Here is a 144,179-nt window from a genome sequence, read left to right as displayed (position 1 = left end):
CCTTGAGCTGTGGTGGGCTCCACCCAGTTCGAGCTTCCTGGCTGCTTTGTTTACCTAAGCAAGCCTGGGCAATGGCGGGCGCCCCTCCCCCAGCCTCGCTGCCACCTTGCAGTTTGATCTCAGACTGCTGTGCTAGCAATCAGCAAGATTCCGTGGGCGTAGGACCCTCTGAGCCAGGTGCAGGATATAATCTCATGTTGTGCCGTTTTTTAAGCCCGTCGGAAAAGCACAGTATTCGGGTGGGAGTGACCCAATTTTCCAGGTGCGTCTGTCACCCCTTTCTTTGACCCGGAAAGGGAACTCCCTGACCCCTTGCGCTTCCCAAGTGAGGCAATGCCTCGCCCTGCTTCGGCTCGTGCACGGTGCGCGCACCCACTGACCTGCGCCCACTGTCTGGCACTCCCAAGTGAGATGAACCCGGTACTTCAGATGGAAATGCAGAAATCACCTGTCTTCTGCGTCGCTCACGCTGGGAGCTGTAGACAGGAGCTGTTCCTATTCGGCCATCTTGGCTCCTCCCTCCTTTAATCCACATTGAGCTCATTTTTGTATAAGGTGTAAAGGGGTCCAGTTTCTGTTTTCTGCATATGGCTAGCCAGTTTTCCCAGCACCATTTATTGAATAGGGAATCCTTTCCCCATTGCTTGTTTCTGTCAGGTTTGTCAAAGATCAGATGGTTGTAGATGTGTGGTGGTATTTCTGAGGCCTCTGTTCTGTTCCATTGGTCTATATATCTGTTTCAGTACAAGTACCATGTTGTTTTGGTGACTGTAGCCTTGTATTATAGTTTGAAGTCAGGTAGCATGATGCCTTCAGCTTCGTTCTTTTTGTTTAGGATTGTCTTGGTTATATGGGCTCTTTTTTGGTACCATATGAACTTTAAATTAGTTTTTTCTAATTCTGTGAAAAAAGTCAATGGTAGTTTGATGAGGATAGCACTGAATTTATAAATTATTTGGGCAGTATGACCATTTTCACAATATTGATTCTTCCCATCCATGAGCATGGAAAGTTTTTTCATTTGTTTGTGTCCTCTCTTATTTCCTTGAGCAGTGGTTTGTAGTTCTCCTTGAAGAGGTCCTTCATATCCCTTCTAAGTTGTATTCCTAGGTATTTTATTTTCTTTGTAGCAATTGTGAATGGGAGTTCACTCATGATTTGGCTCGCTGTTTGTCTATTATTTGTGTACAGGAATGCTTTTGAGTTTTGCACATTGATTTTGTATCCTGAGACTTTGCTGAAGTTGTTTTTCAGCTTAAGGAGTTTTTCGGGCTGAGACAATGGGGTTTTCTAAATATACAATCATGTCATATGCAAACAGAGACAATCTGATTTCCTCTTTTCCTATTTGAATACCATTTATTTATTTCTGTTGCCTGATTGCCTTGGCCACAGCTTCCAATACTATTTTGAATAATAGGAGTGGTGACAGAGGGCATCCTTGTCTTCTGTCGGTTTTCAGAGGGAATGCTTCCAGCTTTTGCCCATTGAGTATGATATTGGCTGTGAGTTTATCATAAATAGCTCTTATTATTTTGAGATGTGTTTAATCAATAACAAGTTTATTGAGTGTTTTTAGCATGAAGGGGTGTTGAATTTTATTGAAGGCCTTTTCCGCATCTATTGAGATAATCATGTGGTTTTTGTCATTGGTTTTGTTTATATGATGGATTACATTTATTGATTTGTGTATGTTGAAGCAGCCTTGCACCCCAGGTATGAAGCCAACTTGATCATGGTGGATAAGTTTTTTAATGTGCTGCTGGATTCTGTTTGCCAGTATTTTATTGAGGATTTTCACATGGATGTTCATCAAGAATATTGGCCTGAAATTTTTTTGTGTGTGTGTCTCTGCCAGGCTTTGGTATCAGGATGATGTTGGCCTCATAAAATGAATTAGGGAGGACTCCCTCTTTTTCTTTTGTTTGGAATAGTTTCAGAAGGAGTGATACCAGCTCCTCCTTGTACCTCAGGTAGAATTCGGCTGTGAATCCATCTGGTCCTGGACTTTTTTTGGTTGGTAGGCTATTAATTATTGCCTCAATTTCAGAGGCTGTTATTGGTCTATTCAGGGATTCAAATTCTTCCTGGTTTAGTCTTGGGAGGGTGTATGTGTCAAGGAATTTGTCCATTTCTTCTAGATTTTCTAGTTTATCTGTGTAGAGGTGTTTATAGTATTCTCTGATGGTAGTTTGTATTTCTGTGGGATCGGTGGTGATATCCCCTTTATAATTTTTTACTGCATCTATTTGAGTCTTCTCTCTTTTCTTCTTTATTAGTTTTGCTCGTAGTCTATTAATTTTGTTGATCTTTTCAAAAAACCACCTCCTGGATTCATTGATTTTTTGAAGGGTTTCTTGTGTCTCTATCTCCTTCAGTTCTGCTCTGATCTTAGTTATTTCTTGCCTTCTGCTAGGTTTTGAATGTGTTTGCTCTTGCTTCTCTAGTTCTTTTAATTGTGATGTTAGGGTGTCAATTTTAGATCTTTCCTGCTTTCTCTTGTGGGCATTTAGTGCTATAAATTTCCCTCTACACACTGCTTTAAATGTGTCCCAGAGATTCTGGTATGTTGTGTCTTTGTTCTCATTGGTTTCAAAGAACATCTTTATTTCTGCCTTCATTTCGTTATGTACCCAGTAGTCATTCAGGAGCAGGTTGTTCAGTTTCCATGTAGTTGAGTGGTTTTGCATGAATTTATTAATCCTGAGTTCTAGTTTGATTGCACTGTGGTCTGAGAAAGAGTTTGTTATAATTTCTGTTCTTTTACATTTGCTGAGGGGTGTTTTAGTTCCAACTATGTGGTCAGTTTTGGAATAAGTGTGATGTGGTGCTGAGAAGAATGTATTTTCTGTTGATTTGGGGTGGAGAGTTCTGTAGATGTCTATTAGGTCTGCTTGGTGCAGAGCTGAGTTCAATTCCTGAATATCCTTGTTAACTATCTGTCTCATTGATCTGTCTAATGTTGATAGTGGGGTGTTAAATTCTCCCATTATTATTGTGTGGGACTCTAAGTCTCTTTGTAAGTCTCTAAGGACTTGCTTTATGAATCTGAGTGCTCCTGTATTGGGTGCATATATATTTAGGATAGTTAGCTCTTCTTGTTGAATTGATCCCTTTACCATTATGTAATGGCCGTCTTTGTCTCTTTGATCTTTGTTGGTTTAAAGTCTGTTTTATCAGAGACTAGGATTGCAACCCTTGCCTTTTTTTGTTTTCCATTTGCTTGGTAGATGTTCCTCCATTCCTTTATTTTGAGCCTACGTGTGTCTCTGCATGTGAGATGGGTCTCCTGAGTACAGAACACTGATGGGTCTTGAATTTTTATCCAATTTGCCAGTCTGTGTCTTTTAATTGGAGCATTTAGCCCACTTACATTTAAAGTTAATATTGTTATGTGTGAATTTGATCCTGTCATTATGATGTTAGCTGGTTATTTTGCTTGTTAGTTGATGCAGCTTCTTCCTGGCATTGATGGCCTTTACATTTTGGCATGTTTTTGCAGTGGCTGGTACTGATTGTTCCTTTCCATGTTTAGTGCTTCCATCAGGAGCTCTTTTAGGGCAGGCCTGGTGGTGACAAAATCTCTCAGCATTTGCTTGTCTGTAAAGGACTTTATTTCTCCTTCACTTATGAAGCTTAGTTTGGCTGGATATGCAATTCTGGGTTGAAAATTCTTTTCTTTAAGATTGTTGAATATTGGCCCCCACTCTCTTCTGGCTTGTAGAGTTTCTGTTGAGAGATCCACTGTTATTCTGATGGGCTTCCCTTTGTGGGTAACCCGACCTTTCTCTCTGGCTGCCCTTAACATTTTTTCCTTCATTTTAACTTTGGTGAATCTGACAATTATGTGTCTTGGAGTTGCTGTTCTCAAGGAGTATCTTTGTGGTGTTCTCTGTATTTCCTGAACTTGAATGTTGGCCTGCCTTGCTAGGTTGGGCAAGTTCCCCTGGATAATATCCTGCAGAGCGTTTTCCAACTTGGTTCCATTCTCCTTGTCACTTTCAGGTACACCAATCAGATGTAGGTTTGGTCTTTTCACATAGTCCCATATTTCTTGGAGGCTTTGTTCATTTCTTTTTACTCTTTTTTCTCTAAACTCCTTTTCTCACTTCATTTCATTCGTTTGATCTTCAATCACTGATACCCTTTCTTCCAGTTGATCGAATCAGTTACTGAAGCTTGCACATTCATCACATAGTTCTTGAGCCATGGTTTTCAGCTCCATCAGGTCGTTTAGGGACTTCTCTATGCTGGTTATTCAGTCAGCCATTCACCTAATCTTTTTTCAAGGTTTTTAGCTTGTTTGCAATGGGATCGAACTTCCTCCTTTAGCTCGGAGAAGTTTGATCATCTGAAGCTTTCTTCTCTCAATTGTCAAAGTCACTCTCCATCCAGCTTTGTTCTGTTGCTGGCAAGGAGCTGCATTCCTTTGGAGGCTGAGAGGTGCTCTGATTTTTAGAGTTTCCAGTTTTTCTGCTCTGCCTTTTCCCCATCTTTGTGGCTTTATCTACCTTTGGTCTTTGATGATGGTGACATACAGATGGGGTTTTGGTGTGGATGTCCTTTCTGTTTGTTAGTTTTCCTTCTAACAGTCAGAACCCTCAGCTGCAGTTTTGTTGGAGTTTCCTGGAGGTCCACTCCAGACCCTGTTTGCCAGGGAGTACCTCCCAATTAGGCTACTTGGGGGTCAGGGACCCACTTGAGGAGGCAGTCTGTCCATTCTCAGATCTCAAACTCCATGCTGGGAAAATCAGTACTGTCTTCAAAGCTGTCAGACAGGGACATTTAAATCTGCAGAGGTTTCTGCTTCCTTTTGTTCAGCTATGCCCTGCCCCCAGAGTTGGAGTCTACAGAGGCAGTCAGGTCTTCTTGAGCTGTGGTGGGCTCCACCCAGTTTGAGATTCCTGGCCGCTTTGTTTACCTACTAAAGCCTCAGCAATGGCAGTCACCCCTCCCCCCAGCCTCACTGCCACCTTGTAGTTAGATCTCAGACTGCTGTGCTAGTAATGAGTGAGGCTCTGTGGGCATGGGGCCCTCTGAGCCAGGCATGAGATATATTTTCCTGGTGTGCTGTTTGCTAAGACCATTGGAAAAGTGCACTATTAGGGTGGTAGTGACCCAATTTTCCAGGTGCTGTCACGGCTTCCCTTGGCTAGGAAAGTGAGTTCCCTTACTCCTTGCACTTCCCGGGGGAGGTGATGCCTCGCCCTGCTTTGGCTCTTGCTTGGTGGGCTGCACCCACTGTCCTGCACCCACTGTCTGACATGCCCCAGTGAGATGAACCTGGTACCTCAGTTGGAAATGCAGAAATCACCCGTCTTCTGCGTCACTCATGCTGGGAGCTGTAGACTGGAGCTGTTCCTATTCGGCCATCTTGGAACCACTATGTGGTCGATTTTAGAATAAGTGCTATGTGGTGCTGAGAAGAATGTATATTCTGTTTATTTGAGGTGGAGAGTTCTGTAGATGTTTATTAGGCCCACCTGGTTCAGAGCTGAGTTCAAGTGCTGAATATCCTTGTTAATTTTCTGTCTCATTGGTCTGTCTAATATTGACAGTGGGGTATTAAAGTCTCCCACTATTATTGTGTGGGAGTCTAAGTCTCTTTGTAGGTCTCTAAGAACTTGCTTTATGAATCTGCGTGCTCCTGTATTATAAAGTCTGTTTTATCAGAGACTAGGATTGTAAACCCTGTTTTTTTTTTCTTTCCATTTGCTTGGTAAATATTTCTCCATCCCTTTATTTTGAGCATAAGTGTGTCTTTGCACTTGAGATGGGTCTCCTGAATACAGCACACTGATGAGTCTTGACTCTTCATCCAATTTGCCCATCTGTGACTATTATTTGGGGCATTTAGCCCACTTATCTTTAATGCTAATATTGTTATGTGTGAATTTGATCCTGTCATTATGGTGCTAGCAGGTTATTTTCCCCATTAGTTGATGCGGTTTCTTCGTAGTGTTGATGGTCTTTACATTTTGGTTTGTTTTTGCAGGGGCTGGTACCAGTTTTTCCTTTCCATATTTAGTGCTTCCTTCAGGAGCTCTTTAAGGCACACCTGATGGTGACAAAATCCCTCAGCACTTGCTTGTCTGTAAAGGATTTTATTTCTCCTTCACTTATGAAGCTTAGTTTGGCTGGATATGAAATTCTGGGTTAAAAATTTTTTCTTTAATAATGTTGAATATTGGCCCCCCCTCTCTTCTGGCTTGTAGGGTTTCTGCTGAGAGATCTGCTGTTAGTCTGATGGGCTTCCCTTTGTGGGTAACCTGACTTTTCTCTCTGGCTGCCCTTAACATTTTTTCCTTCATTTCAACCTTGGTGAATATGATGATTATGTTTCTTGGGGTTGCTCTTCTCCAGGAGTATCTTTGTGGCGTTCTCTGTATTTCCTGAAGTTGAATGTTGGCCTGCCTTGCTACGTTGGGGAAGTTCTCCTGGATAATGTCCTGAAGAGTGTTTTCTAACTTGGTTCCATTCTCCCATCACTTTCAGGTACACCAATCAAACATAGATTTGGTCTTCATATAGTCTCATGTTTATTGGAGGCTTTATTTGTTTCTTTTCACCCTTGTTTCTCTAGTCTTGTCTTCTCACTTTATTTCATTAATTTGACCTTCAATCACTGATATCCTTACTTCCACTTGATCTAATCAGCTATTGAAGCTTGTGTATGCTTCATGAAGTTCTCATACTGTGGTTCTCAGCTCCCTCAGGCCATTTAAGCTCTTCTCCATACTGGTATTCTAGTTAGCCATACGTCTAACCTTTTTTCAAAGTTTAGTTTCCTTGCAATGGGTTAGAACATGCTCCTTTAGCTCAGAGAAGTTTCTTATTACCGACCTTCTGATGACTACTTTTGTCAATTTGTCAAACTCATTCTCCATCCAGTTTTATTCCCTTGCTGTTGAGGAGTTGTGTTCCCTTGGAGGAGAAGAGGTATTTTGGTTTTGGAATTTTCAGCCTTTCTGTTCTGGTTTCTCCCCATTTTTGTGGTTTTTATCTACCTTTGGTCTTTGATGTTGGTGACCTATGGATGGGGTTTTGGTGTGGATGTCCTTTTTGTTGATGTTGATGCTATTCCTTTCTGTTTGTTAGTTTTCCTTCTAACAGTCAGGCCCCTCATCTGCAGGTCTGTTGGAGTTTGCTGGAGGTCCACTCCAGACCCTGGAGTATTACCAGGTTTGCCTGGGTATTTCCAGTGGAGGTTGCAGAATAGAAAATATTGCTGCCTGATCCTTTCTCTGGAAGCTTTGTCCCAGAGGGGCACCTGCCTGTATGAGGTGTCTGTCGGCCCCTACTGTGAGGTGTCTCCCTATCAGGAATCATGGGGTCAGGGACCCATTTGAGGAGGCAGTCTGTCCATTATCAGAGCTTGAACTCTGTGCTGTGAGAACCACTGCTCTTTTCAGAGCTGTTAGGTAGGGAGGTTTAAGTCTGCAGAAGCTGTCTCCTGCCTTTTGTTCAGATATGCCCTGCTCCCAGAGGTGGAATCTAGAGAGGCAGTAGGCCTTGCTGAGCTGTGGTGGGCTCCGCCCAGTTTGAAGTTCCCTGTTGCTTTGTTTACACTGTGAGCATAGAACTGCCTACTCAAGCCTCAGCAGTGGTGGATGCCCCTCCCCCTGCCAAGCTCCAACATCCCAGGTTGATCTCAGACTGCTGCACTAGCAGCAAGCAAGGCTCCATGGGTGTGGGACCTGTCTAGTCAGGCTTGGGAGGGAATCTCCTGGTCTGCTGGTTGTGATGACCCTGGGAAAAGTGCAGTATTTGGGCAGGAGTGTACCATTCCTCCAGGTACAGTCACTCCCAGCTTTCCTTGGCTAGGAAAGGGAAATCCCCCAACCCCTTGCACTTCCTGGGTGAGGTGATGCCCTGCCCTGCTTTGGCTCACCCTCCATGGGCTGCACCCACTGTCCAACCAGTCCCAATGAGATGAACCAAGTACCTCAGTTGGAAATGCAGAAATCACCCATCTTCTGCATCGATCTCACTGGGAGCTGTAGACTGGAGCTGTTCCTATTAGGCCATCTTGGAAGTGACCTATCTCAAACTTTTAACCGTTTCTTTCCAGAAGAAAAATTTGAAACTTTAAGGGAAAACAGTTGGGTAAAATATCCATTTGCTTTTCAAAACCCTGAATCAATAATTGAGCTAAACTTGGTGCCTGAAGAAGAGAATGAATTATTGCAGCTTAGTTCTTCATATACATTAAAGAATGATTATGAGACCTTAAGCTTATCAGCATTTTGGAATAAGGTAAAGGAAGACTTTCCATTGTTAAACAGAAAGAGTGTCCTGCTATTACTACCATTCACAACAACTAGTTTGCGTGAACTAGGGTTTTCTATCTTAACCCAGTTAAAAACAAAGGAAAGAAATGGCTGAATGGTGCAGCAGCTATGCAGGTAGCATTATCTTCCTATGTTCCAGACTGGAATGAACTTAGGAACAGGCAAGCACACCCATCATAATAAATAAAATCTTACCTAAAAAAAGATGTACAAATGGCTAATAGGTATATGAAAATCTGCTCAACATCACCTATTACAAGGGAAGTGCAAATCACTTGAATGGGAGAAAATATTTGCAAAGTGCTCATCCAAAGGGGACTAATATGTATTCTATACAAGAATAACAATTCAACTATAGAAAACCAAACAATCCCACTAAAAATGAACAATATTTTTCTAAAGAAGACATACAAAAGACCAATAGTATATGAAAAATGCTCAACACTAATTATCAGGGATTGTAAATAAAAACCACAATGAGATATTATCTCACAACAGAATGTTTATTATTGACAGATGCACACACTCACACAGACACGTGCACACCCAGATGCTGGTGAGGGTGCAGAGAAAAGGGTACTCTTAGACATGGTGGGAATGTAAATTAGTGCAACCATTATGGAAAGCAGTATAGATATTTCTCAGAAAAACTAAATCTAGAACTGCTACATGATGCAGCAATCTCACTACAGGGTATCTATCCAAAAGAAAAGAAATTATTTTTTCAAAGGGATACATTTGACTCACAGGTTTATCACAATGCTATTCCCAATAGAACAGATATGGAATCAACCTAAGTGTTCATCAATGGCTGATTGGACAAGAAAAGTGGTGTGTGTGTGTGTGTGTGTGTGTGTGCACATGCACACATGTACATGTATGTGTTTATATGCACTATTTGTTTTCTGGATACACACCTACACCCACACCCATAGGTACCCATACCTGCACAAATACCCATACACATATATACACATACACTATTCAGCCATTAAAAAGAGTGGAATCCTTTTCCAGCAACATGGATGGAACTGGGTTTTATTATGATAAGTGACATAAGGGAAGCACAAAAAGATAAATACCACATGTTCTCACTCATATGTGGGATGTAAAAACTTGATCTCATGGACATCAAGAATAGGATAGATATCAGGAACTGGGAAAGGGAGGTGAAGAGAGGTTGTTTATGGATACAAACATGCAGTTAGATTGAAGAAATCATCCTAATGTTTGATAGCAGACTAGGGTGACCATATGTAGCAATACTATTATGTATATTGCAAAGTAACTAGAAGACTAGAAATGATAAAACACCTAAAAATGAAAAACATGCATACATGCATGGTGATGGATACCCCAAATTACCCTGGCTTGATTATCACTCATTCCATGCATGTAACAAACGCTCACATATACCCAATAAACATGTAAAATATAATGTGTCAATGAAAAAACTCTAAAATGTTGATTTGACATATAATAAAGCTTACTTGTCAGTGAAAAGATTAAACTCCCACGAAAAAAGTTATCTTATGCAAACAAGAGAATTTGACTTCTTCCTTTCCAATTTGGATTCCCTTTATTTGTTTCTCTTGCCTAATTGCTCTGGCTGGGACTTTTGATATTATGTTGAATAAAAGCGGTAAAAGCGGGCATCCTTGTTTTGTTTAAGATCTTAGAAGAAAGGCTTTCCATTTTTCCCTGTTCAGTATAATGTTAGCTGTGGGTTTGTGACATATGGCCTTTATTATTTTGAGGTATGTTCCTTCTATACTTAGTTTGTTGAGGATATTTTTCATAAGAGGATGTTGAGTTTTGTCAAATATTTTTTCATCATTTATTTAAATCTATTTAATTCTTGGTTCTGTTAATGTGATGTATCATGTTTATTGATTTGCACGTGTTGAACTATCCTTGTATTCCTGGGAGGAATCCCCCTTGATCATGGTGAATGATCTTTTAAGGTGTTGATGAATTTGGTTTGCTAGTATTTTGTTGAGGATTTTGCATATATGTTAATAATACTGGCTTTTAGTTTTCTTTTTTCATGTGTCCTTGCCTGGTTTTGGTGTCAGGGTAATGCTGGCATGTTAGAATGAGTTTGGAAGTATTCCTTGCTGTTTAATTTTTTTGAAGGATTTTAGTAGACTCAATTCATATTTGTTGTTCTTTTGATGTTTGGTAGAATTCATCAGTGAGTCTATCTGGTCCTGGGATTTTCTTTGAAGTGAGAATTTTATTATGACCTTACTCTTGTTACTCATTATTAATTTGTTGAGGTTTTATGTTTTTTTCTTGGTTCAATCTTGGTAGGTTTATATGTCTGGTAATTTATCCATTACTTTTAGGTTTCCAAATTGTCATATAGTTGTTCATAATAGTCACTAATGATTCTTTGTATGTCTGTGGTCTCAGTTGTTGTCTCTTTTTTCAATTCTGATTTTGTTTGTTTGGGTCTTCTCTACGATTTTTTTGGTTGGTTGATTAGTGGCCTTAGAACAGTTCTCTTGATTTTCTTGTCAGGTGGATTTTATGTCTGCGTCCGTTTAGTGCCAATTACTGGTATGTTGTTTTGCTTGTTTGGTGACATCATTTTTCTTTTTTTTAATATTTTTTTATTTTGTTATTATTATACTTTAAGTTTTAGGGTACCTGTGCACAATGTGCAGGTTTGTTACATATGTATACATGTGCCATGTTGGTGTACTGCACCCATTAACTCGTCATTTAGCATTAGGTATATCTCCTAATGCTATCCCTCCCCTCTCCCCCAACCCCACAACAGTCCCTGGAGTGTGATGTTCCCCTTCCTGTGTCCATGTGTTCTCATTGTTCAATTCCCACCTATGAGTGAGAACATGTGGTGTTTGGTTTTTTGTCTTTGCAATAGTTTGCTGAGAATGATGGTTTCAAGCTTCATCCACGTCCCTACAAAGGACATGAACTCATCATTTTTTATGGCTGCATAGTATTCCATGGTGTATATGTGCCACATTTTCTTAATCCAGTCTATCATTGTTGGACATTTGGGTTGGTTCCAAGTCTTTGCTATTGTGAATAGTGCCGCAATAAACATACGTGTGCATGTGTCTTTATAGCAGCATGATTTATAATCCTTTGGGTATATATCCAGTAATGGGATGGCTGGGTCAAATGGTATTTCTAGTTCTAGATCCCTGAGGAATCGCCACACTGACTTCCACAATGGTTGAAATAGTTTACAGTCCCACCAACAGTGTAAAAGTGTTCCTATTTCTCCACATCCTCTCCAGCACCTGTTGTTTCCTGACTTTTTAATGATCTCCATTCTAACTGGTATGAGATGGTATCTCATTGTGGTTTTGATTTGCATTTCTCTGATGGCCAGTGATGATGAGCACTTTTTCATGTGTTTTTTGGCTGCATAAATGTCTTCTTTTGAGAAGGGTCTGTTCATATACTTCACTCACTTTTTAATGGTTGTTTGTTTTTTTCTTGTAAATTTGTTTGAGTTCATTGTAGATTCTGGATATTAGCCCTTTGTCAGATGAGTAGATTATGAAAATGTTCTCCCATTTTATAGGTTGCCTGTTCACTCTGGTGGTAGTTTCTTTTGCTGTGCAGAAGCTCTTTAGTTTAATTAAATCCCATTTGTCAATTTTGTCTTTTGTTGCCATTGCTTTTGGTGTTTTAGACATGAAGTCCTTGCCCATGCCTATGTCCTGAATGGTATTGCCTAGGTTTTCTTCTAGGGCTTTTATGGTTTTAGGTCTAACGTTTAAGTCTTTAATCCATCTTGAATTGATTTTTGTATAAGGTGTAAGGAAGGGATCCAGTTTCAGCTTTCTACATACGGCTAGCCAGTTTTCCCAGCACCATTTATTAAATAGGGAATCCTTTCCCCATTGCTTGTTTTTGTCAGGTTTGTCAGAGATCAGATAGTTGTAGATATGTGTAATTAATTCTGAGGGCTCTGTTCTGTTCCATTGGTCTATGTCTCTGTTCTGGTACCAGTATCATGCTGTTTTGGTTACGGTAGCCTTGTAGCAGAGTTTGAAGTCAGGTAGCGTGATGCCTCCAGCTTTGTTCTTTTGGCTTAGGATTCACTTGGTGATGCGGGCTCTTTTTTGGTTCCATATGAAGTTTAAAGTAGTTTTTTCCAATTCTGTGAAGAAAGCCATTGGTAGCTTGATGGGGATGGCATTGAATCTGTAAATGACCTTGGGCAGTATGGTCATTTTCACGATATTGATTCTTCCTACCCATGTGCATGGAATGTTCTTCCATTTGTTTGTATCCTCTTTTATTTCATTGAGCAGTGGTTTGTAGTTCTCCTTGAAGAGGTCCTTCACATCCCTTGTAAGTTGGATTCCTAGGTATTTTATTCTCTTTGAAGCAATTGTGAATGGGAGTTCACTCATGATTTGGCTTTCTGTTTGTCTGTTATTGGTGTATAAGAATGCTTGTGATTTTCGTACATTGATTTTATATCCTGAGACTTTGCTGAAGTTGTTTATCAGCTTAAGGAGATTTTGGGCTGAGACGATGGGGTTTTCTAGATATACAATCATGTCATCTGCAAACAGGGACAATTTGACTTCCTCTTTTCCTAATTGAATACCCTTTATTTCCTTCTCCTGCCTGATTGCCCTGCCAGAACTTCCAACACTATGTTGAATAGGAGTGGTGAGAGAAGGCATCCCTGTCTTGTGCCAGTTTTCAAAGGGAATGATTCCAGTTTTTGCCCATTCAGTATGATATTGGCTGTGGGTTTCTCATAGATAGCTCTTATTTTGAGATACGTCCCATCAATACCTAATTTATTGAGAGTTTTTAGCATGAAGCGTTGTTGAATTTTGTCAAAGGCCTTTTCTGCATCTATTGCGATAATCATGTGGTTTTTGTCTTTGGTTCTGTTTATATGCTGGATTACATTTATTGATTTGCGTATGTTGAACCAGCCGTGCATCCCAGGGATGAAGCCCACTTGATCATGGTGGATAAGCTTTTTGATGTGCTGCTGGATTCGGTTTGCCAGTATTTTATTGACGATTTTTGCATCAATGTTCATTAAGGATATTCGTCTAAAATTCTCTTTTTTGGTTGTGTCTCTGCCCGGCTTTGGTATCAGGATGATGCTGGCCTCATAAAATGAGTTAGGGAGGATTCCCTCTTTTTCTATTGATTGGAATAGTTTCAGAAGGAATGGTACCAGCTCCTCCTTATACCTCTGGTAGAATTCGGCTGTGAATCCATCTGGTCCCAGTAATGGGATGGCTGGGTCAAATGGCTGGCTGGCTTACCAACTCTTTTTGGTTGGTAAGCACAATTTCAGATCCTGTTATTGGTCTATTCAGAGATTCAACTTCTTCCTGGTTTAGTCTTGGGAGGGTGTACGTATCAAGGAATTTATCCATTTCTTCTAGATTTTCTAGCTTATTTGTGTAGAGGTGTTTGTAGTATTCTCTGATGGTAGTTTGTATTTCTGTGGGATCAGCGGTGATATCTCCTTTATCATTTTTTATTGCATCTATTTGATTCTTATCTCTTTTCTTCCTTATTAGTCTTACTAGCAGTCTATCAATTTTGTTGATCTTTTCAAAAAACCATCTCCTGGATTCATTAATTTTTTGAAGGGTTTTTTGTGTCTCTATTTCCTTCAGTTCTGCTCTGATTTTAGTTATTTCTTGCCTTCTGCTAGCTTTTGAATGTGTTTGCTCTTGCTTTTCTAGTTCTTTTAATTGTGATGTTAGGGTGTCAATTTTGGATCTTTCCTGCTTTCTCTTGTGGGCTTTTAGTGCTATAAATTTCCCTCTGCACACTGCTTTGAATGTGTCCCGCAGATTCTGGTATGTTGTGTCTTTGTTGGTTTCAAAGAACATCTTTATTTCTACCTTCATTTTGTTATGTACCCAGTAGTCATTCAGGAGCAGGTTGTTCAGTTTCCATGTAGTTGAGTGGTTTTGAGTGAGTTTCTTAATCCTGAGTTCTAGTTTGATTGCACTGTGGTCTGAGAGACAGTTTGTTATAATTTCTGTTCTTTTACATTTGCTGAATAGTGCTTTACTTCCAAGTATGTGGTCAATTTTGGAATAGGTGTGGTGTGGTGCTGAAAAAAATGTATATTCTGTTGATTTGGGGTGGAGGGTTCTGTAGATGTCTATTAGGTCCGCTTGGTGCAGAGCTGAGTTCAATTCCTGGGTATCCTTTTTAACTTTCTGTCTCATTGATCTGCCTAATGTTGACAGTGGGGTGTTAAAGTCTCCCATTATTATTGTGTGGGAGTCTAAGTCTCTTTGTAGGTCACTCAGGACTTGCTTTATGAATCTGGGTGCTCCTGTATTGCGTGCATTTATATTTAGGATAGTTAGCTCTTCTTGTTGAATTGATCCCTTTACCATTATGTAATGGCCTTCTTTGTCTCTTTTAATCTTTGTTGGTTTAAAGTCTGTTTTATCAGAGACTAGGATTGCAACCCCTGCCTCTTTTTGTTTTCCATTTGCTTGGTAGATCTTCCTCCATCCCTTTATTTTGAGCCTATGTGTGTCTCTGCATGTGAGATGGGTTTCCTGAATACAGCACACTCATGGGTCTTGACTCTATCCAATTTGCCACTCTGTGTCTTTTAATTGGAGCATTTAGCCCATTTACATTTAAAGTTAATATTGTTATGTGTGAATTTGATCCTGTCATTATGATGTTAGCTGGTTTCTTTGCTTGTTAGTTGATGCAGTTTCTTCCTAGCCTTGATGGTCTTTACAATTTGGCATGTTTTTGCAGTGGCTGATACCGGTTGTTCCTTTCCATGTTTAGTGCTTCCATCAGGAGCTCTTTTAGGGCAGGCCTGGTGGTGACAAAATCTCTCAGCATTTGCTTGTCTGTAAAGTATTTTATTTCTCCTTCACTTATGAAGCTTATTTTGGCTGGATATGCAATTTTGGGTTGAAAATTCTTTTTTTTAAGAATGTTGAATATTTGCCCCCACTCTCTTCTGGCTTGTAGAGTTTCTGTTGAGAGATCCGCTGTTACTCTGATGGGCTTCCCTTTGTGGGTAACCCGACCTTTCTCTCTGGCTGCCCTCAAAATTTTTTCCTTCATTTCAACTTTGGTGAATCTGACAATTATGTGTCTTGGAGTTGCTCTTCTCGAGGAGTATCTTTGTGGCATTCTCTGTATTTCCTGAATCTGAATGTTGGCCTGCCTTGCTAGATTGGGGAAGTTGTCCTGGATAATATCCTGCAGTGTGTTTTCCAACTTGGTTCCATTCTCCCCGTCAATTTCAGGTACACCAATCAGATGTAGAGTTGGTCTTTTCGCATAGTCCCATATTTCTTGGAGGCTTTGTTCATTTCTTTTTATTCTTTTTTCTCTAAACTTCTCTTCTCACTTCATTTCATTCATTTCATCTTCCATCACTGATACCATTTCTTCCAGTTGATCGCATCAGCTCCTGAGGCTTCTGCATTCTTCATGTAGTTCTCGTGCCTTGGCTTTCAGCTCCATCAGCCCCTTTAAGCACTTCTCTACATTGGTTATTCTAGTTATACATTTGTCTAATTTTTTTTCTAAGTTTTTAACTTCTTTACCATTGGTTTGAATTTCCTCCTGTAGCTCGGGGTAGTTTGATTGTCTGAAGCCTTCTTCTCTCAACTCGTCAAAGTCATTCTCCATCCAGCTTTGTTCTGTTGCTGGTGAGGAACTGCGAACCTTTGGAGGAGGAGAGGTGCTCTGCTTTTTAGAGTTTCCAGTTTTTCTGCTCTGTTTTTTCCCCATCTTTGTGGTTTTATCTACTTTTGGTCTTTGATGATGGTGACATACAGATGGGTTTTTGGTGTGGATGTCCTTTCTGTTTGTTAGTTTTCCTTCTAACAGACAGGACCCTCAGCTGCAGGTCTGTTGGAGTTTGCTAGAGGTCCACTCCAGACCCTGTTTGCCTGGGTATCAGCAGTGGTGGCTGCAGAACTGTGGATTTTCATGAACCGCAAATGCTGCTGCCTGATCGGTCCTCTGGAAGTTTTGTGTCAGAGGAGTATCCGGCCGTGCGAGGTGTCAGTCTGCCCCTACTGGGGGGTGTCTTCCAGTTAGGCTGCTCGGGGGTCAGGGACCCACTTGAGGAGGCAGTCTGCCCATTCTCAGATCTCCAGCTGCATGATGGGAGAACCACTACTCTCTTCGAAGCTGTCAGACAGGGACATTTAAGTCTGCAGAGGTTACTGCTGTCTTTTTGTTTGTCTCTGTCCTGCCCCCAGAAGTGGAGCCTACAGAGGCAGGCAGGCCTCCTTGAGCTGTTGTGGGCTCCACCCAGTTCGAGCTTCCTGGCTGCTTTGTTTACCTAAGCAAGCCTGGGCAATGGCAGGTGCCCTTCCCCCAGCCTCACTGCTGCCTTGCAGTTTGATCTCAGACTACTGTGCTAGCAATCAGCGATACTCTGTGGGCTCAGGACCCTCCGAGCCAGGTGCGGGATACAATCTCCTGGTGTGCTGTTCCTTAAGCCCGCTGGAAATGTGCAGTATTAGGGTGGGAGTGACCTGATTCTCCAGGTGCCGTCTGTCACCCTTTTCTTTGACTAGGAAAGGGAACTCCCTGACCCCTTGTGCTTCCCGAGTGAGGCAATGCCTCGCCCTGCTTTGGCTCCCACACGGTGTGCTGCACCCATTGTCCTGCACCCACTCTCTGGCACTCCCTAGTGAGATGAACCCGGTACCTGAGATGGAAATGCAGAAATCACCCGTCTTCTGCGTCCCTCACGCTGGGAGCTGTAGATTGGAGCTGTTCTTATTCTGCCATCTTCTGACATCATTTATCTTTGATTGTTTTTGATCCTTGTGGTTGTGCATCAATGTCTATTCATTGAAGAAATAGGTATTTATTTTAGTGTTCACAGTCTGGATTTCTCTGTGACAGTTCTTGTACAAGAGGTCTATCCAGCAACTCTGAGCATGCTGTTTGTCATGGTCACTAGACTCATAAGTGCTTGATCTAGTGTAGCACTAAGGCCTCTTCATGTCCTACTGTGGGACAGAGGATGGCAAGCCTGTGCTGGTGTCTTGGACGACAGCATCTCCCAGAAGTTCACTGCACAGGTAGGATAGTTTCCAGGCTGTTGCAGAAAAGGGCTGGAGCTGAGACTGGGCCTTTTAAGAATCTTCTGTGAGAAAGAGGATGCATCACAAGCCTCTTCTGGTGGCTCAGACGGGCACATATCTAAGCAGTTCCCAGCACAGGTAGGATAGTTACCTGACTGCAGTGACAGGTGCTGGAGCTGACATTTGACCCTTTTAGGATCTGCTATGGGATGGAAGCTAGAAACCCTGTCCTGTTACTTCAGATAGGTGCATTTCCCAGCAGTTCCCTGCATAGGTGGGATAGTTTTCTGGCTATGGCAGTAAGAGGCTGAAGCTGAGACTGTGCCCCTTCAAGAATTTCTGTGAGACACAGTCTGATAAGTCTGTCAGAGAGGCTCAGATGGGGTGAGTTTCCCAGCAGATCCCTGTGCCTTTGGGATTATTCCCTCATTGCAGCAAGAGGGGCTGGGTCTAAGACCTGGCCCCTTGAGGACCTGCTATGGAACAGATGCTGGCAAGCCTGTCCCAGTTGTTGAGATGGGCATGTCTCCCAGCTGTTCCTTGTACAGGTCAGATAATTCCCTGGCTGTGGCACCAATGGATTTGAGCTGAGATTGGCTCCTTCAGGCTCTGCAATGAGATGGAACCTAGTAAGCCCGTTATGGAGGCTCAGATGGGTGACTCCCAGCCATTCTCTGCTTGGGCAAGATAATGCCTGGGCTGAAAGATAGAGCCCATTTAGACTGTGCTGTGAAACAGAGGCTTTCAAGCCTGTCCTGGTGTCACACATGAGAGCTCTTTCTGAGGCCTTGTGCAAGCAGTGTCAATCTGTGACCACAGTTGAGGGGAACTGTAGCTTTTATAGGGTAAATTTCCAGTCCACTGCTGAGACCAATGTTGGTGGGCAGTCAAACCTTTTTGCCCAGATACTGTTGTGATTCCTCCTGGAGGCTTTGGCAGATAGTTTTGGTTCCAGGGTCAAGGCCATACAAGGCTGTAGCTAAGCCCTTTGGGAAATGAGGCTCTTTCAAACTTTCAATGCAGGAGCATGATTGGTAGGCCTGCCATCTGGGTGTGGGCCTGCACTCTTAAAATGACTTTTCAAAGTCTTGGGCTCCACTGGGGTTTCACAGACTTCAACCTCAGTACCCAGCTCCTGTAAAGAGGCTTTTTCTCTGTTGACAGGTACAGAATTCTTATTGTTTTTGGGGGATACAAGTGGATGACTTCTTATTCTGCCACCTTACTGGCAGCACACTTCTGAGTTTGAAGTTTTTAGATTCCACAAATAAGTTAGATCTTGTGGTATTTGTGTTTCTTTAGCTGCACTTGTTTTATGTACTGTTCTTTACAAAATTAAGACTGGATTCCATGGTATTATATCCAGCTAATTATTAGAATCATGATTTATAGCACATGACTTTCAAAAAATATCTATAGCTACATGGCTCAGGAGGGTTTGGATAACAGGCTATGAATATCCATGTCCAGGAAGAAGCTCCTTTACCACAATTAGGAGAGATAATTAGCCCTAATTTCCAGCATTTCCTCAATGATTTCAAATGTATTCATTAGTTCTCTGATTTTTTTTCTTTTTACAAAATTCCGTTCAGGAAACACTGGACAACAAAGAGTGAGTTACAGATGTTCACTGATAATCCTATTTCAAAATGATAATCACTGCAAAATATTAACTAGGTCTTTGAAGAATGCTTCTGTTACTCCAAGTCAAATGGAAAGGAAACCCGTTCACTCACCCCACCATAGTAGATTTTTTTTACAGTTGTGCTCACTAGACTTCTCCAGTAAAAATATTATCTGTTGGGCCACAAGCACTGGTCTGTAGCTTTAAAGACTCATGAAGACCTGTGGGAAATTCTCTTCCATGAAACATCGTGTTTATGAACTGACCACTATCTTCTGGGGTGATGCACAGAAATGGATGCCATGTAGTCTTCATCATAATGGGCTATCAAACATTTCATTAGGCACAAGAATGAGACTGGATAAACTCATGATATCCATTATGGATGATTTCCTGGAATATCCTCTTTCCCACATTCCTGCGGGTTGTCATCTCTTTACTTTTTGATCCCTCGGAAAGTGTTTTGAAGCTGATAAGCAAAAGAAGTCTTGAAGACTATTTTTTTCGAAAGCTAAATTGGCAGTGTAACTAGAGGGTCTGTGCAAGAGCTAAAGAGTTTATCAAAATAAGTGGAGTATTTGGGAAGGGTGAGGGTGGAGGAGTGTCTCTGGGTCCTGGGGGAACCAGAACCCGGTACTCACCTTTAGGATACTCCATGGAATCAGAGAACTCCTAACAGTGTGGTTGCAAATGGAGGTAAGTGGCCACACCAGAATCCCCATTTCAATGCCTCATTGTGATGGGAATGGTAGAGTTTCAGCACTGAATGTGTGCAGGCTCAGTAGCTACATGATAACCTCTAAGCGGATAACTGATAATGAGTGCAATCTTCCATTATTACTACTTTATTTCTTGACACACTCTGCATGTGCCTGTGGAGTCTAGATAGCTTTGATGTGAAAGATTTGTGGAAATAATTCCTGAAAATAACTTATTTGCATTTTTTTTTTTTTTTTTGCCAACCCAGAGGCAAGGTGGAATTTAAATTGAAATTTTGTTACTGGTAACAACTAAAATGCAATGTTACATCTATATTTGCAGACAAATACTCATATCTATTAAATCTGTGTGATGTCTTTTTTTCATTTCTTCTGTGCATTCAGAGCTTCTAGCATACTGCTTAGTTGCTATTACATGATGACCTAATAATTTTTTTATGTTATGAGTTTTCTCTTCTTTTTAAAAATAAATTTAATTATGTATATTTAAGGTATACAACATAATGCTATGAGAGTTATATATGTGTGTGTGTGTGTGTGTGTGTATAAAATAGTCACCATGGTGAAGCAAATTAACGTATCTATCACCTCATATAGTTAACTTAGTTTTCACTCTGTGGCAAGAACATCTATAATCTAGTCATTTAGCAAAAATTCTGAATTCTATACTGTATTATCAACTATAGTCTTCATGTTGTACGTGAGCTCTTTAGCCTTGTTTATCCTTCATATCTTGTACTTTGACCTACATCTCCCCATTTCCTCCTTCCCATCTTGTCTCTGGTAACTGCTATTTTATTCTCTATCTCCATTTATTTGACCTTTTTCCCACATATAAGTGAGGTCATGCAATGTTTTCCTTTTTGTTTCTGGCTTATTTAGCCTAATGTTTTCCAGGTACATCCGTGTAGTGGCAAATGGCAGAATCTCCTCTTATTTTTTTTTTTTATAATTCCAACTTTTATTTTACATTTAGGGGGCACATGTGCAGATTTGTTACCTGGATATATTGTGTTATGCTGAGATTTAGGGTACAATTGAATATCTCCTTTTTAAAGGCTGAATAATATTACTCGTGTGTGTGTGTGTGTAAATATTACAGTTTCCTTTTTCATTCATCTGTTGATGGACACCTAGATTGTTTCTGTATCTTGGTAATTGTGCATAATGCTTCAATGAAAATGGGAGTGCAGATGTTTTTACAAGGTGGTACTTTCATTTCTTTTGGGTATATACCCAGAAGAGGGGTTGCTGGATCACATGGTAGTTCTATCTTTAATTTTGGGGTGGAATCTTTTCTTTTTAACTTTTATTTTAGGTTCAGGTGATACTTGTGAAGTTTTGTTACATGGTACCTTTATAATGTTTTCCCTAATGGCTGCAGCAATTTACATTCCACCAACAATGCCAAAGTACATGCTCTTGACGATACTTGTTAACTCACCTTTTAAATAATAGCTATTTTAAGGAATATAAGGTGACATCTCATAGTAGTTTTGATTTGCATTATTCTGTCCTCATGAATAGTGATGTTGAGCACCTTGTCCTATACCTGTTGGCCATTTTTATGTCAACTTTGGAGAAATATCTATTCAGGCATTTTGTCCATTTATTATTGAATTATATATTTTCTTACTAATGAGTTGTGTAAGTTTTTACATAAATTTTGGATATTAACCTCTTATCAGATATATAGTTTGCAAATATTTCCAATCCATAGGTTGCCTTTTCATTTTGTTGTTTCCTTTGCTGTGCAGAAACATTTTGGCTTAATGTAGTCCTATCTATTTATATTTGCTTTTGTAGCGTGACCTTTTAGTGTATTATCCGAGGAATGGAATTGTTGCCAAGGCCAATGTCAAGGAGCTATGTTCTCTTCTTTCTCCTACGTTTTATTCCAAGAGTTTTATGGTCTTACATGTAGGTCTTTTATTCATTTTAAGTTGATTTTTGTATATGGTGTAAGATAAGGATTCGATTTTATTCCTTTACATGTGGAAATACAATTTTTTTCTAGCACCGTTTATTGAAGAGGATACCCTTTTTCAATTGTGTCTTTCTGGTGTCCCTGTCCAAAATTAGTTGGCCATATATGCTTGGATTTATTTCTGGACCTTTTATGCTATTCTATTTCCAATAGGCTTGCACACTTTTTCATAAATGTTTAGTCATGTGACTTTAGTCCTTTGAAAATTATATGTTCTTGGTGTTCCCCAATAGTATATTGAATCATGTATTCTTTTTTCATAGACATAAGAAATCTAAATATATATGTCTTCTAAAATTTATCTTGTATTTTATAATTTAAAATATAACAATAATTTATAATTTTTTTCTGAGTGGATGTCATCTGAATTTTAAATATATGTATATTTTTTATTTCAATAGCTTTTGGGGTACAAGTGGTTTTTGGTTATATGGATGAATTGTATACTGGTAAAGTTGGAGGTTTTAGTGCATCCATCACCTAAGTAGTGTATATTGTACCCAATATGTAGGGTTTTTTCCCCTCCCCTTCTGAGTATCTAATGTCCATTATACCACTCCATATGTTTTGTATACCTGTAGCTTAGCTCCCACTTATAAGTGAGAACGTACAATATTTGGTTTTCCATTCCTGAGTTACTTCACTTAGAATAATGGCCTCCAGCCAATCTAAGTTGCTGCAAAAGACATTATTTTGTTTCTTTTTATGGCTGAGTAGTATTCCATGATGTATATGTACCACATTTTATTTATCCACTGATTGGTGGCTGGGCACTTAGGTTGGTTCCATATTTTTGCAATTGTGAATTGTGCTGCAATAAACATGCATGCAGGTTTTTTTTTTTTTTTTTTTTTTTTTTTTTTTTTTTTTTTTTATAATGGCTTCTTTTCCTTTGGGTAGTGTTATGGTTTGGCTGTGTCCCCACCCAAATCTCATCTTGAATTGTAGTTCCCATAATCGCCATGTATCATGGGAGGGACCCGGTGGGAGGTAACTGAATCATGGGGGCAGTTACTCCCGTGCTGCGGTTTCTGTGATAGTGACTAAGTTCTCACGAGATCTGATGATTTCATAAGGGGCATCCTCCTTTGCTCAGCACTCATTCTTCTCCTTCCTGCCATCATTTGAAGAAGGAAGTATTTGGTTCCCCTTCTGCCATGATTGTAAGTTTCCTGAGGCCTCCCCAGTCATGCAGAACTGTGAGTCAATTAAACCTCTTTCCTTTATAAATTATTCAGTCTCGGGCAGTTCTTTATAGCAGTGTGAGAACAGACTAATACAGGTAGATACCGAGCAGTGGGATTGCGGGATTGAATGGTACATCCGCTATTTTCTCTACTACTCTTAATTCTTTGAAAAATCTTCATACTGTGTTCCAGAGAGGATACAACAGTGTATAAGTATTCCCGTTTCAACACATACATACCAACATTTATTTTTTTGACATTTTAATCGCCCTTCTTGCACTTAAGCATTTTTTCATATGTTTGTTGGCTGTTTGTACATCTTCTTTTGAGAATTATCTATTCATGTCCTACCCACTTTTGGAGGAGATTGTTTTTTTCTTGCTGATTTGAGTTCCTTGTAGATTCTGGATATTAGTCCTTTGTAAGATGATGATTTGTGAATATTGTCTCCTACACTGTGGGTTGTCTGTTTACTCTTCTGATTATTTCTTTTGTTGTGAAGAATTTTTTAAATTTAATTAGATCCTATTTATTTATTTTTGTTTTTGTTGCATTTGCTTTTGGGGTCTCAGACATAAATTCTTTGCCCAGACCAATGTCCAGAAATGTTTTTGCTAGATTTTCTTCTAGAATTTTTAGGACTTAAATTTAAGTCTTTGATCCATCTTGAGTTGATTTTTGTAGATGGCAAGAGATAGGGATTCAGTTTTATTCTTCTATATGTGGCTATCCAGTTTTCCCTGCACCATTTATTGAACAGGATGTTCTTTCCCCTATTTATGTTTTTGTATGCTTTGTTGAAGATAGGTTGGTTGTAAGTATGGGGCTCTATTTCTGGGTTCTCTATTCTGTTCCTTTGGTCTATGTGTCTACTTTTATACAAGTACCATGCTGTTTTGGTTACTATAGCCTTGTGGTATAATTTAAAGTTGGATAATGTGATGCCTCCAATTTATTCCTTTTGCTTAGTATTGCTTTGGCTATGCAGGCTCTTTTTTTGGTTCCATGTGATTTTTAAAATTGTTTTTCCTAATTCTGTGAAAACATTATAGAATTTATAAAATTTTAAGCTGTTGCATATTCCTTGCTTCAACTTAGAATACACTTACAAAGAAGAAAGTTAAATAACTTTGAGGTCTACCATGAAAATTTAATGTTTTTAATCATTTTGTTGTATATTTTTATAGCTTTCTCCCATAATTTCTTGGGTTTTCTTCACAGAAGGCTTAAATGAGTAGTCAAGTATATATACGTTTATTTGGAATTTACTTTCCTATTAATAACATGTTTTTCTTTTTTGAATTTTGGTAGCCAAGGCTCCTTTGAAAGCATGGTTTATTTGTTCCATTTAACTTGTTCTCAGCTATACTGAAGTATGATTGACAAATAAAACTTGCATATATTTGAGATGTACAGTGTGATGATACATGTATGTATACAATGTGAAATGATTGTCATAATCATAATCAATAATTGGTATATTGGTTTAGGAAATGTGATGGTTAATATTGAGTGTCAACTTGATTGGATTGAAGGATGCAAAGTATAGTTCCTGGGTGTGTCTGTGAGGGTGTTGCCAAAGGAGATTAACATTTGAGTCAGTGGACTGGGAGAGGCAGACCCACCCTCAATCTGGGTGGGCACCATCTAGTCAGCTGCCAGTGCAGCTAGAATAAAGCAGGCAGAAGAAGATGGAAAGGGCAGACTTGCTGAGTCTTTCAGCCTTCATCTTTCTCCCATGCTGGATACTTCCTGCCCTCAAACATCCGACTTCAGGTTCCTTAGCTTTTGAACTCTTGGACTCACACCAGTGATTTGTCAGGGGCTCTCAGGCTTTTGGCCACAGACTGAAGGCTATATGGTCGGCTTCCCTACTTTTGGGGTTTTGGGACTTGGACTGGCTTCCTGGCTCCTCAGCTTGCAAATTGCCTAGTGTGGGACTTCATCCTGTGACTGTGTGAGTCGATTCTCCTAATAAACTCACTTTTATATACACATATATTCTATTATTTCTCTTGCTTTAGAGAACCCTGACTAATACAGGATATAAAGTTGAATTGTTAGTCATTTATTTCTGATTAGTTGGCTAATGCTATTTATTCCATAATTAGGTGTTTCCTCTAAGAATGTACAATGCTGAAATTGTTACACATTAAATGTTATACATACTAAAGTCTACTTTTGAATTTCTTTGTTTTGTAAATGCATCTGCTAATAATGTTATGAATATTACAACTTATGATAAAATTCTGTGCATGCTACCCCACTTACCTGACAGCTACATTTTCACTCCCTGATCTTCTTTTTTCTGAACCAAATGTCTACTATTAATTCCTAGATAAATTTGAATTTATTTTAAAGTTTTTGTAAAAGTAGCAGATTTTTCATTGTAATTATCCCACCAGTTAGTCTATCAAATAATTGAAGAAGACACATTGTGTTTAATAGTATTCAATCTTCCTATCCAGAAACTTGCTAGGGACCTATAACTACATAAATAGTCTATTATGATTGATTTTAAAGTGTTATATAATTTTCTTCAAACTTTTTCTTACTATTATATGTAGATAGCTTATATTTAGTTATTTAGTACCACAATTGTGAAGTGAATCTACTTACTCACTATATCTTGTTATTTCTTTTCTTTTCTTTCTTTCTTTCTTTTTTTTTTTTTTTTTGAGACAGTCTCGCTCTGTCACCAGGTTGGAGTGCAGTGGCCCAATCTTGGCTCATTGCAATTTCCACCTCCTGGGTTCAAGTAATTCTCCTGCCTCAGCCTCCCAAGTAGCTGGAATTAAAGGCCTATGCCACTGTGCCCAGCGAAGTTTTGTATTTGTTTTAGTAGAGACAGGGTTTCACCATGTTGGCCAGGGTGGTCTTGATCTCCTGACCTCATGATCTGCCCGCCTCAGCCTCCCAAGGTGCTGGGATTACAGGCGTGAGCCACCGCACCCAGCCTTGTTTTTTATTTTCTAGATTTTGCTAGTATCTAGGAATAGTCCTGATTGTTCCCTTCATCTGGCTCATTGATCGGCAGTCAGCTCCTGGAATTCCTTAAAACTGCGTCACTTCCACTCTGGGATCCTCTTGCTTTGGTTCTCTGGGGTCTTTTCTCCTAGAACAAATACAAAGAAACCAACAAAAAATCACAAAAATGAAAAGACATGGACTAAACTTGTAAGTCCCGCATTCTTTAAGGAATGTTGATTCTTTGTCCATTAGTTTGGTAAAAACCATATCTCTGCCCCCAAGGGATTGAGTAAACCTTGTGAAGTAAAAGATCAAGCTCCGAGACTAGGATCTGGGAAGGCAGCTTGGATACCTTCTACTTGTCATCCTTGGATGCCTTGGTGCAAGCTTGTCCAGCCTATGGCCCACAGGCTGCTTGTGGCCCAGGATGGCTTTGAATGTGGCCCAACACAAATCTGTAAACTTTCTTAAAATGTTATGAGATATTTTTGTGATTTTTTTTAGCTCATCAGATATTATTAGTGTTAGTGTATTTTATGTGTGGCCCAAGACAATTCTTATTCCACTGTAGACCAGGGAAGCCAAAAGATTGGATACCCCTGCATCTGCAGACTCTTCCACAAATTCTTCAGTGGCCTAGTAGTCAGGCCTGTAAGCACTGGCAATCTCAGACAGCTTACAGGTACCCACTTGTTTGAGGGTTCCCCAGGGATGAAAATCTGGTGTTTGGATCTCTGCATATTTGTAAAATACCTTCAACAGTGTGCATATCACACTAGGGCAGGGAGGGAAGAGGAGACCTAATTTTGGCTTCTTCACTATGAAGCCCCCTTTGACAAGCTGGGCAGAGCTGGTCTGTGTGATCTGGAGAGCCTCAGGGGGTGTCTGAGGTCACTGTGGGAAGGCATGTGGCTGTACCTAGACCTAAGGCACTGATTACATGGGAAAATCCTAAGTCTAAGCCTTTTGAGAGGACAGTGGCCCTAAATGGTATTTTGCCTTCCTCAGCACAGACCTATAGCACACAGATCCTCTGAGGGGCAACAGGGCTATTTACTCACTCATTTTTCTCATCCTGGATGGTGTCAAACAGAGGCTTGTTCCTGGTTTCAGGAAGGAGGAGGAAAGCAAAGCCAGAGATGAAGGGGAAGACTCCATAGATGATCCAGGGCAGGGGTGGAGAATACACACTTAGGATCATCATGAGGGGAGCCAGGGCTCCTGCTATATTAGCAAAGGTTGCATTGATCCCCATAGCTCTTGCCCTTTGAGTGGAAACAGCAATACAAGAATATCTGTTAAAAATCCACACAGGCAATTTGTGATTTATCATTTTGCTCTAATTATGGGGGAACATTTAGACATGCAGAGGTGATGAAATACTCCTGTGTTTGAAATTTTCACTTTTATTTGCTAGCAATTAATTTTTCAGTTCACAAGTGCATTAGATGCGTTTTCATCATTTAGGAAATACTGCTATCCTTAGCACCAACCTCTCAGGTGGCTCAGAAGGTTATGTGGGATACTATAATACATCAAAGGACTTAATACAGCGGCAAAAAGTCAGCTTGAGATAAAGTTGGTCTGTAATTATTTGTGTTTATGACTGTTACAATTTATTTTATTAATGAACCAGTCTTAGATTTCTTCCCGCAAAAAGTGTCAATTATCTGAGAAAGGTCCATTTTGAACCTGACAGGGCATACTTAAGGTTCTGTACCTGATTATGGTGGGAATTACTTCATTTCCATGGGCAAAAGCAAGGGTATTGGCAAGAGCAGACGCTCCTAAGCCCAGCGTTGCCAAAACCTCACGCAGCGTCTGCATTTCTGGAGAAAGGAAGAACACAAGGCCTCAGGAAATCTGAGCTGAAGGAATCAGCATCCCCAAGGTAGAAGTGAAAAGGACTGTATTGGAGGTGTTTGCAAGGGTTAAATGTACTGTAGGGAAACTGCATAGAGGCAAAGAATATGCAGTGGCTGATTGCTGAGAAATGTGATTTGTCTTCGCCTTGTGGCTTAAATAATGCATAAAAAGGATCTGAGCTATTACTTCACTTTTCACTATATATCAGAGATATGCCATAGCAAGAGAGAGGCGTGTAAGTTGAGCTGAATGTTTTTTCATTTATTCCGTCCAGGGACTCCTCTGCCTACCTGGTAGAACATAGGACTGTCATGTGGGCAATACTTGGGAGTATAAGACCCATCCATGTTCTCCTGGCTGTTAAAACCTAGGTACATACACAGTATTGACATGGGGCTAGGGTTGCAGAAGAGAGTCATAAAAGATCAGGAGGTCTATGTTAGGAGAGAAGCTACAGAGTATTAATGTTTTAAGGATTAGGAATAAGGACCTCGAAAAGAGGAAAAAACGTCAGACTTTGGAAAGCACTGAAGGGAAGTTTCAGAGGCTTGTTTCTATCCAACTGAAGAAATCCTGTCATAGCCTCATGACATTGGAGGGTGCTGTTGCTTTGTAGCACACTTGGATCATTGCTGGCATTCAAGAGGGGGAGTGGAGCACACCAATCTGGGATCCTGTTAGATACATTACTACACTAAGAGTTAGGTGAAGACTGGTGGCCACCTGGGTTCCCTTACTTATTACATATGATCAGTTAATTTCTTAAAATAGAATCTACAAGAGGCTATTAACTGACAATTTCTTCATTTCTACTGTACAATTCTTTACATAAAGATGGGGCACTTTTGTTCCCTTGAAGTCAAGATGACTCCCCTAAACCAGATTGCAGTTATGGTGACCAAATACAAGGCACACAAGTAGATACATGGGAATTAGGGAGTACATTGTCACTGAAGCTGTAGTAATAAGAAAGAGCCCAGACAGAGGAAGTAGCAGTATTATGTCCTCATGTTGGGAAACAATGACAAGGCCTATACCTCAATACTCATTTAAAGTTTGATTGGCCAAAGAGTAAGTAATTGATTGCTGTTGTAGAGAAACTGTCAGAAATAAATGGCTTCAGTTTCTTAGTATTTGTTGAATATGATGAGGACAACCATATAATAGAGCCAACCTTTACTCATCTTTGACTCGTTTTCCAGCAACTTGTGGCAGAATCTGTCCCAAATCCCCAGATTGGTGTCAGGAAATCCTAAGAACCCAATTCTCCCTTTCCTTCTGGCTTCAGATAGGTGTGACAAGTACAATCCCTGAGAAAAGAGGCAAAGGCATTCTCTCTTCCACCTGTGATCTTTTCTCACCTTGTGGCACATATATGATGGCCAGAAGGCAGATTGCCAGTAGGAACATGAGAAGCATCTGGCTTGCTCGACGGTTCATGTATTTCAGTGCCCAAGGTGCAACACAGTTGGCCAGGAGGATGACTGCACCAAAGAGAGTCTGCAACAGGAAAACATTGTTCCCCAGATGCTGGACATGGAGATTAAGGCCAAAATAGGCCATAAAGTTTGCAAATCTGTGATGATTAAAAAGGAAAGAAACATATTATAATCTGTGGAGCCTACATCCTACAAATGAGAATAATATTGGCCCAGGCAGCTAGGGATTGTTAAAGTATAAAGGCTGGGTCTATTTCATGGAATATTTTCTTGCAACGTGATTTAAAGAAATCTATTAAGTGATATTGATAACATTATGGAACTATTTGTGAAGAAGTTATTAATACTAGAGAAGAGGCTGGAAGTTAGATGCTTAAATATGTTCAGAAAGAGATACAGACTGTGTCTTATGAAGCAGGATAATTTCTGAAGACTTTTCAAAGGTATCTTTGGTAGCTTCTATTTGATAAAAATGAGACAAAAGTATAATACTACCTACAAAGATGATGACTAAAAGTGTGGGAAAAGAAGAGAGTTCCATTTGAAAATGCTGCCACCTTCCTCCGCAAAAGCAAACCAAGTCTCAAACTCATATTTCAACCACCAAGTCCTGTCTCTCAAAGCTAAAATAAGTGTCAAAGAGAACTGAAGATACCACAATATGTTGATTTTTAAATTATCGTAAAATGATGGTAAGACGATGATGGTCATAATTGTCATTAATTTTTTGGAAGACAGCAAGTGTTTTATGGAGGATTAAACTATGGGGCCTAAGGTTTATTTATTTATCGTAAGTAATTGCTTTTATTAGTATTCTAAAGCCAATTTGCTCACATGACAACAAAAACCACTGCAAGACAATTCACTATCCTGAGGGCCACAAAATTAAAAGTAAAAATTTACAGATATTAGTCAAACTCCCAGTGAGTACCTCAGGAGCTGAAATGTCCATTTACCTCCATTACAATCAGAAATGTCACTAAAATGTACAACTTATTGAGTGACAGATTGTATATCCACAGCATTCACTGTGTAGTTGGTCCTGTGTAGTAAATCCAGAATGCAACAAGGAAACCTATTTTTATATTACTTATGTTTAATGGCATATAACCTCGTGATGGTTTTGTTTATTAGCATAGAAAGGAGTCAATAGTTTTTATTACGTTTTCAGAATACATATGTATCTTGTTAGAGGGAATTCCTACAATTTTATGTTGTCTCATTGTTCATTTTGATTACAAGTTTAACTTTCTCACAGCACAGCAGGGCTTAGTCGCCCTTGACACAGTTTCTAGTTCTCACACCACTTCCAAATTGCTCAAACCAGAAGCCAGCGATAACTTAGAGTCATCTCTCCTGTTTAGCTGACTGGGTTCCCTGCTTTCCTGTTGCTTCCTTTAAATGAACTATTCAGGCATTTGCCTGCAAACTTTAAGTGACCCACACCTGATTTCTTTATATAAACTGCTAGTTGCCATGTATTCCTTTTATTATTATTATTATTATTATTGTTATTATTTCAATAGCTTTTGGGGAACAGATGGTGTTTGGTTACATAGATAAGTCCTTTAGTGGTGATTTCTGAGATTTTGGTTTCTCGGCCAGTTTCTTCATTTCTGCCTCATCTGACCTGGGGACAGAACACTGCCCTCCCAATTCATTATTCTCTCCTTTCCCAGGATCTGTAAGTAGACATCTTTGAATTTGCTTCTTCTTGTGGTGGTGTACTGACTTTACGCTTTCTGTCTGAAAAACTAGGGGCTGTTTCAGGCTGGGTTTTCCCTAGGACTGCAGTGAGAACACAATGTTAGGCAACCAGTGCCAGAGCAATGGTCAGGCAGACATAAACTGTACATGGGTCGGATAAGAGCCCCAAGGGCATCTGCCAGTATAAACAAGCTTCCTGTGTGAAGGTTCCCCTGGTCAAGGGTCAAACAACTAGGCATCAGGCCATCCACTGAAGGAAAAGTATTGTGTGAACACTGTAAACCCCTACATCCAGCTCCCATTCATTTTCTTTTTAGGGCAGGGTTTTTAACCACTCTGGTACTGAAATCCAAATTTAGTTGGGGGCTCTCAAAACACTTATTTATTTTTAAAATATTGTGATAAAAATACATAAGATGAGATTTACCTAGAAAACCCCATCATCTCAGCCCAAAATCTCCTTAAGCTGAGAGATTTACCTACTTAACAAATTTTTAGATACAGTACAGTATTTACTGTAAGCATAATGTTGTACAGCAGATTTCCAAGACATTTGCATCTTGCATAACTGATACTTTATGCCCTTAAATGACAACTCCCTATTCCCCTCTGTCCCCTGTCCCTGAAAACCACTATCCTACTTTCTGCTTCTATGAGTTGACTTTTTTTAGATATCTCATATAAGTGAAATCAGACAGTGTTTGTTCTTCTGTGCTAGCCCAAGGTTCATACATGTTGGGTATGACCTTTTTCTTTCTTTTTTGAGGCTAATATTCCATTATAGGTATATAACATATTTTGCTTATTCATTCATATGTAAATGAATAGTTAAGTTGCTTCCATATCTTGGCAATTGTGAATAATGCTGCAATGAACATATGGGAGTGCAAATATCTCTTCCAAATACTGATTTCAATTCTTTTCTGAAGAATTGAGATCCCATAAGTGAGAATACAGAATCATATGGTAGTTCTAACCTCCATAGTGTCTTCATGGTGGGTGTAGCATTTTATATGGCCAGCAACAATATACAAGGGTTCCAATTTCTCCATATCCTTTGAACACTTATTATTTCTTGTTTATTTATTTATTTTTGATAATGATAATCCTAATAGGTATAGGATACTATTTCATTTTTTATGTGTTTAATCCTCCATAAAACACTTCATATTTTATCTCCTTTTCTTACCTTTTTATCTCTTTTTCTTCCCTAATTGCTCTTGTTAGAATTTCAAGGACTATATTGAATAGAAGTGGTAAGAGTAGAATCCTTATCTTGTTCTTGATCTTAAAGGAAGAGTTTTCAGTTTTTTATTGTTGAGTATAATATTAATACTGGACTTTTCACATTAGTCATTTATCGGTGAGCTTTATATGTTCATATGCTCTCATGCTGCTCTTTAGTGCCATTTTTTAAAGTTCAAGGTTTCCCTTTGGAAATAATAATAATGGAGGTAGGGGTGCTGACAGAGTCACTCAACTTTTGTTTGTGTGGGAAAGTATTTCTTTTCATTATTGAGGGATGGTATGCAAGATACAGTAATTTTTGTTAGCCTTTTATTTTTTCATCTCTCTGAACATATCATCCCACTCTCTGTTGGCCTACAAGGTTTCTGCAGAAACCTGCCATCCCCCAGTCGTCTTATGGAGGACATTGTCTTAGTATGTAACAAGTCACTTTATCTTGCTGCTTTCAAAATTCTCTCTTTTCTTTGATAATTTAATCAGAAAATGGATTAATATGGAATTCTTTTTTACTTTTATATATTTGGTTTTTAGTCTTCTGACTATATTAATTTCACTTAATAGTCTGAAATTCTTAGAATCTGTCCATTTATCCAATTGTCAATTATATGTCATTGACTTTTTATAACAATCTTTTGTATTGATATATTTTGGAAAGTGTTTTTCTTCTCCTTAGATCTTCCTTCAGGGAAGCTGAAGCAAAAGTTGATGAGCATGTATATGTGTGAACTTCAAAAAATGGTGAAATGTGAGCAAACATACAAATATTCTAAAAATGTTAGTGTTTATGGGAATTTTAGTGTCCTTAATTTCCAAAATAATTACATATTGAGTGAAGACAGTATAGTGTAAAAGGAAAGTAATATGGTATAATGGCTAGAAGTGCAAGATTTAATGTCAGATTAGTGTTCAAGTTCTGATTGTACCATTTACTAATTATGTGATCTTTTAAAACATAATTTTACATTTAGTTAAAAACCTTTATTTTTTTTTTCAACTTTCATTTTAGGTTAGGGGTACACATGTAGGTTTGTTACATGGGTAAATGTCACAGTGGAGCTCAAATAGCCAAATCAATCCTAAACAAAAGGAACAGAGTGAGAGGCATCACACTACCTGATTTCAAACTACACAACAAGGCTACAGTAATGAAAACAGCATGATACTGGCATAAGAGCAGATACATAGACCAATGCAACACAGTCATTAGATAACCCAGAAATAAAGCCACATATCTACAACCGCCTGATCTTTGACAAAGCTGACAAAAGCAAGCAATGGGGAAAGACTCCCTATTCAATAGATAGTGCTTGGATAACTGGCTAGCAATATGCAAAATTTTGAAACTAGACCCCTTCCTTTGACCATATACAAAATTCAACCCAAGATGGATGAAAGGCTTGAATGTAAGATGTAAAAGTGTTAAAAACACAGAAGAAAAGAAGAAATACCACGCTGAACATCAGCCCTGGCAAAGATTTTATGATAAAGACTCCAAAAGCAATTGCAACAAAACCAAAAATTGAAAAGCGGGAACTAATTAAACCAAGGAGCTTCTGAACAGCAAAGGTAGCTAACACCAGAGTAAACAGACAACCTATAGAATGGGAGAAAATATTTGCAGGTTATGCATTTGACAAAGGTCTAATGTTTGGACTCTATATGGGACGCAAATAAAGCAACAATAAAACAAAAAAACAAACAAACCCATTAAAAATGGGCAAAGGACATGAACTGACAGTTCTCCAGAGAAGACATACACATGGCCAACAAGCATATAAAAAAACTTATAACATCACTAATCATTTGAGAAATACAAATCAAAGCAATAATGAGATAGCATCTTACACCAGTCAGAATGGCTGTTATTAAAAAGTCAAAAATCAACATGCTGGTGAGGTTGTGGAGAAAAGGGAACACTAGTAGACTGCGGGTGGGAATGCAAATTAGCTCAGCCACTCCAGCTTTGTTCTTTTTGCTTAGGATTTCTTTGGCTTTATGGGTCTTTTTTGATTTTGTGTAACTTTTAGGACTAAAAAAAATTCTGTGAAGAATGTCATTGGTATTTTGATAGAGATTGCATTGAATCTGTAGATTGCCTTGGGTAATAGGGACATTTTAACAATATTGGTTCTTCTAATCCATGCACATGGGATGCCTTTCTGTTTTTTGTATCAGCTTATTGTTTTCATTGTAGAAATCTTTCAGTTCTTTGGTGTAGTTTATTACTAGGTATTTTACTTTTTGTAACGAATTGCAAATGAGATTGCTTTCTTAATTTCCTTTACAGATTGCTCTTTATTGAAATATAGTTATGGTAATTATGTTTTATGTTGATTTTGTATCCTGCAACTTTACTGAATTTTTTGTTTATTCAGATAGATTTTTGAGAGGGTCTTTGGGTTTTTGTAAATATAAAATTATATCATATGCAAATGAGGACATTTTGATTTCTTCCTTTCCAATATGGATTCCTTTTATTTTTTTCTCTTGCCTAGTTGCTCTGGGTAGGATGTCCACTACTATATTGAGTAAAAGTGGTGAAAGTGGGCATACTTGTCTTCTACATGATCTTAGAAGAAGAGCTTTCATTTTTTTCCCCATTCTCTATCATGTTAGCTGTGGGTTTGTTACATATGATCTTATTGTTTTGAGGTATTTTCCTTTTATGCTCAGTTTGTTGAGAGCTTTTATCATAAAGAGAGAATTTGAATTTTATCAAATGCTTTTGGCGTCTGTTGAAATGATTATATATTTTTGTCCTTGATCCTACTAATGTTATGTTTTATGTTTATTGACTTGCCTATGCAGAACCATTCTTGCATCCTTGGGATGAATCACACTTGGTCGTGATGAATGATCTCTTTAATGTGTTTTAAAATTTTGTTTGCTACTATTTTGTTGAGAATTTTTACATCTATGTTCATCAGTGATGTTTTCTTTTTTGTGTGTGTTCGTTTCTGGTTTTGGCATCAGGGTAATGCTGGCCTTGTGAAATGAGTTTGGAAGTATTCCCACCTCCTTTATTTTCTCAAATAGTTTGAGTACAATAGGTATGAGTTCTTTAAATGTTTGGTAGAATTCAGTTGTTCTGAAGCTATCAGGTTCTAGGTTGTTCTTTGATGGGGGACTTTTTATTACTGCTGGTGTCTTGCTGCTGGTTATTGCTCTGTTCATGGTTTGTATTTCTTAATGTGTCAACTTGGTTCAATCAATATTCTATGTGTCAAAAAAATTTATCCACCTCTTCTAGGGTTTTCAATTTATTGGCATAAAGTTGCTCATAATAGTCTCTAATGATCCATTGGATTTCTGTGATGTCAGTTGTAATATCTCTTTTTTATCTTCAATTTGATTTATTTTTGTTTTCTCTATTTTTTCTTAGTTTGCATAAAGCCTTGTTGATGTTGTTTATTTTTCACAAAACAACTTTTGACTTGTATTTTTTGTATCAATTTCGTTTATTTCTTGCTCTGATCTTTATTATTTCTTTCCTGCTACTAATTTTGGGTTTCATTTGTTGTTGCATTTCTACTTCTTTAAGGTACATCCTAGGCTATTTGAAGTCTTTCTACTGTTTTGAGGTAGGTGTTTATTGCTATAAACATACCTGTTAGTGCTTCTTTTGCCATATCTCAAAGGTTTGGTATATTGTGTTTCCATTTTCATTTTGTTCAAGAAATTTTTAATTTTCTTCTTAATTCCTTGATTGACCCATTTGTCATTTAGGAGCATATTGTTTAATTTTCAGGTATTTGTATATTTTTCAAAGTTCCTTTTGTTATTGTTTTATTCCAATGTGATCAGAAAAGATAACTTGGTATGACTGAAATTTTAAAATTTCCTGAGAAGTTTTTTTGTTCTAACATGGTCTATCTAAAGAATGCTGCATGTGCTGATGGGAAGAATGTACATCCTGCATTTGCTGAGTAAAATGTTCTGTAAAAATTTATTAAGTCTATTTCATCTATCATGAAAATAAAGTCCAATGTTTCTTTTTTGATTTTCCATCTAGAGGAACTTATCAATGCAGAATGTTGGTTGTTGAAATTCTCAACTATTTTTGTATTGGGGTCTATCTCTTTAGTTCTAGTAGTATTTACTTTATATATCTAGGTGCTCCCATGTTGATAACACATATATTTGCAGTTTTTATATCTTCTTACTGATTTGACCCCTTTATCATTATATAATGATCTCCTTTGTCTGTTTTTACAGTATTGATGTGAAATCTATTTTATTGGATATCACCACAGCAGCTCCTGCTCTTTTTTGCCCTCTGTTTGCATGGAATACCTTTTTCTCTCCATTCATTTCTAGTGCAGGTGTAATTTTACAGGTGAAGTACATTACTTGTAGGAACTTAGAGTTGGGCCTTGTTTTTTAACCCATTCAGCTATTTCATGTCTTTAATTGGAGAATTTAGTCCATGTACATTCAATGCAATTAATAGGTAAGAATTTATAACTGCCATTTTGTTATTTGTTTTGTGGTTACTTTGTAAGTCCTCTATATACCTTCTTCCTTTCTTTTTTGTGTATAAGGACTTTGTGTGGTAGTGTGTTTTAACTTCTTGCTTTTCATTTTTATGTATCTATTAGAGACTATTTGCTTTGTGGTTAATATGAGGCCTGCAAAAATACCTGATGATAAATTATTTTTAAGTCTGAGTTATTTGCCTTAATAAGGATGCATACACTGAAGTAGAAAGTTTCTTTGAAGGAATAATAATACAGAACAACGAAGAGGAGCAAGATGGCTGAGTAGAAGCCTCTAAGGTCATCTTTCCCACAGAAACAGAAAATTTAACAATTATCGACACACAAAAGGCAGCTTCATAAGAGCCAAAAATAAAGTGGGAGATCACAGTACTTGGTTTTAATTTCATATCACTGAAAGAGACACTGAAGAGGGTAGGAAAGACTGTCTTGAATTGCCAGTGCCAACCCTGCCCATCTCCCAGCAGTGGCTGCCTGGTGCAGGGCATCTTTGTGTGCTTGGGGGATAGAGAGCACAGTGATTGTGGGACTTTGCATTGGGAATCAGTGCTGCCCTGTCACAGAGGAAAGCAGCACCGGACAGAACTCAGCCAGCAACCATGGAGGGAGCATTTAGACCAGCCCTAGCCAGAGGGGAATCGCCCATCCCAGTGGTCAGAATCTGGGTTCTGGCAAGCCTCACCATCATGGACTAAAGGGCTATGGGGTCTTAAATAAACTTAAAAGACAGTCTTGGCTACAAGGACTGCTATTCCTAGGCAAACCCTGGTGCTGTGCTGGGCCTGGGGTCAGTGAACTCGGGGGACCTGTGATCTAGTGAGACCCCAGCAGCTTGCAGCTCCAGGAGAGAATTCTCCCTTTGACTTGAGGAGAGGAGAGGGAAGAATGAAGAGGACTTTGTCTTGCAACATGGATACTATTTCAGCCACAGTAGAATAGGGTCCTGGGGCCTGCATTCTAGGATGTAGCTCCCAGATGACATCTCCAGACATCTCCAGGGGCAGAAGGAAACGTACTGCCTTGAAGGGAAGGACCCAGGCCTGACAGGATTCATCACCTGCTGACTAAAAAATCTTGGGTCCTGAATAATCAATCATCAGTGGTGGCCAGGTAGTTCACTCGATTGGCCTTGGATGAGACTCTGCCTTGTGCTGGCTTCAGGTGTGACCTGGCATATTTCCAGCTGTGGTAATTAAGGGGAGACACTCCTTCTACTTGAGAAAAGAAGAGGCAAGATTAAAGGAGGCTTCGTCTTGCAGCTTAGGTACCAACTCAGCCACCATAGGATAGAACACCAAGTGGGGTCTTGGGGTCCATAAATCCAAGCCTGGGCTCTTGGATGGCAGTTTTGGACCTGCTCTGGGCCAGAGGGAAGCCCATTTCCCTGAAAGGTAATTCTCAGGCCTGGAAGCAGCATTCACACAAGCTGACTGAAGAACACTTAGACCTTGAGTGCACATTGGCAATAAACAGGTAGTACTTACCATAAACGTGGGGTGGTGGTGGCCATGAGATGACTCCTCTGCTTGTGGAAAAGGGTGGGAAGAATGGAAAAGACTTTCTTTTGTGCCTTGGGTGCCAGCTCAGCCACAGTAGAATAAAACACCAGATAGATTTCAAAGGTTTCTGACTCTAAGCCCTGGTTGCTGGATGGCATCTATAGACCCATCTGTGGTTGTAGGGAACTTGTGACCATGAAGGGAATAACATGAACCTAGCCAGCTTTGACAACTGCTGACTGTAGAGCCCTAGGGCCTTGGGAAAACCTAGGCAGTAGCCAGGCAGTGATTACTATGGGCCTTGGGTGATACCCAGTGCTATACTGGCTTCAGGTCTGATACAGTGCAGTTCCAGTGGTGGTGGCCACAGAGGTGCTTGTGTTACCCCTCCCCCAGCTCGAGGCAGCTCAGTATAGAGACAAAACCCCCATTTGTTTCAGAGAAAGTAAGGGAAGAGAACAAAAGTATCTGCCTGGTAATCCAGATAATTCTTCTGGATGTTATCCATGACCATGATGTCAGTATATCTGTGGGTCTGCAAGAACTGCAGCATTACTGGCCTTGGGGTCCCTCCTAATGAACATATGTCTGCAGTGATGAAAAACAGATCAAATCACCAAAGTCCCTTTGCATACATGGAAAACTTTCCCAAGAAAGATGTGTACAAACAAACTCAGACTGTGAAGACTACAATAAATACCTAAGTTTTCAGTGCCCAGACACTGATGAACATCCACAAGCATCAACACCATCCAGGAAACATTATCTCACCAAGTAAACTAAATAAGGCACTAGGGACCAATCCTGGAGAGACAGAGATATGTGACCTTTCACACAGAGAATTCAGAATAGCTCTTTTGAGGAAAATCTATGAAATTAAAGATAACACAGAGAAAAAAATCAGAATTTTATCAGATAAATTTGACAAAGAAATTGAAATAATTAAAAATAATGAAGCAGAAATTTTGGAGTTGAAAATGCAATTGAAGTGCAGTGTTTGGAGGCTTGCATCGTGAATTTTAGCTCCAGAATGACTGCAGAAACAAAACGGGATTCCTGAAAGGACCCACAGACCCTTTGGAGGAAGCCGACTGCTCCTGCAGGAGCCAGGAGATATCCCAAATACGATGAGTGCCCAAACTGCAGAAGTAGAAAAGGGAGATCCTCCACCCCTGAACACACACCCCCACTGGGGAAACTGAAGGTCTACTTTGCAGGAAGTTTCTGGCCTTACCTGGAGCTGAGTTAATTTAGAGAGCCAAGAGAAATACAGGGGCAAAGGAAGCAGCAGGAAAGGCCCTGGGAGCTTGCTAGGCCCCCATGCCAGCCATTCCTGCCTGGCACTTTGTGGGGGGCTGTGGAGAGAGGCAGAAAAATGTCACAGGAAGAAGGACATCTGCAGCTGAACTTTGTAATAATTTGAACTGGATGTGAAGCCTCCTGGCCAGAACTTGGGAGAGAGTGCGAATTTGGCCTGCAGACTCCACAGGCAGAGAAAGAACTAAAGCCCTTTTCTCTTGCAGCTGGGAGGTGGGTAGCCTGAGGAAGGTTCTAAAGCCCTGCTTACTCACTGCCTGGAAAACAGACTCGGTGCTGTTAGTGGGACACAATGGGAGTGAGACCAGCTCTTTGGATTGCATGGGAGCTGGGTGAGGCCTGTGACTGTGGGCTTTCCCCCACTTCCCTGACAACCTGCATTACTCAGCAGAGGCAGCCATAATACTCCTAAATACACAACTCCTTTGACCTGGGAACCTCACCCCTATCCTCAACAGCAGCTGCAGTAAGACCCACCCAAGGAGAGTCTGAGCTCAGACATGCCTAGTCCTGCCCCCACCTGATAGCCTTTTCCTACCCAACTTCTGAAGACAAAAGGCATATATTCTTGGGAGTTCTAGGGCCCCATTCACTGCTGGTTTCTCTCCACAGCTGATGTTCTCTGGAAAGTGCCACCCCCAGCCAGGAGGCCAACCAGCACAAAAATAGAACATTAAACCACCAAAGCTAAGAACCTGCGTAGAATCAATTTCACCCACTAGCCACCTCCACCAGAACAGGTGCTGGTATCCATGGCCGAGAGACCAATAGACAGTTCAAATTACAGGACTCTGCAGACAATCCCCACTACCAGCCCAGAGCCTGGTAGACTTGTTGGATGGCTAGACCCAGAAGCGAGATAACAATCACTGCAGCTCAGCTCTCAGGAAGCCACATCCCTAGAAAAAGGGAGAGTACTCCATCAAGGGAACACCATGGGACAAAATAACCTGAACAACAGCCTTTAGCCCTAGACCTACCCAAATGAGAAGGAACCAGAAAACCAACTCTGGTAAAATGACAAAACAAGGCTCTTAAACAACCCCTCAACATTACACTAGCTCACCAGCAATGGATCCAAACCAAGAAGAAATTCTTGATTTACCTGAAAAAGAATTCAAGAGGTTAGTTATTAAGCTAATCAGGGAGGCACCAGAGAAAGGCAAAGCTCAGGGCAGGGAAGTAAAAAATGATACAAGAAGTGAAGGGAGAAATATTCAAGGAAATAGATAGCATAAAGAAAAAGCAAAAGAAACTTCAGGAAATATTGGACACACTTATAGAAATGCAAAATGCTCTGGAAAGCCTCAGCAATAGAATTGAACAAGCAGAAGAAAGAAATTCAGAGCTCGAAGACAGGACCTTCAAATTAACCCAATCTAACAAAGACAAAAAAATAAATAAATGAAAAAAGAACAAGAAAATATGAACAAAGCCTCCAAAAAGTCTGGGATTATGCTAAACGACCAAACCTAAGAATATTTGGTGTTCCTGAGTAAGAAGAGAAATCTAAAAGTTTGGAAAACATATTTGGGGGAAAAATTGAGGAAAACTTCCCCAGCCCTGCTAGAGAACTAGACATGCGAATATAAGAAGCACAAAGAACTCCTGTGAAATTCATCTCAAATAGATAATCGCCTAGGCACATTGTCGTCAGGTTATCTAAAGTTAAGACGAAGAAAAGAAGCTTAAGAGCTGTGAGACAAAAGCACCAGGTAACCTATAAGGGAAAACCTATCAGATTAACAGAAGATTTCTCAGAAGAAACCCTACAAGCTAGAAGGGATTGGGGTCCTATCTTCAGCCTCCTCAAACAAAACAATTATCAGCCAAGAATTTTGTATCCAGTGAAACTAAACATCCCATATGAAGGAAAGATTGTCTTTTTCAGATAAACAAATGCTGAGAGAATTCACCATTACTAAGCCACCCCTACAAGAATTGCTAAAAGGACCTCTAAATCTTGAAACAAATCCTGGAAACACATTAAAATAGAACCTCTTTAAAGCCTAAATCTCACAGGACCTATAAAACAAAAATAGAATTAAAAAAAAGAAAAACCAAAAAACCAAGGTATAAATGTGACAAATAGCATGATGACTGGAATGATACCTCACATCTCAAGCTAAGAATGTTGAAAAAAGGTTAGAGGAATTGCTAACTAGAATAACCAGTTTAGAGAATAACATAAATGACCTGATGGAGCTGAAAAACACAACACGAGAACTTCGTGAAGCATACACAAGTATCAATAGCTGAATTGATCAAACGGAAGAAAGGATATCAGAGATTGAAGATCAACTTAATGAAATAAAGCATGAAGACAAGATTAGAGAAAAAAGAATGAAAAGGAATGAACAAAATCCCCAAGAAATATGGGACTAAAAGACCAAACCCACGTTTGCTTGGTGTACCTGAAAGTGATGGGGAGGATGGAAACAAGTTGGAAAACACTCTTCAGAATATTATCCAGGAGAACTTCCCCAATCTAACAAGACAGGCCAACATTCAAATTCAGGAACTACAGAGAACACCACAAAGACACTCCTCAAGAAGAGTAACCCCAAGACACATAATCATCATATTCACCAAGGTTGAAATGAAGGAAAAAATGTTAAGGGCAGCCAGAGAGAAAGTTTGGGTTACCCACAAAGGGAACCCCATCAGACTAACAGCAGGAAAAGCATTTAACAAAATCCAGCATCTCATTATAATTAAAACTCTCAGCAAAACTGGCATACAAAGGACATACATCAATGTAATAAAAGCCATCTATGACAAACCCACGGCCAACATAATACTGAATGGGGAAAAGTTGAAAGCATTCCCTCTGAGAACTGGAACAAGACAAGGATGCCCACTCTCACCACTCCTCTTCAGCATATTACTGAAAGTCAAACTGTCACTGTTTGCTGATGATATGATTGTTTACCTTGAAAACACTAGAGACTCCTCCAGAAAGTTCCTAGAACTGATAAAAGAATTCAGCAAAGTTTCCAGATACAAAATTAATGTACACTAATCAGTTGCTCTTCTATACACCAACAGAGACCAAGTGAAGAATCAAATCAAGAACCCAACCCCTTTTATAATAGCTGCAAAAAAATTAAAATACTTAGGAATAAACCTAACCAAGGAGACAAAAGACCCCTACAAAGAAAGCTACAAAACACTGCTGAAAGAAATCATGGATGACACAAACAAATGGAAACACATCCCATGTTAATGGATGGGTAGAATCAATATTGTGAAAATGACCATACTGCCAAAAGCAATCTACAAATTCAATGCGATTCCCATGAAAATAAAACCATCATTTTTCACAGAATTAGAAAAAACAATTCTATAATTCATATGAAACCAAAAGAGAGCATGCATGGCCAAAGCAAGACTATGCAAAAAGAACAAATCTGGATCTTTACTTGTGACATGCACAGATCAAGAAATTGGAAAATGTGAAGCAACCCTTATTGAGGTATCATCTTAGTGTTTTAGAGAAACCAAGAATTTTAAAAAATGAGAATATCAACATTTGGTTTTGTGTAAAAGTGGTGTTTGCATTAAAATACTTTTTCAATGAACTGTATAAGCTATGTTTTTATTAAACTACAATATATCAGTAAGTGTTGCAAAAAAAGAGACTTCCTCAAGGCCTTTAATAGTCAGACTCCCAAAAGCCAATGATAAAGAAAAAATTCTAAAAGCAGAAGAGAAAAGGAACAAATAACATGCAGTGGAGCTCCTATACATCTGGTAACAGACTTTGCAGTGGAAATTTTAAAGACCAGGAGAGACAAGCATGATATATTTTAAGAGCTGAAGGGGGGAAAAAAAAACCTTTTATCCCAGAGTAGTATATCCAGCCAAAAAATAGCCTCAAACGTGAAGGAGAAATAAAGACTTTCCTAGAAAAACAAATACTGAGGGATTTCATCAACACCAGACCTGTCCTACAAGAAATGTCAAAGAGATTTCTTCCATCTGAAAGACAATGACATTGATGAGCAGGAATATATCATCTGAATGTACAAAACTCAATGGCAAAAGTAAGTACACAGAAAAACACAGAATAGTATAACACTGTAATTGTGGTGGCTAAACTACTTGTATTTTGAGTAGGAAGATTAAAAGATGAAACAATAAAAAATAATGAATAAATTTCAGACATGGAAAATACAGTAAGATTTAAAAACAAGAAAAGGTTAAAAAGCCAGGAGACAAAGTTACAGTGTAGACATTTTATTAGTTTTCTCTTTCCTTATTTGTTTGTTTATGCAATTACTGTTACATTGTGATTGGTTTAAAATTATGGGTTAAAGATATTATTTGCAAGCCTCATGGTAACCTCAAATTGAAAAACATGCAACAGGTACACAAAGAATGAAAAGTAGGAGATTAAAACATATCACCAATGACAGTCATCTTCACCTAAAGGAATACAGGAAAGAAGGAGAGAAGGAAGATACTACCACAAAACAGCCAGAAAACAAATAACAAAATGACAGAAGTAAGTCTTTTTTTTAAAATCAATAATAACATATAAGGTAAATGAACTAAACTGTCCAATCAAAAGACAGAGAGTTTCTGAATGGATTAAGAACAGGACTCAATGACCTGTTGCTTACAAGACATCTACTGTATTTAAAAAGATATACAGACTGAAAATAAAGGGATGGAAATGATATTCTATGCCAAAGGAAACCAAGAAAGAGCAGGAGTAGATACACTCATCAGAGAAAACAGATTTTAAGGCAAAAGTCTAAAAAGAGACAAAGAAGGTAATTATATAATGATTAAGAGCTAATTCAGCAAGAGAATATACCAATTGTAAATATATACACACCCAGGTATATAAAGCAAATATTAATAGAGTTAAAGAGAGAGATATACCCCAATACAATTATATTAATAACTGGAGACTTCAACTTCCCACTTTCTGCAATGGACAGATCATCCAGACAGAAAATCAACAAAGAAACATTGGACTTAATCTGCATTGTAGAACAAATCGACCTAATAGATACTTATGAAACATTTCATCCAATGGCTGAAGAATATGCACTTTTCTCCTCAGCTCATGGGTATTTCTTAAGGATAGACCATATGTTAAGCCACAAAACAAGTCTGAAAAAAGTCAAAATAATTGAAATTATATTAAGTGTCTTATCTGGCCACATGAAATACAACTAGAAATCAATAACAAGAGGAATTTTGAAAATCATATCAACACATGGAAATTAAACAATATGCTCCTGAGTGCAAGTGGATCAATAAATAAATTAAGAAGGAAGTTTAAAAGTTTCTTGAAACAAATGATAATGGAAACACAACATATCAAAACCTACGGGATACAGCAAAAGAAGTACCAAGAGGTATATTTTTAGCTATAAGTGTCTACGTCAAAAAAGTAGAATAAACTGAAAGAAACAACCTCATGACACATCTTAAAGAACTAGAAAAGCAAGAGCAAACCAAACCCCAAATCAGCAGAAGAAAATAAATAATAAAGATTAGAGCAGATGTGGATAGGAAGAATCAATATTGTGAAAATAGCCATACTGCCCAAAGTAATTCATAGATTCAATGCTATTCCCATCAAGCTACCAGTGGCTGTCTTCATAGAATTAGAAAAAACTACTTTAAATTTCATATGGAACCAAAAAAGAGCCCGTATAGCTAAGACAATCTTAAGCAAAAAGAACAAAGCTGGAGACATCATGATACCTGGCTTCAGACGATAACCAAAAGTTACAGTAACTTAAGGTTACAGACCCCAAAACAGCATGGCACTGGTACCAAAGCAGATATATAGACCAATGGAAAAGAACAGAGACCTCAGAAATAATACCGCACATCTACAACCATCTGATCTTTGACAAACCTGGCAAAAACAAGCAATGGGGAAAGGATTCCCAATTTAATAAATGGTGCTGGAAAAACTGGCTAGCCACATGCAGAAAACAGAAACTGAACCCCTTCCTTACACCTTATACAAAAATTAACTCAAGATGGATAAAAGACATAAATGTAAAACCAAAAACCATAAAAACCCTAGAAGAAAACCTAGGCAATACCATTGAGGACATAGGCATGGGCAAGGACTTCATGACTAAAACACCAAAAGCAATTGCAACTAAAGCCAAAATTGACAAATGGGATCTAATCAAACTCAAGAGCTTCTGCACATCAAAAGAAACTATCATCAGAGTGAACAGTCAATCTACAGAATGGGAGAAAATTTTTGCAAGCTACCCATCTGACAAAGGCCTAATATCCAGAATGTACAAGGAACTTAAACAAATTTACCAGAAAAAACAACCCCATCAAAAAGTGGGCAAAGGATATCAACAGATGCTTCTCAAAAGACAACATTTATGTGGCCAGCAAACATGAAAAAAAGCTCATCATCACTGGTCATTAGACAAATGTAAATCAAAACCACAATGAGATACCATCTCATGCCAGTTAGAATGGTGATCATTAAAAAGTCTGGAAACAACAGATGCTGATGAGGAAGGGGAGAAATAGGAAAACTTTTATACTGTTAGTGGGAGTGTAAATTAGTTCAACCATTGTGGAAGACAGTGTGGCAATTCCTCAAGGATCTGGGACCAGAAATACCATTTGACCCAGCAATCCCATTACTGGGTATGTACCCAAAGGATTATAAATCATTCTACTATGAAGACACATGCACACGTATGTTTATCGCAGCACTATTTACAGTAGTAGAGACTTGGAACCAACCCAAATGCCCATCAGTGATAGACTGGATAAAGAAAATGTGGCACACATACACCATGGAATACCATGCAGCCATAAAAATGGATGAGTTCATGTTCTTTGCAGGGACATGGATGAAGCTGGAAGCCATCATTCTTAGCAAACTAACACAGGAACAGAAAACCAAACACTGCATGTTCTCGCTCATAAGCGGGAGTTGAACAATGAGAACACATGGACACAGGGAGGGGAACATCACACATTGGGGCCTGTCGGGGGTTGGGGGAAAGGGGAGGGATAGCATTATGACAAATACCTAATGCATGTGGGGCTTAAAACCTAGATGACGGGTTGATAGGTGCAGCAAACCACTGTGGCACATGTATACCTATGAAACAAACCTGCATGTTCTGCACATGTATCCCAGAACTTAAAGTAAAAAAAAAATTAGAGCAGAAATAAATTAAATTAAAATAAAATAAATAACACAATACAGATGATCAATAAAATTAAAAGTTAGTTTTTGAAAAGATAAACAAAACTGACAAACATTTAGCCTAACTAAACAGAGAAGATCCAAACAAATCAGAGATTAAAAAGGAGACATTGTAACTGATACCACAGAAATTCAAAATGTCATTAGAGGCTACCATTAACAACTATATGCCAATAAGTTTGAAAACTTAGAAGAAATAGATTAATTACTAGACACGAATAGCATACCAAGGTTGAACCATGAAGAAATTTAAAACCTGAACAGAGTAATAAAAAATAATGGGATCAAAGCTATAGTAAAAGGTCATTCAGCAAAGACAAGCTCTGGACCTGATAGCTTCACTGCTGAATTTTATCAAAATTTAAGGAAGAACTAATGCCATTTTTATCATATTATTAAAAAAAAATACAGGAGGAGGGAATACTTCCAAACTCATTCTATGAGGCTAAAATTACCCTGATGCCAAAATCAGACAAAGGCACATTAAAAAAAGAAACCTACAGGCTAATACCCCTGTTGAACATTGATGCAAAAATCTTCAACAAAATACTAGAAAACTGAATTCAACAACACATTAAAACAATGATTAATTATTACTAAGGGGAATTTATCCCACAGATGCAAGGATAGTCCAACATATGCATATTGGTTAGCATGATATATCATATTGACCAAATAAAGGACAATACCATGTGATCATTTCCACTGATGCTGAAAAAGCATATGATAAACTTCAACATCCATTTCTGATAAAAAAAAAAAAAAACCTCTTGAAAAACTGGGCATAGAAGAACATACCTCAACATGATAAAAGCCATAAACAACAGACTCATAGCTAGTATCATACAGAATGGAGAAAAAATGGAAAGTTTTCATCTAAGATCTGAAACACAAAAGATGCCCACTGTCATCTCTGTTATTCAACATAGCCCTTGAAGTCCTAGCTGGAGTAATCAGAGAACAGAAAGAAATCAAGGACATTCAAATTGGAAAACTTGAAGTCAAATTATTCTTGTTTGCAGATGATATAATCTTATATTTGGAAAAATCTAAAGACCCCACCACAAAGCTATTAGAAACAAGAAATAAATTCAGTAAAGTTGCAGGATACAAATTCAGTGAAGCTGCAGGATACAAAATCAACAAATAAAATCAATAGCATTTCTATATGCCAATAAGGAACCATCTAAAAAAGATCAAGAAAGTCAACATGCTTACAATAGTTACAAATAAAATAAAATACCTAGAAATTAAGTTAATAAAAAGTGAAAAAACCCTCTGATGAAAACTATAAAACATTAATGTAAGAAATTGAAGAGGATTAAAAATGGAAAGATATTCCATGTTCATGGATTGGACAAATCAATATTGTTGAAATGTCCATACTACCCAAAGCAATCTACCGATTCAATACAATCCCTATCAAAATACCAATGACATTTTCAGCAGAAATAGAAAAAACAATCCTAACATTTAAGTGCAACCAAAAAAGACCAAGAATAGTCGAAACTATCTGGAGTAAAAAGAACAAAACTGGAGGAACCACATTACATGACTTCAAATTATACTACAGAGCTATAGTAGCCAAAACAGCATGGTACAGACATAAAAACATAGATCAGTGTATGCTTAGGTCAGTGTAACAGAATAGAGAACCCAGAGGTAAATCCAAACATCTATAGTCTACTTCTTTTTGAGAAAGGTGTCAAGAATGTACATTGGGGAAAGGACAGTCTTTTCAATACATAGTGCTTGGGAAATGGAATATCCATATGCAGAAGAATGAAACTAGATCCTTATCTCTTACCATATACAAAAATAAAATCAAAATGGATTAAATTCTTAAATCTAAGACCTCAAACTATGAAACTGCTACAAGAAAAAGTTGGGAAAATTCTCCAGGATATTGGACTGGGCAAGGATTTCTTTAGTAATACCCCAGAAGCACAGGCAACCAAAGCAAAAGTGAACAAATGGGATTATATTAAGTTAAAAAAATCCTTCTGCAAATTCTTTGAAACCAAGGAGAACAAAGAGACAACATACCAGAATCTCTGGGTTGCAGCTAAAGCAGTGTTAAGAGGGAAATTTATAGCACTAAGTGCCCACATCAAAAAGCTAGAAAGATCTCAAATCAACACCCTAACATCACAACTAAAAGAACTGGAGAACCAAGAGCAAACAAACCCCAAAGCTAGCAGAAGACAAGATATAACCAAGATCAGAGTGCAACTGAAGGAGACAGCGATACAAAAAACAAAAAACAAAACAAAACAAAAAAACAAAATCATCAACAACAACAACACAAAACCCTTCAAAAAACTGATGAATCTAGAGGCTAGATTTTTGAAAAAATTAATAAAATATATAGACTGCTAGCTAGACTAATAAAGAAGAAAAGAGACAAGACTCAAATAGACACAATAAAAAATGGCAAAGTGGATATCACCACTGGCCCCATAGAAATACAAACTACCATCAGAGGATACAATAAACACCTCTATGTAAATAAACTAGAAAATTTAGAAGAAATAGATAAATTCCTGGACACATACACCCTCCTAAGACTGAACCAGCAAGAAGTTGAATCCCTGAATAGACCAATACGTTCTAAATTGAGGCAGTAATTAATAGCCTACTTACCAAAAAAAAAAAAAAAAAAAAAGTCCAGGTCCACGTGGATTTATAGCTGAATTCTACCAGAGGTACAAAGGGGAGCTGGTACCATTTCTTCTGAAACTATTCCAAACAATTGAAAAGGAAGGACTCCTCCCTAATTTATTGTATGAGGCCAGCATCATGCTAATCTGGTAGGGATAAAAACCTGGCAGGAATACAACAATAAAAGAATACTTCAGGCCTATATCCCTGATGAACATTGGTGCAAAAATACTCAACAAAATACTGGCAAACTGAATCCAGCAGCACACAAAAAAGCTTATTAACCCCGATGAAGTCGGCTTCATCCCCAGATGCAAAGCTTGTTCAACATAAGCAAATCAGTAAATGTAATTTATCACATAAACAGAACTAAAGACAAAAACCACATGATTATCTCAATAGACACAGAAAAGGCCTTCAATAAAATTCAACATCCTTCATGTTAAAACTCTCAATAAACTAGGTATTGAAGGAACATACCTTAAAATTATGAGCCATTTATGACAGACCCACAGACAATATCATTCTGAATGGGCAAAAGCTGGAAGCATTCCCCTTGAAAACTGGCACAAGACAAAGATGCCCTCTTTCACCATTCCTATTCAACATAGCATTGGAAGTTCTGGCCAGGGCGATCAGGAAAGAGAAAGAAATAAAGGGTATTTGAATAGGAAGAGAGGAAGTCAAGTTGTCTTCATTTGCAGATGACATGATCTTATATCTAGAAAGCCCTATTGACTCATCCCAAAAGCTTCTTAAGCTGATAAGCAACTTCAGCAAAGTCTCAGGATACAAAATCAATATGCAGAAATCACAAGCATTTCTATACACCAACAACAGACAAGCAGATAGCCAAATCATGAATAAACTCCCATTCACAATTGCTGCAAAGAGAATAAAATACCTAGGAATACAGCTAACAAGGAAAATGAAGGACCTCTTCAAGGTGAACTACAAACCACTGCTCAAGGAAATCAGAAAGGACACAAGCAGATGGAAAAACATTCCATCTTCATGGATAGGAAGAATCAATATCGTGAAAATGGCCATACTGCCCAAAGCAATTTATAGATTCAATACTATTTCCATTAAACTACCATTGACATTCTTCAAAGAATTAGAAAAATCTGTTTTAAAATTTATATGGAATGAAAAAAGAGCTCATATAGCTGGGACAATCCTAAATCTAGGCAACAGTATTCAGGACATAGGGATGGGCAAAGATTTCATGATGAAATCACCAAAAGCAATTGCAACAAAAAAAAATTGGCAATGGGATCTAATTAAACTGAAGAGCTTCTGCACAGCAAAAAGAAAAAAAAAAAAACAAAAAAAAAACAACTGTATCATCAGAGTGAACAGGCAAGCTACAGAGTGGGAAAAAATTTTTGCAACCTATCCATCTGACAAAGATGTAATATCCAGTCTATAAGGAACTTAAATTTACAAGGAAAAAACAAAAAACTCCATTGAAAAGTGGGCAAAGGACATGAAGAGACACTTCTCAAAAGAATACGTTCATGTGGCTAACAAACATATGAAAAAAAGCTCAACATCACTGATCACTAGAGAAATGCAAATCAAAACCACAATAACATACCGTCTCACACCAATCAGAATGGCAAATATTAAAAAGTCAAGAAATAACATGCTGGCAAGGTTGAGGAGAAACAGTAATGCTTTTACACTGTTGGTGGGAAGGTAAATCAGTCTGACTACTGTGGAAGATGGTGTGGTGATTTCTCAAAGATCTAGAACGGAAATACCATTTGACCCAGCAATTCCATTACTGAGTATATACGCAAAGGAATATACATCATTCTATTACAAAGATACTTGCACACGTACATTCATTGTAGCACTATTCATAACAGCAAAGACATGGAATCAACCCAAATGCCCATCAATGATAGACTGGATAAAGAAAATGTGGTACATGTACACCATGAACTACTATGCAGCCATAAAAAAAATGCGATCATGTCCTCTGCAGGGACATGGATGAAGCTGGAAGCCATTATCCTCAGCAAACTAATGCAGGAACAGAAAACCAAACACTGCATGTTCTCACTTATAAGTGGGAGCTGAACAATGAGAACACATAGACACAGGGAGAGAAACAACACACACTGGGACCTGTTGGGGGTTGGGTGCAGGAAGAGAGAACATTAAGAAAAATAGCTAATGCATACTGGGCTTAATACCTAGGTGATGAGTTGATAGGTGCAGCAAATCACCATGGAACATGTTTACCTATGTAACAAACCTGCACATCCTGTACATGCACCCCAGCACAGTCATTGTCTTCATCTACTCCCTGATTTATTTTGGTCATTTGAAATATTTACAATATTTCTTTGTTGAATTTCTCACTTTGTTCCTCTTTTTTTTTTTTTTTTTTCTTAGATAGAGTCTTGCTCTGTCACCAGGCTGGAGTGCAGTGGCACGATCTCAGCTCACTGCAATCTCCACCTCCCGGGTTGAAGCGATTCTCCTACCTCAGCCTCCCAAGTAGCTGGGACTACAGGCGTGCACCACCACGCCCAACTAATTTTTGTATTTTTAGTAGAGACAGGGTTTCACTATGTTGGCCAGAATGATCTCTATCTCTTGACCTCGTGATCTACCTGCCTCAGCCTCTCAAAGTGCTGGGATTACAGGTGAGAGCCACTGCGCCCGACCTGTTCATCCATTTTTATCTTGACTTATGTGTGCATTGTTATGGTAGCTGTTTCTAATTTGTTATCACGTTATTCATATACCTCTCTTTATGGTCAGTTTCTGGGGATTTTTTTGTTCCCTTTTGAGTCATGTTTCTCTGTTTCTTCATGTTCTTTGAAGCTTTGCATTGGTGTATGCACATTTGAAGAAACAGCTCCCTCTCCCTATCTTCCCAGACTAGCTTTTATAGGGAAAGACCTTCACCAATCAACCCAAATAGAGATTCTAGGGGCCTGTCAAACATTCTCTGTAAAGTGTCTTATCTGTATTTGTGTGTGCATATTTCTGATCAGAGAGATCTACTGGTTTCTGTTTTAAAATATCTTGTAATCTGGCTGCCCGTGGTGTCTGTCTGCTGTACTATGAGTTCTCTGATGCAGCAGGATGACAGTCAGATTTTTTTTTATCATGTTTTGTTCTTAAGATATCCAGAGTATCTGGAGTCTCATTGGCATCCTGGGTGGGAAAGACAAAAACACATTTCTTGGGCATCTCCCTGAAAAATTAGAATGTTGGACACATACTGCACTCCCTTCCCTCCCTCCTGAGGGAGAAACCTAAAATTGCCCATCTTATTTTTATTGCACTGAGCTGTACCAGTCACAGATTTTCTTTGTGCTCACCTTCTATTCAGTGACCCAAACATCCAAATATGCAAGTTCCATAAGTGCTCTGAGTGAGGTGAGACAAATACCAGTTCCTCACACAGTGTGTCAAAAGGCCCAGATGTGTATTGCTCCACTCCTTCCTTTTCTATGAGGGAGCGGTCATAGGCCAGGGTGTTCTCTCTTGGCACTGAGCTGAAACAACTTTGGGAAGGGGTTGTCATGGGTCAGGTGAAATTACTCTTCTTACCCATTTCAGTGCAACTGTTCTTGGGTTTGTGCTCATCTATGGTTTTACAACATCTTACCTCTATTTTGGAAATCTCATAGAGGTATTTGGATCCAATCATTGTTAAATCAATGTTTCTGTGGGGGGATTAATAGGTAGGACCTCCTATTTATGTTTTTTCTGTGCTTGCGATCATGTCCTAGTATTTTAGAGGTTTTTATGTACCTTGATCTAAATTACATATCAAAATATGGAAATAATCATTGAGCTGTATATATTTGTGTACAAAATTCTCTTTGTAATTTACCTCATTAAAACTGGAAACAAACACGTTAAGAAACTTCAAGCCAAAGCATATACTGTAATTGAAGTTCTCTGCGTTGGTGTCCAGTGAAGAGCCTGATAGGGTGTTGCGATAAACAAAAACTATTGCATAAATTAATTCCGTGTCAGTCTTTTCACAACTCTTTTACTACATTCAAACACAGCAATTCTCTTTACGGCTTTCTCATCTTTTATGTGCAAATCTGTTTCCTAAACATGCTGTACTACTTGAAATGAGGACAAGATTCATGTCTCCAGTACTGTAACTTACCCTCAAACACTGCACGAAGCTTACCTCGTAAAGGACAGGAGGGAGATCCTTTTACATATGTTGGGCATGTGGAGCATTTCACACAGAGAAGGTTTTTTTTTTTGTGCTGCCTCCAGTTCTTTTTTCATGGTGGATTTCAAAATCTTCAACAATAGCAGAAACAATAAACTGTACAGTTGTCAGAAAAGAGTAGGCACTGTAGGCGCACTGGTCAACCCACAGATGAGAAGTGCGATGACTGCACTTTCTGTCTGGTGGAAAATATAAGCCTTAAAATGCAATGATATGTGTAAAAATGATGTGAAAAGTGAATTAGGACGTTAAAGCAGCCTCCAGGAAATTATGTTTCAAGGATATTTTAGACAAGAGATCCAAGTGGCTGCAGAGCATTGAAAAGGGTATGTATGTTAGAGAATCAGACCATGATGGGGACCGAATAAAGATTACAGTCCAAATGAAGGCCATATTGGATTATAGTCCAAAGCTCCATTTGGACCACATGGGCCCCAAAGGACATGGACATTGGTTCTCAGCTCACTGCCCTGGTGAAAAACAGCTTGCCTCAGAAAGGAGCAAAATTTCCTGAGAGAACTCATTTTGGTTCTTGGCTCAGAAATACTGAAGGTTGGGGAAGGAGGGGCTGCTTTCTCCCTAAGCTCATGCTTCCATGAGGAATAACTCTCAAAAGAGACAATCCTGGCCCTTATGTACATACCCTCAGCTACCCATAAAGAACTGAATTATTTGATTGGTGAGTGTGGGAGAATGCCATAGGCATTCTCAAGTGCCCAGAACACTTTTAGAAAGAGATCATATTCAGGCCTGCTTTCTGGGCTGCACCCTATATTTACCAGGTTAGGTTTTGTACCTGTTAAAAAAACTGGGACAGGTAAGTTCAGTTATGGAATGAAGCATTAGAAATAATGTTGATGGTAGGTATTGAAAGTCACATCCTCTATTCCAGTCCTCACAGTAGTAAAAAACCTAAAATTTTTGATCTTCATGGTCCTAACCACTTTAAATATCTCTGGGTTATATGTGATCTGGGCAGAGGAGATGTATGTTATTTACTGGACTCCCAGACCCATAAGACTGGAGTAATTAATGGATTGATATTGATATAATGTGGAGCAGCTTTAGGTTAGAGGGTTGTCTAGAACAGGTGCATTAGGAAACCTGTGAGATGGAGGTTAAAACAGGACTAAGACCAGACCTTTATGAATAATCATTATAAAATAATAAATTCAAATTTAGGCAACATTAGGTATCCAGTCATGTATAAAATCCATTTTCCATACCAAGCTTCAATTGCATTTCATAAGCAATGCTCTCTTTTTTTCCCTGGGAAACTGATGGGATCATCAGTTGCCATTTAGTTTAATAATGCATCATTCTTTTTTGATTCCAATGCTCTTTTATTTGTTTTATGTTTTTTACTTTCCAACTTTTATTTTAGGCTCGGGGCACATGTGCAGGTTTGTTACATGGATAAATTGTGTTTCATGGGGGTTTGGTGTGTAGATGATTTCATCACTAAGTTAATAAGCACAGTAGCCAATAAGTAGTTTTTTTGATCCTCACCTCCTTACCTCCTTACATCTTCCACCCCCAAGTAGGCTCTGGTGTCTATTGTTCTCTTCTTTGTGTGTATGTATACAAATCTCCATTTGGACCAATGTTTAGCTCCTATATATAAGTGAGAACATGTGGTATTTAGTTTTCTTTTCCTGCATTAATTGGCTTAGGATAATGAACTCCATCTCTATCCATGTTGCTGCAAAGGACATGACCTCTTTTTTTGGCTGCTTAGTATTCCATGGTGTATATGCATTACATTTCCTTTATCCAGTCCACTGTTGATGGGCATTTAGGTTGATTCCATGTCTTTGTTATTATGAAAAATGCTGTGATGAACCTACATATGCATGTGCCTTTATGACAGAAAAATTTGCATTTTGAGGGGTATACACCCAGTAGTAGATTGCTGGGTCGAATGGTAATTTTATTTTCAGTTATTTGAGAAATCTCCACACTGCTTTCCACAGTGTCTGAACTAATTTACATTTCCATCAAAAGTTTTTAAGTGTTCCCTTTTTTCTGCAGTCTCACCAGCATCTGTTATTTTTTGACTTTTAAATAATAGCTATTCTGACAGGTGTGAGATGGTATCTTATTGTGGTTTTGATTTGATTTATCTAATGATTAGTGATGTTGAGCATTTTTTTCATATGCTTGTTGGCTGTGTGTATGTCTTTTTTTGAGAAGTGTTTGGCCGGGCACGATGGCTTACGCTTGTAATCCCAGCACTTTGGGAGGCCAAGGCAGGTGGATCACTTGAGGTCAGGAGTTTGAGACCAGCCTGGCCAACATGGTGAAACCCCATCTCTACTAAAAATACAAAAATTAGTTGGGTATGATGTCTCAAGCCTGTAATCCCAGCTTGTCAACTTTTGTTTTTGTGGCAATTGCTTTTGGAGTCTTTGTCATGAGACCTTTGTCAGGGCCTTTGTCCAGAATGGTATCTTCTATGTTTTCTTCTAGGATTTTTATAGTTTTAGGTCTTAAACTTAAGTCTTTATCTTGACTTGAGTTTTGTATATGGTGAAAGGAAGGGGTTCAGTTTCAATCTTCTGCATATGGATAGTCAGTTATCACACCATTGACTGAATAGGGAATCCTTTCCCCATTGCTTGTTTTTGTCGACTTCATTGATGAACAGATGGTTGTAGAGGTATGGCATTATTTCTCAGTGCTCTAGCCTATTCTATTGGTCTACCTTTCTGTCTTTGTACCAGTACCATGCTGTTTTGGTTACTGTGTTCTCGTAGTATGTTTCAAAGTCAGATAGTGTGATGCCTACAGCTTTGTTCATTTTGCTTTGGATTGCTTTGGTTATTCAAACTCTTTTTTTTTGTTCCATATGAATTTTAGAATAGTTTTCTCTAATTCTATAAAAAATGTCTTTGGTAGTTTGATAGGAACAGGATTCAGTCTGTAAATTGCTTTGGGTGTATGGCCATTTAAACAATATTGATTCTTCATATCCATGAGCATGGAATGTTTTTGCATTTGTTTGTGGTCATCTCTGCTTTCTTTCATCATTGCTTTGTAGTTCTCATTGTAGAACTCTTGCCTCCCTAGCTAGCTATATTCTTAGGTATTTTATTATTTTGTGTTTATTGCGAATGAGATTACATTCTTGATTTGGCTCTCAGCTTTAATGATGTCAGCGTATAGAAATGCTACTGATTTTTGTACATTGATTTTGTATCCTGAAACTTTGCTAAAATTGTTTACCAGATCAAGGAGCTTTTGGGCTACAACTACAGGGATTTGTATGTATAAGATCATATTGTATGTGAAGAGAGATATTTTGACTTCCTCTCTTCCTATTTTGTGGCCTTTTCTTTCTTTTGTCTAATTACTCTGGCTAGGACTTTGAGTACTATGCTTAATAGAATTGGTGAGTGTGGACATCCTTGTCTTGCCTGGTTCTCAAGGGGACTGCTTCCAGGTTTTGTGTATTCAGTACGATCTTGGCTTGGGTTTGTCAATAGATAGCTCTCATTATTTTGAGGTATGCTCCTTCGATGCCTAGTTTGTTGAGGGTTTGTAATATGAACGATATTGAATTTTATTAAAAGCCTTTTCTCTGTCTATTGGGATGATAATGTGTTTTTTGTTTTTAGTCTGGTTTTTCTTTTTTTAAAATTTTTTTCTCTGCCAGGTTTTGGTATTAGAATGAATCTAGTCTCGTAGAATGAGTTAGGAGTCTCTCTGCCTCAATTTTCTGGAATAATTTCAGTAGGATTGGTACAAGCTCTTCTTTACATGTCTGGTAGAATTTAGCTGTGAATCCATGTGGCCCAGGGATTTTTCTGGTTGATTGGCTTTTTATTACTGATTCAGTTTGGAAACTTGTTATTGGTTTATACAGGGTTTCAATTTATTTCTGATTCAATCTTGGGAGTTTGAATGTTTATAAGAATTATCTATTTCTTCCAGGTTTTCTAGTTTCTGCGCATAGAGGTGTTTGTAATAGTCTCTGAGTGTTTTTTGTATTTCTGTGTTGTTGGTGGTAATGTCACCTTTGTCATTTCTAATTGCATTTATTTGAATCCTCTCTCTTTTTTTCTTTATTAGTTTAAGAAAGTCTATCCATCTAATGTGTTCTTTCAAATTACCAATCTTTGGTTTTGTTGATATGTATCTTTTTTACATCTCAATTTCACTCAGTTCAGCTTTGATTTGGTTACTTCTTCTTTTCTGCTAGCTTTGGGTTTTGTTTGCTCTTCTTTTTCTAGTTCCAATAGGTTTGAGGTTAGGTTGTTAATTTGAGATCTCTCAAACTTTGTGATGTGGGGATTTAGTGCTGTAAGTTTCCTTCTTAACATGTGTTTAGCTGTGTCCCAGAGATTCTGGTATGTTATATCTTTGTTTTCACTAGTTTGAAAGGTTTTCTTGATTTCTGCCTTAATTTCTTTATTTATCCAGAAGTCATTCAAGAGAAGGTTGTTTAATTTCCATGTAATTTTATGATTTTGGGAGATCTTCTTCATATTGATCTCTCTTTTATTGTGTTGTGGTCCAGGAGTGTGGTTGGTTTACTTTCTTTCTTTCTTTTTGAATTTGCTGAGGATTGTTTTATGGCTGATGTGTGGTCAATTTGAGAGTATGTGTCATGTGCAGAGGAGAATAATGTATATTCTGCTGTTGTTGGGTGGAGTGTTCCTTAGATATCTGTTAGGTCCATTTGGTCAAGTGTTGAGTTTAGTTCCTGAACATCTTTGTTAGTTTTCTGTGTCTATAATCTGTCTAACACTGCCAGTGGGGTGTTGAATTCTCCAACTATCATTGTGTGATTTATCTAAGTCTCTTTGTAGATTTCTAAGAACTCGTTGTATGAGTCTTGGTGCTCCAGTGTTGGGTGCATATATATTTAAGAGAGTTAAATCTTCTTATTGAATTGAACCCTGGATCATTATGTAATTCTCCTTTTGCCTTTTTTGATCACTGTTGGTTTAACATCTGTTTTATCTGAAATTAGAATTGCATCCCTTGCTCTTTTTTTGTTTTCCATTTGCTTGTTAGATTTTTCTTTATCCTTTTACTTTGAGCCTATAGGTGTCACTGCATGTGAGTGTCTCTGGAAGTCAGTATACAATTGGGTGTATTTTGTTTTTAATCCAAATTGTCACTCTGTGTCTTTTAAGTGTGATGTTTTACATTTAAGGTTAATATTAATATGTAAGGATATTAAGAGGCTTGCTCTTAATCCTCTCCTTTTTCAATAAAATGGGAGAAAATGTATTTTTATTGTTTCAAGTAGCATTCTTTCCTTTCCCATATCATTTCCAATATTTGGATTTAAATCTGTCCATTGATATTCTCTGTCATAGCAAAAGCTTCATTCAGGTTGTTACCTTGACTTATTCTGTTATTCATGATCTAGTATCATTTGTGCATACCACATTTTAAGATTAATACTTTATATATGTGTACAACATGGATAATATTTAACTTAAAGATCCATGACAACATTTATCTTTAAGATCTGGGGTGGATTAAAATGAGAAAGACTTCTCACAGGCATTTCCACTTAGTCAGGCTTTAGGAACTTATAGTAAGTAAGTATAATGAAACTCCAGACAAATAGGGATTTGGATTGATATGGGCACTGCAGTATTTCCAGGGAAGAATGGAATCTGGCATAGGTAGTGCCTCACTAAATGTATCATGAATGGAAGAATGTATGATTGAATGAACAAATAAGTGAACTCTTTATGTTATATTCTATTTGCTCACTAACCCTTCCTCTGGCTTTACTACCCTGAAAGAGACCCACAGAATAATAAATGGGAAGGAATGAACTAGTTTTGGTTACTCCTATTACACAGTTAGAATGAGTTCAATGCAAAATCTTTACAATAGTTAATACTTTGTGCCTCTGCTTCCATTGAGTAAAATATCTGTGTCTCATCCTTTTGGCAACAGCATATTCCCCTTCAATGTTAACCCAAACAATATTGAAGCCCATTAAAAATGATAGTGAGGTGATACAGCCCATAACCATACCTGTGTTTCTTTCCTTTTTTTTTACCTTATGGACACTGCTACTGCTAAGTATTGATGACAAGTTATGTCTTCCCTGCATCCCATATCTAGCTCCCATCCAGCTCACCTCCAGGGTTAGGGTGTCTCTGGCATTCTTCATTCCACTCCTGTGTGCAGCTTTTCTAAGTTCCTTTAAGCCTTCCTCTGGTTTATTGTTGATAATGAGCCACCGAGCAGACTCTAGCAGCCAACTGACCAAGGAAGAGAACAGAGGGGCAGTCGACTTTCACTTCCTCGTTTCTTACATTAGTTTTTTCTTAAGATGTCTTCTCCCTCCAAGCTAATATCCACCACTTGTTTGGTTTTACCAGGAAATGTAAACTCACATTCTCTTTGACCATAACTAGAAAAATGTGAGATGACTCCTCCATCCAGTACATATTCACTGTTGGGAATGCAGACTTGGAATCATACTGGCTCCTCTCTTACTCGGCAAATTTACCTTGGAGCTCCTGACACTGCAGCATGAAGGACCATCACTTGTACAGATAGATCCCTGCCAAGGTCCTAGTAAGGTCATAACTTATGTCTATTCTTAATGTGTTCTTTTCCCTAAAATAAAGTCCCTCAAATAATTTATGCATGCTTAAGGCCTCATACAACTAGAATCACTCCTGGTCATATCATCTGTGAATAATCTGGACATATTAACAAGTTACTTACCTAAATATTCCTCAGTGTTCTCATCTATGTAATGGAGAGAATATTACCTTGTAGGGCTGTTATGGAGATAAGATAAATGAATGGATGAGCCTGACAGGGAGTTTGCTTACTTTTCTATCTGAACTCTTCTCTCTGTATTAAATCTGTAATCATCTCTCTAAGGTAAAGTCCAAATAGATGTCTTTCACTGAACTGGCTTTTTTAAGGGGAGAGTATAGTTAACCATCTATAAGTATTTGCAAAGCTGATAGAAGGAAGATGGAATACTGACAAATGAGGTAAATTATCCATTTTGCCTTAGTATTTTAATTGAAGAAACCATGCAGCTCTTTCTTTAGATAGTTATGAAAGTAAATTTGCTACACCTTCTTTTCATCCAATATCACCTACAATAATTAAGAAAAAAAATCCCAAACTTCTCCATCATGTATTTTTTTCCAAGGATATATATAAAAACATAGACTACCATGGAAGATAGCTCCTCAAATGTTTTCCTGTATTGGGGAAAACATTTTTGTAATAATTCTGTTTCCATAATATTTGTTAAGGCGAGGATATCCAAGGACATTAAGAAGTCTCAGGCAATGATACATTGCTATTCCCCATGTCATGGGTTGCTGGTTTTAGCAAATGAAAACACAATGGCATGGATGCATTTGAATTTCTATTAAGCAGGAAAATGTTTTAGTATAAGCATGTCTCATGCAATATTTTGGACATAATTATATTAAAAATTATTCATCCCTTATCTGAAATTTGAATTTAATGGGACTTCCTATGTTTTATTCATTTAAATAAAAGAACTCTCAGGTGAATGAAATTTCATGTAAACAATAAATGATCTTGAGTAAATTATGTCTCTTACAATATTTGAGATATAATTTTAGAGAAATATTTGTTGGTTACCTTATGTTGAAATTTCATTGATTGCCCTCAGTTTTATCAGGAAACTCTATGTGTTCTGCTTCTTGTATTGCACATCAAGCACAGATTATGAGAGGATGTGCTCTCAGGTTTACACAAAGAACAAAAAGAAATTCAGGTGTCCTAGTTCCACATACATTCTCATTCCAGTATCTCATTAAGACAAAAGAAGAAACAAACTCATACCTTGAGGTCAGAAAGATCACAAAGTATGGTACAGACACCACCAGCTGGAGGATATGCCAGTCTCGAATGGCAAAAGCCAGGCCTGCCAGGGTCATAAATGCAATACCAGAAGGACACATTCCCAATGTAATTCCCATGGCCTGGAATCTGTGTGTTGCCCACTCGGCTACTGGAAGAAAAAACAGATAAGGCTTTGACTTCAAAGGTGGAGTTTCAATTTCAAAGTCACAGTTTGGAAAATGTGGATCCAAAGTGTTGACTTACTTAACATAATAGTATTTGTTATGAGGCTCATTGCAGCAATCCCAGACAAGAAGCGTAGTGAGCAGTAAATGAGGAAGGTGGGAGCCAAGGCTGCACAGGTGCCAACAATGGCGACCTGGAGGTAACACCATCTGAGCACGAACCTTCTCCCAAACCTGAGAGACAGAAACAGGTTAGATAATGGGAACAGTAACAACAAGTGGAAAAACTTAGCAAAGAGAAGGCACACTTTGAAACTTAAAAGATGTTTAACAAGTGAAACTTTGCATTTGAAGCCTTAAAGAATCAGTAATCAATGGCAGATCTCAGACACAATGTTCCCTGTTTCTAAATAAATACCAAGTAGATCAAAGCTTATTTTCCAATCTCTTAGCAGTATATTTTTGACACCAATTGAAACCACATAAGACAGGGTGGAATATTGGACATTTTAAAGTATCAGAAGTCCCTTGTACTAACACACAGCATACTAATAACACAATGTGTCTCCTATGTACTTTAGCATAGTAGAGAGCCTGAGCAGGGCATAGCCTATAAGACATCTAAATCTAGATGTAGAAGTCTAGGACAGTGCAGGCTATGGGTATACTGATGTGAAAGGAACATCCATAGAACAATACATCAAAGTTGCTGAAGTGTTGCAGGGGAGGGCAAAAAAAAAAAAAAAAAACAGAAAAAAAAGAAAAAGGGAATTTAGTGTTTTACTGTTTTCTGGGAAAGGAGTCCTCTCTGTAGACAACTGGAACAATATAGCCTGTGGTGAGGCAGGATTTCAGCTCTCACCAATGTCATTGGCATTATATCAAAGGTTTTAGCTACTGCTAGAAAGAGATTAAAAGGAAAAAATAGAAAATTAGTGATTTGAACTATTCCACCTTGCAGATGATATGATCAAGTTGGGAAATTTTAAGGAATCCATAAATAGCTACTAGAACTAATAAATTTATCCAGTTGGCAGGATGTAAGTTTACTATGAAAAAGTTAATTATCTTTACATATATGTACATAATTTACATGTAAATTATCTTTACATATGAATTAGAAATAAATTAATAAAAAGTGCATGACTTTTATCATAAACTACAAAATATTGCAAAGGGAAATTAAACAAAAGTCTACCTTAATGAAAAGCAATATTATATTTATAGATCAGAAAATTCAGTATTTAAAAAATGTCAATCTTACCCAAACTGCTGTTTAGATTTAATGCAATTCCAATAGAAATCTAAAGAAAATTAGATTTCTCCCTTTTCTCACATCATAATGTAGTTCCTTGTTTTTGACTTTTACATTGGTGGAACACTATAGTATGTAATCTTTTTGTTGGTCTTGTGGTACCTAACCAAATGGTTTTGATGTTAATTCATCTTATTGCAGACAGTACTTTATTCATTCCCTTTGCTGTAAAAATTCATTATGTGAATATCTGCTTATTTATTAACCTATTATTAATGAAATTATAGATTATTTCCAATTTTAAGATATCATAAACAGTTGAGTGAATTATTCCAAAACAATCAGTTTGATCGTAGCCTACTCTGCATTTAATCACATAATATTTCCTCTTAGGTTTGTGAGAAATACCAAACTCCTTAGGTTATCTTGTCCCTTCGTCTTTAGCTGATTCTCCACTGTCATCTCCTGCCTGGCATCTCCTACCCCTTCTTTTACCACCCTGTGATCTATTAAAATTGGTCTATCTGCATTTTCCCAGGACAGTATCACAGAGGACTGGGTGACTAACTATCGGAAATTAACCCTCTGACTCTTAGCTCATTCTACATTCCATTTCCTGTCGTACATTCAAGGTTCAAATTTTCAGGTGAGACACCAGAAGACATGATGTTGGTGGATGGCAAGTGGCACTTCAAGTCCCTCATCGCCATCAGGGGAGACATGGTTGGGTGAAGGTAATTGTTCCCTGCCATGTCAGGAGACATACAGCAAGGTGAATACCCCAAACTCCTCACACCACAGACTGAGATAGTATTATCCTTGGATTACTTACCTCACATGGTTCTAAAAAGCTGTTTTTGCAAAGACAATAATCAAGTTTCTACACATAATTTTTCAACACACCACCAAAGATACCTTCAAATATACCCTACAGGTTTTAGAGGAATGCGTGTTCATCACACTTGGAACTATGATGTAATGACAATTCTCTGGGCACGAGCTATCAGCTCACAGTGTCCAGGTAGGACTGGACCTGGTACTCCTGGCCAAGGCTGAATCCTATGTGATGAAACGTCTTCCTTTCTATTCCCTTAGTTAACTCTTTCTCATATTTCTAAACCACATGTTGTGGTACCTTCTCTCTAAAACCTGTCTTGAAACACCGCCAGTTCACATGGAGATATCATTTCTGTGTCCTGCATACAGAGCTCAAATTTTAAAAATAGCACTCAAAACACGGACTAAAAATTTCCTTTTCTGTTTGGGGATCAAGGCAGCCTCAGGAGAATGTAATTTGCAGTAAGTAATTCTAGATGAAATAATGTTTCATAAGTTGATAAAAATGTCCTTAAAGAGAGCTGTGTTCCATACACACTCACCTGTCTGATAAATGACCGCCTAGGATGCCTCCCACCATCATTCCAGCCATGAATACAAATTTAGCCACTGAAGTCAGTGATTGAGAGTCACATACCAGATCCCACTGGAAGAGAAGGAAGCCAGCACATCAATGCTTATTACCCCTCAGTGTAACTTGATCAAAACTTCTTAGCATGATCTGCAAGTTTCCTAATATTAAGTCTCTAACTTCCTCTGTGGCTTCCTTTTTCAGCATTACCTGACCTTTGTTATTCAGGTCTCAACTTAAACATAACTTTCTCTTGGAAGAGTTTCCTAAACCTATAGGTTTTTATTTCATACTAAATGGTTCTCAAACATGACCACATGGTGCAATCACTTGAAGACCTTTAAAAACTTTTAGAAACCTAAATTTCCCTCTTAGACCTTCTCATATGATTGTTTTAGGGTATACTCTGGGCATGGAGGCTTTTCTCAATTTCCCAGATATTTCTAATTTGCAATGACAGGCTGAGCATCACTGACCTAGCAGAACATTTTAACATATTATATATAAATGCTTGTTTAAACTTTGGTCTCCCTGTGACTTAAAGCATTATAATAGCAGGATGCCTTCTACTTTGGAATTCATTACTCAAAATGTGTAGGTGTCAGACATTTAATAAAGAAGCAATTAGTATTTGCTGAAAGAATGAAGACTAAGGACCTACATGTGACTGAAGGCTGGAAGCATGATTATTACTTGTGTTATTCTAAACACCCAGGTCACATACTCATGAGACGAGAACAGAGCCTCTTACCTCAGTCACGATGGTGGACGAGAAGGAGCTTCTGTCGTACACCCAGCCATCCACACAGGGCTCCATGTCTGCATCACTTGTGTTGGGGAAGGTCCCATTCAGATGAAGGAGCTGCCACTGGGGATGAACAAAGCGACGACACTTCTCTGGCCTCATGTTTGAGTCCAGTGGGATGGAGATTCTCAAGAGTGCATCCTGGCTGAGGGTCCCAGTGTCATTGTCAGAGACAGTGTCATTGTCCAGGATGTGGACCCAGCAGCGATGGCCAGGTGTGAATGCAGTGAAGTTCTCCAGCATAAAATGAAGGTATGTAGCAACAGCGAAGATTGAGAGAAAAACAGTCTGAAGGATCTGGAATCTCCACAGGTCACCAGCGTGACTCAGAAGGTCCTGAAAGGCCATTGAGGTTGAACAGTTGATCCTCAAGTAGAGGCAAAATGACTGTATCCAGAGAGGTTCAAAGAGGGAAAATGTTTTCTTTCCGTAAGTCACACTAAATGTGTTTTGATCCTGACCCCACTCTCTTCTTGACGACTGTGCTTCCCCTCTGCAGCAGGACCGTGGAAACAGTTTCCTCAAGTCGTTTTGGGGTCAGATAGGTAGCCGTTTCCTTTAAAGTCACGTAAGAAATAATTTGCTCAGATACTCCCAGTCGTTTACAATGAAATGTGTTTAAAATTCTACTTTTTCATGTCTTTAGTAGCTCCCAAAGTCAGCACTGGACTTTGGTCTACACTTTCCTGTAAACAAACTAAAATAAATCTGCTACATGGTATGCGGTCATTCCAGGAAGCATAATTTTGGCGACTCAAAGGTGAGGTGCTTTTTTACTTCTCTGAAAACAACAGAAGGCAAGTTTTTCCTTGTTAAGTACCAATTTTTGATTAAGAGTTAATCTAAAAAAGTCGAAGTTAAACCTAAATAAGGGTACTGTGGTACAATCCTTTCATTTTGGTGACTGATGTTCTCCTTCATGTCAAATCACACCACAAATTCACGCTGGAAATACATTGCTTGAAATGTGGACAGAATAGATGGTGATGAAAAGCAGAGGAATAAGCTCATATGGAGGTTTACTTTTACTGGCTTATTGATTTTTCAGATAGTATTTGTGAAGACCTTTTCCATGCTAGTTCCTAAAGTAACGTGTGTGACAAGTTCAAGGATCTTATAGTTGAGTAAGTAAGAGAGAGTACATAAACAATTGCACTCCAACATTATAAATATTATGTGAGATGCACTATGTGCTGTGGAAGAATTGGAGGCAAAATATGGGAGAAAATGTCACCTTGATTAGGACTAAAATTTCTATTAAAATTTAAACCTCCTTGAAGTATAATTCATTTACCATACAATTTACCCTTTTAAAGTATACAATTGAATGTGTTTTGATCATTCAAAGAGTTGCGCAATCATCACTACTATATCATTACAGAGCATTTTAATCACCACATAGGAAACCATACCCATTAGCAGTAACTCTCCATTTTTATTCACACATCCCACTTAGCAACCGCTAATTTACTTTCTGATTCTAAAGATTTGCCTATTGTGGACATTTGATTTATACATTGAATTATAAAATACTTGACTCTATATATCTGGCTTAATTCATTTAACATAATGTTTCTTTTTCTTTTTTTTAAATTATACTTCAAGTTTTAGGGTACATGTGCACAACGTACAGGTTTGTTACATATGTATACATGTGCCATGTTGGTGTGCTGCACCCATTAACTCGTCATTTAGCATTAGGTATATCTCCTAATGCTATCCCTCCCCCCTCCCGCCACCCCACAACAGTCCCCGGTGTGTGATGTTCCCCTTCCTGTGCCCATGTGTTCTCATTGCTCAATTCCTACCTATGAGTGAGAACATGTGGTGTTTGGTTTTTTGTCCTTATGATAGGTTGCTGAGAATGATGGTTTCCAGCTTCATCCATGTCCCTACAAAGGACTTGAACTCATCATTTTTTATGGCTGCATAGTATTCTGTGGTATATATGTGCCACATTTTCTTTTTTTTTTAATTATACTTTAAGTTTTGGGGTACATGTGCACAACGTGCAGGTTAGTTACATATGTATACATGTGCCATGTTGGTGTGCTGCACCCATTAACTCGTCATTTAACATTAGGTATATCTCCTAATGCTATCCCTCCCCCGTCTCCCCACCCCACAACCGGCCCTGGTGTGTGATGTTCCCCTTCCTGTGTCCATGTGTTCTTGAGAACATGCAGTGCTTGGTTTTTTGTCCTTGCAATAGTTTGCTGAGAATGATGGTTTCCAGCTTCATCCATGTCCCTACAAAGGACATGAACTCATCCTTTTTTATGGCTGCATAGTATTCCATGGTGTATATGTGCCACATTTTCTTAATCCAGTCTATCATTGTTGGACATTTGGGTTGGTTCCAAGTCTTTGCTATTGTGAATAGTGCTGCAATAAGCATACATGTGCATGTGTTTTTATAGCAGCATGATTTATAATCCTTTGGGTATATATTCAGTAATGGGATGGCTGGGTCAAATGGTATTTCTAGTTCTAGGTCCCTGAGGAATCACCACACTGACTTCCACAATGGTTGAACTAGTTTACAGTCCCAACAACAGTGTAAAAGTGTTCCTATTTCTCCACATCCTCTCCAGCACCTGTTGTTTCCTGACTTTTTAATGATGGCCATTCTAACTGGTGTGAGATGGTATCTCATTGTGGTTTTGATTTGCATTTCTCTGATGGCCAGTGATGATGAGCATTTTTTTCATGTGTCTTTTGGCTGCATAAATGTCTTCTTTTGAGAAGTGTCTGTTCATATCCTTCACCCACTTGTTGATGGGGTTATTTGTTTTTTTCTTGTAAATTTGTTTGAGTTCATTGTAGATTCTGGATATTAGCCCTTTGTCAGATGAATAGGTTGTGAAAATTGTCTCCCATTCTGTAGGTTGCCTGTTCACTCTGATGGTAATTTCTTTTGCTGTGCAGAAGCTCTTTAGTTTAATTAGATCCCATTTGTCAATTTTGGCTTTTGTTGCCATTGCTTTTGCTCTTTTAGACATGAAGTCCTTGCCCATGTGTATGTCCTGAATGGTATTGCCTAGGTTTTCTTCTAGGGTTTTTATGGTTTTAGGTCTGACATGTAAGTCTTTAATCCATCTTGAATTAATTTTTGTATAAGGTGTAAGGAAGGGATCCAGTTTCAGCTTTCTGCATATGGCTAGCCAGTTTTCCCAGAACCATTTATTAAATAGGGAATCCTTTCCCCATTTCTTGTTTTTGTCAGGTTTGTCAAAGATCAGATAGTTGTAGATATGTGGCATTATTTCTGAGGGCTCTGTTCTGTTCCATTCATCTATATCTCTGTTTTGGTAGCAGTACCATGCTGTTTTGGTTACTGTAGCCTTGTAGTATAGTTTGAAGTCAGGTAGCGTGGTGCCTCCAGCTTTGTTCTTTTGGCTTAGGATTGACTTGGCAATGTGGGCTCTTTTTTGGTTCCATATGAACTTTAAAGTAGTTTTTCCCAATTCTGTGAAGAAAGTCATTGGTAGCTTGATGGGGATGGCATGGAATCTATAAATTGCCTTGGGCGTTATGGCCATTTTCACGATGTTGATTTTTCCCACCCATGAGCATGGAATGTTCTTCCATTTGTTTGTATCCTCTTTTATTTCATTGAGAAGTGGTTTGTAGTTTTTCTTGAAGAGGTCCTTCACATCCCTTCTAAGTTGGATTCCTAGGTATTTTATTCTCTTTGAAGCAATTGTGAATGGGAGTTCACTCATGATTTGGCTCTCTGTTTGTCTGTTATTGGTGTATAAGAATGCTTGTGATTTTTGCACATTGATTTTGTATCCTGAGACTTTGCTGAAGTTGCTTATCAGCTTCAGAAGATTTTGGGCTGAGACGATGGGGTTTTCTAGATATACAATCATGTCATCTGCAAACAGGGACAATTTGACTTCCTCTTTTCCTAATTGAATACACTTTATTTCCTTCTGCCTGATTGCCCTGGCCAGAACTTCCAACACTATGTTGAATAGGAGTGGTGAGAGAGGGCATCCCTGTCGTGTGCCAGTTTTCAAAGAGAATGCTTCCAGTTTTTGCCCATTCAGTATGATATTGGCTGTGGGTTTGTCATAGATAGCTCTTATTATTTTGAGATACGTCCCATCAACACCTAATTTATTGAGAGTTTTTAGCATGAAGGGCTGTTGAATTTTGTCAAAGGCCTTTTCTGCATCTATTGAGATAATCATGTGGTTTTTGTCTTTGGTTCTGTTTATATGCTGGATTATTTTTATTGATTTGCATATATTGAACCAGCCTTGCATCCCAGGGATGAAGCCCACTTGATCATGGTGGATAAGCTTTTTGATGTGCTGCTGGATTTGGTCTGCCAGTATTTTATTGAGGATTTTTGCAAAAGAGTCAAGACCCATCAGCGTGCTGTATTCAGGAAACCCATCTCACATGCAGAGAAACACATAGGCTCAAAATAAAGGGATGGAGGAAGATCTACCAAGCAAATGGAAAATAAAAAAAGGCAGAGGTTGCAATCCTAGTCTCTGATAAAACAGACTTTAAACTAACAGAGATGAAAAGAGACAAAGAAGGCCATTACATAATGGTAAAGGGAACAATTCAACAAGAAGAGCTAACTATCCTAAATACATATGCACCCAATACAGGAGCACCCAGATTCATAAAGCAAGTCCTTAGAGACATACAAAGAGACTTAGACTCCCACACAATAATAATGGGAGACTTTAACACCCTACTGTCAACATTACACAGATCAATGAGACAGAAAGTTAACAAGGATATCCAGGAATTGAACTCAGCTCTGCACCAAGTGGACCTAACAGACATCTACAGAACTCTCCACCCCAAATCAACAGAATATACATTCTTCTCAGCACCACACCACACTTATTCCAAAATTGATGACATAGTTGGAAGTAAAGCACTCCTCAGCAAATGTAAAAGAACAGAAATTATAACAAACTGTCTCTCAGGCCACAGTTCAATCAAACTAGAACTCAGGATTAAGACACTCACTCAAAACCACTCAGATACATGGAAACTGAACAACCTGCTCCTGAATGACTACTGGGTACATAACAAAATGAAGGCAGAAATAAAGATGGTCTTTGAAACCAACAGGAACAAAGACACAACATACCAGAATCTGTGGGACACATTTAAAGCAGTGTGTAGAGGGAAATTTATAGCACTAAATGCCCACAAGAGAAAGCAGGAAAGATCTGAAATTTACACCCTAACATCACAATTAAAAGAACTAGAGAAGCAAGCGCAAACACATTCAAAAGCTAGCAGAAGGCAAGAAATAACTAAGATCAGAGCAGAACTGAAGGACATAGAGACACAAAAAACCCTTCAAAAAATTAACGAATCCAGGAGCTGGTTTTTTGAAAAGATCAACAAAATTGATAGACAGCTAGCAAGACTAATAAAGAAGAAAAGAGAGAAGAATCAAATAGATGCAATAAAAAATGATAAAGGGGATATCACCACCGATGCCACAGAAATACAAAGTACCATCAGAGAATACTATAAACACCTCTACACAAATAAACTAGAAAATCTAGAAGAAATGGATAAATTCCTCGACACATACACCCTCCCCAGACTAAATCAGGAAGAAGTTGAATCTCTGAATAGACCAAACACAGGCTCTGAAATTGAGGCTATAATTAACAGCTTACCAACCAAAAAAAGTCCAGGACCAGATGGATTCACAGCTGAATTCTACCAGAGGTACAAGGAGGAGCTGGTACCATTCCTTCTGAAACTATTCCAATGAATAGAAAAAGAGGGAATCCTCCCTAACTCATTTTATGAGGCCAGCATCATCCTGATACCAAAGCCTGGCAGAGACACAACAAAAAAAGAGAATTTTAGACCAATATCCCTAATGGTGGTTTTCAGAAGCTGGAGGAAGGGGGAAAGGGGAAACTGCTCTTCAATGGGTATAGAGTTTCACTGATACAAGATAAAAATTCTAGAGACCTTCTGTACAACCTTGTACTTATAGTTAACAATATTGTATTGTGCACTTAAACATTTGTTAAGAGAGCAGTTGTCATTTTAACTGATTTAGATCAGAATAAAACATTTAAAGAAGCTATTACTTTTACTTTCTCTTATTAAGATAAAAGCTCCTTAAAGCCTGGGACCCTGATTTATACTGTTATTCATGATCAAGCTTCATGCCTAGCCTACTATAATTTTTCAACACAGTTTAATATGTGCATAATATGATAAATGGTTTACTTTATGATCCACAGCAATATCTGTGTTTTCTCTTCTTTTTGTCCATTTACTTCACCAAATCCCTTAATCTTTTTTTATTTTATTTTATTATTATTATAATTTAAGTTTTAGGGTACATGTGCACAATGTGCAGGTTAGTTACATATGTATACATGTGCCATGCTGGTGTGCTGCACCCATTAACTCGTCATTTAGCATTAGGTATATCTCCTAATGCTATCCCTCCCCTCTCCCCCCACCCCACAACAGTCCCTGGAGTGTGATGTTCCCCTTCCTGTGTCCATGTGTTCTCATTGTTCAATTCCCACCTATGAGTGAGAATATGCGGTGTTTGGTTTTTTGTTCTTGTGATAGTTTACTGAGAATGATGATTTCCAATTTCATCCATGTCCCTACAAAGGACATGAACTCATCATTTTTTATGGCTGCATAGTATTCCATGGTGTATATGTGCCACATTTCCTTAATCCAGTCTATCGTTGTTGGACATTTGGGTTGGTTCCAAGTCTTTGCTATTGTGAATAATGCCGCAATAAACATACATGTGCGTGTGTCTTTATAGCAGCATGATTTATAGTCCTTTGGGTATATACCCAGTAATGGGTTGGCTGGGTCAAATGGTATTTCTAGTTCTAGATCCCTGAGGAATCTATGGTTGAACTAGTTTACAGTCCCACCAACAGTGTAAAAGTGTTCCTATTTCTCCACATCCTCTCCAGCACCTGTTGTTTCCTGACTTTTTAATGATTGACATTCCAACTGGTGTGAGATGGTGTTTCATTGTGGTTTTGATTTGCATTTCTCTTATAGCCAGTGATGATGAGCATTTTTCCATGTGTTTTTTGGCTGCATAAATGTCTTCTTTTGAGAAGTGTCTGTTCATGTCCTTCACCCACTTTTTGATGGGGTTGTTTGTTTTTTTTCTTGTAAATGTGTTTGAGTTCATTGTAGATTCTGGATATTAGCCCTTTGTCAGATGAGTAGGTTGTGAAAATTTTCTCCCATTCTGTAGGTTGCCTGTTCACTCTGATGGTAGTTTCTTTTGCTGTGCAGAAGCTCTTTCATTTAATTAGATCCCATTTGTCAATTTTGGCTTTGGTTGCCATTGCTTTTGGTGTTTTAGACATGAAGTCCTTGCCCATGCGTATGTCCTGAATGGTATTGCCTAGGTTTTCTTCTAGGGTTTTTATGGTTTTAGGTCTAACGTTTAAGTCTTTAATCCATCTTGAATTAATTTTTGTATAAGGTGTAAGGAAGGGATCCAGTTTCAGCTTTCTACATATGGCTAGCCAGTTTTCACAGCACCATTTATTAAATAGGGAATCCTTTCCCCATTTCTTGTTTTTGTCAGGTTTGTCAAAGATCAGATAGTTGTAGGTATGCGGTGTTATTTCTGAGGGCTCTGTTCTGTTCCATTCATCTATATCTCTGTTTTGATACCAGTACCATGCTGTTTTGGTTACTGTAGCCTTGTAGTATAGTTTGAAGTCAGGTAGCGTGATGCCTCCGGCTTTGTTCTTTTGCCTTAGGATTGACTTGGTGATGCGGGCTCTTTTTTGGTGCCATATGAACTTTAAAGTAGTTTTTTGCAATTGTGTGAAGAAAGTCATTGGTAGCTTGATGGGGATGGCATTGAATCTATAAATTACCTTGGGCAATATGGCCATTTTCACGATATTGATTTTTCCTACCCATGAGCATGGAATGTTCTTCCATTTGTTTGTATCCTCTTTTATTTCATTGAGCAGTGGTTTGTAGTTCTCCTTGAAGAGGTCCTTCACATCCCTTGTAAGTTGCAATATCTGTGTTTTCTATCTGTATGTAAAAAAAAGAGAAATCTTTTTCTGAGGTATTTCCACTTAGTCATGCCCTTAAATCTTGTAATAATAGAATTTACACTCCATACAACAGGGATTTTGACCTTTATGATTGTTGTGGTATTTCCAGGGATAGACCAGAACCTGACACACATGGGCACTCAGAAAATATACATGAATGAATGAGTGTGTGAGTGAATAAACAAATAAGTGAACCTCTTGGTGTTCTATTCTGCATGGTCACTAACCCTTCCTTCTGCTGGCTTATGCCCTGAAAAGAAGCCCAAAGAATATTAAGCCAGAAGGAATACTAAGTGCCCTCTGTCTCTACTAAGTAAAGTATCTGTGTCCATTTCTTTCAGTAACAACATATTCTCTTTCAACACTAAGCCAAACAATTGCAACACCCCTTGAGAACCAGGACAGTAAGGTGAGATAAGAAGAGCCATATCAGACCTGTGTTCCCATGCTTTATGCACCTTGGACACTAGATAGATAGTATGAATGCAAGTTATGTCTTCCTCACATCCTATATCCAGCTCCCATCCTGCTCACCTCCATGGTTAGGGTGTCTCCAGCATTCTTCATTCTATTCCAGCATGCAGCTTTTCTGAGTTCTTTTAAGCCCTCCTCTGGTTTGTTGTTGATGAGCAGCCATTGAGCAGGTGCTTCCAGTCACCTGATTAAAGAAGAGGATGAAGGTCCAGTCAACTCTCACTTACTCATTTTTCACATAACCTTTATCCTGTGATGCCTTTCCTCTCTCTTCTAATGCCCAGCACTTGTTCAGTTATACCTGGAAATATAAATTTACATCCTCTTGTGCCATTACTGGGTCAATATGAAGATGACTTTCCATGCAGTATACCTTCACTGCAGGGAATGCAGACTAGGAGTCATATTGGCTCAGGGGAGGTTACTGGTTTTAGCAAATAACAATAGAGTGTGTCTAGTTAAATTTGAATTCAAACAAATAGTAAATAATTCTTTAGTAAACTATATCCCATGGAGTATTTTGAACATATGCATATAAAAATTATTTGTTGAGGGAGGGGATCAAAATGGCAGACTAAAAGTGGCTAGTGTGTGCTGCTCTCATGGAGAGGAGACCAAGAGCGTAGTGAATACTGACCCTGCAAGTCTATAAACTAGGAATCCACAACAGGATCCATCATGGTAGCAAGGGGACACAGAGAATAGAGAAGAGAGAAAATGGGCAGCAGCCCATCTTGGATTGGTGTGGAGCCAGGACAAGTTTCCTACCATGGGGAAAGGGTGAGTGAGAACCCCTGGAAGATTCACACCTTCCACAGGGACCTTTGAAAGCTTTGAAATGGGAAAATCCTCCTACCCCCTAAGGCCTCTAGACTGTCAGAGAGAAACATCCAGAGGTTTTGCAGAGGCAACACTCAAGTTCACAGGTTTTGCAGAGGCAAACTCAATTTCATAGCGACCTCTATAAAGCCTTGGACCCTGAAACAGTAGAGTACTGCCATAGCCCCAGTAGGCACCACAGATGCAGTGCCCAGGAGCAGTAAGACCACCCCATCATCCCCTTTCCATAGAAGGCTCAATGACATCTTCCAGCACAGTGGCTTCACTTCTGCCTGAAGTCTGCAGGCAGGAGCAACCCCATGTTCCCCTGGGAAACATCTGGCTGGCAGAGTGGGCTACTCCACCCACTCCTTCTGCTTGCTTGTAACCAGACAGACTTCCAGCACAGCAGACCTGCTTCTCCTGAACTCTGTGGGCGGTTGCAGCCCTGTTTTCCCCCAGGAAATATCTGGATGCAGGGTAGGTGACTTCACTGCTTGCTCACAGCCAGACAGGCCATGCTTGCTGGGGCTTCTAGCACAGCGGACCTTCTTCTGCCTGAACTCTGCTGGCAAGTGCAGCCCCGAATTCCCTAGGGAAGCACCCAGACAGTGGATTGGGCCACCATGCCAACCCCTCCTCCTCCTACCTGGGCAGGACACACCAGTTGGGGATTCCAACACAGAGGACCCACCTCTTCCTGAACTCTGCCAGTAGGTGCAGCTCTGTGTTCCTATGGGAAGCACCTGGACAGTGGATTGGGCAACTACACCCACTCCCACTGCTCTAGCCAAGCAGGACATATCAGCTTAGGCAGGACCCAAGCAGTGAGGAGCCCTCACTCTCAGAACACTGAGAGAGGTGAGCCACCTGGGAGGAGAAGGGTGTGACTCCCTCCATAGGGCTGGACTGAGAAAGGTATGGTCTCTCCCAGCAATCCCATTACTGGATATATACCCAAAGGATTATAAATCATGCTACTATAAAGACACATGCACACGTATGTTTATTGTGGCACTATTCACAATAGCAAAGACTTGGAACCCACCCAAATGTCCATCAGTGATAGACGGGATTAAGAAAATGCGGCACATATACACCATGGAATACTATGCAGCCATAAAAAAGGATGAGTTCATGTACTTTGTAGGGACATGGATAAAGCTGGAAACCACCATTCTGAGCAAACTATCACAAGGACAGAAAACCAAACACTGCATGTTCTCACTCATAGGTGGGAATTGAACAATGAAAACACTTGGACACAGGGCGGGGAACGTCACACACCAGGGCCTGTCATGCAGTGGAGGGATGGGGGAGGGATAGCATCAGGAGAAATACCTAATGTAAATGACAACTTGATGGGTGCAGCAAACCAACATGGCACATGCATACATATGTAACAAATCTGCAAGTTGTGCACATGTACCCTAGAACCTAAAGTATAATAATAATTTAAAAAACCCAGAAGGGTATGGTCTCTCTGCCAACCATGGCCCCTGCCTGAGGGAGCCCTGTGAACCAGGAAGCCTAACAAAGGAAATGCAGACATGGAGCCAGTGAAGGTAGAGGGCTCCTCCAAGACCCAGGAGTAGGTCAGGTGAGGGAGTCATCCCTGTCCCCCACACCACAGAGCACTACCGCCAACTGCACCAAAATACAAAAAAGCTGTCTGACTAAGAGCTTATCTGCTAGTCAACACTCTTAAGTGCCACCAACTGGATTGCAGCCCAAAATACAACACCAAAATATTGTGCCAGTATATAGCACCTGCAAAACTAATGCAAAGATCCAGTCACAAATAAAGATTCTGCACAGAGTCCTGGCCTTCTGACAACACCTAGAAATGAAGCCAACTGACTATACTCAACTTACATCACAATTAAAGGCACACCAACCCTCAGACATGAGACAGAATCAATGTAAGAACTCTGGCAACTCAAAAAACCAGTGTGCTCCCTTACCTCCAAAGAAACACACAAGGCTCCCAGGGATGGTTCTTAGCCAGATTGAGATGACTGAAATGACATACATATAATTCAAAATCTGGATGGCAAGGAAGTTCATTGGGATTGAGGAGAAAGTTGAAACCTAAACCAAGGAATCGAGGGAGTATAGTAAAATAATCCAGGAGCTGAAAGATGAAATAGCCATTTTAAGGAAGAACCAAACTGAACTTCTGTAATTGAAGAATTCACTTCAATAATTTTACAATAAAAACAGAGGGAGAAACAGCAGAATACATTAAGTTGAAGAAAGAATCTCAGAGTTAGAAGATTGGTTCATCGAATCATCTCAGTGAGACCAAAAAAATGAAGAAAAAGAGTTTTTAAAAAGGAATAAAATCTCTAAGAAATATGAGATTATGTAAAGACAACGAATCCACAACTCATTGGCATTCCTGAAAGAGGATAGAGAGTAAGCAACTTGGAAAACATAGTGATGATGTAGTCCATAAATTTCCTCGCTCTTGCTAGAGAAGAGGACATACAGTTTCAGGAAATACAGAGAACTCTTTGGAGATATGACATAAGATGACCATCTCCAAGAAACATAGTCATCAGATTCACTGTCAATGCAAAAGAAAAAAATCTTAAATTTAGGCAGCTAGACAGAAAGGTCAGGTCACCTACAAAGAGAAACCCATCAGGCTAGCAGCAGACCTCTCAGAAAAAAACTTACAAGCCAGAAGAGATTGAGGGATTATTTTCAGCATTTTTAAAGAAAAGAAATTCTAACCAAGAATATCGTATTCTACCAAGCCAAGCTTCATAAGCAAAGGAGAAACAAAATCCCTCTCAGACAAGCAAGCATAAAGGGAATTCATTACCAGTAGACCACCCTTACAAGATGTCCTTAAGGTGGTGCTAACCATGGAAACAAAAGATTGAAACTTACTACCTCAAAAATACACTCAAGAACATAGTGTACAGACTACATAAAACAATCACACAATCAAGTCTACAAAGCAAACAGCCAGCAATGTGATAACAGGATCACAATCCCATATATCAATACTAGCCCTAAATATGAATGGTTTAAATGCCCCACCTAAAAGGCATAGAGTGGCAAGTGGGATAAAAAGACAAGACACAACTGTCATTTGTCCTCAAGAGATGCATCTCACATGTAATGATAACCACAGGCTCAAAGTAAAGGAATGGAGAAAGATCCAGGCAAATGGAAAACAAAAAAGATCAAGAATCTCTATTCTTATATCAGATAAAGCAGATTTTAAACCAACAGTAATTAGAAAGGACAAAGGAGGGCAGGCAGTACATAATGATAAAGAGTTCAATGCAAAAAGAAGACTTAAGTATCCTAAATTTATAAAAATCCAAAAAAGGAGCATCAAGATTCATGAGACAGGTTTTTCTTGCCCTACAAAAATATTTAGGCAGCCACACAATAATAGTAGGGGACTTCAACACCCCACCGACAGTGTTAGACAAGTCATCAAGGCAGAAAACTAACAAAGAAATTCTGGACTAAAACTTGACACTTGACCAAATTGCACCTAATAGTCATCTGCAAAGAACTCCACCCAATAATCACAGAATATACATTCTTCTTATAAGCACACAGAACATATTTTAAGATTGCCCACATGCTCAACCATAAAGCAAGTCTCCATAAATTTTAAAAAGTTGAAATCATACAAAATACACTCTTGGACGATAGTGCACTAAAAATATAAATCAATACCAAAAAGATATCTCAAAACTATTAAAAAAATGGAAATTTAACAACTTGCTTCTGAATAAATCTTGGGTAAACAACAAAGCTAAGACAGAAATTTTAAAAATGCTTTGAAATTAATGAAAATAGAGACACAATTTTCCAAAACCTTTGGGATGCAGCTAAAGCAGTGTTAAGAAGATTTATAGCACTAAACACCTTCATTAAGAGATTAAAAAGATCTCAAATTAATGACCTAACATGGCAATCAGAGGAACTAGAGAAAAAGAATACTCCCATACTAAAGCTAGTAGAAAAAAAGAAATAACTAAAATTAGAGAAGAACTGAAAGAAATTGAGTCCCAAAAGTCCATACAAAAGACTAATGAAACCAAGAGTTGGCTCTTCAAAAGAATAAACAAGATTCATAGGGCATCAGCAGGTTAACAAAGAAAAGAAAGAGAGAAGATCCAAATAAGCATAATTAGAAATGGAAAGATTACTGATCCCTCAGAAATACAAAAGATCATCAGAGACTATTATGAATACCTCTGTACACACATATTAGAAAATCTAGAGGAAATGGATAAATTACTAGAAACACACAACCTCTCAAGACTGAATCATGAAGAGAGGAAAAACCTTAACAAACCAGCAGTAAGTTTGGAAATTAAATCAGTAATAAAAAATCCTGCCAAAAAAAAGTGTCCGGGACCTCATGGATTCTCAGCCAAATTCTACCAGATGTACAAAGAAGAATTGCTACCAATCCTACTGAAACTTTTCAAAAAAATTAAGAAGAGGCTTCTCTCTAACTCATTCTATGGAGGCAGCAGCATCCTGATACTAAAATCCAGCAGAGAACAGTGGTAAAAGGAAACATCAAGCCTGTATCCTTGATGAACCTTGATGCAAAAATCTTCAATAAAATACTAGCAAACTGAATCCAGCAGCACATCAAAAAGCTAATTCACCACGATCAAGTAGGCTTTATTTCTGGGATGCAAGGTTGGTTCAATATATGCAAATCAATTATATAATTCACACAAAAGGGATTAAAAACACATATGATCATCTCAATAGACACAGAAAAATCCTTTCATAAAATCCAATCCTTCTATGATTAAAACCAACATACTACAGATTGAAGCAACATACTTCAAAATAATAAGAGCCATCTGTGACAAACACACAGCCAAACTTACTCTGAGTGGGCAAAAGCTCAAACCATTCCCCTTAACAACTGGAGCAAGACAAGGATGCCCACACCCAGCACATCTACTCAACTTAGTACTGAATGTCCTAGCCAGAGCCATCAGACAAGAGAAAGAAATAAAGACATCTAAGTAGGAAAATAAGTCAAACTAGCTCTCTTTTCCAGTGATGTGATTCTATACCTAGAAATCCCTAAATATTTTAACAAAAAGCTCCTGGAACCGATAAATGAATTCAGTAAAGTTTCAGGATACAAAATAAGGTATAAAAATGAGTAGCCTTTGTATACACTAATAACATTCTGACTGACAATCAAATCAAGAACACAGTCTTGTTTACAATAGCCACAAAGAAAATGAAATATCTAGGATTTACTTAGCCAAGGAGGTGAACAATCTTTACAAGGAGAGTTACAAAACACTGCTGAAAAAAAATCAGAGATGATGTAAATAAGTGGAATATACTCTCTGTTCACAGATTGGAAGAATCAATGTAGTTAAAATGGCCATACTGCTCTTAATGGTTTACAGATTCAATACTATCACTATCAAAAATACCAACATCATTTTTCACAAAATCAGAAAAACCTATTCTGAAATTCATTTAGAACAAAAAGAACTTGAATAAACAAAGCAACCCTATGCAAAAAGAGCAAAGCTGGAGGCATCACATTGCTTGACTTCAAACTACACTATAAGGTTACAATAATCAAAATAGCATAATACCGGTATAAAAACAGACACATAAATCAGTGAAACAAAATAAAGAACCCAGAAATAAACTCAAACACCTACAATTATGTGATCTTTGACAAAATCAACAAAAATAAGCAATGGAGACAGCACTCCCTATTCAATAAATGTTGCTGAGATTACTAGCTAGCTATATGCAGAAGAATGAAACTGGACCACAACTTTTCACTGTATGAAAAAACCAACTCAAGATAGATTAAAGAATTAAATGTAAGACCTCAAACTATAAAAATTCTAGAAGAAAACCTAAGAAATACCTTTATTGACAAAGGTTTTGGCAAAGAATTTATGGCTAAGTCCCTAAAAGCAATTGTAATAAAAACAAAAATTGACTAATGGAACCTAATTAAACTAAAGAGCTTCTGCACTGCAAAAGAAACTATCACCAGAATATACATACAACCTACAGAATGGGAGAAATATTTGCAAACTGTGCATCCAGTAAAGGTCTAACATCCAGAATCTTTAAGGAACTTAAAAAATTAACAAGCAAAAAACAACCCCATTAAAAATTGGGCAAAGGACATAAATAGGAACTTTTCAAAAGAAGACATACATGTGGCCAACAAGCACATGAAAAAATGCTCAACCTCACTAATCACTAGATAAAAGCAAATCAAAACCACAATAAGATACCATCTCACACCAGTCAGAATGGCTGTTATTAATATTTAAAAGTAAAGAAATAACAGATACTAGTAAGATTATTAAGAAAAGGGAATGCTTATTCACTGCTTGTGGGAATGTAAATTACTTTAGCCATTGTGGAACACAGTGTGGCAATCTCTTAAAGAACTTAAAACAGGATTATCATTCAACCCAGCAATCCCATTATTGGGTATCCAAATATATCCAAAGGAATGTAAATCATTCTATCATAAAGACACGTGAATGTTGATGTTCACTGCAGCACTATTCACAATAGCAAAGACATGAAATCAACCTAAATGCCCATCAATGGATACAGAAGATGTGATACATATCCATGGCACACATTTACCTGTGTAACAAACCTGCACGTCCTGCACATGTATCCCAGAACTTAAAATGAAACACGTTTTTTTAAAAAAGAAAATGCGATATATATACATTATGGAATATTATGCAGCCGTAAAAAAGAAGGAGATCACGTCCTTTGAAGGATCATGAATGGAATTGGAGGCCATTGCCCTTAGCAAAATACTGCAAGAATAGAAAACCAAATACCACATGTTCTCACTTACAAGTGGGAGCTAAATGATGAGAACACATGAATACATAGAGAGGAGCAACAGACTCGGGCTGGAAGGGTAAAGGATTGGAGGAAGGAGAGAATCAGGAAAAATAATGTACTAGGTTTAATACCTGGGTGATGAAATAATCTGTACAACAAACCTTCATGACAGGGGTTTGCCTATATTACAAACCTGCACGTCGGCCGGGCGCGGTGGCTCACACCTGTAATCCCAGTACTTTGGGAGGCCGAGGCTGGCAGATCACGAGGTCAGGAGATCGAGACCATCCTGGCTAACACGGTGAAACCCCATCTCTGCTAAAAATGCAAAAAATTAGCCGGGCGCGGTGGCGGGCGCCTGTAGTCCCAGCTACTTGGGAGGCTGAGGCAGGAGAATGGCGTGAACCCGGGAGGCGAAGCTTGTGGTGAGTCGAGATCGCGCCACTGCACTCCAGCCTGGGGACAGAGCGAGACTCCATCTCAGAAAAAAAAAAAAAAAGAAAAAAAAAAACCTGCACATGTACCCCTGAACTTAAAAAAAAAATTAAAAGAAACAATGCCAAATGTCAGTGTCATTCACATGACTCTAAATTGTCATGCTGTTTATTGTGCAACTGACAAAAAATGCAAACAGGATTTTGACTTCAAATGAAGGTGGAATTTCAATGCCAAAGTCAGGGATTGGAAAAAGTCAAGATCCAAAGCATTGACTTACTCAGCACACATTATTTGCTGGGATGGACATGGTAGAAATCCCAGTCAAGAAACATAAGGAGCAGTAAATGAGGAAAGTGGGAGAAAAGGCTGCACAGGTGTCAGAAATGGCGAGCTGGAGCTAACACCATCTGAACATTAACCTCCTCCCAAACCTGAGAAACAGAGACAGGTTAGATAATGGCAACAACAACCACTTGTGAAACTCAGAAAGGAAAAAGCATACTTTGAATCTCAGCTTGGACATTATTGGTGTATATAAATGCTACTAATTTTTGTACAGTGATTTGGTATTCTGAAGCCTCACTAAAATTGTTTGTCAGTTCTAGTAGCCACTTGGCAGAGTCTTCAGGGTTTTCTAGGCATAGAATCATATTGTCAGTGAAGAGATAGTTTGACTTGTTCTTTTCCTATTTGGATGTCTTTTATTTCTTTCTCTTGCCTGATGGATCTGGCAGGACTTTCAGTGCTAAGTTGAATGGGAGTGGTGAGAATGGGCATCCTTGTCTTGCTCTGGTTTTCAAGGGAAATTCTTTTGGCTTTTGCCTATGATGTTGGCTGTGGGTTTGTCATACGTGGCTCTTATTAATTTGGAGGTATGTTCATTTAATGTCTAGTTTGTTGAGGGTTTTTTATATTATGAAGTGATGTTGGATTTTATTGAAGGCTTTGTCTGCATCTATTGAGATGATCATATGGTTTTTGTTTTTAATTCTGTTTACAAGGTGAATTGTAACAGATGCTGACAAAGCTTCAGGGAAGAATATAATAAGGTAAAATGTACTAATGTAAATTAGTTCAGCCACTGTGGAAAGCAGATTGGAGATTAATTGAGAACTTAAAACAGAGTTAGCATTTGACCTAGCAATTCCATTACTGGATATACATCCAAAGGAAAATAGATCATTATATAAGACAATACATGCACTCATATGTTCATTGCCACAGTATTCACAATAACAAAGACATAGAATCAATGTAGGTTCCCATCAATGTTGGATGGGATAAAGAAAATGTGGTGCTGTACACCATGGAATACTATGTAGCCTTAAAAAATATTGAAATCATGTCCTTTGCAGGAATATAGATGGAACTGGAGTCCAAAATCCTAAGTGAATTAATGCAGAAACAGAAAACTAAATACCTCATGTTCTCACTTATAACTGGGAGCTAAACTTGAGCACCCATAGACTTAAACATGGGAACAATAGCCATGGCAAACTACTATAGGGTCAAGGGAGTGGGGCATGGGTCATAAAAGCATCTCTTGGGTATATGCTCACTACCTGAGTCCAATATACCCACGTAACAAACCTGCACATTATCCCCCCTATATCTAAAATAAAAGTCAAGGGTAGAAAAGCACACTTTGAAATTTAAGGGATGCTTTAACAAGTGAAACTTTGCATTTAAAACCTTAAAGCATCAACAGATAATCAATAGCGATTCTACTCAGAGGTCATGTTCCCTGTTTTTAACTAGATATTGAGTGCATCAAAGATTCTTCTTTAATCTGTTACAAATTGATCTTTGATATTAATTGAAACCATGTAAGACAGGCTACAATGTTGGAAAATTTTACACATCATAAATGTCCCTTGTACTAACACATGCACTTAGCATAAAGAGACTCAGTTTTACACATCATAAATGTCCCTTGTACTAACACGTGTATTTAGTAGAGTGAAGAAAGACTCTGTTTAGTGTGCAGAATACAGGTGCTCTGCTATGGACAAAACTGTGTCCCCTGCAAACTTGTATGTTGATCCCTAACCTCCAGTGAGATTCTGTATGGAGATGGGGCTTTTCAGAGGTCATTAGCTTTAGATGATGTCAGGAGGGTGCGGCCTTCATAATGGGATATGTTCCCTAATGGGAATATACTCGAGAGAACTTGCTTCTGCATGCTTTTGCTCTCTCTCTCTTTCTCTCTTACCTCTATGGAAAGACAGCAGAAAGTGGCTGACTGCAGACCAGGAAGAGAATTAGCTAGTCCTTTGATCTTGAACTTTCCGGCATCCACAACTGTGAGAAAGTAAATTTCTTTTGTTTAAGCTATGCAAAAACACAAATTTTTGTTATGGTAGCCCCAGCTAATTAATACAGGATCTAAATCTGAATTTGGCATCCTAGGACCATGCAGGCCAAGGCTAAACTGATTTGAAAGGACAATCCATAGAAGAATATATCAAGTTGCTAATGGATTTCATAAAAGCGCCTCTCTGCCTAGTTTGATTGTAGGCCTTGCATAATGTATGTTTTCTACAACAGGATACCAGGGAGTCACAACTCAGACAGCGGAACTTATACATAGTTTGAAGAGGAAAGCATTAGGTAAGATAAGCTGAGGAAAGAGAGAATCAGAGGGCTTAAAAAGCGAAGAAAAAGGAATTTTCTGTTTCAAAGATTTTGGGGAGACAAAACGACGTGTGGTGATTCTATATGACCAATAATGTATACCACTGGGAAAATACTGGGATTGGGCAGATGCTCTGCAATCTTTGCTACTCTCACAGCATATTTACATTATAATATGACTATTAAGTCATATATTCTGGATGTTTACACAATATATGCTCAATTTCTAAATGTGTACTTCATAATGGAATAGAATCTATGTAAAAAGTGTTATAATTAATAAAATAATGAAATAGGAATTATTGGAAAGCCTGGTCAGTCAAAAATTATGTGGTCAGACACCAACACAATAATCATGGGAGATTTTTAGCACTCCACAAAGCAGATATATATTCAACATTTGAAAAATTAAGTATCTGAGCTATGCTAGATATAATTCCATATGCACATCTGTGGCCATATGTGTGCATGTGTGCGTGTGTGTGTGTAAGGTTGTTAAATGTGGTGATATTTCGGAGTGGCAAACCTTTGATGGCAACCTGGTTGTCCATTCCTGAGAAAGATATTAGGAACATCATAATGGATCTCCACTGTGGAGCAAAGTGTAGCAGTTAGAAAAATGAACCAGAAGCACACAGAGGCATGTATGTGTATCTTAAAAACAGAATAGAGTGTCCATAAAAGAAAAATAATGAGATAAAACATTTACATGACATAAAAATTAAAAGATATGTAAACAGTGTCACTAATTTTGTAAAAAATATAAATAAATTTAAAGAAATACAGGCAGTTAATACTATATACTGATTCCTATGTTATGAAGTAGAAAATCATATTAAGGCATGAAGAAAAAGAGAGACAGAGCCATACATACATAAAGGGAATTCATGGCCAAATTAATGAGGACACTCTCTCATACAATAAGAAGTATGATAATTGGGTTGTACTTGCTTAATGTCCCAAAGAAGAGAAATTTGTATTCTGCTAAGTGTAAAGACTATTGTTTCATTAATCATTAACTGTTGTGCAGTCTGGTTTGATAATCACCATTGATTTCCTTTTTTCTGAATGTAAGGAAGACCTATATGTCCTAGTCTCATATGATCATGCATCACTTAACAGGGATATGTTCTAAGAAATGCATTGTTAGGCAAATTTTTGTTGTATGAACATAATAGAATATACTTACACAAACCCAGATAGTATAGCATACTACACACCTAAGCTAAATGGTATAGCATATTGCTCCTGTGTTATGAACCCATACAGCATGCTAGTGTAAGGAATACTATAGGCTACCAAAACACAATGGCATTTGTGTATCTAGGTATATGTAAATACAGAAAAGGTACAGTAAAAATATGGTATTATAAAAATTCGTGTTGGAGGGAGGAGCCAAGATGGCCGAATAGGAACAGCTCCGGTCCACAGCTCCCAGCGTGAGTGACACGGAAGATGGGTGATTTCTGCATTTCCATCTGAGGTACCCGGTTCATCTCACTAGGGAGTGCCAGACAGTGGGTGCAGGTCAGTGGGTGCATACACTGTGCATGAGCTGAAGCAGGGTGAGGCATTGCCTCACTCGGGAAGTGCAAGGGGTCAGGGAGTTCCCTTTCCTAGTCAAAGAAAGGGGTGACAGACGGCACCTGGAAAATCGGGTCACTCCCACCCGAATACTGTGCTTTTCCGACGGGCTTAAAAAACGGCACACCAGGAGATTATATCCCACACCTGGCTCGGAGGGTCCTATGCCCATGGAGTCTCGCTGATTGCTAGCACAGCAGTCTGAGATCAAACTGCAAGGCGGCAGCAAGGCTGGGGGAGGGGCGCCCGCCATTGCCCAGGCTTGCTTAGGTAAACAAAGCAGCTGGGAATCTCGAACTGGGTGGAGTCCACCACAGCTCAAGGAGGCCTGCCTGCCTCTGTAGGCTCCACCTCTGGGGGCAGGGCACAGACAAACAAAAAGACAGCAGTAACCTCTGCAGACTTAAATGTCCCTGTCTGACAGCTTTGAAGAGAGCAGTGGTTCTCCCAGCACACAGCTGGAGATCTGAGAATGGGCAGACTGCCTCCTCAAGTGGGTCCCTGACCCCTGACCCCTGAGCAGCCTAACTGGGAGGCACCCCCCCAGCAGGGGCAGACTGACACCTCACACGGCCAGGTACTCCAACAGACCTGCAGCTGAGGGTCCTGTCTGTTAGAAGGAAAACTAACAAACAGAAAGGACATCCACACCAAAAACCCATCTGTACATCACCATCATCAAAGACCAAAAGTAGATAAAACCACAAAGATGGGGAAAAAACAGAGCAGAAAAACTGGAAACTCTAAAAAGCAGAGCGCCTCTCCTCCTCCAAAGGAACGCAGTTCCTCACCAGCAATGGAACAAAGCTGGACGGAGAATGACTTTGACAAGCTGAGAGAAGAAGGCTTCAGACGATCAAATTACTCCGAGCTATGGGAGGACATTCAAACCAAAGGCAAAGAAGTTGAAAACTTTGAAAAAAATTTAGAAGAATGTATAACTAGAAAAACCAATACAGAGAAGTGCTTAAAGGAGCTGATAGAGCTGAAAGCCAAGGCTCGAGAACTATGTGAAGAATGCAGAATCCTCAGGAGCTGATGCGATCAACTGGAAGAAAGGGTATCAGTGATGGAAGATGAAATGAATGAAATGAAGCGAGAAGGGAAGTTTAGAGAAAAAAGAATAAAAAGAAATGAGCAAAGCCTCCAAGAAATATGGGACTATGTGAAAAGACCAAATCCACATCTGACTGGTGTACCTGAAAGTGATGGGGAGAATGGAACCAAGTTGGAAAACACTCTGCAGGATATTATCCAGGAGAACTTCCCCAATCTAGCAAGGCAGGCCAACATTCAGATTCAGGAAATACAGAGAATGCCACAAAGATACTCCTCAAGAAGAGCAACCCCAAGACACATAATTGTCAGATTCACCAAAGTTGAAATGAAGGAAAAAATGTTAAGGGCAGCCAGAGAGAAAGGTCGGGTTACCCACAAAGGGAAGCCCATCAGACTAACAGCGGATCTCTCGGCAGAAACTCTACAAGCCAGAAGACAGTGGGAGCCAATATTCAACATTCTTCAAGAAAAGAATTTTCAACCCAGAATTGCATATCCAGACAAACTAAGCTTCATAAGTGAAGGAGAAATAAAATACATTACAGACAAGCAAATGCTGAGAGATTTTGTCACCACCAGGCCGGCCCTAAAAGAGCTCCTGAAGGAAGCGCTAAACAGGGAAAGGAACAACCGGTACCAGCCACTACAAAATCATGCCAAAATGTAAAGACCATCAAGACTAGGAAGAAACTGCCTCAACTAATGAGCAAAATAACCAGCTAACATCATAAAGACAGGATCAAATTCACTCATAACAATATTAACTTTAAATGTAAATGGACTAAATACTCCAATTAAAAGACACAGAGTGGCAAATTGGATAAAAATTCAAGACCCATCAGTGTGCTGTATTCAGGAAACCCATCTCATGGGCAGAGACACACATAGGCTCAGAATAAAAGGATGGAGGAAGATCTACCAAGCAAATGGAAAACAAAAAAAGGCAGGGGTTGCAATCCTAGTCTCTGATAAAACAGACTTTAAGCCAACAAAGATCAAAAGAGACAAAGAAGGCCATTACTTAATGGTAAAGGGATCAATTCAACAAGAAGAGCTAACTATCCTAAATATATATGCACCCCATACAGGAGCACCCAGATTCATAAAGCAAGTCCTGAGTGACCTACAGAGAGACTTAGACTCCCACACATTAATAATGGGAGACTTTAACACCCCACTGTCAACATTAGACAGATCAACAAGACAGAAAGTCAACAAGAATACCCAGGAATTGAACTCAGCTCTGCACCAAGCGGACCTAATAGACATCTACAGAACTCTCCACCCCAAATCAACAGAATATACATTTTTTACAGCACCACACCACACCTATTCCAAAATTGACCACATACTTGGAAGTAAAGCTCTCCTCAGCAAATGTAAAACAACAGAAATTATAACAAACTATCTCTCAGACCACAGTGCAATCAAACTAGAACTCAGGATTAAGAAACTCACTCAAAACCACTCAACTACATGGAAACTGAACAACTGCTCCTGAATGACTACTGGGTACATAATGAAATGAAGGCAGAAATGAAGATGTTCTTTGAAACCAACGAGAACAAAGACACAACATACCAGAATCTCTGCGACGCATTCAAAGCAGTGTGTAGAGGGAAATTTATAGCACTTAATGCCCACAAGAGAAAGCAGGAAACATCCAAAATTGACACCCTAACATCACAATTAAAAGAACTAGAAAAGCAAGAGCAAACACATTCAAAAGCTAGCAGAAGGCAAGAAATAACTAAAATCAGAACAGAACTGAAAGGAAATAGAGACACAAAAAACCCTTCAAAAAATTAACGAATCCAGGAGCTTGTTTTTTGAAAGAATCAACAAAATTGATAGACCACTAGCAAGACTAATAAAGAAGAAAAGAGAGAAGAATCAAATAGATGCAATAAAAAATGATAAAGGGGGTATCACCACCAATACCACAGAAAGACAAACTACCATCAGAGAATACTACAAACACCTCTATGCAAGTAAACTAGAAAATCTACAAGAAATGGATAAATTCCTTGACACATACACTCTCCCAAGACTAAACCAGGAAGAAGTTGAATCTCTGAATAGACCAATAACAGGAGCTGAAACTGTGGCAATAATCAATAGATTACCAACGAAAAAGAGTCCAGGACCAGATGGATTCACAGCCAAATTCTACCAGAGGTACAAGGAGGAACTGGTACCATTCCTTCTGAAACTATTCCCATCAATAGAAAAAGAGAGAATCCTCCCTAACTTGTTTTATGAGGCCAGCATCATCCCGATACCAAAGTCAGGAAGAGACACAACCAAAAAAGAGAATTTTAGAGCAATATGCCTGATGAACATTGATGCAAAAATCCTCAACAAAATACTGCCAAACCGAATCCAGCAGCACATCAAAAAGCTTATCCACCATGATCAAGTGGGCCTCATCCCTGGGATGCAAGGCTGGTTCCATGTATGCAAATCAATAAAAGTAATCCAGCATATAAGCAGAACCAATGACAAAAACCACATGATTATCTCAATAGATGCAGAAAAGGCCTTTGACAAAATTCAACAACGCTTCATGCTAAAAACTCTGAATAAATTAGGTATTGATGGGAGGTATCTCAAAATAATAAGAGCTATCTATGACAAACCCACAGCCAATATCATACTGAATGGGCAAAAACTGGAAGCATTCCCTTTGAAAACTGGCACAAGACAGGGATGCCCTCTCTCACCACTCCTATTGAACATAGTGTTGGAAGTTCAGGCCAGGTCAATCAGGCAGGAGAAGGAAATAAAGGGTATTCAATTAGGAAAAGAGGAAGTCAAATTGTCCCTGTTTGCAGACGACATAATTGTATATCTAGAAAACCCCATTGTCTCAGCCCAAAATCTCCTTAAGCTGATAAGCAACTTCAGCAAACTCTCAGGATACAAAATTAATGTACAAAAATCAGAAGAATTCTTATACAGACAAACAGAGAGCCAAATCATGAGTGAACTCTCATTCACAATTGCTTCAAAGAGAATAAAATACCTAGGAATCCAACTTAGAAGGGATGTGAAGGACCTCTTCAAGGAGAACTACAAATCAATGCTCAATGAAATAAAAGAGGATACAAACAAATGGAAGAACATTCCATGCTCATGGGTAGGAAGAATCAATATTGTGAAAATGGCCATACTGCCCAAGGTCATTTATAGATTCAATGCCATCCCCATCAAGCTACCAATGACTTTTTTCACAGAATTGGAAAAAACTACTTTAAAGTTCATATGGAACCAACAAAGAGCCCGTGTTGCCAAGTCAATTCTAAGCCAAAAGAACAAAGCTGGAGGCATCACGCTACCTGACTTCAAACTATACTACAAGGCTACAGTAACCAAAACAGCATGGTACTGGTACCAAAACAGCATGGTACTGGTACCAAAACAGAGATATAGACCAATGGAACAGAACAGAGCCCTCAGAAATAATGCCACATATCTACAACTATCTGATCTTTGACACACCTGACAAAAACAAGCAATGGGGAAAGGATTCCCTATTTAATAAATGGTGCTGGGAAAACTGGCTAGCCATATGTAGACAGCTGAAACTGGATCCCTTCCTTACACGTTATCCAAAAATCAATTCAAGATGGATTAAAGACTTAAATGTTAGACCTAAAAACATAAAAACCCTAGAAGAAAACCTAGGTATTACCATTCAGGACATACACATGGGCAAGGACTTCATGTCTAAAAGAGCAAAAGCAATGGCAACAAAAGCCAAAATTGACAAATGGGATCTAATTAAACTAAAGAGCTTCTGCACAGCAAAAGAAACTACCATCAGAGTGAACAGGCAACCTACAGAATGGGAGAAAATTTTTGCAACCTACTCATTTGACAAAGGGCTAATATCCAGAATCTACAATGAACTCAAACAAATTTACAAGAAAAAAACAACCCCATTAAAAAGTGGGCAAAGGACATGAACAGACCCTTCTCAAAAGAAGACATTTATGCAGCCAAAAAACACGTGGAAAAATGCTCACCATCACTGGCCATTAGAGAAATGCAAATCAAAACCACAATGAGATACCATCTCACACCAGTTAGAGTGGCGATCATTAAAAAGTCAGGAAACAACAGGTGCTGGAGAGGATGTGGAGGAATAGGAACACTTTTCACTGTTGGTGGGACTGTAAACTAGTTCAACCATTGTGGAAGTCAGTGTGGCGATTCCTCAGGGATCTAGAACTAGAAATACCAATTGACCCAGACATCCCATTACTGGGTATATACCCAAAGGGCTATAAATCATGCTGCTATAAAGACACACGCACATGTATGTTTATTGCGGCATTATTCACAATAGCAAAGACTTGGAACCAACCCAAATGTCCAACAACGATAGACTGGATTGAGAAAATGTGGCACATATACACCATGGAATACTATGCAGCCATAAAAAATGATGAGTTCATGTCCTCTGTAGGGATATGGATGAAATTGGAAATCATCATTCTCAGTAAACTATCACAAGAACAAAAAACCAAACACCGCATATTCTCACTCATAGATGGGAATTGAACAATGAGAACACATGGACACAGGAAGGGGAACATCACACTCTGGGGACTGTTGTGGGGTGGGGGGAAGGGGGAGGGATAGCATTGGGAGATATACCTAATGCTAGATGACGAGTTAGTGGGTGCAGCGCACCAGCATGGCACATGTATACATATGTAACTAACCTGCACGTTGTGCACATGTACCCTAAATCTTTAAGTATAATAATAAAAAAAATTAGTGTTTATTTTATGTCAAAATTACTTCACAACAAAAACTCTCAGAAAGCTATAAATATAAGGAAACTTCTCAACCATTATTAAGGGCATCTAAAAATAATACTATACTTAACATCATATGTAATCATTAAAGCTTCACTTCTAACCTAAGATCAGAAAACAAGGTCAGGATATCAGATCTCATTACTTAAAATTAACATTGTACTAAAAGTCCTAGGTGCTTTTAGAAAAAGAAACAGAGGCAAAAGATAGGAAAATAATAAGCAAAACTATCCATACTTGCAGCTGATATAATTGTGTAATTGAAGACTTTAAGGAATCCACAATAATGTACTAGAACTGATAAGTGAATCCATCACGGTGGCAGAATGTAAGATTAATATGTAAAAGTCAATTGCCATTTGTATGTAGTAGCAATGGCTAATCAAAAATTAAAATTACAAAAACCAACTTCAGAGCCTCAACTAGATTTATTAGGAATAAATTTAATGGAAAACACATGACTTTCTTTTTAACAAATAGAAAACATTGCATGGTAAATTAAAGAAAATTTAAATTTAGGAACAGCTCTATCATATTCAAAGATCAGATAATTCAACATTTAAAAAATGGCAATTTTACCTAAACTGCTGTATACATTTAATGTAATTTTAATAAAAATCCTAAAGAGAACTCCTTTTCTGACACCGAACACCATAACGTAGTTCCTTATTTTTGACCATAAGTGGAATGGCATAGTATACAATCATTTTTGTTGTTCTTTTATGCTGCTTAAAAAAATGATTTTTATACTCAACTATGTTAATGCACAGAGAGCTTATTTATTACCTTTTGTGTATAAAAATCCATTATGTGAATAATCTGTATCTTTTTTATCCATTCTATAATTAATGGAATTCTAGACTGCTGTTAGCTTTAGAATATTGTGAATAGTTGAGTATGTTACTTAAAAATATCAATTTGATTGTGGCCCTCTCATTCCATGTTTACCTTCAGTTTTCCAATGAAGTTCAAAATCCTTAGATTATCTTAACCACTCAGATTAATTTAGTTCTCTGCTGCCATCTCCTGCCCTAATCCTTCATTTCTATTACCTTATGATCCATCAAAATTGACCTATCAGCATTTTCTTATAACGCTCCCACAGAGTGCTAAGTTACTGAATTGCTAGAAATGAACACTATGACTCTGAACTCTTATAAATTACATTTACTGTCACACCTGTGGAGATCACAGTTTATGGCTGAGGCAACAGATAATGTGATGCTAGCAGATGATAAGCACCTTAATTCTCCCATGTTGCTCGGGGATTATATGCTTGGATAATGGTAATCGTTGGCTGCCTATTTCCAAACAGACATTGCTAGCCACGGGATACTCCAAATTTCTAACACAACTGTGACAGTAGTTTTCATATTGATTACCTTACATAATTATAAAACTTAACTTTAAAAAGTTACTCTTTCAAAAACAAAAATTAAGAATATTAGCATCAATTTTTAACATATCATAAATGACACATTGCTATGATCCTACTGGTTTTGCAGTAATGTCTACCCATCACACTTGGGCAACTATAATGTGATGGTTATTATCTGGCACCCACAAGCCTTCAGTTCACAGGGTTAAGGAAAGACTAAACATGGTACATCTGGCAAAGGTCTACAACACTGTTTTCCATATCTGCATCTTCAAACAGGCTGAATCCTATGTCATGAAACATCTTCTCAGTTCCTATAGGTAAATGCTATGGTTTGGACATCCCCTCCAGACTCATGTTGAAATATAATTACTATTGTGATTGTATTAAGAGGTAGGACCTTTAAGAGTAGGGACATTTAAGAGGTAGGACCTCATGAATAAATTAATAGAGTTATCCTGAAAGTGGGTTAGTAATCATGGGAGGGGCTCCTAATAAGAGAACGAAGTTGAGCCCCCATCCTTTCTCTGTCTTGTGCCATTGCTCGCCCTTCCACCTTCTTCCAGGGATGATACAACACAAAGTACCTCACCAGATGCTGGCGCCATGCTCTTGGACCTTTCAGCCTCCAGAACCATTAGCCAAATAAACTTTTATTATTTTAATAAATTACCCAGTCTGTGACCTTCTGTTATAGGGGTAGAAAATAGACTAAGACAGTAACAATTCTTATCTTTCCAAACCACATGTTGTGGTAGTGCATTTCCAAACCCTGGCCTGAAATGCTTCCAGGTCTAATGGAGATGCCATTTCTGTGTCTTGTACATAGCATTCAGTGCTGACAAAATAGCCCTGACCCTAGAGATTGTAATTATCCACTTGTAATTCTAGATCCCTGAGGACCAGAGTGTCCTTAGAACAGTGTGATTTACAATAAATATTTTTAAATTAATGAACGATTCATAAGCTAATGGAAATATGCACTAATAAAGAGATATGTGAAACAGAGATGCACACCTGTCTGATAAATGGCCATATAGGATGCCTCCCACAGTCATTCCAGCCATGAATAGGAATTTAGCCACTAAATTCAGTGACTGAGATCCACATACCAGGTTCCACAAGAAGAAATAGAAACTAGAATAGTATGGGGCTTTCCTCTTTCAGGTGTTACTTTACGGCTATCATGTCAAGGTCACCATTTGCAGAGCTTATAGCTTGCAGTGAACGACAAGAATGAGTTCTTAGACAATTCCAGCTGAGTGGGGTGAGTAGCAGCTTTTTTCTTTTTAATTATATTTTAAGTTTTAGGGTACATGTGCACAACGTGCAGGTTTGTTACATATCCATACATGTGCCATGTTGGTGTGCTGCACCCATTAACTCGTCATTTAATATTAGGTATATCTCCTAATGCTATCCCTCCTCCAACCCCCCACCCCACAACAGGACCCAGTGTGTGATGTTCCCCTTCCTGTGTCCAAGTGTTCTCATTGTTCAATTCCCACCTATGAGTGAGAACATGTGGTGTTTGGTTTTTTGTACTTGCGATAATTTGCTGAGAATGATGGTTTCCAGCTTCATCCATGTCCCTACAAAGGACACGAACTCATCACTTTTTATGGCTGCATAGTATTCCATGGTGTATATGTGCCACATTTTCTTAATCCAGTCTATCATTGTTGGACATTTGGGTTGGTTCCAAGTCTTTCCTATTGTGAATAGTGCCACAATAAACAAACGTGTGCATGTGTCTTTATAGCAGCATGATTTATAATCCTTTGGGTATATATCCAGTAATGGGATGGCTGGGTCAAATGGTAGTTCTAGTTCTAGATCCCTGAGGAATCACCACACTGACTTCCACAATGGTTGAACTAGTTTACAGTCCCACCAACAGTGTAAAAGTGTTCCTATTTCTCCACATCCTCTCCAGCACCTGTTGTTTCCTGACTTTTTAATGATCACCATTCTAACTGGTGTGAGATGGTATCTCATTGTGGTTTTGATTTGCATTTCTCTGATGGCCAGTGATGGTGGGCATTTTTTCATGTGTCTTTTGGCTGCATAAATCTCTTCTTTTGAGAAGTGTCTGTTTATGTCCTTCACCCACTTTTTGATGGTGTTGTTTGTTTTTTTTCTTGTAAATTTGTTTGAGTTCTTTGTAGATTCTGGATATTAGCCCTTTGTCAGATGAGTAGGTTGCAAAAATTGTCTCCCATTTTGTAGGTTGCCTGTTCACTCTGATGGTAGTTTCTTTTGCTGTGCAGAAGCTCTTTAGTTTAATTAGATCCCATTTGTCATTTTTGGCTTTTGTTGCCATTGCTTTTGGTGTTTTAGACATGAAGTCCTTGCCCATGCGTATGTCCTGAATGGTAATGCCTAGGTTTTCTTCTAGGGTTTTTGTTGTTTTAGGTCTAATATGTAAGTCTTTAATCCATCTTGAATTAATTTTTGTATAAGGTGTAAGGAAGGGATCCAGTTTCAGCTTTCTACATATGGCTAGCAGCTTTTCTAAGAGAGTCCGCCCCAGTATACCTCTGCCAAGTATTTATTGAAAGGGCTTGTTAAACAACAAACATCTACTAGATGGCTTTTTTGACATCAAGTAGTGAGACACCTGTGGCCTTATAAAAGCACTCAAACTGCATTCTCAGGAGGCTGTTTTCAGCGTTCCTTATCATACTACACATTCCACTCCCTGTCCTGTTTTTAAGGTCAAGAATTTTCATTCTCATGCACAAATAACATACACATGGTGCCTCAGGATTTTTCCATGCCCCGACCTAAAATGCCGTGTATGTAAGCTTGAATATGTTGCCATGCACCCCCCATAGAATATTAGAGTTTCACAGCAGCTTACCACCCCTCAGTAGAACCTGATCAAAGCTCCTTAACATGACCTGATTGTTTCATTATAGTGGCTTCTAACTTCCTCTCTAGTTTCCATTTTTGTCATTACCTGACCTTTATCACTCAGGTCTCAGCTTAAACGTAACTTTCCCTAAGAGGCTTCCCCTCGACCTGTAGGTAATATTAATAACCACTCTTACTCCATAGTAAGTGTGGTTCTCAAACTTGGCCATGGACTGTAAACATTTGTGATCTTGCAAAAGTTTACTGAATCCTGAATTCACTGCACTCCTTCTCCTATGACTGCTGTGTGGGTACAGTCTAGGCATGGAGGTTTTGATCAACCTTCCAGATGTTTTTAATTTGCGACCACAGGCTGAGACTTACTGACCTAGCATAACATTTATAACAGAGGCATGAATTACTTGCTTAAACTTTTGTCTGCCCAAGAATAAAAGCACTATTATAACAGGGTGCATTTCTACTTTTGAATTCATTAGCCTCATAAAATATGTATGTGTCTGGCATTTAATAGAGTAGCACTTAATATTTGCTGAAAGAATGAAGAATAAGTATCTACATGTGACCAAAGGCTGGAAGCATGGTTATTACGTGTGCTATTTATAAACACCCAGGGCAGTGCTCATGAAAGGAAAACAAGGCCTCTTACCTTAGTCATGTTGGAGAAGGGAAAGGAGCTTCTGTCATACACCCAGCCATTTACACATGATTCCGTGTCTGTCTTACCTATGTTCAGGAATGTCCCATTCAGGTGAAAGAGCTGCCATGGGATGGATGAAGTGATGACACTTCTCTGGCCTCAGGTTTGAGTTGACTGAGATTCTCAGGAGGGCACCCTGGCTGAGGGTGAATTTTCATCATGACCAAGTGGTATTTATCAAAGGGACGCAAGAATGGTTTAACATATGCAAATCAATCAATGTGATACATCATACCAAGAGAATGAAGGGCAAAAACCATATGATCATTTCCACTGCTGCTAGAAAAGCATATGATAAAATTCAACATTCCTTTATGATAAAAAGTCCTCGGATGAACTGACAGATGTAGGCTTCAGACGGTGGCTAATAACAGACTTTCCTGAGGTAAAGTAGCATGTTCTAACCCAATGCAAAAAAGCTAAGAACCAGGATAATAGGTTACAGGATCTGCTAACTAGAATAACTAGTTTAGAAAGGAACATAAATGACCTGATGGAGCTGAAAAACACAGCACAAGAACTTCATGAAATATAAACAAGTATCAATGGCTGAATCAATCAAGTGGAAGGAATAATATAAGAGTTTGAAGACCATCGTTATAAAATAAGGCAGCAGACAAGATTAGAGAAAAAAGAACCAAAAAGAATGAAAAAAACCTGCAAGAATTTTGAAACTATGTGAAAAGATGGAACCTACAACTGACTGGAGTACCTGAAAGAGACGGGGAGAATGGGACCAAATTGGAGAACACACTTCAGGATATCATCCAGGAGAACTTCCCCAACCTAGCAAGACAGACCAACTTTCAAATTCAGGAAACACAGAGAACCCCACTAAGATACTCCACAAGAAGGTCAACCCCAAGACACATAATCATCAGATTCTCCCAAGTTGAAATGAAGGAAAAAACACTAAAGGCAGCCAGAGAGAAAGGCCAGGTTACCTACAAAGGAAAGCCCATCAGGCTAAGAGCGGATCTCTCAGCAGAAACCCTACAAGCCAGAAGAGAGTGTGTGTGCTGGGGGCAGAGTGGGCAATATTCAACATTCTTTAAAAAAGAATTTTCAACACAGAATCTCATATGCTGACAAACTAAGCTTCATGAGCAAAGGAGAAATAAAATCCTTTTCAGGTAAGCAAATGCTGAGGGAATTCATCACCACCAGGCCTGCCTTGCAAGAGCTCCTGAAGGAAGCACTAAATATGAAAAGGAAAAACTGGTACCAGCCACTGCAAAAGACATAAAAATATACAGACCAATGACGTTATGAAGAAATGACATCAACTAGTGTGCAAAATAACCAACTAGCATCATGATGACAAGATCAAATTCAAACATTACAATATTAACCATAAGTGTAAATGGGCTAAATGCCCCAATTAAAAGACACAGACTAGCAAATTGGATAAGGAGTCAAGACTCATCGGTGTGTTGTATTCAAAAGACCCATCTTACATGCAAAGACACACAGGGTCAAAATAAAGGGATTGAGGAAAATTTACCAAGCAAATGGAAAGTAGAAAAAAGCAGGGATTGCAATCCTAATTTCTGATAAAACCAGAATGTTACATAATGGCAAAGGGATCAATTCAGCAAGAAGAACTAACTATCCTAAATAGTTAGTTAATATACTAAATATATGCACCTAATACAGGAGCACCCAGATTTACAAAACAAGTTCTCAGAGACCTACAGACTTAGACTCATACACAATAAAAGTGGGAGATTTTAACACCCCATTATCAATATTAGACAGATCACTGAGACAGAAAATTAACAAGGATATTCAGGACTTGAACTCAGCTCTGGAGCAAGAGGACCTAAGAGATATCTACAGAACTCTCCACCCAAAAACAACAGAATATACATTCTTCTCAGTGCTACATGGCACTTACTCTAAAATCGACCACGCAATAGGAAGTAAAACACTCCTCAGCAAATGTAAAATAACTGAAATCATAACAAACGGTCTTTCAGACCACAGTGGAATCAAATTGGAACTCAAGATTAAAAAACTTACTCAAAACCACACAAGTACATGGAAATTGAACAACAGGCTCCTGAATGACTGCTGGGTTAAAAATGAAATTAAAGCAGAAATCAAGAAGTTCTATGAAACCAACAACAACAAAGAGACAATGTACCAGAATCTCTGGGACACAGCTAAAGCAGTGTCATGAGGAAAATTTATGGCACTAAATGCCCACATCAGAAAGCTAGAAATACCTGAAATCAACATCCTAACATCACAATTAAAAGAACAAGAGAAGCAAGAGCAAACAAAGCCAAGAGCTAGGGGAATACAAGAAATAACTAAGATCAGAGCAGAACTGAAAGAGATAGAGACATGAAAACCCCTTCAAAAATCAATGAATTGGGGGGTAGAGCCAAGATTGCCAAATAGGAACAGCTCCAGTCTACAGCTCCCAGCCTGAGCAACACAGAAGACGAGTGATTTCTGCATTTCCAACTGAGGTACTGGGTGCATCTCAATGGGGATTATCAGACATTGGGTGCAGGATAGTGGGTGTAGTGCACCGAGAGTGAGCCAAAGCAGAGCAAGGCATCGCCTCAACCAGGATGCACAGGGAGTCAGGGAATTCCCTTTCCGAGCCAAAAAAAAGGGGTGACAGATGGCACCTGGAAAATCAGGTCACTCCCACCCTAATACTGGGCTTTTCTGATGGTCTTAGCAAATGGGACACCAGGAGATTGTATCCCACACCTGGCTCAGAGGGTCCTACACCAGTGAAGCCTCCCTTATTGTTAGCACAGCAGTCTGAGATCAAACTGCAAGGCGGCAGCAAGGCTGGGGGAGGGGTGCCTGCCATTGCTGAGGCTTGAGTAGGTAACCAAAGTGGCTGGGAAGCTCAAACTGTGTGGAGCCCACTGCAGCTCAATGAGGCCTGCCTGCCTCTGTAGACTCCACCTCTGGGGGCAGGGCATAGCCAAAGAGAAGGCAGCAGAAACCTCTGCAGACTTAAATGTCCCTGTCTAACAGCTTGGAAGAGAGTAGTGGTTCTCCCAGCATGCAGCTTGAGATCTGAGAACAGAGAGACTGCCTCCTCAAGTGGGTCCCTGAGCCCCAAGTAGCCTAACTGGGAGGCATCCCCCAGTAGGGGCAGACTGACACCTCACACGGCTGGGTACTCCTCTGAGACAAAACTTGCAGAGGAATGATCAGGCAGCAACATTTGCTGTTCACCAATATCCGCTGTTCTGCAGCCTCTGCTGCTGAAACCCAGGCAAACAGGGTCTGGAGTGGACCTCCAGCAAACTCCAACAGACCTGCAGCTGAGGGCCCTGACTGCTAGAAGGAAAACTAACAAACAGAAAGGACATCCACACCAAAACCCCATCTGTATGTCACCATCATCAAAGACCAAAGGTAGATAAAGCCACAAAGATGGGGAAAAGACAGAGCAGAAAAACTGGAAATTCTGAAAATCAGAGCACCTCTTCCCCTCCAAAGGAACGCAGCTCCTTGCCAGCAACAGAACAAAGCTGCATGGAGAGTGACTTTGACAAGTTGAGAGAAGAAAGCTTCAAATGATCAAACTTCTCTGAGCTAAAGGACGAAGTTCGATCCCATTGCAAAGAAGCTAAAAACCTTGAAAAAAGATTAGGTGAATGGCTAACTAGAATAACCAATGCAGAGAAGTCCTTAAAGGACCTGATGGAGCTGAAAACCATGGCACGAGAACTACGTGACAAATGCACAAGCCTCAGTAGCCGATTCAATCAACTGGAAGAAAGGGTATCAGTGATGGAAGATCAAAAGAATGAAATGAAGTGAGAAGAGAACAAACCTGTACGTTGTGCACATGTACCCTAAAACTTAAAGTATAATAATAATAAAATTTAAAAAAAAGAGAATGAAAAGAAATGAACAAATTCTCTGAGAAATATGGGACTATGTGAAAAGACCAAATCTACGTCTGATTGGTGTACCTGAAAGTGACGGGGAGAATGGAACCAAGTTGGAAAACACTCTGCAGGATATTATCCAGGAGAACTTCCCCAATCTAGCAAGGCAGGTCAACATTGAGATTCAGGAAATACAGAGAACACCACAAAGATACTCCTTGAGAAGAGCAACTCCAAGACACATAATTGTCAGAATCATCAAAGTTGAAATGAAGGAAAAAATGTTAAGGGCAGCCAGAGAGAAAGGTCGGATTACCCACAAAGGGAAGCCCATCAGACTAACAGCAGATCTCTCGGCAGAAACTCTACAAGCCAGAAGAGAGTGGGAGCCAATATTCAACATTCTTCAAGAAAAGAATTTTCAACCCAGAATTTCATATCCAGCCAAACTAAGCTTCATAAGTGAAGGAGAAATAAAATCCTTTACAGACAAGCAAATGCTGAGAGATTTTGTTACCACCATGCCTGCCCTACAAGAACTGAAGGAAGCATTGAGCATGGAAAGGAAAAACTGGTACCAGCCACTGCAAAGATGCCAAATTGTAAAGACCGTCAAGGCTAGGAAGAAACTGCATTAACTAATGAGCAAAATAACCAGCTAACATCATAAAGACAGGATCAAATTCACACATAACAATATTAACCTTAAATGTAAATGGGCTAAATGTTCCAATTAAAAGTCACAGACTGGCAAATTGGATAAAGAGTCAAGAAGCATCAGTGTGCTGTATTCAGGAAACCCATCTCATACGCAGAGACACATATAGGCTTAAAATAAAGAGATGGAGGAAGATCTACCAAGCAAATGGAAAACAAAAAAAGGCAGGGGTTGCAATCCTAGTCTCTGATAAAACAGACTTTAAACCAACAAAGATCAAAAGAGACAAAGAAGGCCATTACATAGTGGTAAAGGGATCAATTCAACAAGAAGAGCTAACTATTCTAAATATATATGCACCCAATACCAGAGCACCCAGATTCATAAAGCTGGTCCTTACAGATCTAGAAAGAGACTTAGACTCCCACACAATAATAATGGGAGACTTTAACACCCAACTGTCAACATTAGACAGATCAACAAGACAGAAAATTAACAAGGATACCCAGGAATTGAACTCAGCTCTGCACCAAGTGGATCTAATAGACATCTACAGAACTCTCCACCCCAAATCAACAGAATATACATTCTTCTCAGCACCACACTGCACTTATTCCAAAATTGACCACATAGTTGGAAGTAAAGCACTCCTCAGCAAATGTAAAAGAACAGAAATTATAACAGTCTCTCAGACCACAGTGCAATCAAACTAGAACTCAGGATTAAGAAACTCACTCAAAACTGCTCATCTACATGGAAAATGAACAACCTGCTCCTGAATGACTACTGGGTACATAATGAAATGAACGCAGAAATAAAGATGTTCTTTGAAACCAATGAGAACAAAGACACAACATACCAGAATCTCTGGGACACATTCAAAGCAGTGTGTAGAGGGAAATTTATAGCACTAAATGCCCACAAGAGAAAGCAGGAAAGATCTAAAATTGACACCCTAGCATCACAATTAAAAGAACCAGAGAAGCAAGAAAAAACACATTCAAAAGCTAGCAGAAGGCAAGAAATAACTAAGATCAGAGCAGAACTGAAGGAAATAGACACACAAAAAACCCTTCAAAAAGTTAATGAATCCAGGAGCTGGTTTTTTGAAAAGATCAACAAAATTGATAGACCGCTAGCAAGACTAATAAAGAAGAAAAGAGAGAAGAATAAAATAGATGCAATAAAAAATGATAAAGGGGATATCACCACCGATCCCATAGAAATACAAAGTACCATCAGAGAATACTATAAACACCTCTATGCAAATAAACTAGAAAATCTGGAAGAAATGGATAAATTCCTGGACACATATACCCTCCCAAGACTAAACCCGGAAGAAGGTGAGTCTCTGAATAGACCAATAACAGGCTCTGAAATTGAGGCTATAATTAATAGCTTACCAACCAAAAAAAGTCCAGGACCAGATGGATTCACAGCAGAATTCTACCAGAGGTACAAAGAAGAGCTGGTACCATTCCTTGTGAAACTATTCCAGTCAATAGAAAAAGTGGGAATCCTCCCTAACTCATTTTATGAGGCCAGCATCATCCTGATGCCAAAGACTGGCAGAGACACAACAAAAAAGAGATTTTTTGACCAATATCCCTGATGAACATCAATGCAAAAATCCTCAATAAAATACTGGCAAACCGAATCCAGCAACACATCAAAAAACTTGTCCACCATGATCAAGTGGGCTTCATCCCTGGGATGCAAGGCTGGTTCAACATACGCAAATCAATAAACATAATCCAGCATATAAGCAGAACCAATGACAAAAGCCACATGATCATCTCAATAGATGCAGAAAAGGCCTTTGACAAAATTCAACAACGCTTCATGCTAAAAACTCCATAAATTAGGTATTGATGGGACATATCTCAAAATAATAGGAGCTATCTATGACAAACCCACAGCCAATATCTTACTGAATGGGCAAAAACTGGAAGCATTCCCTTTGAAAACTGGCACAAGACAGGGATGCCCTCTCTCACCACTCCTATTCAACATAGTGTTGTAAGTTCTGGCAGGGCAATCAGGCATGAGAAGGAAATAAAGGGTATTCAATTAGAAAAAGAGGAAGTCAAATTGTCCCTCTTTGTAGATGACATGATTGTATATCTAGAAAACCTCATCGTCTCAGCCCCAAATCTCCTTAAGCTGATAAACAACTTCAGCAAAGTCTCAGGATACAAAATCAATGTGCAAAAATCACAAGTACTCTTATACACCAATAACAGACAAACAGCCAAATCATGAGTGAACTCCCATTCACAATTGCTTCAAAGAGAGTAAAATACCTAGGAATTCAACTGACAAGGGATGTGAAGGACCTTGTCAAGGAGAACTACAAACCACTGCTCAATGAAATAAAAGAGGATACAAACAAATGGAAGAACATTCCATGCTCATGGGTAGGAAGAATCAATATCGTGAAAATGGCCATATTGCCCAAGGTCATTTATAGATTCAATGCCATCCCCATCAAGCTACCAATGACTTTCTCCACAGAATTGGAAAAAACTTCTTTAAAGTTCACATGGAACCAAAAAAGAGCCCACATTGCCAAGTCAATCCTAAGGCAAAAGAACAAAGCTGGAGGCATCACGCTGCCTGACTTCAAACTATACTACAAGGCTACAGTCACCAAAACAGTTTTGGTACTGCTACCAAAACAGAGATATAGACCAATGGAACAGAACAGAGCCCTCAGAAATAATGCCACACATCTACAAATATCTGATCTTTGACAAACCTGACAAAAACAAGAAATGGGGAAAGGATTCCCTATTTAATAAATGGTGTTGGGAAAACTGGCTAGCCATATGCAGAAAGCTGAAACTGGATCTCTTCCTTATACTTTATACAAAAATTAATTCAAGATGGATTAAAGACTTAAATGTTAGACCTAAAAACATAAAAACCCTAGAAGAAAACCTAGGCAATACCATTCAGGACATACTCATGGGCAAGGACTTCATATCTAAAACACCAAAAGCAATGGCAACAAAAGCCAAAATTGACAAATGGGATCTAATTAAACTAAACAGCTTCTGCACAGCAAAAGAAACTACCATCAGAGTGAACAGGCAACCTACAGAATGGGAGAAAATTTTTGCAATCTACTCATCTGACAAAGGGCTAATATCCAGAATCTACAATGAACTCAAACAAATTTACAAGAAAAAAACAACCCCATCAACACGTGGGCAAAGGATATGAACAGACACTTCTCAAAAGAAGACATTTATGCAGCCAACAGACACATAGAAAAATGCTCATCATCACTGGCCATCAGAGAAATGCAAATCAAAATCACAATGCCATACCATCTCACACCAGTTAGAATGGCGATCATTAAAAAGTCAGGAAACAACAGGTGCTGCAGAGGATATGGAGAAATAGGAACACTTTTACACTGTTGGTGGGACTGTAAACTAGTTCAACCATTGTGGAAGTCAGTGTGGCCATTCCTCAGGCATCTAGAACTGGAACTACCATTTGACCCAGACATCCCATTACTGGGTATATACCCAAAGGTTATAAATCATGCTGCTATAAAGACACATGCACACGTATGTTTATTGTGGCACTATTCACAATAGCAAAGACTTGGAACCAACCCAAGTGTCCAACAATGATAGACTAGGTTATGAAAATGTGGCACACATACACCATGGAATACTACGCAGCCATAAAAATGATGAGTTCATGTCCTTTGTAGGGACATGGATGAAGCTGGAAACCATCATTCTCAGCAAACTATCGCAAGGAGAAAAAACCAAACACTGCATGTTCTCACTCAAAGGTGGGAACTGAACAACGAGAACACATGGACACAGGAAGGGGAACATCACACACCGGGGCCTGTTGTGGGGTGTGGGGAGCGGGGAGGGATAGCATTAGGAGATATGCCTATTGTAATTGACAAGTTAATGGGTGCAGCACACCAACATGGCATATCCATACATATGTAAGAAACCTGCACGTTGTGCACATGTACCCTAAAACTTAAAGTATAATAAAAAGAAATTAAATAAATAAATAAATGTGGTTAAAGTATAAAAAAATGAACAGTGCATTCTCAAAGGATGTCTCCTTATTTTTATGATAGAATATATATTGAGCAGAAAGTTTCTTAATTCAGTAAGACCCCTTGACAAGCTCATATGTATTGGTATTTCTATTGGTACTTTATAAAGTCACATTTTTATTTATAGGTTAATAGTGTCCCTTATTAGAATATCTAATTTATAATAAAATAATAGTTGGCAACATAAGAAAAAAAAAATGAATGGTTCTCAAGAGACACAGGGCCAGAAATTAAAACTACTCAATCCCTCTAGGCCCAGGCACTATCATGGAAGATGTGGGCATGTGAGATTATAAGGGTCAATACTGAGTGATAAAATTACTTCAGAGTTTTTCTATAAATTAAACAGGAACATCAAAAGCACACTTATGCAAGGCCAGCATCTGGGCCCCTGTATCAGTTTAGCAAGGTTTTCTTGGTGCATTGATCTGTTCTTTTATTTTTTAATTTTTATTGTAAAGCTTATTCATCTTTTGCTTTAATGTCAGTTTTTTTTTTTTTTTTGGTCTTCTTGTTTGCGAAGTTATATGTGTTTATCACGGAAACTCTAGAAATACAGAAATAATGAATATCATATAATTCTGCCACCCAAAGAAAACCATGGTTAGCACATTGTTTGATCATTTTTAATGGTATATATATGTGGCATGACATTTCCTTTAGGAATGAAGGATCATAGTTGTACACACACAAACATTTAGTGACAGAGAGATGAACAAATGTTCTCTACTGTTAGGGAGTCTGTAGCTTGCTAAGTCAGAAACATGCAAGTTTATAAATATGTGCAATAAAGTGTTATAGTCTGTTGATAGAAGAATGTACAGGATACAGTAGATGCCAAAGGAGGAGTGGTCATTTTTACCTGGGTGGGCCAGAAAATGCATCATCAAGGAGATGCCATGAGCTAAGCATGTGGGAAGAAGGGAGAACAAGCTCATCCAAAGGCCTCAGAGGCACCAAAATTTGTGGTGGTCAGAGAACTGAAAATTGTTTAATGCAGCCAGAATGTGGGTTGGTGGCAGGGGGAAGGTGAGGTACAATAAGAGAAAAGCCATGAAGCTGAGATATAAACTATCAGATGGTTTCAGGCTGGCCTGTTTTCCTAAATTGTTGTCTCTACCTTTCCTCAGGCACTTCTGTCTTGACAGTGTCATCTTGTGGCAATACTATCAGCCAGGGTAGACGGAACTCTTGAGGAAGTACAAACAAAACATAACACTTTGACAGTCTTTCTTCATTATGAGATAATGAGTTATTTTGTTTCCTTAACACTTGGCTGAAAAATCTGCTCCTGCTTTAGACTTCAACCAGGAAGAAATTACAGGATTTAGTTAGAAAAATGGATCCAAATGAGCTGCTAGATGAAGATGTGGAAGAGGTGGGGTTGTGGCCTCAAGAGCCAGGATAGCATGGTGATTAAGGGCACAAATTTTATTTATTTGTTTATTTATTTTCTTTAAGTTCTGGGATACATGTGCCAAGCATGCATGTTTGTTACATAGGTACACATGTGCCATGGTGATTTGCTGCACCTATCAACCTGATATCTAGGTTTTAATCCCTGCATGCATTAACTATTTGTCCTGATGCTCGGCCTCCCCTTGACCCTCTCTGACAGGCCCTGGTTCGCATTGTTCCCCTCCTTGTGTCCATGTGTTCTCATTGTTCAACTCCCACTTATGAGTGAGAATATACAGTATTTGGTTCTCTGTTCCAGTGTTAGTTTGCTGAGGATAATGGCTTTCAGCTTCATCCATGTCCCTGCAAAGGACATGAACTCATTCCTTTTTATGGCTGCATAGTATTCTATGCAGTATATGTACACATTTTCTTTATCCAGTCTATCATTGATGGGCATTTGGGTTGGTTACATGTCTTTGCTATTGTGAATAGTGCCACAATAAACAAATGGGTGCATGTGTCTTTATTGTAGAGTGATTTATATTCCTTTGGGCATATACCAAGTAATGGCATTGCTGGGTCAAATGGCATTTCTGGTTCTAGATCCTTGATAAATCACCAAACTGTCTTCCACAATGGGTGAACTAATTTACATTCTCACCAAGAGTGTAAAAGCATTCCTAGTTCTCCACAGCCTCACCAGCATCTGTTGTTTCTTGACTTTTTAATAATCATCATTCTGTCTGGCATGAGATGATATCTAATTGTGGTTTTCATTTGCATTTTTCTAATGATCATTGATGTTGAGCTTTTTATCATATGTTTTTGGCCACATAAATGTCTTCTTTTTTGAAGTGTCCGTTTATATCTTTTACCCACTTTTTGATAGGGTTGTTTGGTTTTTTCTTGTAAGTTTGTTTAAGTTCCTTGTATATCCTAGATATTAGACCTTTGTCAGGTGGGTAGTTGCAAAAATTTTCTCCCGTTCTCTAGGTTGCCTGTTTGCTCTGATGGTAGTTTCTTTTGCTGTGCAGAAGCTCTTTAGTTTAATTTGATCCCATTTGTCAATTTTGGCTTTTGTTTCTATTGCTTTTGGTGTTTTAATCATGAAGTCTTTGCCCATGCCTTTGTCCTGAATGATATCACCTAGGTTTTCTTCTAGGGTTTTTATGGTTCTGGGTTTTATATTAAAGTCTTTAATCCATCTTGAGTTAACTTTTGTAAAAGGTGTAAGGAAGTGGTCCAGTTTCAGTTTTCTGCATATGGCTAGCCAGTTTTCCCAGTACCAATTATTAAATAGGGAATCCTTTCCCTATTGCTTGTTTTTGTCAGGTTTGTCAAAGATCAGACAGTTGTATATGTGTGGCCTTATTTCTGAGGTCTCTATTCTGTTCCATTGGTCTATATGTCTGTTTTTGTACCAGTACCATGCTGTTTTGGTGACTGTAGCCTTGTAGTATAGTTTGAAGTCAAATAGCATGATGCCTCTAGCTTTGTTCTTTTTGCTTAGAATTGTCTTGCTTATATGGGCTTTTTCTGGTTCCATGTAATTTTTAAAGTAGTTTTTTCTACTGCTGTGAAGAATGTCAATAGTAGTTTGGAGCAGTATTTATTCTATAAATTATTTTGGGAAGTATGGCCATTTTCACAATATCGATTCTTTCTATCCATGAGGCTGGAATACTTTCCCATTTGTTTGTGTCCCCTCTTATTTCCTTGAGAAGTGGTTTGTAGTTCTCCTTGAAAATATCCTTCACGTCCCTTGTTAGCTGCATTCCTAAGTATTTTATTCTCTTTGTAGCAATTGTGAATGGGAGTTCATTTACGATTTGGCTCTCTGCTTGTCTATTTTTGGTGTATAGAAATGCTTGTGATTTTTTGCACATTGATTTTGTATCCTGAGACTTTGCTAACATTCCTTATTAGTTTAAGTTGTTTTTGGGCTGAGACAATGGGGTTTTCTAAATGTAGGATTATGTCATCTGCAAAGAGAGACAATTTGACTTCCTCTCTTCCTATTTGAATACTCTTTATTTCTTTCTCTTGCCCAATTGTCTTGACCAGAACTTCCTATACTACATTGAATAGGAGTGGTGAAAAAGGGCCTCCTTGTCTTGTGCTGGTTTTCAAAGGGAATGCTTCCAACTTTTGCCCATTCAGTATGATATTGGCTGTGGGTTTGTCATAAATATCTGTTATTATTTTGAGATGTGTTCCATAAATACCTAGTATATTGAATGATTTTAACATGAAGGGATGTTGAATTTTATTGATGCTCTTTTCTGCCTCTATTGAGATAATCATGTGGTTTTTGCCATTGGTTCTGTTTATGTGATGGATTACATTTATTGATTTGTGTATGTTAAACCAGTCTTGTATCCCAGGGACAAAGCCAATTTGATCGTGGTGAATAAGCTTTTTGATGTTCTACTGGATTTGGTTTGCCAGTGTTTTATTGAGGATTTTCACATTAAGGTTCATCATGGATATTGGCCTGAAATTTTCTTTTTTTGTTGTGTCTCGCCAAGGTCTGGTATCAGGATGATGCTGGCCTCATAAAATGAGTTAGGGAGGATCTCCTCTTTTTCTATTGTTTGCAATAGTTTCAGAAGGAATGGTACCAGCTCCTCTTTGTACCTCTGGTAGAATTTGGCTGTAAATCTGTCTGGTCCTTGGCTTTTTTGTTGTTGTTGTTGTTGCTAGACTATTTATTACTGCCTCAATATCAGAACTCATTATTGGTCAATTCAGGGATTCAATTTCTTCCTGGTTTAGTCTTGGGAGGGTGCATGTGTCCAGGAATTTGCCCATTTCTTCTGGATTTCTAGTTTATTTTCATAGAGGTGTTTATAGTATTCTCTGATGGTTGTTTGTATTTCAATGGGGTCAGTGGTGATATCCCCTTCATCATTTTTATTGTGTTTATTTACGTCTTCTCTGTTCTACTTTATTAGTCTACCTAGTGTTGTATCTATTTTGTTAATTTTTTCAAAGAACCAGCTCTGGGATTTATTGATTTTTGAAGGGTTTTTCATGTCTCTATCTCCATCAGTTCTGCTCTGATCTTAGTTATTTCTTGTCTTCTCCTAGCTTTTGACTTTGTTTGCTCTTGTTTCTCTAGTTCTTTTCATTGTGATGTTAGAGTGTCTATTTGAGATCTTTCTAGCTTTCTGGTGTGAGCATTTAGTGCTATAAATTTCCCTTTTAATACTGCTTAACTGCATCCCAGAGATTTGGGACATTGTCTCTTTGTTCTCATTGGTTTCAAAGAACTTCTTGAGATATGCCTTAATTTCTTTTTTACCCAGGAGTCATTCAGAAGCAAGTTGTTCAATTTCCATGAGTTGTGTGGTTTTGAATGAGTTTCTTAACCCTGAGGTCTAATTTGATTGCACTGTAACCTGAGAGAAGGTTTTTTATGTTTTCAGTTCTTTTATATTTGCTGAGGAGTGTTTTACTTCCAATTATGTGGTTGATTTTAGAGTAATTGCCATGTGGCACTGATAAGAATGTATATTCTGTTGGTTTTTGGTGGAGAGTTCTGTAGATATCTATTAGGTCCACCTGATCCAGAGTTGAGTTAAAGTCCTGAATATTATTATTAATTTCCTGTTTCGTTGATCTTTCTGATATTGACAGTGGGGTGTTAAAGTCTTCCACTATTATTGTGTGGGAGTCTAAGTCTCTTTGTAGGTTTCTAAGAACCTGCTTTATGAATCTGGGTGCTCCTGTATTGGATACACATATATTTAGGAAAGTTAGCTTTTCTTGGTAAATTTTTCCTGCACTCTTTATTTTGAGTCTATGTGTGTCTTTGCACATGAGATGGGTCTCTTGAATACAGTACACTGATGGTTCTTGACCCTATCCAATTAGCCAGTCTGTGCCTTTTAATTGGGGCATTTAGCCTACTTACATTAAAGGTTAATATTGTTATGTGTGAATTTGATCGTGTCATCACGATGCTAGCTGGTTATTTTGCACACTAGTTGATGACATTCTTTATAATGTCATTGGTCTTTATATTTTCTTGTCTTTTGCTGTGGCTGGTACCAGGTTTTCCTTTTCATATTTATTGCTTCCTTCAGGAGCTCTTACAAAACAGGCCTAGTGGTGATAAATTCCCTCAGCATGTGCTTATCTGAAAAGGATTTCATTTCTGCTTTGCTTATAAATCTTGGTTTGGCAATATATGAAATTCTGGGTTGAAAATTCTTTTTTTTAAGAATGTTGAATATTGGCCCTCCCTCTCTTCTGGCTTGTAAGGTTTCTGCTGAGAGATCTACTATTAGTCTGACGGGATGGGCTTTCCTTTGTAGGTAACTTGGCCTTTTTCTCTGGCTGCCATTAACATTTTTTCCTTCATTTTGACCTTGGAGAATCTGTTATTATGTGTCTTGGGATTGATCTTCTCATGGAGAATCTTAGTGGGCTTCTCTGGATTTTCTGAATGTGAAAGTTGGCCTGTCTTGATAGGCTGGGGAAATTCTCCTGTATAATATGCTGAAATTTGTTTTCCAACTTGGTTCCATTCTTGCAATCTCTTTCAGGCATGCCAATCAATCATAGTTTCAGTCATTTTATATAGTTCCTTATTTCTCAGAGGTTTTGTTCATTCCTTTTCAATCTTTTTTCTCTAACCTTGTCTGCCTGCCTATTTCAGCAAGATAGTCTTCAGACTCTCATATTCTCTCTTCCACTTGATTGATTCAGGTATTAATACATGTGTATGACTCACAAAGTTCTTGTGTTGCATTTTTCAGCTCCATCTGGTCATTATGTTCCTCTCTAAACTGGTTATTCTACTTAGCAGCTCCTCTAACTTTTTATCAAGGTTCTTAGCTTCTTTGCATTGAGTTAGAACATGCTCCTTTACCTCAGTCAAGTTTTTTATTACCCACTTTCTGAAGCCTACTTTTGTCAATTCATCCATTTCATCCTCTGTCCAGGTCTGCGCCCTTTCTGGAGAGATGTTGCAATCATTTGGAAGTGAAGAGGCACACAACCCTTTTTGGTTTTCAGCATTTTTTCATTGATTCTTTCTCATCTTCATGAATTTGTCTAGTTTTGATCTTTGAGGCTGCTGATTCTTGGATGAGGTTTTTGTGGAAACTTTTTTATTGATATTGTTGTTGCTTTCTGTTTGTTTTTCTTTCAGTAATCAGGTACCTCTTTTGTGGGACACCTATGGTTTTCTGGGGGTTCACTTCAGACTATATTCATCTGGTTTGTTCTTGTGCCGGGAGATGTCACTTGAGGAGGCTGGAGAACAGCAAAAATGGGTGCCTCCTCCTTCTTGAGATATCTGACCTCAAGGGGCACTGATCTCTTGCCAGTAGGAACATTTCTGTATAAGATGTCTGACAACCCCTGTTGGGGGGCCTGGGATTTCTGATCTCAAGGGGCACCGACCTGATGTCAGTAGAAACATTCTTGTTTAGATATCTGACAATACTTGTTGGGGGTTCTCACCCAGTTGGGTGGCATGAAAAGCAGGACCCATTTAATGGAGCACTTTTGGCTGTCCTCTGGTGGAGGAGGTGTTCTTCACTGGGGGGAAACCTACTCATCTAGGCTGCCCAGATTCCTCAGAGCTAACAGGAGGAAAGACTAAGTCTGCTGGTCTGCATAGACTACAGCCATACCTCCCCTTAGGGACTCAGGCCCCGGGAGATTAGAGTTCTGTCCCTGAGTCCCTGGCTAGAGTTGGAGTTCCTGCAGGGAGGCCCCGAAGCCACAGTGTTGACTGCCACCCCTCCCCCAAGGAGCTCAGCTGGATTACACAGGAGGCAGCCACAGCAGTGGCTATGGTAATAACAAAGTTGACTGAGCTAAAGGAGCATGTTCTAACCCAATGCAAAGAAGCTAAGAACGTCGATAAAATGTTAGAGGAGCTGCTAACTAGAATAACCAGTTTAGAGAGGAACATAAATGACCAGATGGAGTTGAAAAATGAGCACAAGAACTTTGTGAGGCATACACATGTATTAATACCTGAATCAATCAAGTGGAAGAGAGAATATCAGAGTTTGAAGACTATCTTGCTGAAATAGGCAGGCAGACAAGGTTAGAGAGAAAAGATTGAAAAGGAATGAACAAAACCTCTGAGAAATATGGAGAGTTCAGAGTTCAGCCACCATAAACTCTGCAGGCTTAGGCTGATTCTAGCTGACTGGCTGTTGAGATTCTGCATGGCTCCTGGTTGGGACTCAAGGCCCTGGTGGTGTGGGCTCATGAGTGGAATCTTCCAATCCATGGGTTGCACAGTTTTGTGGAAAAAGCAGTTTTCCAGGCTGGATAACATGCTCACTCACCACCTCCCTTGGCTGGGGGTAGGGGTTCCCCTGCCCTTTGTGGCTCTCAGGTGGGCCATTGCACCCTGGCATTCCTTCCTTTCCGTGGATCATGCCAGGCACCTAGTCAGCCCTAATGACAAAACCTGGATACTTTGGTTGCTGGTGCAGGATTCGCATGCTGTTTTGGATCTTTCTGATGGGAGCCTCCAATCACCACTGCTTCTAGTCAGCCATCTTTGCTCCATCCCCCCAATCTGCTCTTCAACAGCAATTGTAAAAGGTCATTAAAAGTTTATGGAAATATTATGGTCAAACCAATTAAAATTAGATATAGTTGTTTATAAGGATTTATTAAAATTAGTTTTAACAATAATACACCATACAATAGTAAAATTTAGTTTTCTCTTTTTAAAACATTTTTAGGTAATATTAATAAGAGATGGTTCTGCTGTGATTTATCTTTGGTGGAAGTAGGAAACTGAAGAGAGAAATATTGTATTCCTGAAGAAAATTGTAGTATTAGATTAACCGTTGATTCCTGAGTGGCTAAGTGGTCACCCTTGGTGTGAAGTTGTCTGTAATGCCCATCCTTACCATGAAGCAGCCAGAAAGATCAATAACCAGATTCCCAATGATTGAGGAGCTGATAGATAAAATGGTCAGGGGGGGGCACTGAAACTGGCCCAATTGTCCCATAGAACTGATGTTTATTGTTTCTTTGAATAAACATAGAAATTGATCATTCCAATTTTTTTATGTTAAATGTAGAGTTTAATTGAGCCCAAAGCTTGAGGATGGCCACCCAGCAATATTGATTCAAGCTGCCCTGAATATGCACTCCTATTAGCAGCAGTTACAAGTGGGGTGGGTCTTTCTTTCTTTCTTTCTTTCTTTCTTTCTTTCTTTCTTTCTTTCTTTCTTTCTTTCTTTCCTTCCTTCCTTCCTTCCTTCTTTCTTTCTTTTTGAGACAGATCTTGCTCTGTTGCCCAGGCTGGAGTGCAATGGTGCCTTCACACCTCACTGCAGCCTCAACATCCCTGGTTCAACTGATCCTCCTTTTTCACTTCACCCTCCAGAGTAGCTGGGACTACAGGGGCACACCATCATGCCTGGTTATTTTTTTTAATTTTATTATTATTATACTTTAAGTTTTAGGGTACATGTGCACAATGTGCAGGTTTGTTACATATGTATACATGTGCCATGTTGGTGTGCTGCACCCATTAACTCATTTACATTAGGTATATCTCCTAATGCTATCCTTCCCCCTCCCCACAGCCCACAACGGTGTCTGGTGTGTGACGTTCCCCTTCCTGTGTCCATGTGTTCTCATTGTTCAATTCCCATCTATGAGTGAGAACATGCGGTGTTTGGTTTTTTGTCCTTGTGATAGTTTACTGAGAATGATGATTTCCAATTTCATCCATGTCCCTACAAAGGACATGAACTCATCATTTTGTATGGCTGCATAGTATTCCATATGTATATGTGCCACATTTTCTTAATCCAGTCGATCATTCTTGGACATTTAGGTTGGTTCCAAGTCTTTGCTACTGTGAATAGTGCTGCTATAAACATACATGTGCATGTGTCTTTATAGCAGCATGTTTTATAATCCTTTGGGTATATACCCAGTAATAGGATGGCTGGGTCAAATGGTATTTCTAGCTCTAGATCCCTGAGGAATCGCCACACTGACTTCCACAATGGTTGAACTAGTTTACAGTCCCAACAACAGTGTAAAAGTGTTCCTATTTCTCCACATCCTCTCCAGCACCTGTTGTTTCCTGACTTTTTAATGATCGCCTTTCTAACTGGTGTGAGATGGTATCTCATTGTTGTTTTGATTTGCATTTCTCTGATGGCCAGTGATGATGAGCATTTTTTCATGTGTTTTTTGGCTGCATAAATGTCTTCTTTTGAGAAGTGTCTGTTCATATCCTTTGCCCACTTTTTGATGGGGTTGTTTGTTTTTTTCTTGTAAATGTGTTTGAGTTCATTGTAGATTCTGGATATTAGCCCTTTGTCAGATGAGTAGGTTGCAAACATTTTCTCCCATTCTGTAGGTTGCGTGTTCACTCTAATGGTAGTTTCTTTTGCTGTGCAGAAGCTCTTTAGTTTAATTAGATCCCATTTGTCATTTTTGGCTTTTGTTGCCATTGCTTTTGGTGTTTTAGACATGAAGTCCTTGCCCATGCCTATGTCCTGAATGGTAATGCCTAGGTTTTCTTCTAGGGTTTTTATGGTTTTAGGTCTGACATGTAAGTCTTTAATCCATCTTGAATTAATTTTTGTATAAGGTGTAAGGAAGGGATCCAGTTTCAGCTTTCTACATACAGCTAGCCAGTTTTCCCAGCACCATTTATTAAATAGGGAATCCTTTCCCCATTGCTTGTTTTTGCCAGGTTTGTCAAAGATCAGATAGTTGTAGATATGTGGCATTATTTCTGAGGGCTCTGTTCTGTTCCACTGGTCTATATCTCTGTTTTGGTACCAGTACCATGCTGTTTGGTGACTGTAGCCTTTCAGTAGAGTTTGAAGTCAGGTAGCATGATACCTCCAGCTTTGTTCTTTTGGCTTAGGATTGACTTGGCAATGCAGGCTCTTTTTTGGTTCCATATGAACTTGAAAGTAGTTTTTTCCAATTCTGTGAAGAAAGTCATTGGTAGCTGATGGGGATGGCATTGAATCCATAAATTACCTTGGGCAGTATGGCCATTTTCATGATATTGATTCTTCATACCCATGAGCATGGAATATTCTTCCATTTGTTTGTATCCTCTTTGATTTCATTGAGCAGTGGTTTGTAGTTCTCCTTGAAGAGGTCCTTCACATCCCTTGTAAGTTGGATTCCTAGTATTTTATTCTCTTTGAAGCAATTGTGAAGGGGGTTCACTCATGATTTGGCTCTGTTTGTCTGTTATTGGTGTATAAGAATGCTTGTGATTTTTGCACATTGATTTTGTATCCTGAAACTTTGCTGAAGCTGCTTATCAGCTTCAGAAGATTTTGGGCTGAGACAATGGGGTTTTCTAGATATACAATCATGTCATCTGCAAACAGGGACAATTTGACTTCCTCTTTTCCTAATTGAATACCCTTTATTTCCTTCTCCTGTCTGATTGCCCTGGCCAGAACTTCCAACACTATGTTGAATAGGAGTGGTGAGAGAGGGCATCCCTGTCTTGTGCCAGTTTTCAAAGGGAATGCTTCCAGTTTTTGCCCATTCAGTATGATATTGGCTGTGGGTTTGTCATAGATAGCTCTTATTATTTTGAGATACCTCCCATCAATACCTAATTTATTCAGAGTTTTTAGCATGAAGCGTTGTTGAATTTTGTCAAAGGCCTTTTCTGCATCTATTGAGATAATCATGTGGTTTTTGTCTTTGGTTCTGCTTATATGCTGGATTATGTTTATTGATTTGCATATATGGAACCAGCCTTGCATCCCAGGGATGAGGCCCACTTGATCATGGTGGATAAGCTTTTTGATGTGCTGCTGGATTCGGTTTGCCAGTATTTTATTGAGGATTTTTGCATCGATGTTCATCAAGGATATTGGTCTAAAATTCTCTTTTTTGGTTGTGTCTCCACCAGGCTTTGGTATCAGGATGATGGCTGGCCTCATAAAATGAGTTAGGGAGGATTCCCTCTTTTTCTATTGACTGGAATAGTTTCAGAAGGAATGGTACCAGTTCTACCTCTGGTAGAATTCGGCTATGAATCCATCTGGTCCTGGACTCTTTTTGTTTGGTAAGCTATTGATTATTGCCACAATTTCAGAGCCTGTTATTGGTCTATTCAGAGATTCAACTTCTTCCTGGTTTAGTCTTGGGAGGGTCTATGTGTCGAGGAATTTATCCATTTCTTCTAGATTTTCTAGTTTATTTGCATAGAGGTGTTTGTGGTATTCTCTGATGGTACTTTGTATTTCTGTGGGATTGGTGGTGATATCCCCTTTATCATTTTTTATTGCCTCTATTTGATTCTTCTCTCTTTTCTTCTTTATTAGTCTTGCTAGCGGTCTATCAATTTTGTTGATCTTTTCAAAAAACCAGCTCCTGGATTCATTAACTTTTTGAAGGGTTTTTTGTGTGTCTATTTCCTTCAGTTCTTGTCGGATTTTAGTTTTTTATTGCCTTCTGCTAGCTTTTGAATGTGTTTGCTCTTGCTTTTCTAGTTCTTTTAATTGTGATGTTAGGTTGTCTATTTTGGATCTTTCCTGCTTTCTCTTGTGGGCATTTAGTGCTATAAATTTCCCTCTATACACTGCTTTGAATGTGTCCCAGAGATTCTGGTATGTTGTGTCTTTGTTCTCATTGGTTTCAAAGAACATCTTTATTTCTGCCTACATTTTGTTATGTACCCAGTAGTCATTCAGGAGCAGGTTGTTCAGTTTCCATGTAGTTGAGCGGTTTTGAGTGAGTTTCTTAATCCTGAGTTCTAGTTTGATTGCACTGTGGTCTGAGAGACAGTTTGTTATAATTTCTGTCCTTTTACATTTGCTGAGGAGAGCTTTACTTCCAAGTATGTGGTCAATTTTGGAATAGGTGTGGTGTGGTGCTGAAAAGAATGTATATTCTGTTGATTTGGGGTGGAGAGTTCTGTAGATGTCTATTAGGTCCACTTGGTGCAGAGCTGAGTTCATTTCCTGGGTATCCTTGTTAACTTTCTGTCTCATTGATCTAATGTTGACAGTGGGGTGTTAAAGTCTCCCATTATTATTGTGTGGGAGTCTAAGTCTCTTTCTAGGTCACTCATGACTTGCTTTATGAATCTTGGTGCTCCTGTATTGGGTGCATATATATTTAGTATAGTTAGCTCTTCTTATTGAATTGATCCCTTTACCATTATGTAATGGCCCTCTTTGTCTCTTTTGATCTTTGTTGGTTTAAAGTCTGTTTCATCAGAGACTAGGATTGCAACCCCTGCCTTTTTTTGTTTTCCATTTGCTTGGTAGATCTTCCTCCATCCTTTTATTTTGAGCCTATGTGTGTCTGCCCATGAGAGGGGTTTCCTGAATATAGCACACTGATGGTTCTTGACTCTTTATCCAATTTGCCAGTCTGTGTCTTTTAATTGGAGCATTTAGTCCATTTACATTTAAAGTTAATATTGTTATGTGTGAATTTGATCCTGTCATTATGATGTTAGCTGGTTATTTTGCTTGTTAGTTGATGCAGTTTCTTCCTAGCCTGGATGATCTTTACAATTTGGCATGATTTTGCAGTGGTTGGTATCGGTTGTTCCTTTCCATGTTTAGTGCTTCCTTCAGGAGCTCTTTTAGGGCAGGCCTGGTGGTGACAAAATCTCTCAGCATTTGCTTGTCTGTAAAGTATTTTATTTCTCCTTCACTTATGAAGCTTAGTTTGGCTGGATATGAAATACTGGTTTGAAAATTCTTTTATTTAAGAATGTTGAATATTGGCCCCCACTCTCTTCTGGCTTGTAGTGTTTTTGGCGACAGATCTGCTGTTAGTCTGATGGGCTTCCCTTTGTGGGTAACCCGACCTTTCTCTCTGGCTGCCCTTAACATTTTTTCCTTCATTTCAACTTTGGTGAATCTGATAATTATGTGTCTTGGAGTTGCTGTTCTCGAGGAGTATCTTTGTGGCATTCTCTGTATTTCCTGAATCTGAATGTTGGCCTGCCTTGCTAGATTGGGGAAGTTCTCCTGGATAATATCCTGCAGAGTGTTTTCCAACTTGGTTCCATTCTCCCTGTCATGTTCAGGTACACCAATCAGATGTAGATTTGGTCTTTTCACATAGTCCCATGTTTCTTGGAGGCTTTGTTCATTTCTTTTTATTCTTTTTTCTCTAAACTTCCCTTCTCCCTTCATTTCATTCATTTCATATTCCATCACTCATACCCTTTCTTCCAGTTGATTGCATCAGCTTCTGAGGCTTCTGCATTCTTCACATAGTTCTTGAGCCTTGGCTTTCAGCTCCATCAGCTCCTTTAAGCACTTCTCTGTATTGGTTATTCTAGTTGTACATTCATCTAAATTTTTTTCAAAGTTTTTAACTTCTTTGCCTTTGGTTTGAATTTCCTCCTGTAGCTCAGAGTAGTTTGTTCATCTGAAGCCGCCTTCTCTGAACTCATCAAAGTCATACTCCATCCAGCTTTGTTCCATTGCTGGTGAGGAACTGCGTTCCTTTGGAGGAGGAGAGGTGCTCTGCTTTTTAGAGTTTCCAGTTTTTCTGCTCTGTTTTTTCCCCATCTTTTTGGTTTTATCTAGTTTTGGTCTTTGATGATGGTGGTGTACAGATGGGTTTTTGGTGTGGATGTCCTTTCTGTTTGTTAGTTTTCCTTCTAACAGACAGGACCCTCAGCTGCAGGTCTGTTGGAGTTTGCTAGAGGTCCACTCCAGATGCTGGTTGCCTGGGTATCAGCAGTGGTGGCTGCAGAACAGCGGATTTTCATCAACTGCGAATGCTGCTGTCTGATCGTTACTCTGGAAGTTTTGTCTCAGAGGAGTACCCAGCCATGTGAGGTGTCAGTCTGCCCCTACTGGGGGGGTGCCTCCCAGTTAGGCTGCTTGGGGGTCAGAGTTCAGGGACCCACTTGAGGAGGCAGTCTGCCTGTTATCAGATCTCAAGCTGCGTGCTGGGAGAACCACTGCTCTCTTCAAAACTGTCAGACAGGGACATTTCAGTCTGCAGAGGTTACTGCTGTCTTTTTGTTTGTCTGTGCCCTGTCCCCAGATGTGTAGCCTACAGAGGCAGGCAGGCCTCCTTGAGCTGTGGTGGGCTCCACCCAGTTCGAGCTTCCTGGCTACTTTGTTTACCTAAGTAAGCCTGGGCAATGGTGGGCACCCCACCGCCAGCCTCGCTGCTGCCTTGCAGTTTGATCTCAGACTGCTGTGCTAGCAATCAGTGAGATTCCGTGGGCGTGGGACCCCCTGAGCCAGGTGTGGGATATAATCTCCTGGTGCGCTGTTTTTTAAGCCCATCGGAAAAGCGCAGTATTAGGGTGGGAGTGACCCGATTTTCCAGGCGCTGTCTGTCACCCATTTCTTTGACTAGGAAAGGGAACTCCCTAACCCCTTGTGCTTCCCAAGTGAGGCAGTGCCTCGCCCTGCTTCAGCTCACTCATGGTTTGCTGCACCCACTGTCCTGCACCCACTGTCTGGCACTCCCTAGTGAGATGAACCTGGTACCTCAGATGGAAATGCAGAAATCACCCATCATCTGCGTCGCTCACGCTGGGAGCTGTAGACCGGAGCTGTTCGTGTTCGGCCATCTTGGCGCTCTCTCTTTAATCTCTTAATCCTGTGATCACGTAAGCTGAGGAGGATGTATGTTGCCTCAGGACCCTGTGATGATTGCGTTAACTGCACAAGTTGTAGAGTACATGTGTTTGAGCTATATGAAATCTGGGCACCTTGAAAAAAGAACAGGATAACAGCAATGTTCAGGGAACAAGAGAGATAACCTTAAATTTTGACTGCTGTTGAGCCAGGCAGAACAGAGCCATATTTCTCTTCTTTTGAAAGCAAATGGGAGAAATATTGCTGAATTCTTTTTCTCAGCAAGGAACATCCCTGAGAAAGAGAACGCGCACCTGAGGGTAGGCCTCTAAAATGGCCCCCTTGTGTGTGGCTGTCTTCTATGGTTGAGACTGTAGGGATGAAATAAGCCCCAGTCTTCCATAGCACTCCCAGGCTTATTAATTAGGATAAATTCCCGCCTAATAAATTTTGGTCAGATCAGTTGCTGTCAAACCCTGTCTCCTGATAAGATGTTATCAATGACAATGGTGCCTGAAACTTCATTAGCAATTTTAATTTCGCCCCGTCCTGGGGTCCTGTGATCTCGCCCTGCCTCCATTTGCCTTGTGATATTCTACCCTGTGAAGTACATTATCTCTGTGACCCACACCTTATTCGAACACTCCCTCCTGTTTTGAAAATCCCTAATAAAACCTTGCTGGTTTTATGGCTCAGGGGGCATCATGGAACCTACTGACATGTGATGTCTCCCCCAGATGCCCAGCTTTGAAATTTCTCTCTTTTGTACTCTGTCCCTTTATTTCTCAAACTGGTCAATGCTTTGGGAAAATAGAAAAGAACCTATGTGAAACATCGGGGGTGAATTTTGCCTGATATCTGGCTGAATTTCCCCCGATACCTCACCACCTGTTGTTTGTTTGAGCACCAATAAATAGCATGGGCTCCCAGAGCGTGGGGCCTTCGCAGCCTCCACACTTGTGATGGCCCCCTGGTCCCACTTTCTCTCTCAAATTGTCTTTTTCTCATTCCTTTGACTCCGCCAGACTTCGTCGCCCCCACGACCTGGCGTTGGGTCTGATCACCCCAACATTCAGTGTATCTTCACCCACTCTGAGAGTCATTAGCACTTAAAATCTTTGCTGTTTAAAATGAAAGTTTATATTTTGGTTATGTAAGTTTGCCTGAAATTACTTTACTACTATATGTACTTTCATTTATTAGTCACATCATTTGAAATATAATTTTTTAATTTATAGTTATTTTATTAAATGTACATACAGTTTGAAAATTGCTGAATCTGGCCTTTGCCCTTCAATTTGAACAATATCTTTATAATATTGTAAACTATACCAGCTATTTGTTTAAAATATACAGAGAGAAAATTACAAAGAAAAAGTAATTAAAATTCCACCATGGAAAAGTAACTAACATCATTTAGTGACTGTATTTACAAAGAGATAGTCAATGCTGTTTAGTATCTAATCTTTCTGTTTTCCAATGGCTTATTATGTCAAAAGTATCATGTATTAAGTGCATTTATATAGGTCTCTATTTCTGGATTTATTTTGATTTCTGGTTGCATGTACAGTATTGTTTTGACTTTTGCAACTTTATGAATTCATCACATGGTGCTTCATACACCAGCCAGCCACATCCTAATTCTGTGATTTTCTTTTGTTTCTGAATCATCTTATCTACTAGTAATTTATTGATAAATTTGTAACTTTTTAAAGGACTTCCCAAAAATATCAGATTGCTCAAGAGGTTACATGTCCCCACAAGTTAATTTTGAAATAAAATGCAAATTAATGCCAAATTATAATTGAGATTCATGTATCTAATATATGTTCTTGCTGGTTGTAGGGAAAAAAAACCTTCTGGTGTGTTCTTTTCCTGTATTTTTTTCTGAATTTCCTCACCAATCAGCTCATGAAGGCTTCTTAAAATTTGGTCACTTTTGTGTAGCAATCATTTTTATGCCTTTTTCTTGAGATTTTTTTTCTGGAAAAACAAAACAGAAACAATAAATTGAAAAAGAACAAACAAAAACAAACATTCAGAAAAAATAAAAATTACTTTGTATGTCCTCTATGCACCATTGCAAGCTGAACCTCTGACCATCAGCTTTTATTTATTTTTTTTTTAACTTTATTTTAGGTTTAGGGGTATATGTGCAGGATTGTTATATAGCAAACAGTGTGTCACAGGGGTTTTGTGCACATATTATTTAGTTACCCAGATAATAAGCATAGTACTCCATAGGTTTTTTTTAATCCTTTCCCTCCTCCCAATCACCACCCTCAAGTAGGCCCCAGCATCTGTAGTTCTTTGTGTCCATGTGTTTTTGTAGTTTAGCTCCCACTTATAAATGAGAACATATGGTAGTTGGTTTTCTGTTCCTGCATTACTTTGCCTAGAATAATGTTTTCTAGCTCCACCCATGTTGCTGCAAAGGACATGATTTTTTTTTATGGCTGCATGGTATTCCATGGTATATATGTACCACATTTTCTTTATCTAGTCTACTGTTGACGGACACTTAGGTTTGTTCCATGTCTTTGCTATTGTGAATAGTGCTACAATAGACAAACATGTGCATGTGTCTTTATAGTAGAATGAATTATATTCCTTTGAGTATATACCCAAAAATGGGATTACACCATCAGCTATTTATAAGTCAGTATTTGTAGTGAATCACACTCACTCTGTAAAAGGTCCTGCAGCCTGTGCAGATCCAAAAAGGGAGTTTTGAAAATTGCTACTCTCACTTGGTCTTTTTAGACCTGTGGTAAATGGCATCTTTGAAAGTTAAGGGATGAATTAAAAAATTTAAGAAATCTCACCATTAATTATGGGTTACATTGTGTCCCCCCATCAAAGAAAATTTATATGTTGAAGTCTTAACTCTAAATACCTCAGAATGTGACATTATTCAGAAACAGTGTTGTTGCACATGTTACTAGTTAAGGCAAGGTCATATTGGAGTAGAGTGGGACCCCTCACTCAATATGACTGGTGCCCTTATAAAAAAGGAGGAATTTGAGGCCAGACGTGGTGGCTCATGCCTGTCATCCCAGCACTTTGGGAGGCCGAGGCAGGTGGATCACCTGAGGTCAGGAGTTCAAGACCAGCCTGATTAACATGGTGAAACCCTGTCTGTACAAAAATACAAAAACTAGCCTGACATGATGGTGGGTGCCTGTAATCCCAGCTACTTGGGAGGCTGAGATGGGAGAATAGTTTGAATCCAGGAGGCAGAGGTTGCACTCCAGCCTGGGTGACAGAGCAAGACTCCATCTAAAAAAAAAAAAAAGTTGGGGGAAATTTGAATGTAGAGACACACACGTGGGGAAAAATGTCATGTGAAGATTACAGTTGGGAAACTATACCCAAGGATCTACCAGAAGTGAGAAGAGATGTCTGGAATAGATTCTTCCCTACAGACTTCAGTGAGGTCAAGTCCTTTTCAATAAATTGATCTCAGACTTCTAGCTTCCAGAACTGTGACACAATAAATTTCTTAAGTGCCTAAGTTTGTGATACCTTGTTATGAAAGACATAAGAAGTGAATATGCTATTTTTATTATTTTAACATTATTTCTTGTCACCAATCAGATTAAACCCAAACAAGAATATCCCAAGAAAAATTATAATAATCTCTCAAAGAGCAGACAAATAGAGCATCCTGAAAGCACCAAGAAAAAAAGAAGCAAATAATACGTAAGGGAGATCCAATATGCCTGGAAGCAGACTTGTGGCTGAAAATGTGCAGGCCAGAAAGGATTGAGATGATATATGCAGAATGCTGAAGGAAAAAGAAAAGACTGCTGTCCAAGAATACTCTACCCAGAAAAGCTATATTTCAGAAATGAGTTGAGATAAAGACTTTCCCAGGCAAAAAAAAAAAAAAAAAGCTGAGGGAATTCATCACTATCTCCTACAAGAAATGCTAAATGGAGTTTTTTGAACTTAAAGAAAAGGGCATTAATGTTATTGTTACTCTAGTACTGTAATTGTGGCATGTAAACCACTTATATCTTTAGTATAAAAACTAAAAAAAAACCTATCAAAAATAATAACTACAATAATTTGTTAAGAGGTGGGCAAAATAAAAGTGTAAATCATGACAAAAATCAAAAGGTGGAAGGAGAGTTGAATTGTACCAGATTATTCTGTTTCTTCTCTTTTCTTTGTGATCAGTGACAAGTTGCTATCATTTAAAATAACTTGTTATAACTATATAATTTTGTATAAGCCTTGTAACTGCAAAGCAAAAACCTATAATAGATATGCTAAAATTAAAACACAAAGAATCAAAATATACTACTAGAGAAAACCACAAATAAAAACTGTAAAAGTGAAAGCAGGGGAAAAAAATGTACAAAACAAGTAGAAAATCGGTAACAAAATGGCAGTGTTAAGCCCTTACCTATTAATAATTACCTTGAATGTAAATGGACTAAATTCTGCAATTAAAGACGTAGAATGATTGAATGGATTTTTTTTTTAACTTAACTATAAGAGACTCATTTCAACTATAAGGACACACGTAGACTTAAATTGAACAAAAGGAAAAAGTATTTCATGCAAATGAAAACTAAAAAAGACTAGGAGTAGCTATGCTTATATCAGATAAAATAAACATTATGGTGTTGTTTCTTTTTGCAGTTTTTTTTTTTTTTGCCAGAAACTGCAAAAAGAGATAAAACCATATACAATACTTAAGGGGTCAATACAGCAATAGGATAAAACAATTATAAATATATATGCCCCAACATCAGAGCACCTAAATATATGGAGCAAATATTAATAGACCTAAATGGAGTGATAGTCTGCATAAAATAATAATAGGAGACTTTCAGCAATGGACAGATCATCCAGATAGATAGAAAATCAACAAAGAAATATTAAAATTAAATCACATCCTAGATCCAACATTTACAGAACATTTCATCCAACAGCTACACAAGACAAATTCTTCTCAGAAGCACACAGAACATTTTCCAGGTTAAATCCTATGTTAGGCCACAAAACAAATCTCAACAAATTTTTTAAAAATCAAAATAATTTCAAATATCTTTTCTGATCACAATGCAATAGAACTAGAAATTAGTAACACAAAGAAAGAACTTTGGAAACCTTACAAATACATGGAAATTAAACAACATGCTCCTAAACAGTCATTGGGTGAATGAAGAAATAAAAACAAAATTTAAAAATTTCCTGAGACAAAAGAAAATGGAAACACAACATACCAAAACCTATGGGATACAGCAAAAGCCATTCTAAGAGTGAAGTTTATAGCATTAAATATCTACATCAAAAAATTTAAAGATCTCAAATAAACAACCTGATATTAAACCTAAAGGAACTAGAAAAACAAAAACAAACTAAAACCAAAATTAGTAGAAGGAAATAATAAATATCAGAGCAGAAATAAATAAAAAAGACAAAAATACAAAAGATTAGGAAAATTAGTTTGTTTTTTGAAAAGACAAACAACATCAACAAGCCTTAGCCAGACTAAGAAAAAAGAGAGATGACTCAAATAAAATTAGAGTTGGCAGAGGAGATATCACCACTGATATCACAAAAAGGATCCTTAGAGACTGTTATGAACAAATACAAACCAAAAAAATTAGAAAACAGAAAAAAAAAAACAAACAGAAAAATCCCTAGACACATACAAACCTACTAAGACTGAATCATGGAGAATTAGAAAACCTCAACAGGCCAATAAAAAGATAAGGAAATTGAATCAATAATAAAAAGTCTCCCATTAAAGAAAAGCCCAGGACTTGATGCCTTCACAGGTGAATTCTACTAAACATTTAAAGAAGGAATTCTAAAATAGCAAAAATATACAAATGGAATTATATCAAACTAAAGAGGCTTTATGCAGCAAAGAAAACAATCAATGAAGTGAAGAGACAGCCTGCAGAGTGAAATAAAATATTCACAAACTACACGTCTAACAAGGGACTAATAACTAAAACACAAGAAGAGCTCAAGAGTAAAAAACAAAGTGTGATTTGAAAATGGGCAAAAGATCTGAGTAGACATTTCATAAAAGAAGACACATGAATGCCCAATAGTTATATGAAAAAATACTCAACATCACCAATCATTGATAAAAAACAAAGCCACAGTGAGATGTCATCTCATTCCAATTAGAATGGCTATTACCAAAAAGTCATAAAATAGCAAATGATAGTAAAGATGTAGAGAAAGAGGAATTCACACATGATTGGTAGAAATGCAAATTAGTACAGCCATTATGGAAAACAGTATGAAGGTTCCTCAACAAATGAAAAGTTAACCACCATAATATCCAGCAATCCCACTATTGAGTATATATCCAAAGGAAATGAAATTGGTATGTCAAAGAAATATTTGCATTCCCATGTTTTACAGCACTATTCACCATAGGCAAGATATGGAATTAACCTAAGTGTCCGTCAACAGATAAGTAGATTTTGAAGAGAGAGAGATATATATATACTCAGTGGAATATACTCAATGGAATACAATTTGGCCATAAAAAAGAATGAAATCCTGTCCACTTAACATGGATTATGATGTGTTAATGACAACATGGATTAACCATGTTAAGTCAAATAAGAGAAGCACATGACAAATGCTGCATGATCTCACTCATATGTAGAATCTTTCAAAAGTTGATTTCATAGAAATTGATAGTAGAATAGTGGTTGTCAAAGCCTAGGGAAGGAAGAAGGTAGGGGGAGATAGGGACAGGTTCATCAACAGGTACAAAGCTACAGTTTGTTAGGAGAAAGAAGTTATAGGCTGGGCGCGGTGCTCACACCTGTAATCCCAGCACTTTGGGAGGCCGAGGCAGGTGGATCACGAGGTCAGGAGATCGAGACCATCCTGGCTAACAGGGTGAAACCCTGTCTCTACTAAAAGTACAAAAAATTAGCTGGGCGTGGTGGCGGGCTACTCGGGAGGCTAAGGCAGGAGAATCACTATAATCTGGGAGGCAGAGGTTGCAGTGAGCTGAGATTGTGCCAGTGCACTCCATCCTGGGCAACAGAGTGAGACTGTCTAAAAAAAAAAAAAAAAAAAAAAATTCTAGTGTTCTATGGCACAGTACGGTGACCAAATTAGCAATAATGGATTATATATTTCAAAAGAGCTATAAGAAAGGATTTGAATGTTCTTACCACAAAAAATGATGTGTTTAAGATTATAGATATGCTAATTACCATGATTTCTATGTATCAAAACGTCACACTGTTCCCCATAAATATGTGCAATTATTTTGAGTCAATTAAAAACAAAATAAAAGGCCAAGGCAGGGGGATTGCTTGAACACAGGAGTTCGAGACCAGCCTGGGCAACATGGTGAAACCCAATCTCTACTAAAAATACAAAAATTTAGCCATGTGTAGAGGCGTGTGCCAGCTACTCGAGAGGCAGAGGTGGCAGAATCACCTGAGCCCAGGAACTCGAGGCTTCAGTAAGCTGTGATTGCACCACTGCACTTCAGACTGGATGACAGAGGAGACCCCATCTTTAAATATACAAATAAAATGAAACTTTAAAATTAAAAAATAAAAATACTTTTTCCTAGTTTCTTATTTTCTCTATCCTCAAACCTTCTATTACTCATGGCAGCAAGGTTGACTGAATTTCACAGGCAACTAAACAAGAGTTATCTCCTTTATTATCTTTTCAAGGAGGATCTTTAACTCTTTGTGATATTTCTGAACATTCTTCCTTCACTATTTTGTTTCCTTCCCCACCATATCCCAAGCTCTATGAATCCAAGAATCATTAAATACCACCATGAGCGTGTGTCTTTCATGAGGAAAGGTAGTATGTGCCATCACAACATAGCTCATTTTTATCTCTTTATCACTAAAACTACCAATGAGGGTGTCTCTGTACTCTAGAGTTGGAACTCAGAATGGATAGAGCTGGCCCTGCTGCTAATGAAAGGCAATGGCCCAAGTGGAAGTAGCTCAGGAAAGGCTAAGCTTTCACAATAATCTCAAGGATACACATGGAGTTTTTCATTTCTTATCACGGATATAGAGTACACTGCTTCTCTCAGGACATGGCTAAAAGATTCACTCACTGATTTTCCACATCCTTGATGGTGTCAGGCAAAGGCAGATTCTTGGTTTCTGGTAGGAGGAAGACAATAAGGCCACCAATGATGGGGAAGATTCCATAAATGATCCATGGCAAAGTGGTAAAAAATACCGTTAAGGTCATCAAGAGGGGAGCCAGTGCTGCTCCAATCCTACTAGCCGTTAAATCTATTCCTGAAGCTCTTGCCCTATGGATAAATAACAATACATGATAATCAGAAAAAAAGTCTACACATGTAATTTGTGACATATTATGTTGACTGCAGAAGACAATAAAACACAATCATTAGGTACATGGACAAACAGTTGCTTTTGAGATTTTCTCTATGATTTTCTAGCTGTTTTTAATCAGGTTCAGTGTGAGTTAAGACTCCTTTTCATCATTTTAAACAGACAGTTACACATGACACCTACCCTGATGAGTGGTCCGAAAGATTAGTGAGATGATGCATTAAAATACTGCCTAGCACAGTAGATGGCGCAAAGTCAGCTTGCAATAAACATTGGCCATAATTTTTGTTAGTGTATTATTAGTATTATAAATGATTGCTTTTAAAATAATAAACAGGTCTCAGGTTTATTCCCTCAGTAAGTATTGTTTAGTGGGAAATTCTTATTTTAGGCTCAGGTGGAGCATCCGTATCTCATACCTGAGAACAGTGGGGATGAGTTCAATGAAGTGAACAGCAACACTGGAAAAAGTAGCAGCAGAACAGCCGATTCCCAGACATGCCAAAGCCACACGCAGGGTCTGCATTTCTGGCAAAAGGAAGAGACCAGTGAGACTCTGATATCTGGGCTGAAGGAAGCAACATCCACCAAACTTAATTTAAAAACAATCTATCGAGTATTTGCATGTTTGAAAAATACTGTAGAAAATTGAATATTGCCAGAGAACATCCAGAGGTTGATAAGCTGAGAAATTATCAGCTTAGAATTATCAACATAGGTGGCAAAAAGTGCATAATATTATCTGCATTAATGCAGGAAATCTGTCTATATAGCTAAGATTTTTCAGAGAGGGAGGAGAAACGATGACTCTAGCAGAAATTTTTTTCTTACTTATTCTGTCCAGTATTCGCCATGCCCATTCTATAGAAGGTAGAACCAGCATGTGGACAATTACTGAGGAGTCTGAGACTCAGCACTGTACTTGAGAACTTTACAATTAAAGTGCAGAATTTAAAGGGACCAGCCATCCTAGATTTCCCAGGGATGAAGGGGTTTTAGTGAAGTTAAATTTTTATTGATAAAACCAAGAAAGTCCCAGGTAAATCTGGGTAACTCAGTCAATCTAGTACAGACACAGTATTGTCACGAGTTGGAATTGCACAAGAGACTAATGAAAAAACTCCTTTGTAAGTGGGCAGAGTAGAGAGGCTAGATCCAGAATGATAATAGGCATAAGGAACCAAGCAATGGAACTTCTGCTTGGGGAAAAATAAATTCAGAATTTGGAAACCATTAAAAGGAAGTTTCAGAGAATGTTTTCTGCCTAATATAGAAAGAAAGATAATTATAGATTTATGAGATTAGAAAGTGCTCGATGTAAGTCAGGAGATATACGTTATTGATAATATTCAGGAAGAGGAATCGAGTTCCCCAATCTATTATGCGGTAAAATACATTCTTGTATTTGGAAGCAGGGAAGGCATAGTGCCTACTAAGGTTCCCCTAATCATTACATACAATCATTATATTAACTTATAAAATAGTCTAACAGGGAGTGAAATAGGCTTTTAATCTGCCTAGTTTATTGTCCCTATCATATATTCTTTCTCTGCTTGTAAACAAAGGATTTCTACTTCGTTAAAGTCAAAAAGGTTTCCCCTAATCAAGGGCTGCAGTCATGGTGACTTAACATCACACCCAAGTGTGGCTACACGGATATCAGTGAGTAGACTGGTCACTGAAGACATAGTAATGAGGAAGAACCTAGACAGAGCCCACACAAGGGAAGCAATCATATCGTGTCCTCAAATGGGATATAATCGCAAGGCCTAGACATGCCATGCTTGTTATCAAAAGTGTGATTAACCAAAGGGCACGTGATCAATTGATCTCCTAGAGAAACTGTCAGGAATGAATGTCACCACTATCCAGCTGCTTCCAGAGTTGATGAAGATAAATACACATCTGAGCTGCCCCTGGCTCTTTTCTCAATTATTAGCCAAATTCGTGTTACACGCTCATATTGCTTTGAGGGAATATGTAGCCTTTAAATGGCACTTCTCTTTATTCCTGGTTTTAGGCAAGTGTGACCAATACAATTCCTGAAGAACAAAGAGAAGACATTTTCTTTCCCCCAAAGTCCAGTCTTCTCTCACCTTTGGGCACAAACGTGTTGGCCAAAATGGAAAGGCCCACCAGGAACATGAACAATATCTGGCTTATTCGACGGCCCATATGATTTAGTGTCAAAAGAGCAAGACATCGAACTATGAGAGCGACAGCTCCATAAAGTACCTGCAACAGGAAAATGTTGCTCCCCACATGCTGAAGATTGACCATGGTACCATAAAAAGGTATTGTGTTTGCAAATCTGTGGTGAACAAAATAGAAAAGACACATCATAAGGTTTAGAGCCTATGTCCTGCAGTTGATTATCATATTGGCCCAGGCAGTCATTGGTCAGTGTTAAGGAATAAAGGCTCGGTACGATTTGTAGAGTTCTTTGTTTTAAAGATGGTGATCTTAGAGCTATCATGAATAATTGCATGACATTACATAAGAACAGGACTCCTGTCAGTCATTCTTTTGTCCAAGTTCCCAAGCAGATAGTTGATAATGACAGGGAAACTTAACCTGAATCAGTCATCAAACTCAATGGTATATAAGCATTGAACACAGAAGAATTAAAGCTTGAAAATAAGGGAAATAATTCATTTTCTGAGAGCTGTCAGTATGCTGTAAGGGCTCTCTCTCTTCTCCCCAATGCTACTACAATGAAGAACTTTCCCTTTGCTAGAGAGTAAGGCTCCAAAAAGACTACGTGCCTGGCACACTGTCTGGGAGCACAGTGTTCTGGTGCCTGACACAATTCTAAGAAATTTAAGGTGAAAACAGTGGCTATCTCCTGAGGGGTCAGAGCAGAGACAGAAAATGTGATGAGTGAATAGGCACACTGTATGGACACAGAGGCAGGGATACATGTGTTTCTCTCATAGACCATCTGTGTGGGCTCTTTCCAAGTAAGAGCTGACCAGGAGCCATTTTAAGTAAAAAAATGACCATTCAACCACTCCACGTCTTTAATTGCGGAATTTAATCCATTAACATTTAAGGTAATTATTGATAGGTAAGGGCTTAACACTGCCATTTTGTTACTTGTTTTCTACTTCTTTTGTAGATTTTTTTTCCCCTTTGTTTCACTTTTACAGTTTTTATTTGTGGTTTTCTCTGGTAGTATCTTTTGGTTCTTTGTGTTTTAATTTTAGCATATCAATGATAGGTTTTTGCTTTGCAGTTACCACAAGGCTTGTAAAAAATGTTATATAGTTATAACAAGTTATTTTAAATGATAACACGTTGACACTGATCGCAAAGAAAAGAGAAGAAACAAACAAACAAAAAAGTCTGGTACAATTCAATGCAGAGGATGCCTGAGGAGGATGTTTCTCACTAAAGAGGTTCATATCTCATTCCCCAGAGCTAAGAAAAAGTGTCAGAATCCAGGCAAACAAACCTACACCAACTTCACCATAGGAAATAAAATCAGAGGTTCCTACCGAGGATCTTCAATATACCCAGAAAGCATCTACAGAGAACTAGTCCACATTAATGATCTATCACACCCAGAAAGAGCTAGCTTTAGACATTATGGCAGAAGAAACTACCATAGATCATAGCAATTCCAAGCAAGTAAGTCCTTCTCTGACCACTATCTCTACTTTTTTGACCCACTCTGACTGTCTAGGATTCAGAAGCCAGAGTCTGTAATGTAGTGGATAGGGGAAAAGTGATAAAGCACAATGCGATTAAATGAAGTAGCCACCTATAGGATATGCCTAGGAAGAGGTAAACTGTATAATTTAATAGTACTGTCTTCAGCTTGGAAGTGGACATACGCTCTCCTGTAACACTTTTTATAAGTTTTCAAAAATTTAGAATTATATTTAAAATTTTTCCTACTGACACTACCAAAGTAAGTACTTACATGTCCCCAAGAGACAATGTACAAGCTTGCCTACAGAAGCCCTTCCGCGAACACCCCAAATTGGAAATATGTAAAAGTCCACCAACAAAGAAGTAGGTAAAGAAATTGTTCTGTATTCATCTATTGGAATACTGAAACACTGGGAAGGAGAACAACCTACTATTACAAGCAACAGCACGGATAAATCTTGAAGGAATAAAGTTGAGGAAAAGGAGCCTGTGACAAACAGAGCCATGTTATCTTTTACCTTTTGTGAAGGTCAAAATCAGGCAATAATCCTTCATGGTGATGGAGGCCAGAACTGTTCTTAAGTTATTTTTGGCAGGGGCAGTTTTTATTGCTGTAGATGACGCACAAGGAGGCCTTCCAAGGTTTTTCTACATCTTGATCTGGGTGTTGATTATATTTTCTTTTTTCTTTCTTTCTTTTTTTTCTTTTGAGACAGAGTCTCACTCTTTCACCCAGGCTGGAGTACAGTGGCACAATCTTGGCTCACTGCAACCTTCACCTCCTGAGTTCAAGCAATTCTTATGCCTCAACCTCCTAAGTAGCTGAGACTACAGCTTTGCACCACCACTCCTGGCTAATTTTTGTATTTTTAGTAGAGACGGGGTTTCACCATGTTGGCCAGGCTGGTCTCGAACTCCTGACCTCAGGTGATCCATCTGCCTCAGCCTCCTAAAGTGTTGGGATTACAGGCATGAGCCATCATGCCTGACTTGATTACATTTTTTTATGTATAAAAATATTCATGGAGTTGTATACATTCATAATCTGTGCACATTACTAAGATTTGTTTCAAGTAGAATTGAAAAAAATAAAGAAAATTAAACAACACAATTTACCTCAGTATCAGTCACCAATGATGAGACTGGTAGGATGATGTGAGTCTACATAACCCTCTGCCTCTCTTCAAATGTAGCAGTTACCTGTGTATTTTCTTCATCTTTTATCTACAAATCAGTCCTAAACACACACACACACACACACACACACACTACTGTTGCAACCTTTGAAATAAGAAAGTGATTCATGTCACCACACTTTTAATGCTCCTCATATACTATACGAAGCCTACCTCAAAAATACCAGGATAGAGATCCTTTTACGCATACTGGGGTTGCGGAACAAGTCACACACAGTAGTTTTGGTCTGTGCTGCATCCAGCTCCTCCTGCATGGTGGATCTTACAACCTTCAATAATAAACATGTATCATTTATCAACATCGTCCCAGGCATTGTGGTGGGAACTGGCACTCAGTAGGACAAGAGAAATGTGTTCCCTTTCTCTCGAGTGTGATATATGATATGCAATTACAGAAGTGAAAGTGGTGTGAAGAAAAATGAAGGAGAACATTAAAGGAGACTCCAGGAAATTATGCAGCAATAAAGACATTTGAAAATAAGGCCCCAAAGGGTTATAGTGTATCCACAAGGATGCATAGGTTGTAGATTCAGATCAGGAGGTGAACTAAAGGAAGAGATAGTTACATAATTCCCAAAGCTTCTTTTATATGAGATGGCCTTGAAAAAATGAGAACCGAGCTTGTGTTCTCAGCTAGCTGCCCTTCTTAGAAGCAGTTAGTCTGTCTCAATAAGGAGAAGGCAGATGTCAGCGTATGTCTTCCCTTCAACCCAGTAACCACCTTCCCTTTCCTACTCACCTCTATGTTCAGGGTTTCTTCAGCATTCTTTATTCCATTTGTGCGTGCAACTTTTCTAAGTGCCTTTAAGCCCTCATCTAGTTTATTGGTGATTATCAACCACCGAGCAGATTCCACCAGCCACCTGATACAAGAAAAATACACAAGTGCAGTCATCTCTGTCTTTCTTATTATTCATATGATTATTGGCTATGGATGCCTTTTGTCTTCCATTTATTATCCACCACTTAGTTGTATTGAAAACACAAAGTCCTATTTTATTATACAAATACTAGGAAAATATGACCATGATCCTGCAATACACCTTCAAGGTTTAGCAACAGACTTTGGAGACAAATCACTTCTTTGTTTGATCACAGGAAAATTTTCAAAGAAGTCTGTGAAGCTTAAGCTTTAGGGTCCCTACATGCATAAGTTCTTTCCAAAGTTTGGCGTGAGTTCTAGCAAATGTATGTTCATGATATGTATTGTTTAAGAAAAATAAGTCTTCAACTTATGTAAGGTTAAAGCTGCTCAAAGGTTGGAAGTACTTCTGCCACTACCAGCTATGCTGGTAACTTACTATGCAAGTGAGTCACTCATTTACATCTGCTTCAGTTTCCTCATCAATAAAACAAAAACAGCAGTGCCATATTCCTTACTGGGTTGTTATGAAGATGAAATAAGATAATGGAAGAGTCTGACATGGATTATACTCTACTGTCTATCGGAATTCATCTCACTGTGTGAAATATATAGTAATATCTCAATATTCCAGTAATTTCTAACTGAATCTGATGCTTCCCTAGATTGGTTTCAAATGTAGAGATGAAATTAGCCACAAATAAATGTTTGTTAAAATTATCTAATGGAGGAGGAAGTGCTGAACGCATGCTATAAATCACTCAGTCTGCCCAACTTTTAGTACTGGTGAAACGGTCCTGCACTATTGTCAAAGAGTTATATGAATACACTTGTGGTTTCTTCCAATTTCACCTATAAAAGTGAAAAGCATTACACATATCACCATAACTTGATTTATTTCAAGGCAAAAATGTATCAAAGATATTCCTTTTGAAACATCTGAATCTATATGTTTAGTGAAAAAAAGATGGAATCATTCTATGTCTACAATAAAAGTTTTTCCAATTTTATGTCAGAACTCCCAGGCAGAAGAGCCATTGCTATTTACCATTGTTTCTCAAGCTGCACAGAGTGAATAGATGAGAACATGGGTCTAGGTCCAGAAGTGGCAATAAGAAAATCAATATGTTCTTATTCAATATTCATTTTCATCCCAGGACCCCATAAGACAAAGTGAGACAGAAAGCTCCTACCTTGAAAGAAGAAAGAAGACAAAGAAAGGTACAGACGCCACCACGTGCAGGGTTTGCCAATCTCGGAAGACATAAGCCAAGCCTCCCAGGATTATCTGTCCAATACTAAGGGCACCAGATGACAATATTACTACCAGGGCTTTAGAGTTGGGCCTTATCCACTCAGTAACTGAAAGAAAACCCATATAGCATTTAAGGTCAAATAGAGATGAAATTTCAAGGTCAAATTCAAGGCTCATAAAATAGAGAAGATCACAATTACTGACTTACTGAGCAAAGAATTATTTGATATAACGATCATGGAAGAAAAACCTGCCAAGAAGCGTAGTACACAGTAAACAGGGAAGGTGGGAACAAAGGCAGCGCAGGTGTCAGTGATGGCAAGCTGGAGCAAACACCATCTGAGAATAAATCTTCGCCCAAACCTGAGAAACAGAGAGTCATGTTAGATTATGACAGCAATAATAATTTATGGTAAAAACTTAAGAAAATGAAAGCTCACTCTAAAATTTGATAATATTTTAACAAATTATTTTGTGTACTTTAAATCCTGAAAGATCAAGAGCTAAATCGACACAGAAATATCCTCAGAAGTAACCCACCCCGTTTATAATATACACTAACAATATCAAAATCAAAACTTCATCATTTAATAATAAGAAGGCCTCTGATACCAACAGATACTGTATAAAAGAAGCTACAATGTTGGAAATTGTAATACGAATAAGTATCTACTATATTGACATATGTATCCAGCATAGTAGAGAGTCTACATAGTATATGAAATACAAGGGAGCTAAATATGTATTTGGGTCTCTAAGACCATGCAGGCCAAGGCTAACCTTATGTATAAGATACATCAGTGGAACAATGCATCAAAGTTTCTGTTGGGTTGCCTAAGAGGCTCTCATAAAGAAACATGGACTCCCATTGTTGATCTGGGTTTATAGGCCTCTGTGTTCCAGCTAGAACAAAATATAAGAGAGCCACAACCCAGAAAGAGAAAAGTACAGAAACTTCTCAGAGGAAAAAAATATGTAGAAAGAAGAGTGAAGGGAGAGAGAAGGTGAAGGCCGAAAAGCGAAAGGAAATTTGGCATTTTACAGGGTGTTTGTAAAGACAGGTCTTAAAGGGGGCAACTTGGACTAAATGGGGTGTGCTTATTGTATATGCCCAGTAATATTAACAAACAAAGTTTTGGGTTGGGAACTGTTCTACATTTAAAATGGAACTCTAAATATATTTAAATAGTATCTAGAGGAGTGATATCAGCAAGATAGCTAAGTAGAGACTCCTGACACTCATTCCCCGCAACCCACACACCAATGAGAAAAAAACTAAGGCAACAAATAAACAGGTAAGATTTCGCTAGAGTGTGGAAGGGAGAGCACTGCAATGCAGCGAGGGGGTGGAGACACACCTGTGGTGATTGGAAGTCCAGGAGGGCAGCATGGAGGTGCCCAGCCTCTGTAGCAGAAGAACCCACCAGTCTCCATTGCCACCACAAACAGCAACAGTTCTTACCATAGGAGAATTTCATAGTCCGCACAAGTCCTGAGTCCAAAAGAGAGCTGCTGAAAATTTACCCAACTGCATTGCCCAGATTAGGGGCACAAAGTATTATTCCCCAGGTCACGCCTATCCCTCGTGAGTCAAGCTGTTGCAGCATGGCACCATCTTGAGACCAGAGCCACCTCTGGAGTGCATCCTGCCCTGGGGGCCAGTAGCCACTGCACCTCTCCAGCACTGGAACTCTATCTTCATTCCATGAAGCCCACATCAGTGACTGAACACCACAACCCCAGCAGTGCAGAGCCTGGGCTTAGGATCAGTGGTGGCTCTGGTCCTACACAGCAGAGAAACAAATCCCACCACCCTCATTTTCATCTGGAAAAACAATCTGGCAATTCTGCCCAGGGTGAACCCACTGTTGAGCCAGCTAAACTGCTGCATGCCCTTCCCCAAGGGGGAAAGACCCTGGAACTCTATGCAACTAACAGCCTTCCAGCCAGTAAAGCCTGCTCCTATACTCCTCTTTCTAGAACCTGAGAATAGCTCCATGATGCTCCACCCCCTGCAGACAAGCCCTTGGTATGCCCAATGGCCCTGCGCCTGCAATCAGGATGTCAGAACAACTGAAAGCTTCCCTGGCACTCAGACCTCCAGGCTGGCTGAGTAGCTGTGTGCCCATGTCCTGGGTCTGAGAAAACAGCCCTACAGGACATCCTTGGACAGCAAGCCCCCAGGCTGATGAATTACCATTGGTGCAGCTATGAGCTGATGTCATGGGGCAGAAACACCCTTTAGGTCACACCCAGCAACATGCCCCAGGCCAGCTGAGCTTTGTGCACCTATGTTCTGGGCCCAAGAAATAGCTCTGCAGGCCACCCCTGGCCAGCTAGCCCCAAGGCTGGTAAGCAGCCAAGACAGTAGCCATAAACTCATACCTCAGACCACAGGAACAGCCCTGTGGGTCACCCCCAGCAGACACACCCAAGGTCAGCCAAGCAGGCAGGCATGACCCCAGGCTGGCTGAGCAGATTTGTGCATGCATTCCAGCCCTGAGAAACAGTTCTGGGCCCCCCTCTAGAAGACATACACCCAGGTAAGCTGAGAAGTCATGCAAACAGATTCCAAGCCTAAGAAAGAGCCCAGTGGTCCACTCTTGGCAAATACAACTTGAAGCCAGCCAAGAAACTGTATCTGTGTCCCAGGTCTGAGAAACAGCCCTGTTGGGGACTACTGGCAGGCTTGCCACCAGCCTGGCAGAGCAACCTCATGTATGTGTTCCTGGCCAGGATAATAGCTCCATAAGTCTAACTTGGCTTAACTTGGCCAAACCACCACGTGCATGCATGCACCCCAGATCTGAGAAACAGCCTGGCAAGCCGACCCCTAGCAAAGCCTTACCACAACCATAACCAACTCTTGCAGCCTATGCCACTAAGACACTAGCACATGTCACTAGCCTAGGTTAAAGATGAAGAAACTACACAGAAACTATGCTACTGTGCCCACCTAGAACCAAAGCCTGACACACCCCATAAAATTGACGATACAAGACCCATTCATACAAATAAGCCTTTCCTTATGAAATCTCTTCATAAAATTGTAAGAGGCAACCTTTCCACTCAACCAAAGAAATCAATGTAGAGACAAATCAAACATTACAAAGGAAAGAAATTTGACACATTTAAAGGACCACAATAATTTTCCTGTAACCGGCCCCAATTATAGACAAATATACAAAATGCCAGAAAATGAATTCAAAATAACAATATTAAAGAAACTCAGTGAGATACAAGAAACTATAGACAATTCAATATAATTACAAAAACAATACATTATTTGAATGAAAAATTTAACAAAGACATAGATATAAAAAAGAACCAAACAGAAATCTTACAGTTGAATATTCAATGAATGAAGTAAAAAAAAAAATGCAGCTGACAGCTTCAACCATAGACTGGAACAAGCAGAAATAATTTCTGAGCTTAAAGACAGTTTGCTAAAAATAATAGAGGCAGATGAAAGAAAAAAGAATTACAAAGAATGAAGAAAACCTACAGAATGTATAAACACCAGTAAGTGAATAAATATTTGCATTATGAGAATTCCAGAAGAAGGGAAGGGAAATGGTTAGAAAATATATTTTATGATATTTTATGATATGATAGCTGAAAATTTCCCAAGTCTTGGGATAAGCATGGATATCTTGGTACAAGGAGCTCAAAGAATGCCAAATAGAGTCAACTCAAACAGGTCCCCTAGCAGGCACATTATAGTCAAATTTTCAAAAAAGCAAAGATAAAGAAAAAGTACTAAAAGCAGCAAGAAGAAAGCATTGAGTCACATATAAAGGAATTCCTATTAGACTAACAGCAAATTTCTGAGTGGAAACCTTGGAGGGCAGGAGAAAATTGGATAATATATCCAAAGTCCTGAAAGAAAAAATTGCCAGAAAAGAATATTATACCCAGAAAAATTCTTCTATGCTTCAGAAATGAAAGAACTATAAAATCTTTCACAGACAAGTGAAAACTAACGGAATTACCACCACAGAAACAGCCAAAAACATTCTCCAGGGAGTCTTACATCTTGAAGTAGAGAGATGGCAGTTACCATAATGAAAGCGAGTAAAACTATAAAGTACTAGGAGAACCAATAAACAAATGATAAAGACAGAAAGAGGAATCAAATCTAATCACCTCAGAAAAACACCCAACAAGCCTATCAACCAAAATAATAATAATAATAAATAAGTAATAATTTTAAAAAGCACCCAGGACCAAACAGAATCACAGCTGAATTCTACTAGAAGTACAAAGAAGATCTGGCAACATCCCTGCTGAAACTATTCCAAAAAATTAGGGAGGAGGGTCTCCTCCCTAACTCATTCTATTAGGCCAGCTTCATCCTGATACCAAAACCTGGCAGAGATTACAACAACAACAACAACAACAACAAAAAAACACAAAAACTTGAGGCCAATATCTTTGGTGAATATCAATGCAAAAATCCTCAACAAAATACTGGCAAACCAAATCCAGCAGCATATCAGAAAAATTATCCACCATGATCAAGTATGCTTTATCCCTGGGATGCAAGGTTGGTTCAATGTTTGTAAATAAATATATGTGATTCATCACATAAACTCAACTAAAGACAAAGACCACACAATTATCTAAATAAATGAAGAAAAGGCTTTTGATAAAATTCAACAACCTTTCATGTTAAAAACTCTCAATAAAGTAGGTATTGAAGGAACATGCCTCAAAAAAGCAAGATCCATGTATGACAAACCCACTACCAACATCTTATTGAGTAAGCAAAAGCTCAAAGCATTCGTCTTGAAAACTGGCACAAGACACCACTCCAATTCAGCACAGTATTGGAAGTCCTAACTAGGGCAATCAAGCAGGAGTAAGAAATAAAGAGCATCCAAATAGGAAGAGAGGAAGTCAAACTATCCCTGTTTGCAGATGATATGATACTGTATCTATAAAACCCCATAGTCTCAGCCCAAAAGCTTTTTAAGCTGATAAACAACTTCAGCAAGTCTCAGGATAGGATATCAACGTGCAAAAATCGCTAACATTCTTATACACCAATAACAGTCAAGCTGAGAGCCAAATAAGGAAAGCAATGCCATTCGCAATTGCCACAAAAGAATAAAATACCTAGGAATACAGCTAACTAGGGAGGTGAAAGATCTCTACAAAGAGAATTACAAAACACTACTCAAAAAAAAAAAAAAATCAAAGATGACACACACAAAAATGCAAAAGCATTCCATGCTCATAGGTAGAAAGAGTCCATGTTATAAAAATGGCTATACTGCCCTGATATGATTTGGCTGTGTCCCCACCCAAATCTCATCTTGAATTGTAGTTCCCATAATCCCCATGTGTTATGAGAGGGACCTGGTGAGTGGTAATTGAATCATGAAGGCATTATCTCCATGCTGGTTTCACTATAGTGAGTGAGTTCTCATGAGATCTGATAGTTTTATAAGGGGCTTTTACCCCCTTCACCCTCCACTTCTCTTTCCTGCTACCATGTGAAGAAGAATGTGTTTACTTCCCCTTCCACCATGATTGTAAGTTTCCTGGGGTCTCCCCAGTCATGCTGAACTGTGAGTCAATTAATCCTCTTTTCTTTATAAATTACCTAGCCTCAGGCAGTTCTTCACAGCAGGGTGAGAGTGGACTAATACATGCCCAAAGCAATTTATAGATTTAATACTATTCCTATTAAACTACCATTGAGATTCTTCACAGAGCTAAAAACTATTATTTTAAAATTCATATTGTTATGGTTTGGCTCTGTGTCCCCAACCAAATCTCACGTTGAATTGTTATAATCCCCATGTGTCATGGGAGGGAGCCAGTGGGAGGTAATTGAATCATGGGGGCTGGTTTTTCCCATGATGCTCTCCTGGTAGTGAGTAAGTCTCATGAGATCTGATGGTTTTATAAAGGGGAGTTCCCTGCACATGCTTTCTTGCCTGCCACCATTCAAGACATGAATTTGCTCCTCATTCACCTTCCACCAAAATTGTGAGGCCTCCCAAGCCATGTGGAACTGTGAGTTGATTAAACCTCTTTCCTTTATAAATTACCCAGTCTCAGGTATGTCTTTATTAGCAGCATGAGAACAGACTAATATTCCTACTCATTACAGTGGGGTAATTATGATAATGACAACCAGGCTGGGGAGCCCACAAGCATTTAGCTCACAGAGTCCAGGAGGGACTTAACACAATATCCCTAGCCAAGGTCTACACACCATTTCATATATTTGTATTTTCAAGGAGGATGAATTCTCTATTTTGATATTTTTGTATTCAGTATCCTATACAGAGATGCTGTTCAGAGATCTCTGTGGCAACAAAATGGCACTCACTAAACTCACTGTAATTCATTTCTGTATCTAACTCTCTGGGGAACAAAGCAGCACCAACAGTGTAAATTGCATATTGTAACTCAATAACATTTCTTTGTGAAAAAATTAATTGTAAGCTGATAAAAACACTGCAGAGTAATGATAACCCTGATCTGGAGACACTCACCTGTCTGAGACATGGCCACCTATGATGCCTCCCACCAGCATTCCAGTCAGAAGTAGGAATTGAACCACTGATTTCAGTGACTGATAATCACATACCAGGTCCCACTGGAAGAGAAGGAAGCCAATACAGCATAGCTTCACAGCAGCTTTTGACTTCTCATTGTTCACTTGCTGCAATAGCTTTCAGTGGACACACTCTCTAGCCTCTTTTTACTACATTTTCTTACCTATACCATTCAAGTCTTGGCTTAAGCATGGATTTCTCCGGAAATCCTCACCCAAAACCTTCCAGGTTATGTTAATGTCTGTCTTTATATTCATTCAGCACTGCATACCTCAGTGGTTCTCAATTTTTGTCACACATTAAACACATTAAGGAGACTTTTTTAACCATTGATGCTAGTATGAAATCCACTCTGATTTGCTTCTGTAACATGTAGCCAAAGCAGGCAGATTTTAAAAATAACACAGATGTTTCCAATTTGCAACTTAGGCTGAGAACAAGTGACCAGGAAGAATATTTTTCTAATCATTAGTCTTCTCTTCAAGCTAGTTTTGTGATAGCTGTATTTATATCTAGTTGGTTGAGTTCATTGCCTCAAATTCAATGTAAGTGCCTGACAATTAAAAAATAAGTAGCCAAGTGCGGTGGCTCACATCTGCAATTCCAGCACTTTCGGGTGGATCACCTGAGGTCAGGAGTTTGAGATCTGTCTGGCCAACATGGTGAAACCTTGTCTCTACTAAAAATACAAAGAAAAAAATTAGCTGAGTGTCATGATGCATGTCTGTAATCCCAGCTACTTCAGAGGCTGAGGCAGGAGAATTGTTTGAACCTCAGAGGTGGAGGTTGCAGTGAGCTGAGATCTCACTATTGCACTCCAGCCTGGGCAACAAGAGTCAAGCTCCATCTCAAAAAAAAAAAAAAAAAAAAAAGAGCAATCACTATTTGCCAAAAGAGTGTCTGAGTGCTGACTACACTATCTACACAATAACTAGAGGCTTAAAGCATGTTTATTTTCTTCTAAACACCTGGATTGTGTATCCAGAACAGGTTAACAGGACCCTTTACCTTAGTCACAATGGTCGAAGGGAAGTAGCTTTGATCATATACCCAGCCATCCACACAGGGTTCTGTGTCTGCCTCACTTGTGCTGTGGATAGTCCCATTCAGGTGAAGAAGCTGCCACTGGGGATGGACAAAGCGACGACACTTCTCTGGCCTCAGATTTGAGTCTAGTGGGATAGAAATTCTCAAGAGGGCATCTTCACTGAGGATTCCAGTTTCATTACCAGATCCAGTATTATTGTCCACCATGTGGACCCAGCAACGATGACCAGGAATGGCTGCAGCAAAGTTCTCTAGCAGTATATGAGGGATTAATAACATGAGAGAGGGAAGAATAAAAACCAGATGAAGGATCTGAAATCTCCCAAGGCCTCCAACTTGACTCAAGAGCTCCTCAAAGGCCATTGATTGTGAACACGTGACCCCCAAGAGGAGGCACAATGGCTTTACGGAGATAAGTTCAAAGGGAGAAAATATTTCCTTTTATTAATTCAAATTAAGCTTGTATTGATCCTCACATCAATTTCTCATCCATGGGCCCGGACTCACCAGTGCAATACAGCCGTAGTGGAAAGAGCTTCCTCAGTTCTTTAGCGATCAGGAGGTAGATGTTATTTTGTAGTCATAGAGATCATTATTTCATAGAGATACTTCTAGCTGTTGACAATAAAATCCGTTTAAAGGTTTACTCTCTCTAAATATGTTTGTCCTCAAGTGACTCATGAAATTTACATTGGACTTTGGCATGTACATGTTCTCTAAATAAGCTAAGAGAAATCGGTTAAACAGTGTTGTTATTTCTAGGAAGTGAAATTTGAGAGATACAAAAGTAAACTGCTTTATAATTTTTCCATGAAAAGAGCAGAAAGTCAGGGTTTTTCTCCTTTAGTACTGAATTTAGATTAAAATGATGAATAAATGCAAATCCCAATTACCATGTTTTGCTTTTTAAAGCAAATTGGAATGTGATGCCATTACTATCTTTTGTTAACTGATATTATGCTTCAGGTTAAATCACATGAGGAAC

General features: G+C 38.7%; 2 protein-coding genes across 3 annotated transcripts; both read right to left on the bottom strand.

Annotated features, from left to right (window-relative positions):
• Positions 1-22,415: 22,415 nt before the first annotated feature.
• On the bottom strand, positions 22,416-67,989 carry SLC22A9 (solute carrier family 22 member 9). The gene is made up of 10 exons (XM_003828522.6): positions 64,932-67,989; positions 64,152-64,255; positions 61,597-61,751; positions 61,333-61,501; positions 59,627-59,750; positions 53,470-53,588; positions 29,071-29,285; positions 27,564-27,672; positions 26,905-27,108; positions 22,416-25,988 (listed from the first exon to the last, which is right to left on the bottom strand). The coding sequence occupies exons 1-10, from the start codon at positions 65,331-65,333 to the stop codon at positions 25,928-25,930; spliced, it is 1,662 nt and encodes a 553-aa protein (XP_003828570.4). The 5' UTR covers positions 65,334-67,989; the 3' UTR covers positions 22,416-25,927.
• Positions 67,990-70,828: 2,839 nt separating this feature from the next.
• LOC100974185 (solute carrier family 22 member 10) lies at positions 70,829-143,840 on the bottom strand. Of its 2 annotated transcripts, XM_055094430.2 has the most exons (11): positions 143,156-143,840; positions 142,085-142,188; positions 135,784-135,938; positions 135,514-135,682; positions 134,198-134,321; positions 133,612-133,727; positions 130,705-130,919; positions 129,028-129,136; positions 128,362-128,565; positions 73,595-73,718; positions 70,829-73,037 (listed from the first exon to the last, which is right to left on the bottom strand). In XM_055094430.2, exons 1-10 carry the CDS (start codon positions 143,555-143,557, stop codon positions 73,715-73,717), a joined length of 1,602 nt encoding a protein of 533 aa, XP_054950405.1. In that variant the 5' UTR covers positions 143,558-143,840; the 3' UTR covers positions 70,829-73,037; positions 73,595-73,714. The 2 variants fall into 2 exon arrangements, with proteins under 2 accessions (XP_054950405.1, XP_057155149.1); XM_057299166.2 differs by lacking the exons at positions 70,829-73,037; positions 73,595-73,718 and having other exon boundaries at positions 128,358-128,565; positions 130,844-130,919.
• Positions 143,841-144,179: the final 339 nt, after the last annotated feature.

This window comes from Pan paniscus, chromosome 9 (genome assembly GCF_029289425.2).
Source record: "Pan paniscus chromosome 9, NHGRI_mPanPan1-v2.0_pri, whole genome shotgun sequence".
NCBI classification, from domain to species: Eukaryota; Metazoa; Chordata; class Mammalia; order Primates; family Hominidae; genus Pan; species Pan paniscus.
This window is presented reverse-complemented; position numbering and strand designations above follow the sequence as displayed.

Excerpts from the sequence above, each read along its gene's own strand:
- SLC22A9 (XM_003828522.6), bottom strand. The coding sequence starts at position 65,333 with ATGGCCTTTCAGGACCTTCTGAGTCACGCTGGTGACCTGTGGAGATTC. Across the intron at positions 64,256-64,931 it reads CGTCCACCATCGTGACTGAG|TGGGATCTGGTATGTGACTC; the intron begins GTAAGAGGCTCT and ends CTTCTCTTCCAG. Across the intron at positions 53,589-59,626 it reads GAGACACCCTAACCCTGGAG|ATTTTGAAATCCACCATGAA; the intron begins GTGAGCTGGATG and ends CTATTGTTGAAG.
- LOC100974185 (XM_055094430.2), bottom strand. The coding sequence starts at position 143,557 with ATGGCCTTTGAGGAGCTCTTGAGTCAAGTTGGAGGCCTTGGGAGATTT. Across the intron at positions 135,939-142,084 it reads GGTGGCCATGTCTCAGACAG|GTTTGGGCGAAGATTTATTC; the intron begins GTGAGTGTCTCC and ends TCTGTTTCTCAG. Across the intron at positions 134,322-135,513 it reads GTCTTCTTTCTTCTTTCAAG|GTGGCTGGTGGAATCTGCTC; the intron begins GTAGGAGCTTTC and ends TTCTTGTATCAG.